Genomic DNA, 144,179 nt, shown 5'->3' on the forward strand with positions numbered 1-144,179 from the left:
ACTTTAGTGTGAGGATACTGCTAGGAGTTCGAACCTCGGCTCGGGTCGTCGTAATTTCGATCCCCGTTTGAATAGGACGGGGGATCGATTTAATATGGGCCATATTCATCATCATCATCATCATCGCAGTCCGGAAGACGTCCACTGCTGGACATAGGCCTTCCCCAAAGATCCATCCTTTGGGCCATATTACTCGATAACACTATAGCTTAGTATATTTGAATCAATTTTCAAAATCGATCTAGTATTTTTTGAGTTTTAAACAATCAGAAAATATTAAATTATTAATTTCCACCATCTTGCAATAATTCTATAAAAAGCACAATGCACTAGAATATTTAATTAGGCGTTATTTTTACAATGGTTGCCACCCCTCGACGTAGCCGCAAGGGTTGACACAATGTTACAAATTGTTAGCTCAATGTTATTGTTACCAACCCTAACTTTGTGATGGCCACTTTTGCTATACGTAATTTATATCTTTCATTTTAATTATTATTTGTTTTATAAAAAAATAAAAACTACGACAGCCATTTTGTTATTCTTTATTTATTTAGACTTAATGAACATATAGATCCAAGTAAAGCTAGCTAAAGCTTGCTTATGGGTACTAGATTACTGATACAAATACATAGATATATATTCTTCTCGTAAATACATACATAGTATACATAGAAAACAACCAGACCGATACAAACAATCATATATACTCATGAATACAAATGTGGGCACGTTGTGAGGAATCGAACCTGCGACCGTCGGAAATAAAGCGGTGTAGTACACCGCTCGACCACTGAGGCCATCATATATAGGCCAAATAAAATTGCAGTATCTGATTTCAATTTCAAATCTACTGCTTTTCACTAATTGCTCTTTTCATTTTATATTTAATTTAATTATTAATTTTACGTACACTCAAATGGGTTGAAGCTGATAATCAGTGTTTTGTTCCCTGAACAATGTTCCACATTGAGCTTCAACCTGTTTGTATTGCTACAGATCACACATAATAACACAATTTTATAAATCTTATGTCGTATTATGTTCTATTCTTATGAACACGTTGTGCGTGATTAGTAACAAACAAATAAACGATATATCTATCTATCTACATATAAAAGTCTATACAATACTTAAATCAAAACAAAATATCTGTTTGTTTGTTCTTGTTAACTACAAATAGTCATCAATAGATATATATAGATATACAAAACACGGGGGCACCACTAGTTATAAAATAATCCTATAATTTAAGTATTTATTGTTCCCTTTCGGATCACAAGTATCCCTTTTGATAACAATAGATCCTCCATGCACCTGGCGGACGCGTGCCCTTTTCTATTATCAAACCCTTCTCATCATAGATTAACTATTGCCACACAATACAACCATTTGTATCAATGTATTTATAGAATAAATTCCTCTGTGCAAATTTTGGAATATCAAGATTTGAGGGTATATTTGTATTTATTATATAAACCGTGCACACTAAATAGTGTGTTCGAAATTTAAATGTTAATATTAAGACAGTGTAATTATGGTTTAGTGTGTACGGTTTATTTTGAATTAGGATGTTTTATTTTTGCGATACAATAATAGTAATAAATGGAATATGTTCATAATATTCTAATTAAATTATGTTTCTATTATTAAGACCTCATCATAGATTATTGCTACACAATACAACCATTAGTAGCAATGAATTTATAGAATAAATTCCTCTGTGCAAATTTTGGAATATCAAGATTTGAGGGTTTATTTGTATTTATTATATAAACCGTGCACACTAAATAGTGTGTTCGAAATTTAAATGTTAATATTAAGACAGTGTATTTGTGATTTAGTGTGTATGGTTTATTTTAAATTAATGTTTTATTTTTGAAATCAAATAATAATCAGGTAATGGAATATGTTCATGTTCTAATTAAATTATGAATGGGGTAGACACAAGCGTCTTATGCAGTTATTATTAAAGTCTAAAATACTTCACTTAATACAGTTTCGATTAGAAATAAAATGAATTATGGTGTATTTTGTTCGTTTATGAATTAGCATGCGACAACTCTATAACTTTTTTATATGCTAGCTGCAACCGCTTGTTCGTCTATGTTTTATGAGATAAAATATACCCTATGTTCGTTTTAGTAATGATCTGTCTTGAAACCAAATTTCATTGCAAGCACAGATTATAATATTAGTGCCCGTTAGTTTCTGTCTCTTTTTCCCTCTCTTTTTTCGCTTACCTACGACAGTAGGGAAGGCTTTGTGTCGCGCGCAAGTTCCCTAATTATAATAAAAATTTAATTACAAACTGAGTACAAAAGTTTGTGAAAGCTGGTGAAGACAACACCTGGGCGCTGGCCCGTGTTAAGGAGTACAGGAAACCCTACCAGGAGCATCCAGATATGAGACAGACGCTTCCACAATTTAGTATTTTCGCTAACAGTAAGATCTTATATATAGAATTCTCGTGTCACAATGTTGGTTACCATACTCCTCCGAAACGACTTGATTTTTATTAAATTTTATATACACATTCAGTAGGTCTCGGAGAATCGGCTACTATCTATTTTTCATACCCTAAAGTAATAAGGCAAACCAACCCCCCCCCCCTCCCCCCCTAACATTGTTTTATTTTTTATTTTTTGGTCAAATTATTTTTCTTTTATATTTATTTTTAATTTTATTTTTTTATGATGTGGCATTAAAAATACATACAACCCTAAATTTCCAACTCCTATTTTTAACAGCGCTTTTAATTTATATGGCAAAACAACGTTTGCGGTGTCAGTTAGTATATGTATATTAGTATGGATTACATCATTTAGTAAATTGTCTGCAAACAGAATGACACAGATTCATATTGATGTGTTTAGCCAAACACATAACCTCCCCCAGCCGGGTCGGGTAGCATACATCTCCTTCCGTCCTAACATGACCCATATACCGCGACCTCTAACATGGAAATAATATTGTACATGATAATCTATCTTGCGATATTTCTGCGGATATTTCCATTTCAATCTTATATTTATAGCTAGAACTTGCGACCAATTTATTTCAAGTTGCGAATTGAAAAATTATTACTTATTTATTAAAAATATGTTTTTTTTATTAAATATATTAAAAGTTATAAATTTCGTTTCTGAGTTTATTTGTTATTTATTAACATTCATTTTTTGGAAATTATATCCATAAAGCATTTCTTACATATAAGGAGCTAGCTACTCGCCCCGGCTTCGCACGGATGTACATACATATTATATGTACGTACGTACACGTATTATATATACAAACATTCCTCTTAAATCACTCTATCTATTAAAAAAAACCGCTTCAAAATCCGTTGCGTAGGGACGGACAGACAGCGATAGCGACTTTATTTGATACTATGTAATGATACTGACAACATCAAATTCGTATGTCTGTAATAGTCATCTAGTCTATAATTTTAATTTAAAATGGGTATTTTAAAATCATATTAGATTATGTTAACGTATAAGCCTTTTCAAGTCCGCCCCTTAATTATATATTTGTGCATCAAAGTTTTATAATTAAATAAATAAAATATTCCTTGATACAATTAAAGAATTTATTGTATCAAATAAAATAAAACTTAATTGTATAATTACTATAGATTACAATTCATTGTCAGGTAATGAATTTTGGATGACAATTAAAAAGGAACTTGTGTCTTGTTTACAAGACAAATTCTTTGACGCGGTTTAAAAGTGTGACACTTTTGGGAAATGTACTGTAGTTTTTGTGTTGCTTTTCGTTGTCACATCTGTGGACTCATGGGGGTTTTTGAATAATGAATTTTTGACAATAACTCATTAGTCCGGGGTGCAAAGTTGTCAATTTGAAAGTTTTATTACTGTGTATTTCTTTAATACATATTTTCTACAGGACACGTACATTTATTTGTATGTGTGAAAAAAAAAGTTTCTACCACGTGACTTTCATTTACTGTCAGTTTGTAATTAATTGTTGTGAAATAATTAATTGAAGTATGCTTTTTTATATGTAGCATGCATAATAAAGAATCAGTTTGAATGTTTTTCAATTACACATAGTTAATTGTTAGTAAAACATTTTATTTGTATTATTTATTCATTTAAAAAATTGTTAATTTAGAAGAAAATGGTACACATCATGCCGTTTTCTATATAATAGTAATTGTATACCGTTAGCTGTTAATCGTTAGCTGGTAGAGAATGCCATATGGCATTAAGCTCGCCAATTGGACATTTATTTTATATAGCGTAATAAAGGATAAATATTACATATTTAGTTTTTATGAATATAAACAGGATATGTACATATCTATTGATTTATTTTATATAATATCTTCAGATTTATCTTCCGATGTATTTGCCGTGTATAGCCGTACTCTTGCTGAAAATCGTATTAGCGAATATTAACGAGCGATCGTTCCATTTTCAAACGGATGCCCGGCGAAAGTGGGCCGCGAATTCAAATCGACACGGCGACGCATCACCCGATAGCCCCCCTGTCTACCATCAATCCATGTTAATTTCAACCTTATATACATATTCATACAATTCAAATCAAATGTGTGGCGTTGCCAAAATTATGAACTATTTCCGTGAGTCGAGTGACCCGAAAATGTTAACCTTTGCATAATTTCCTGTTCGCCCACGGGTTAGGTAGTTATATGCATTTTCCCGCCATAGTTTATGACATGTGCCTACCTAACGATACCAACCTATAGATAATCGATAGAATGCTCTGGAATTCTAGATATAATTTTGAAAATAGAATATAAATAGATAATATTAATATTCTATTACCAAGAAAACATTGTTTTACTACATAAATTATAATTATTAAAAAATAGGGGTTGGTGATAAAATGGTGAAAAATTAGGGTTGTATGTGTTATTTAATGCCAGATTATAAAAAAATAAAAATATTTTTTGATCCCGACCTGTCCAAACTCTGAGCGGACCTAGAATTTATAATAGCCCATACTTAATACGTCAGTCATTCAAAGGCTGACTGGAAGAAATCCCTCACTTGGGACAACTTTTTTTTTTAAGATCACCATATCCTTAGTTAACTTAAATGTATTTACTCCACAATAAAGTGTTACAAACAAAAAAAACAAACGTTTATTGTAAATTGGAATAATTATTAAATTTATAATGTTATCACTCGTTAATAAGACAAATAAAAGATATATAAAATTTTGCCGCAAATTGTGAAGGAGAGGAAGACTGATGTACAAACTCTGAACGGATCTAGAATTTAGAATATCCCAAACTGAACAAAGTTATTGTAAGTAGGAATAATTATTAAATGTTTAATGTTAATAAGACAAATAAAAGACAAATTTAGTAATGACATATTGTAATTTAAATAATGTAAATTAAATATTGTAATGGGTGAAAACTGTGATTGGTACAGTTTATGCTGTAAATAATATAAATGACGTAGTGGAGTAACTTGAAACAGTCATGCTCGCTATAAAGTTCAAACTTGTGGCGGCGTGGTGGGCCGGGTCGATGTGCTCCCTCTAATATGGTTGAGTGCAATGATGGCTGGCTCATCCGTCATACTCGTGTACGGGTGCTGCTTGTGGGGACTGGTCTGTTCAGGTTGCGAACACTGATTAGATTTTTTGATTTTTTTGATTTTTTTTTTTATATAGCATATGCTGGTGGTCACTCTATTCTCCCAAATTTGAATTTAAATGAAATAGTATTATTGTAAATATGTACAACATTAAAAAAAATTTCTTCTCATCTCGAAATCATTCCGAACTGACGGTAGATTTGACATATCATAAGAGTCTGTAATAGACCTACATGAATAAAGATATTTTGAATTTGAATTTGAATTTGAATATAAAATTTTGCCGCAAATTGTACGCCAGTTCAAAGTTACATCGCCCATTCTATCCCGACCTGTCCGAAACGCAAACTCTGAGCGGCCGGACTTTAGATGTTCTGTGGTATATTAGTATAAAGGAGAGGAAGACTGATGTACAAACTCTGAACGGATCTAGAATTTAGAATATCCCAAACTGAACAAAGTTATTGTAAGTAGGAATAATTATTAAATGTTTAATGTTAATAAGACAAATAAAAGACATATACAATTTTGCCGTAAATTGTACGCCAGTTCAAAGTTACATCGCCCATTTATCAGTACAATATTTTTATTTACAGCCCTTAAAATAAAGCTACTATGTAACTCAGTACATAAAGTTATTTCATTTAAGTATTTTCGGACCATATTTGTTTTCGTACCTGTCACTTTGGTACCATTGGAGACGTCGCGTTGGATATCAAAGGGAACCCGATCCTTGTTGGCACAAAGTGGCCAGATTTTATTGGTGTTCCGTTACAAAGATAACTTGCTTGTTTTCGCGGGTCGCAAGCGAAATGTTGGTGTATACTTACATTGTGTTATTTTTAGAAACATTTATCAGAGAGAGAAAAAATATTAATTTACTGAAATAACCTCTTTCCCTTCTTTAATTTTCATTAAAACAATAACTATATATAATAAAGACATATTTAAAATAACTCATTTAAAAGATGTAACATGAAGATAGACAGATAGCTTTTTATAGCTTATAGGAAACGAACGAGCATGCGGCTCACCTGATGGTAAGTGATTACCGGCGCCCATGAGCACCACCAAAGGATATTATTATTAAAATTACATTTTTTACAATTTTTGTTTGTCAGTCTGTCTGTCTGTTTATTCCGACTAATCTCTGAAATGGCTGGACCGATTTTGACAGGACTTTTTTTGATAGGTAGTTGATGTAATAAGGAGTAACTGAGGCTACTTTTGTTTTAGAAAATTAAAGTTAACTGCCACGCGAGTACAGCTAGTTATTAATAAATTTAAACTATATCTATTTAATAAATAAAATATATTCAAATCTATTCAACTTTTATTAAATACTTTCATACATATAAACCAATGTTACCAGCGAGTGAATAACTGGTTACCTATATCGACAGATCAGCCCCATTAATATCTCAATACTTCATCCAGCATCCCAACACTGCGCAAACGCAAATATCGCCTCCATCTCGTTACGTACCACCATTTATAATCTGTACAAGTGGGAGCAATTAAAAATATACATACATTTTGGATTTGTACAGTATGTCGCACAAATACTGGTAAATATAGACTTAGTACTAACTCGCACAAATACTGGTAGATATAGAGTTTGTACAAACTCACACAAACACTGGTAGATATGAATTTAGTACTAACTCGCACAAATACTGGTAAATATAGACTTAGTACTAACTCGCACAAATACTGGTAGATATAGAGTTTGTACAAACTCACACAAACACTGGTAGATATAGACTTTGTACTAACTCACACAAATACTGGTGGATATAGACTTTGTACTAACTCACACAAATACTGGTAGACATAGACTTTGTACTAAGTCACACAAATACTGGTAGATATAGACTTTGTACTCACTCACACAAATACTGGTAGATATAGAGTTTGTAGAATATCGTCTGCTTGGGTGCATCTAACTCACCTATATCACTATCACCTATTGGCCGCAGCTGGCCTTTATGTCTTCACCGGATCATAGGGGGCGAGTGCAGATACCACTCTAAACCAAAGGAAGGACTTATGGAGCGACTCCCGCTTGACAGATACGACTTTAGTCTGAGGGCACCGCTCGAGGTTCGAACCTCGGCTCAGGCCATCGTAATTTCGTTTGTTTTTGACGTTCGAAAGTTTGAATTTGACGGGGGATCATTCGGAGAGGTTCACACAATCGTTTTTGGAGTGACGGAAATCGAGTTTGAACCTAACCTTTTGTACAGACAGACACAATTTCGCATTAATAACATTAAAACAAATTACAAAAGTGCAACCAACTGTACTGAACATAAATTTTATTCCTTACATTTGTGTTTATCTTCACTCCCCGTTTATGATAACTTTATTGCATTCCACCAACATCAAATGGAAAAAGGCTTTCCGATTCAGATATTTAAGTTCAAAATACAATGGTATACCATTTGCAGTAACTGACATCGTTTATTGCCTGCTATTCCTTGTTCGCGAAACGATTTAGTGACCACGCCCATGGCTTTAACCAGTTTAATAATGTTTACATATAACTTTATACTTTTTATATGTAATTGGAATGGTAAACATACTGACAGCTCACCTGATGGTAAGCAGTCATTATCATCATCAGCCCACTGCAGTCCTATGCTGAACATAAGCCTCTCCCAAGGCACACCACTTTGCAGGTGATAAAAATTTACAACAAAATACGTAATATTAAATTTTTTTATTTTTTTTATATTAATCAGTCAAGACCATAAGCAGATTTGTTGACTATCTGATATCGTGAGAGGTAATTCTCCATTGAGAATCCAGCCTCAGATATTCCAGCTTATGCCAGGTTGTTGAAGTCTGGTATTAAAGTAATATTAAATAAGTAAATTTTTATACACATTATTCTACCATTTTTATGAAATACTACTATTTAATGTAAGCATTCTCAATTTTGTAGGATTAAGGTATCCGTAAGTAAGGTGAGTAATTTTATTATATTCTTCAAATATTTTGTTTTATATTTTAGGATGTTTCTTTACACACAGTCTGATTTCCAAAATCGAACTCAGGTAGGTTAGACGGTTAGGTCCAACTTGAGTTAGTAAGAGGCAAAAGTTAATATGAGACAAAATTATTTTTTTCACAAATAAAGAAAATCTGCTATTCATCCTCGTCCGATGGTTCTTCGGGTGACGAGGAAGATGCACCTGAGCTGGTCGAGGATTCGGTTGCATTGTATCCCCAAACTTCAACTTGAAACTTGTACAGATGTCTGAATGTCACTGTGGGTATCCGTACCTTTAGGATATCATATCATATTAAAAATAAATATTTATTAAATACAAAATAATAATAATACATATATACGAGTGTATGATGAAGAAATGTTACTGTAGTTGTAAATGGTTTAGAATTTAATATCATTACAAATCTTTGAATTTCTATCTCTCTATACTATAATACGCATGTATGTACATATTACTAGCTACTCGCCCCGGCTTCATATAATCTTCCTCTTAAATCACTCTATCAATTAAAAAAAACTGCTTCAAAATTAGTTGCGTATTTTTAAAGATTTAAGCATACATAGGGACGGACAGACAGCGACAGCGATTTTGTGTTATACTATGTAATGATATTTCAATTTCGGCCTCGGTGGTCTAGCGGTGTAGGACACCGCTTTATTAAGATAAGGGCGAGCACAATACCAGGTACTACGACCTACATAAGTAGGTCGTAGTATCTGTCCAAGCACCTGACCTCTCCCAAACCCCCCCATAAAAAAAACTTAGAACAGAACGACTGAGTACGCACCCTGACTACCGGAGTATCCAATTCCGTTACCTTAGGTTGACCAATTTGATACGGCATACCAACTTTTACGCAAATTATAAGGCAATCGTGACTGGCATCCACCTGCAAAAGAAATTGTTAATGATACCGCATAGACAAGATTATATTTAATAGGATTTTGCAAATTTGTAACAGCAACTTCAAAAATTTCGAATTAGACGGAATTTTAAATTCACATTCACATCAAATCGAACCCGTAACCTTCGAATGTAAGTCGATCCTGTGACGTTCGAATGTAAGTTGAGCTTAAACCAGTGGACCACCAATAACATCAATATTTCATTAAAATATTTTTTACTCTTTCTTTATCAGGACGTTCCTACGCTTTTAATAGGAGCTTAGCTGGTAATTTAGTTATTTATTAATAGTTTAAACTTTTGCGTAACAATTACAATTTTGGCGGTATGTGTAAGAACTTATAAATATTATATGACCTTCATTATGTACCGTGTAATATCACATTTTCCCGATTTTACAACATTCTCCTATTAGTCATAGCAAGATGTTATATAGTCTACCTTCCTCGATAAATGGGTTATCCAACTCATGGGTTATCAAAAGAATTTTTAAAATGGGATCAGTAGAACCGGAGAATACCCCGAACATCCCACAAACTTTACCTTTTTACAATATAAAATTTTCGTGTTTGTAACTAAACTTCGAAAGGGCTTGACCGATACTTAGGATATTTTGTGTGTATATTCAGTAGGTCTGAGAATAGGACGTGAACTATTTTTAATACCCCAAAGTGGGTGACCCACCCAAAATATTTTTTTTTTATGCTTCGGCATCAAACATATATTTTTAAATTTTAACCCTAATACCATGAATACCTATTTTTTAATAGCGATATTAATTTACATGGCAAAACAACATTTGCCAGGTTAGCAAGTATTAGTATAAATTCTTACTAATTAGTTATCGACCAACCTCTAGATAATAACTGAGGTAAGTCAAAATGGTGGGCTTGACTTGGAATATCTCATGATAGAATCGGAACATGTCATCAGCTGCTTCTCCTCTGTCGAAACATCTCCGCCCACCCATCCACCAGTGGCCGTTCCAATCGTGTCCGATCAAATCGTGGAACGACGCTCGAGGCATCATAAATCCTAAAACGATAAATAGTAAGAACATACCATAACGACTGTTATATCATTCGTGGTAGGCATTGTCAACTTGATAACTTAATCCTTACTAGTCTTTAGTAATATTATAAATGCGAAAGTAACTCTGTCTGATAGTCTAGACCCTGAGAAAGGACATAGCGTAAAAAAGGACATAAAAAGGGTTATAAAGATTTGAAAGGGAGTGGTGACCCTAGTTCTTTGGAGAATTAATTCCTTTCGGATTTGATACCTCAAAGAAACTCCAAGCATAGCTCTTTCCATAGTTGTTTGATTGACTTTGAGTTGGTGGACTAGTCGTATCGTCATTGTACATATTTAGTAATTATAAATATTGCTTACCAAATGGATCATCTTTAGCGAACGCTCCCACAGCTTTACCAGTGATGGCAGCAGTAATCCAGGGTACGTAGGGATGGAGGATTATGTGCCGGGGCGGGGGAGGGGGGCGACGAACACGGAGAGGGTCAGGACATGGTGCCCCACCTGGTCAGAAAGGTGATACAAATTTAGAACACTAGTAGTACCTACCTACCTACTATTAGTAAGGTAGCCATCACCTATAAGATATTAGACTTTCATCTGCAGTATGAACCACTTTATCACAAATAAATTTTATATAGCATTATTCCTTCTTGGATATTTCGAAGTAGACTCTAAAAAGTTGTACACGTGGGTACCTCAGTTCAGTGTGAACAATAATGTGAATAAAAAGAGAGTATGATCCCTGATCTCTAAAGGCCGTCATATCAGATATGACGGCCTATAGAGATCAGGGAAGAGGCAAGGCAATGATGATTGTATAATGGTAATATAATTGCAGAAAATGAAACTTAATTTGATAAAAATCATAATCATTTAAACTTAAAATGAAAAATTGTTGGATTTTGATCACAAAGACACTCTTACGTACCTTGTGAGAGTGCTACAATGGACCAGTGGCCTGTGTGCTCGTGGACAAGACTTGGCGCTCCAGAGTGGAAACCACACCCAGTGGAACAAGCAATGCGGTTCTTAGCCAAGTTTGATGTATTCTGTTACAAATTAAACGTTATTTACATATATGTATGGTAATTGATGAAAAGAATAGTTCCGCCTAATTTTTAGCCTCTACGCGAAACTATTCTAAAGAACTAAGATGCCAGTCTGGTGCACTTAATGAATTAAAAAACCAGGCTCTTTGACGACTTAAATTCCATTGCCAAATTGGTAAGCAATTAAGCTTTCTCTTATATGTTAGTTGGAAAATGACAATTCCAGAATAAATTATGGAACCTAAGATTATTAAGAAGAAGTAATTCTCACCACAGGATTGTCATATAAATAGCAAAGCTCTCTTGGCAGCAGACTAATTCTAACCACTTCTTTCTCTTCCTCCACAAAATCTCTAGGTACATCTGCAACATCAAATGTAAATTAAAACAAACCAATACATGTAATAAAGTCGTAAACTAGCTATACAAATAACAAAAGAAAGTTACACATGTTGTACTATACCGAAGTAAAAAAAAGAATATATACATATAATTTTTGTCTGTGTGCTTTTTTCAAGCAAAATCTTTATAAGACCGAGTTTACTAGGTTTGCCTACGTTTCTTGCGGATTGTTGAGGCCATGGAGCAAAACCCTTTGCCCCGGCAACGACTATGAGGCAAAAATTCATGGGTAGACCACTCACAAGGCCCATCAAGTACGAGTATTGTATATACAAACTATAATACCATAGATTTCTGCCTTATTTTTTTTTTGTTTGTAACACTATATTTCACCAACATACGTAGACGTATGACGAACGAGTAGAAAGGACAGTAACAAAATTAAAATATTAAAAATAAAACTAAGTACAAAAGGCGGTCTTATCGCTAATGCAATCTCTTCCGTATAGAATAGAGTAGATGGCGCAGGAGTGGAAATAAGTTCAGAAAGTAAAATGAATCTAATTTTATGTATCTACCAGTATCTTATTTATGTAAAATATGTAAGTAAATGTAACATACCACTACTAAAATCAATGTGAAACAATTTTTCCGTTGTCTGTCTTCCATTTTTACCTATTAAGAAGTTTTTAAATGGCAAACACGCTGGTAATACGTATTCTGAAACAATACGTTATTAAATAATAATTATTAGATTACAACGTGGATGTGGAGTAGTTTTTTCATATATTGGGTCTAACAAACAACAATGCAATAAGTGATAAAGTTAAATTATATTAAATTACGACGTTAATGACTTAAATTAAGGAAGAACCATGAAGAAAATGTTGATTGAAAGTCTCATTTAAAGTTCCACACCTAAAACATAATGCCATTATAGATGTAAGCATCGCACACTATCTACGATCAAATTTGATTAGTAAACCTTCTAAACTTACTGGATTTTATCGGAGTGATCATTTTCAGGATAGCAATACTCTCCTTCTCTTTAAAATGCTTGTACTCTGGATGGAGAAGCACGTCTGATATTGGCATCAACAGAATCGCTGGATCACACTCCGACCCTTGTGCTAAATCCTCGATGGACACCCCACATTCTTCTTCATCACGTTCATAATCCCCAAATACAATGTTACCTCTACAAAAAAATAACTCCTGAAACATTTACATTAGATGGCCTCAATGGACTAGCAGTTTAGCCCACTGCTTTACATCTAATAGCCGCGGGTTCGGTTTCTCGCACAGTACTAACTTTTGTATTGATGAGTATAATTGTTTTTATCAGTCTGTACGGTGTTTTCTATATATTTGTAAAAAGTTAGTATATCAGTTGCATAGTATCAATAACACAAGCCATACCATATTTGGTAAACTCTGCACATCTATTACATATTTTGTAATCTCTACTTGCCTGTTGCATAATTTGTAAACTCTATTTACCTGTTACATTTTTTGTAACGTCTACTCACTTACAGGGCAAATCCGTCTGTTATCTGAATAACTTTACATATTTTGTAAGCTCTACTCGCTCGTTACGTATTTTGTAATGTCTGGTAACTTATAGGGCAAATTCGTCTGGTATCTTAGCAGCGGTACATATTTTGTAAGTTCTACTCACCTGTTACATAATTTGCAAACTCTATTTACTGGTTAAGTAATTTGTAACGTCTGCCAACTTACAGGGCAAATCCGTCAGGTATCTGAGCAGCGTCCATAGCAGTGGATAGTGCGAACTGTCGGCTGATAAGAACCACTCTTGAATTTTACCCTGTTGGCCCGTTACATATTTTGTAAGCTCTACTCACCTGTTACATAGTTTGTAAACTCTATTTACCTGTTACATTTTTTGTAACCTATATTAACTTACAGGGCAAATCCGTCTGGTATCTGAGCAGCGTCCATAGCAGTGGATAGTGCGAACTGTCGGCTGATAAGAACCACTCTTGGTACTCTAAAGTAGTGAGGAGTCCCATTCTTCACTGCAACATGTTTTTTACCGAATTGTTATGAATGAATAATGCTTCCTATCAGTGGTATAGCGGTTTAACACAACTCCTTTTTAAAATTCTGGGCCCTATCTCCCCACCGCAATAGGTGGGCCATCAACTAACTTGAGCTAAGTTACAATATAGTGCTAGATATATAGGGAATCCGGGTATCTATATATATAACTTACTTCCGTTGGTAGCGGGTTCGATTGCCTCGCACGACGCTGACACTTGTATAGGTAAATGAATATGACTGTTTGTATTTCTATAAATTGTTTAATACCCATAACGCAAGGTTTATTTAACTTTGACGCTATGTCCAGGATAATAATAATAGATCTGCACTACTCGTCTAGGATTATCTATATATATATAACTCAAAGGTGACTGACATAGTGATCTATCAACGCACAGCCCAAACCACTGGACAGATCGGGCTGAAATTTGGCATGCAGGTAGATGTTATGACATAGGCATTCGCTATGAAAGGATTTTAATTATTTACCCTCAAGGGGATAAAATAGGGGATGAAAGTTCGTATGTAACTTTGTAAATTTTAAACCAATCGGGCTGAGACTTTGCATGCATAAAGCTACTATGACGTAGGCATTCCCTAAGAAGGATTTTGATAAATTCCACCCCTAAGGGGATAAATTAACGCGGGCGAAGCCGCGGGCAAAAGCTAGTTATTATCATAAATGTGAAAGTGATATTGGTTGTTTGCGATTCATCCCATAGCAGTCTATGCAATCATCATAATTAACGGTATAAAAGCATTTGGGGTGAAGAAGAACTTGACGTAAAACATCAGAACAGACAAACAAACAGATGTATTATTCTTCCATAATATAATTCCATAGACAAAAATAACGATATGGGAATTAAGAAATTTGAATGAATACTTTCTTCTCTTCTTCTCACCATGTATGTACTGCAGTGCTCCCAACCAAGTAAACTGTAAGTCTACCAAAGGGCCCTCTTCGGGATCTATTCCAGGGTCATCTAGGCACTCGAAGAACTGACATTTGATCAATGGTATACCTGAAGATAATAAATAATTTTGACGGCCTCGGTGGTCTAGCGGTATAACATGGTCGCGGGTTCGATTCCTTGTTCGGTGTAAACATTTGTATTCATGAGTATGATTGTTTGCATCGGTCTAGGTATTTTCTGTGTATATTATGTATATATTTACAAAAAAATGGTATTTATATCAATTGTCTAGTACTTATAACACAAGCTCTGCTTACCGTGGGACTAGATGGCGCTGTGTTAATTGTCTAGGTTTAATTATTACATTAGCATAGTAGTCAGCTTGTTTGCCATTTCAAAAAAAATGCAATTGAATATAACAAAACATAAAACAGAGTTATCGAAACTTAAATGATTTTTTTTTATACAACTATAGTGTCAATGTAACATACAGCCCATCTGATGGTTAAATAAAAGGTTACCATAGTCTATAGACGCCTGAAACACTAGGTGTGTCACGTGCGCGATGACGTCACTATTATTTTTTCGGATTACCCTAATGCTGTTGGCCGCAGCTGGCCTTTACAGCTTCACCGGTCGATAGGAGGCAAGTGCAAGTGGCACTCCAAACCAAAGGAAGGATTTGTGGAGCGGCTGAAGGCCAACTCCCGCCTGACGGATACAACTGCCTGCCGACGCTACTTCTTCAAAACAAACTTTTTAAATCAAGATTTTATTTGTATTTAAATAAAAAAACTTATTTTACTTACAAGCAACAATCACAACAACTAGTAAAACACAGTAAAATCTGCACATTGGTAAAGAGTAACGGCTTATGGTACAGTAACGTTTTTTTTGCAGTTCCCTCATATTGTTGATGTGTAGGAATGCATATTTACCCAACAAAGCATATCGAGACGGAAAATAAACAAACATAATGGAAAATCTGTTAACGGGAGACGATCTCGCTTGTTTGAAGTTATTAATGGACGAAAAATGTGGAATGAGGGCCGAAATAACATTTAACTGTGTTTTTGTATATATTTTGAACATGTTACACTAAATTTTATATTGTAACAAATTTTTACTTTTTTAAATTTGATGCGGTCATTATTTATACGTTTTATTTTTGTTGATTTCCCCATATTTCGACAGTGGCGGATTACCGTCGTCAATATACAAGCAATGCACTGTAAGGACCCTCTTCAGGATCTATTCCAGGATCTCCTAAGCACTCGAAGAACTGACATTTGATCAATGGTATACCAGAAGATTTCAAATTCAAATTCAAAATATCTTTATTCATTGTAAGTTCAACTTCAATGTAAGTTTATTTGAATAAATGATTTCTATTCTACTCTATTCTACTCTGTTCTATTCTACTCTATTCTACTCTATTCTACTCTCTTCTACTCTCTTCTACTCTATTCTACTCTAATCTATTCTATTCTATTCTATTCATGTAGGTCTATTACAGACTCTTATGATATAAATAACTTATTTTAAAAACACATCTTTACATAGTATAAAACAAAGTCGCCACCGCTGTCTGTACGCTTAGATCTTTTATTTTACGCATCGGATTTCAATACAAGTTTCAGCAATAGATAGAGTGATTTAAGAGGCAGGTTTAATACATGCATATTAGTACAGCAAAGACGGAATTCAAAGATTTTCAACAACCCGTGCGAACTCTAGGTGGATCGCTAGTGTACATATATATGTATTTGAATTCAAAGAAAGTTTCTTAGTGCCGTCTAGATTCGAACTCCGGAACTCTAAATCCGGTAGTAAACCATTAGGCCCTGACGCTCTCAAGTAAAAGTTATATGAACTAAAAACAACTGAAATAGTTCATATGTGAGTTATTTTGTTTTGCTGTAATACTTCTTCTTCGTCTATTAAATAAATCAAATCAAAACAAAATATTCATCATTATTCATTCATGTAGGTCTATTGCAGACCCTTATGATATGTCAAATCTACCGTCAGTTCGGAATGATTTCGATATGAGAAGAACTGACAAGAAACTCAGCCCGTATTCTTTTCAAATAAATGTTGTACATGTTTACAATAATACAGATCCATTTTTAAATTCATATTTGGGAGAATAGAGTAACCAACAGCATATGCTATATCAATTTTTACAAAGATAAATAGAAAGAAAATCATTTATTCAAATAAACTTACATTGACGGATTTTGAGCCATCATTACATTTTCAAGTTTAAGTGTGTGAATACGAAACCACGCCGCCGTAATTTGCACTTAATTCAATTAAATACTCAAAAAGAAAAAATATTGAATACACATTTTACTGGTTAAACAAATTTTTAATATAAAGTTATTTTTTCCCTACCGTCAGTCGGTATATAGATGATTGAGTAGAACTGGCAAGAAACTTAATTGAATGACTTTTTTTTTAAAAGATACAATGTATATAGGTGTTATGTCTAACAAAATGAAAATCAGTCATGAACAACAAGCAGCACACTCGTCCATTCAAGTAATCGTTTAGTGATGAGTAGCCATCATTGCTCAAAATATGATTTAACAGATGTTTTGAATTTATTTAAGGGTATACCTATTAACTTTTTCTAAACGATACTTGGGGACAGCAAGTTTGTCTTTAAATCTAGTATTAATATGATTAAGCATGATTGCTTCAAGTTACTCCACTACGTCATTTATATTATTTACAGGATAGGCTGTAACAATCAGTTTTCACCCAGTACAATATTTAATTTACATTATTTAAATTATAATATGTCGTTAATAAATTTATAATCAGTTTCTATAATTAACGTTAAACCTACATGTATGGGGGAAAGTGATTGTTAATTACTTCATCACTAGCAATGTACCAAGTCATGTTAACCTTCCCACGGTTCCCACTGGAAACTATCGTGATAAATTCCAGGTGAATTTGTCAGGATGGGCCAACTGACCTAACCCCATCTCATCTTATCATCCACTGGTGCCCCGCCAGCATAAACCGTTAGCGCACGCTGGTGCATCATTCCACAATCTATACATATAAATAAAATTGGAGTGTTTGTTTGTAATATTGAAATAACCGTTTTTTACTTGATACACATGTATATAAATACGGTACATACACCAAAATAACATTTTTTACAAATTTTGTCTGTCTGTCTGTTTGTTCCGGCTATTCTCTAAAATGGATGGACCTATTTTGACGGGACTTTTTTTGGCAGGTAGCTGATGTAATAAGGAGTAAGTTAGGCTACTTTTATTTAGAAAGACTATTTTATTTTAGAAAAATAAAGTTAAATTCCACGCGGATGAAGTCGCAGGTACTAGTCATCCATAAAAAAACCTGTATATGTGTGTAAGATCACAGTTAATATAATATTATATAGTAAGATACAAATAAAACTTCTTATCTATCTATCTACTATCATCTAAGTGTGACACCGTGTCGGCATACGTGATCACCTTTCAATTATAACTGTATGCGAGCATTGTATGCATCCGAATGCAATAAAACTGTTGACACTGGCGCCGTCAGATTTGCATGTTAGCGAGAACATATCGGATTGGAGGTGGTGTAATTTTTTTTTTGTAATTACTGTGTCAATCTCGACAAGGTGCGTGGATGTAATCATTGAAAAAAATTAACTCAATTTGCCAGAAAAAAAATCCCATGTATTATAAAATATTTTCTATGTAAAAGAGCTTATTATAAAATTGAAGAATTTATAAATGATAATAATGTTTTTGTAGAAAATATCTAACTTAAAATTCATAGCGCTGACAATGTTATCTGATTGAACTGAGATTAAGTGCGTAGCGGTTTCTATGTTGATTGTCGCATGCCTAATCCTTGTTGTTAATTAAATATATTTAAATCAATATTTATTTAAAAAAGCAACACACAAGTTTCTTGCTTATTCTTCTTGTGATGAATCTGCATTCCGAATGAGTGGTAGAATCAAAATATGACTATTCAAAAGTGCTTGTAATGAGTTTATTTGAATAAAGATTATTTCTATTCTATTATTATAAAACACCAAAATACAATATTTTTTTTTAATTTCCTTATCTATCTGCGATCAGCCAACTAGCTTTTATCAGATTTTTATAGCTTTCGTTATCTGTTGCTTTGATTTACCACATCCAGTAATGTGGTCCTCCTAAATTAAATTGTAAAAAATTATATATTTATATTATTATGTCTATATAATAACAGAAACGATGTAACAAATATTGAAGAAGAGAAATAAAACAAATTCAAAATCCGTTGCGTAGTTTTAAAGATTTAAGCATACATAGGGACGGACAGACAGCGACAGCGACTTTGTTTTATAATATGTAGTGATAAATAGAAACTCCAATATCTTCTTATATCACCACTAAGAGGTTACTACATTGAAATGCATGCATGCAACAATTCATTACAACAATTTCGTATGCAAGTGCTATGTGCCGATATGGTACATTTAAATTGCCGGCAAATTGTCCACATCCTGGCTCCAATGGTGTCACGTAATGGCATTCTCTGAGGCGTCGGTTCGAATTAGGTTTGGTAATTTTGCTTTGAAGCTTTTGAAGTTTTTTTTGCTGTAATTTTAGGGTTCTTATTAAAGGTGATATGCGATGACGCGTCTTTTTTTATGCTACGATGGTGGAAAACATATATATATGTTAAAGTTTATTTTTTTTCTTTTTGGCTTTAAATTTAGGGTTCTTATTAAAGGTGATATGCGATGACGCGCCTTTTTTTTTTTACTACGATGGTGGGAAATATATATATGTATATATATATATGCATACGTCCATCTGATGGTAGCCGTAGCCGCAAGCCTAAAACTATCTAACCTCTTTTATCTTACTAGTATTTATTTACCCTGGACAATTAACACAGCGCCATCTAGCTCCAAGGTAAATACTTGTGTTATGGATACTAGACAACTGATATAAATACTTATTTTTCTTTGTACATACACAATATACATAGAAAAGATAGCCAAGCCAGATACAAACAATCATACTCATAAATACATATGTTTGCACAGTGCGAAGAATTGAACCCAGGACCATAAAAAGGAAAGTAATGTGCTATACCGCTAGACCACTGAGGCCGTCGCAAATATATTCCTATTTCATATACATATATAATATACGATATACAAATTCAAAATTCAAAATATCGTTATTCATGTAATTCGGAGTTTGATAAAAGAATATGGTGCACCCGCCTGCGCCTGCGCCTGTGATAAATTCACCAGGAATTTATCACATATGAGAATTGCCGATGATCCCAATCTCTCTGACGGTATCGAACCATTTAGCTTGAGGCGAGACTTCGCGTCGCTTTGTGTGTTCTACCGAATATACAACGGACTGTGTTCTGATAAATTGTTTGACATGATTCCTACAGCTACCTTTTACCATCGCACCGTTTGCCATCGACAGAGAATTCATCCTCACACGCTGGAACCTAATTAGTCTTGGACAGTGCGGTTTCAGAGGAGCTTCCTCCCGCGTACACTTAGATTGTGTAATGAACTACCTGCCGAGGTTTTCTCTCTGACAATATTATCTGATTACACTATAATGAGTGCGTAGCGATTTCTATGTTGATTATCGCATACCTCTTACTTGTTATACTGTAATTATTTATATAAAAAAACATCTATTCAAAAGAACAACACACAAGCTTCTTGTTCATTCTTCTTGTGATGAGTCTGCGTTCCGAATGAGTGGTAGAATCAAAATATGACTATTCAAAAGTGCTTGTAATGAGTTGATTTTAATAAAGATTATTTCTATTTGTCGAAAGACTACAGCATGGGGTTTTTCAAGAAGAGTATATTAAGGTTTCTTAAGGGTCGGCAACGCGCAGGTACACTCCTGGTGTTTCAGGCGTCCATACGCTACGGTAACCGTTTACCATCAGATGGGCCGTATGTTTGTTTGCCACCTGCGTGGTATAAAAAAACATTACAGGATTGTTGACCCTTTTACCAGATTAGACGAATAAATTATTAGGTTTCAAACGATTAAATGCAAATTCGGTGAGTATTACGTGAGACAATTTGAGATCATAGGGGTATCAACATAGTTATTTAGCTCAATAGTAAATCACATGGTATTATGACGTACGTATGCATTTGCATACAAAATTATACATATATAAACTTATGTAACCTTTTGTGAAATTCAGTATGTTAGAAGAAATGTTCGCATTACGCTTTTGTGTGTTTTTAATAGTTTTACCTTTTTTTGGTAAGTCTTGTTAATTGAATTGATTTGGAAGCGTCCAAAATGAATGGAGACCATGTTTTTATATAAACGTTCAGTCATTTTTTAACCATATCTATACATATAAATAAAATTGGAGTGTCTGTTTGTAATATTGTAATAACCATTTTTTATTACATGCATATGAATATAAATACAGTACATACATCAAAATAACATTTTTTAAATTTTTTGTCCGTCTGGCTGTCTGTTTATTCCGGCTAATCTCTGAAATGGCTGGATCGATTTTGACGGGACTTTTATTGGCAGGTAGCTGATGTAATAACGAGTAACTTAGGCTACTTTTATTTTAGAAAAATTTAAATTTCAAGCGGACGAAGTCGCTGCGCTAATTTCTAATATATCGAAATGTATTTAAATGCTGGCGCCTGGCATCGGTTTACTGGCGGGGGAGTGGAGGATGATAAGATGAACATGAGGTCAGGTCAGTCTACCGTGGTAAATTTACCATGAACTTATCACGATGGTTTCGAGGGGGAACCACTAGGAGCTCAAACTGACATGGTACATTGGTTTTAGTCCACATTACTAACAATTCCCTCCTCCACCCCGCGGTTCCGCTTGCAACCAACGTGGTAAATTTCTATTTGCCAAAATGGGGTAACTGACCTACCTTCATGCTCATCTTATCATTTTACCTTTCCTTGGTAATTTTTTCAAACAAAATTATTTTGAAGAAATGTTCAAAATTTATAGAAACATGATTTTACTATAAACGTTATGTAATGAATTTTAATATTGAAAAACTATCAACTAACGCAAGAAATTAAGTCCTCTCAATATGGAATTTTTTTTACAAACTTTTTATATTTAGTTTTTAAAAACAAACTTTGTAGTAAATATAAAGTAATAATCTTTATAACTAAAACCTCAGTAATAAATTTTATTTCATCCGTCTATATATCCATATCATAACAATACAGAATTCCTAAAAGAGCTTGTAAAATTATAATGAATAAATGAAAAGGACTCGTAATACCATAGCCTTAAAGATTATAATACAATGCAGTACAATTGAGACGAGTCGAATAAAACATCAACAATAACAACATGACGTTCTAATATAAAGTATCAAAACATCAATCCCACCTAATTTATGACGTGTGACGTCATGACCTTATAACGTAATAAGGCAGCGTAGCAAGAAACTTGTAATTTCGACTAGTTTATATATGTCAGGATGGCCGAGCGGTCTAAGGCGCTGCGTTCAGGTCGCAGTCCACTTCTGTGGGCGTGGGTTCGAATCCCACTTCTGACAAATTTTTTTCCTGTCATTTTATTAAATTATTCATAACTACAATTAAAGGATAAAATATAAAATTATTTGTTACGTAAGAGGTTGTGTATATTTACTATAAACGCGAAAATTATGCGTGTAATTTTGATTAAACTTTACAGTAATAATACGAAAATATAATAAATAGCTAATACATCAGAATAACATATAGGCAATAAATTTCATGCAGGTAAAAATAAAATAAAATAGAAAATGCTTTATTCAAATAAACTTAATTTAAGCACTTGAATATTCATAACAATTTTTTAGTCTACCGCTCATTCGGAAAGCTGTCTCATCACAAGAAGAACGAGCCAGAAACTTGTGTGTTGATCTAATATCACATAAAAATTATCTATATTAAACTCGGTTTATGATATTTAGGTAATTTTAATTAAAATAAGTAATGAAAAATTACTAATTTTAAGGTTCTTTATTATTCTTACATAGGTTTATTAATATGCCTTACTTAATCGACCTCCACGCGGTTCCCCATGGAAACCATCGTGGTCAATTGCAATTTGCCAAAACAGTTTATTTGAATTTACAGCGTTAGCAGAATTTTACTCGTCCAAGGGTCAGGATGAATGGGAGAGAATCGTTGGAGGGACCAAGGCTGCTAACGGTAGTGTCCCCTACCAGGTTTCTCTAAGGTGGTTTGGAGTTTGGCACTTCTGTGGGGCTTCCCTGGTGACCCCACGGGTAATACTGACGGCTGCTCACTGCGTCCAGAGGTGAATTTATTGTTAACCAGTTTATTCATTACAAACAAAAAATCAATCGAATATACATATATGTATATCTAATACATATAATTCTGATGTCATAGGTTTCGTGTTTATACTCTTCCGAAACGACTTGATCAATTTTGATGAAATTGTATATAGATATTTAGTAGGTCTGAGAATATGTTTATAACTAATTTTAATACCCCTAAGTGTTTGGGGGTGTCCCGATGCCGAAGGGTTGTAACCATACTAAGTGTCTGGCAATGAGCAGCGCAAGTTATAATACTGTTACGATCAATATGTGAAAAAATTTAGTTTCATAAATTAATGAATTTGATATGAAAATTTTTACACCTTCGTTACCTGCCAAAGGAACTACGATCCAGGTTTCATGTGCGTTCTTACCTGTGTTGGGGACATACATACAAGAACTTTCACATATACTAATAAGACGAATGTCTGGCCATCAGGGGCTCTTGGACTATTTGCACATGAATAGTAATAATAATAATGCTTGGTAGCTGAAATAGGTTAAAGAAATACCTACAATATAGAACAGAGGCTACTTCAGCAAATATTTTATAATTCATGATCAATTAAGCCACAACATTACTTAGCAATGTTGTATTATTGAAAAATATAGCTCCTAATATTGTACAGGCGCTTGCATAATAAATTGAATTAGTTCACATTAATATTTGATCATTTCATTGGAGATGCATAACTTGAGTGTAGGACAGGAAAACATGATAACTTCAAGAATCTTTACCCTACATTTTTTTTGTGAAGTTAGGGTTTTCATGTTACGACAACATCGCTTTCTTCCATCAACATGATCCTGTGATTTTCTTACTGCTGTTCTTGTATATTGACGTCGATTTCCATTTACAAGTTGGACCGTCAGATTCTTGCCATTTCACTTGCTACATATAAAAATCTCATATTTCAGAGCGCGACCAATATATTTCATGGCTGTAGTTGGCACAAATATGTTGCGAGCGGGCGGTAAAGCATATAGTATTAGGAAAATTGTCTACCATGAGGACTATGACGACGATGTGATCAAGAACGATATAGCTATACTGTTTACTGATAAGGAAATAGAGTTCAGCAGTACCGTTGATGCTATAGAGCTGAATGACGAACCGGTGGAGAAGGGAGAAGACTTGAAACTGACCGGTTGGGGTACTACCTCTGTAAGTGTTGTAGTAATTATTTTATAGTAGTCTAATATACATATATATGTAGATATATATGACGACCTCGGTGGTCTAGCGGTTTAGCACATCGCTTTACTTCCAATGGTCGCGGCTTCGATTCCTCACACCATTTGTATTCATGAGCATGACTGTTTGTATCGGTCTGGGTGTTTTCTATGTAGACTAAGTATGTGTTCACGGAAATGAACTATATGTGTATTTATATCAGTTGTCTAGTACCCATAACACAAGCTCTGCTTAGCTTGAGACTAGATGGCGCTATGTGAATTGTCCTGGTACAAGCTTCGGCAAGACGTATACTATACTAAAATATTATTATTATTATATAGCATTTTACGTCCGATGGTCGCGGGTTCGATTCCACGCACTGTACAAACATTTGTATTTATAAGTATGATTGTTTGTATCGGTCTGGGTGTTTTCTATATTACTACTTAGTAGATTTTTTTCGTAAATACATATTTATATATAATCCTTTTATTTTTGTATTTTTATATATATTTATACATCAGTTGTCTAGTAACCATAACACAAGCTCTGTTTAACTTGACGTTTATAACCGGCTACAATATCCTACATGGATAAATTATTTTTTACTTTAATATTTCAGTATCCTGGACGTCTTCCCAACGACCTCATGCAACTGGAGCTGAAAGCGATCACCTACGAAGAGTGCAAGGAGGCACACAAGAATATCAATGAAGTATTCGAGTCACAGATTTGCGCGTTGACCAAAGCTGGAGAAGGAGCGTGCCATGTAAGTGTCTAAGTTATTACAGACTAGTTATAATAAATGTAGCCTAAGTTACTCCTGAAAACATTAGATATCTAAATATATATAACTCAAAGGTGACTGACATAGTGATCTATCAACGCACAGCCCAAACTACTGTACGGATCGGGCTGAAATTTGGCATGCAGGTAGATGTTATGACGTAGGCATCCGCTAAGAGAGGATTTTGATAAATTCCACCTCTAAAGGGATAAATTAACGCGAAAGCTAGTCTTCTATATATGTACTATACTGCTATAAACCTGTACATATATCATATAGTATATTCTAGTGTAAAGTCCCGTCAAAATCGGACCGGCCACTACCGAGTTTATCAATAACAAACTGACAGACAGACATTTTTAAAGACTAAGAGAAGACAAAGAATCTTATTTATTTACAGAGTAGTTACATGCGACTTTGACCGCGTGAAATTAAAATAAAAGTAGCCTATGTTATTCCTTATAATATTAACTATCTGCAAGTGAAATTCCCATCAAAATCCGTCCCGCCGTTTCAGAGATTAGCAAGTAGGTACAAATAGACAGAGATACCTTTCTTAATTATTTGTTTGATGTAAGTACCATATATACTTTCATATGCATTTATTAAAAAGATATAAACATCTACATATATACATAATATACATGATCTGGCCCATAACAAACATCATCATACTCATACTTACAACTGTTTCTATGGTGCCAGGAATCGAACCCGCGACCACCGGAAGTAAACCGCTATATCACCGAGGTCGTCAAATATTCTTTATGGTCTGTTTAAATCAGATTTATTGCAGGGCGACTCCGGAGGACCTTTGGTTCGCGAAGGTAGACAAGTGGGAGTTGTATCTTGGGGTATACCATGTGCTAGAGGAAAACCTGATGTTTATACTAAGGTGAGTATATACTGAGTAAAGAATAATAGTAAGTAAAGAGTATATAGTGAGTGAAGAGTATATAGTAAGTAAAGAGTATAAGCGAGAAAATATTATAGAGTATGAGTAGATGTTAGTTCACTACCATAATTTTGATGATATAACTTTGATGATCCGGCGTCCAGTTACACCAGTTAATCACTCTTTTGATGACATTGTACGTATTTTTTAACCTAAACTAAACAATATATAGGCGATTATTGCTTACCATAAGGCGGATTATCAGTTCTTTGCAGTTCAAATTACATAAAAACTTATGTTGGTTATAGATTTTCATTCCCTTCTGTTTAATCCCCCGTCCAGTTTAAAAAAGAATCGAAAGTACTACAGCCACGTTTCGAACCCTTAGCGGTGTCCTCAGACTAAACTCGTATCCGTCAGGCAGAAGCTGGCTTCAGCCGTTTCACAAGTCCTTCCGCGGGTTTGGAGTGCCATCTGCACTCGGCCCCTATCGTTCAGTGAAGCTGTAAAGGTCAGCTGCGGCCTAAAAATGACCTAAATTCGACTACAGATCAGTCAAAAATCAAACATAGATAACGCATATTAAGGTATAATTTCTGTTTCAAGGTGGAATCATTCATGCGCTGGATTGAAAAGACTCTATACGAAGATGACGAAGATCACCTGAAATATCTAAATAAAAGAAGAACAAACAGACATTAGCCAATGCGGTTCTTGAATTTTGTAATTTAATATAACTACATTAAATTGCATTTTGTTATACACAATTATACTCAAAGTTGTATTAAATGATAAATTATATACATATACTTTTTTTTATTAATATGTTTTACGGCTCTGGATACAAGTCCTGTTTAGCCGCACTTAACAAATACAAATTACAATTTTTTTTTGCTGAATATTTCCAACTCTAAACAGCAACTAGTCTACAAAGAAAAACGTTTAATAAAAAAAATATTTATTCATTAAATTCACCATCATTCATAATACTAATATCACAGTAAACACTCCGATGAGGTTTTGCTTTTAAATAATGAAATAAAATATTGTTACACTGGAATGTAAAATATTTAAGTTCACAATAATAAAATTTATATAAATTTATTATTCAATTTAGACACGAATTTATACATGATGGCAATAAATAAATTGTAATTAAATATTTTGTGAGATTACATAATAATAATTTCAAATAACAATTTGTTTTATATAATTACAAAACTATAATTCAACTGGAAATATATTTATAAATATTATGTTATTTTGTGAATTTGTTACGTTCACAATGCAGTCTATATTCACAAAATTCACATGATATTAATATACATACTCAAATAACAATTTTCGCTTCAAACTTCATAAATAAATATACAATAAAGAATAAATGACATTGTTTATTTAATTATAATATTGTTAATTTATAATTAACAATAAATTGAAGCTGATACCTGATAATAATGTTTACTAAACTTCTAAAATTTCAAAATCATGCAAATTTAGTTTTAGGATAACATAAAATATAAGTATAAAAAAAGAATCACATAAATCGTTAGACTTGTATTTTACTCGTAATTATCATTTAATAATAATTTCTGTAGACTCCAATATTGTTCATGCAATTTGCAAATTCTTTAATTTATTAAGATTATTATTAGGTCTTTTAATATCTAAACATGCAAATTACATTTCGTTTAAAATATCATTAACATCTTGTACTTTTAAACACGATGAACATGTTCTAAATTATAAATAATACTTATAATTAAGTATATAACTTATACGTGTATTGTACCATCATAATTATTAAATTAAAATTCAACAATATAATTAATCAACAATTTGAAAACAAAACATCAACAAAAAATATCTTTATATTTTCTTTTTACAAGTTAATAATTTGTTAACGCGTAAAATTATGACAAAAATAATATGGCAATAATTTAATTTGAGTTTAAATTATAAACTTGAATAAACAACTTTTTAATATGTCAAAAAAATCGTATGGGAATATTCAAGTGTTTAACAATAGTTTAATATGTAAATATAAATTTGAAAAAATCACTCATGAATATTCAAATGTTTAATATTCATCACGATTGAATATTAATTTATTACAATCGGAATACGGTTACCGAAACAATTGCAACAGATTTCCTAATACCTACAAGAAATTACATCATTTCCAATATATAAATTGATACAACGAAAATTAATATCCGCAGCCTAATCCAAACATAATCAAAGAATTCCTGGACGTCTTCATTGAAAATATAATCATAAATATCTAGCTCATCCTTATATTTTGGCTCAATACTAAGACTGTTTATGATATCCTTTGAGAAATCTCTGCTGGAAATACCTAAACTTAATACATTTGCGACATTTTTTAATTCCATAACAACCTGTTCAGTATTGTCAATAGATATGCTATCAAAAGATAAATGTTTCGCTTGAGGCGCTCTTGTAGTCAAAACGATGGGATAGTTAGAATTTCCATTAGTGAAATTTCCAACGACTGTTACTTTATCAAATCTTAGATAGGACGCGCTATTCTCGTTCCTGTTGAAAGAAATATTTATATAATATAAATAGTTATTAATTATTCCATTATCTTGTAATTAGCCTTAATAGTTATTAATTTCAATTATTTTTAATGATAAGTTAAATGTACGAGCAGTTTAAACTTTATTTACCATAAAATTATTAGTGTTAAAACCCGTTTAACTAAACTAAAATAAAGAAATGAGAATTATTCTTGTGAAAAGAGTTTGACATACCTATATTGTAATAGTAATACTACAATATGAGCATAACACATGCTGATATTATAGTATTACTATTACAATATATATATATATATATTATATAACATTATATATATGTAACATAAACCATATTAATCTAATACTAAAAATTATACAGTAGACATACCATGAACGTATCCACTCAACTATTTAGTGAGTGTACAAGAATAGAATAGAGAATTCTTTGTTCAAAAAAAATTATATTGTAGCACTTTTGAATCGTAATATTTATTTTTTAATCTACTTATTTGGGAAACTACGTCATCACAAGAAAAATAAGCAAGAAACTTGCGCGTACAGTGACATACTTAATAATAAACAAATTATTATCAATAATAATTTAAATTATAAACAATCAGAATTCCCTCATATGAATTAGCGGACATCACATCATCAAGTAACACCCATGCCTCGTACTGGTATGATTGGATATAACAATGAAGTCTTTGATGTAGCATTAAACAGGTACTCACCCGACGGGACATGTGCATTTGTCTTGTCCAGCGCTGGCGATGACTGCACAGCTTTCCAACCCGATGTTGTGGCCACTCCCGAAGTGACGGTAGCCACTAAACGCAACTAGGCTGTAGTTGGCATTAACGGCTTTGTACCCTGGAAAGACAGTGCCGCATTATATTTAACTTATACTATAGCGCAAAAACGAGTTTGCTGCTCAACTAGTGTTTACCATTGCCCATGAGCACCCGTAATACCAGAAGAGTTGCAAGAACAGTGCCGTGCTTTTAAAAAGGAAGAAGTTCTTTTCTGGAAGATTTATTTCAATTGCGTATCGGTTCGGAAATACCATTGTGTGGCAATTTTCTGGAAAACCCACGGTAAAGGACCATCATTCGTATTGACTAGATGATCAGAATGATATTTTAGTTTCTGGTAGTACGATGGCGAAATTTATCAGTAATCCAAATATTATTTATTTTATAGAAGTCTCACAGTATTCGCTTGCCTACCCTGTAGCGAGTGGGTCTCCATTAGGAGCTTTTGTCCAAGTATAAAAAATGGTTGATATTTTATTCTTACCAGCAAAGCTTGTCTTCACATAGAATTCGCAGCAAAAACTGCCATGACATACAGCATCTTTGTAACCGCGGCTACTAGCTTCCAAGTTCAATGGTTTGATGACGTACTGGGACGCATCTTCTCCGAGGAAACCTTGCAGTTCCGCGGTATGTATTACAGGTGCTCTGAACTTCACATCTGAAAAATGCATGATTTTTAAATTTGGAACTTTAATTTTCTTTCTTACATAAAATATATTTATTATATGCAATAGAATAGCTATTACATATAAGTGTTGTGTATTTAGGGCTTTATAACGTAATAGAACAAATACTGTACGACTGGAGGACTACAAAATGTTACAATTGCATTAAGAGAGATTGGAGTAATCAGAAAGATCTTGTAAAAATCATGAACTCCAGGATCCCTAGCACCCTATTAGCAAAGAGTCTTAAATTTTACAGCATCACATTTCACTTTTAGTATTAAAACACAAAATTTTAACTATTAAACATGACTAGCTGTCAGGACCAATTGTAAAAATTACTAAAGTGATGTTCCGTGTGTTTATGAAGGATCCCAAAGAATAATTGCTAGAATTGACTATTTGTTTGTTGGTTTGTAAATAATGTCACAGTGTGACATAGAACTAGATTTTGAACTATTTCTAATGATAACTGATAGTATAAGTATTATATAATAAGATATCTAAGAGTTATCAATAAAAAATGAAGGTACTGTAATGAATAATATTATTAAACAGGTAAACTATTACATAATCTCAATTATGATGTAAGTATCCATCATTTAGTATTCCTCAGTACTTAATGGCATATTATTGTTACTATTATACCTAACAAACATAGTTATATAAATTTTACTAGGTGTGACTGCGGCTTCATACGCATGTAATTTATAACCTATGATATATATAATATTACCCATTCAGCTGTTAGCTGTCAAGATAATATTAATGCCCCATCTGTGAGACCAATTACAGGACTTCTCCCAGATAGAGGTTTAGGCCCAACTGTGGAACATCCAATATTTTTTTATAGTATCCAAGTCCAATAATTGGCTCCTTCGCAGATGAGGTTAATGTAAGCTTTGTTCACAATCCGTTCAGTAGTTTTTGCGTGAAAGACTAACAAACATCCATCTACCTATCCATCCATACTCACAAATTTTCGCGTTTATAATCTTAGTAAACTTTCATCACAATCCGTTCAGTAGTTTTTGCGTGAAAGACTAACAAACATCCATCTACCTATCCATCCATACTCACAAATTTTCGCGTTTATAATCTTACTAAGATTATTTCCGTTCCGTATTTCCGTTTATAGCACCTTAGATATTTATTTGTTTATACTCAGTATCAGAAACTAAATTGTTAAGTTCAAGGATATCTAGTGTAGCACTTGTTATCAATATCAACACATGGTAGCATGTTCTATACGATTGCGTCAGGATCGCGCCATTTTATCTTGATGATATCAAATATGTACCAAACATTCGATAAAGTAAATAAGTACAATCACATGAGTGAATCACAAATGGTAGAATTTTATGTGTCAAATGTATAAACTACAATATATTACAACTATATCTTTTTTACTGTGGAATAATAAAAATCTCAGGACAATTTACACTGCGCTATATACCCAAGTTAGCCAGCTAAAGTTTATGTTTTGGGCACTAGATAACGGATACATAGATTTTTTTTTCGTAAATACATACATATTATACATAGAAATTGCCCAGGCCGATACAAACAAATACAAATAACAACTATTTAATACCAACAATTCACAAATACAGAAACTAATTGATATAATAAAGAATATTTACACCATAATAGAATTTATGGTGTAGAAAGAAGAACGAGCTAGAATGAGGTTAAACAGGATTAGATTGAAAAAGAAGGAACAGAATGAAATAAAATGTACATCTAAAGACAAAAAGAGACCAGAAGAGAATTAAGAAAATAATAAGTAACAGATTTTAGAAACTTTGAATGAAATTACATGTTTTTTATAGTAATTTATAAAATGCCATAGAGGTAATTGACATTAAAGTCAAGAATGAAACACACTAAAATATAATTTATCCATTATCTTGAGTAATCTAAATCTAATCTATCTTGCGTAATGATGCTGTAAACCTAATTGTATGTGTTTGACTGAATCCATGTCAATTTGTGTAGTTTCTAATCTATGCTAACACTTATTGTACCTGGACATAATTACTTTGTTTGCTTGTATGTAGGTAAAGTTACATTTTCGATAACTGTAATAATTATGTAATGGTAAAAAAAGAAAAAATCTGAGGAATAAAACATAGGCTAAAAGAGTGTCGCCACAAATAAAGCTACAGAATTACTTTACAACAAAAAATATGTAATAGTTAAATAATTATGTAATGGTAACAAAAAGAAAAATAATCTAAGGAATAAAACATTGGCCGAAAGGATGTCGCCACAAATAAAGCTACAGATACTACTTTATAACAAAAAATATGTAATACTAATGTGATATTTCTGTAAGTACTGGAGAATTAATATAAATTTTTGTTTGTAATTGTTATTCTTTAACATTTTTGTTTAATTGTATATCTTTTTTAGACCTACCAGTTTTTTCACTTCTCCCTTACCTACTATTGTATTCACTAGAAACGTGTGTATTCAATCTGATGTTGTTATTGATTTAGACTTTATTACAAGAACAGTACAAAAATATATTGATTTCAATCCAATATATTTTTGTACTGTTCTTGTAATAAAGTTATTACAAGAACAGTACAAAAATATATTGGATTGAAATCAATATTGCGATTGCTCTTTTTGTGTAATTGTATTATTAATTGCGTAATAATATCTACCATTATTTATACTTCAGTGAGTAAATTATCTATCTATCTAATAATTTCATTCACATTCCAGCTTATTTGTCGAATAAAATCAATCAGCTTATGACCTTCGTGCATCATTAAATTGATTGTGTTCCGTGTCATCAGTTTCACCAAACGTAAATATTGTGCTGTTTCAAATTCAATGTTAGGTAAATAAAATTACTCATTATTGTTTATGTTTGCTATTTTTAGATTAAAATCTTTATCGTTTACTCAATGAATGTAATGGTCATCGACTGTTATTAATAAAATACGATTTTTTTTGTAACTACTGTTTTTAACGTATCGATTCTTTTTTCCTATTTGATCGATTTAAACTTAAGATTCGTTTTCGATTTTTTTTGTAACTACTGTTTTGTTTTTAAACATATACAATTCTTTTTACCATTTGATAGATGCTAGATGATGAAGTAACTAGTAACGTAACTACACTATAGCATCGATTATTGGTATTTAGTAACTAGTACATACGAGTGTCTACTTGTTACTACTTTTACAGATCTAGACGGACCTAACAAATTGGCACGAAAAGGCTCAGTCAAATGGTATTCATGAATTCCATTTTATAGATCAATCGATCGATCCTACTTTAGAGTTTGACAAGATTGAGAGAATAGAATAGAAATAGAAATAATCTTTATTCAAATAAACTCAATACAAACACTTTTGAATAGTCATATTTTTTATTTTACCACTCATTTGGAACGCAGATTCATCACAAGAAAAATGGGCAGAATACATACGTATTCCTTATGCATTTATTATTATATTTTAATCTGAGAGTAAAAATATAATTTATCGTTTATTTATAAATATGCAGATCGTACGAAAAGGTTAAGCCGTAGGTGATTGAGTGTCAAATGAACAGATAAGCTGCCTATATGCATAACAACAAGAGTCTCAGAAAATATTAACAACAAAAAAATATCCACATATATTTTTTTAGTTGATAATATTTTCTGTGTATAATGTTTACCACGTTATCAAATATGTTATCTCTATATTTTGGAGTAAGAAATCTATTATTATTTTAGTTAAACGGGATTTAACAAAACAATTCATAAATAATAATCTCTGTTTAATAATAATGTAGCGACTGGGAGTAAATGTCTTATGGTGTTAAGTCCACAATATGCACCTTTATTTATGTATTTGTACATTAAACTTTAAATAAATAAACAATTAATTTTATGGTAACTAAAGATATTTACCTCTCACGACGTTTCGACTAGTTTGCACTAGCCGTGATTATGAGCTGACAACCTAGTCGAAACGCCGAGAGAGATAAATATCTTTATTTACCATTAAATTATTCATGTTAAAAGCTGTTTAACTATATTGATAATGTACTCAAACGCAAAAGTTTAGAAATAAGTAAACTTGAATTGTTTAAATTTTTGATTGAAAACTTTTAATGTCAGGAATTCGACTAGAAAAATATTTAAGTGTTAGATAGACCATTTATCGTGGAAAAAACTACGCTATATAACATCACGTTCAATAGGAATCATCAATGAAAAATGCTACAACAACGGGTATGTAATAAGGAAAATGAGAAATACAGTAATCCAAGATGCGGTAAAAATTACGTCTTAATTTGTTTCTTTACATATAGTTTTCTTTAAAAAAAAATACTGACCTTGTAAACCATGTTTCTCCAGATCAGCAAACTTCACATCACCATTTGTAGCTGAGCCATCAGAAATGCCGTCGATGGAAACTAAATTCACTTTATTCACGAATGCCCATGATGATGAGAATTTGCTTGCTGAAAATAATTAATATAATATAATGAAAAGGACATATAGTTGTATATGGTAGTATGTCGTAAATGTTTACTCTGTGTTATCCGCCTAGATTTATGTATGTATGTGTATTATTATTATTATTTTATTAGATTTATTATATATGAAGGTATCCGCAGAATACCAGCGTCGTGGCAACCTGTCACGACATATGCTGATCGGAGACCTATTTGGTGCTGTAATTATTAATATAAAAATGTAAATTAAAATTTAAAAATTATTTTCTGTGTACCAAACAAACAATTTTCTTTCTTCTTCTTTCTTTCAGTTAGTTATGCCAACAGATTGGTGTAACAGGGGAAGAAGATTGTCTGAGCATGGGTTGAGCTCGATGCGGTCTCCTCAGAAACCATCCTAGTTAATTTCTGATAAGTTGAGCACGATGGACTGACTGATCCAACTTCTCCCTTTTAACACAAATTCGCTCTAACAGATCAGAACCCTTACCGCTCAAAAATGGTATCTGCGTAGTCCAAGATCCAGTCACTACGAAGTTCTTCAAGCCCTTAAGTTCTCCCGGACTTTTCAGGACAAGATCTTCCTCCATGAGGGAACCAAAAGTAACGTCAAAGTCTGTTGTGAAGACGCCAAAATCCGTAGAACCCGTAGTGCAATTGGAAACGTTATTTACTGGTTTTCTATAACTGTTGACGAGAGAAGAGATAAGAAATTATTAGCTTTATTAACTATAATACAATGCATACAATCTGATTACCAACAGAAAACACTGAAAAGAAATTTTTTAAATATAATTTTGCTGCTAGCAAAACGTTTATTCGCTCTCCGTCGACAGATAATCCCACACGATGGAATCTAAGTGGTCTCGGACAGTGCAGTTTCAAAGAAGCTTCATCCGTGTACACTTAGATTATGGAATGAACTATGTCGAGATTTTTTAAGATATTAGAACTTGTGGTTTTTCAAGAAGGGTTTATTTGGTATCTTTAGGGGCGGAAACGAGCACGTAATATCCCAGATGTCCATAGGCTACGGTAACCGTTTACCATCAGATAGGTCGTATACCTGTTTCCCTACTTTGTAAAATATTATTTATTTTGGTGGATACCTCTATCTCACCTATATCAGTATATCTGCCGATAAGCACTTCACTTTGCAAACTTTGTTTTTTGTAGCAAATTATATGTTGTTTATTAGTTTATTTTTGTTATTTGGTATAGGTATCCCATCGGGATCGTCATCGTCACATTTTGTGCACAAAAACCCCAAAAAAATAATAAAGAGAAAAAAAAGTAGCAAATTATATCTATATGAAAAAAATTATATATAAATTTGCAGAGGGCATGACATCTTAGTTACCAGGAATGAACACACATGTAATAGAGCTACTCATGTACATAGCTGACGGTTACCAACACCATCATCTGCTTCTTTCTTATCCCATTTATTTTTGGTCGGTAACTGTAATATGTTTTTCTCTTCCATTCATCCCTGTTCGCAGTCATCTCGTTATTTACTCCCTTTCTTATCACACAGTCCATTCATTTCATATATTTCCAGTTTAAATTTTATTGATATAGGATCTTTAGTAATAATATATTTAAATTTGCAGGAGGTATGTGTAATCCCATTAAAGTCACAATACAAGATGAGAAAGTATTTCCGTATAGTAAACTAAAAATTGCCTAAATATAATGTTGGTGTTTCTGACATCTTCCAATAGGGGAAAAGGGGATTGTTAGCAATTTGGACTATTGACTACATTGCTAGCAATAGACCATGTCAGGTTGACCTTTACGCGGTGTCCCCTGGTAACAACCATGAACATATGCCTGGTGAATTTGTCACTATGAACTAACTGACATGACCTCATGGTCATCTTATCATCCTCCACGGTGCCCCCGCCAGCGTAAACCGTTAGCGCAGGCGGGAGCACCATTTCATTATCATCCATTAAAAAAAACATCTTCTATCAACATGTTTGTTATACCAATTTATTTTTAATATTTATGATAATGAGATTTCGACATTCCACTTTCATAAGTAAGTACTCCCCATAAAAATGAATACTCACACAGAGATAACAGATCCATCCCTGCCGAAGACGAGATTGCTCCTAACAGTTTCATTGCTGTCTTGACATCTCACAGTCTCGTACAAATGAGCAACCACGTACAATCCAGCCTGTTTGGTAGCATCTGATAACGTTTTCACTACCTGAAATACATTTGGTTTTATGTGTCACATATTAATTAATAATTAGTGGTCGATGTTTGAAATTTGACCATAATTACTATCTAAATATCAACGCACAGCCCAAACCACTGGTCGGATCGGGCTGAAATGTGATAAAAAACATGCAGGTAGATGTTATGACGTAGGCATCCGCTAAGTAAGGATTTTGATTAATTCTACCCCCAAGGGGATAAAAGTTTGTATGAAACTTTGTCACTTTTAAACCGATCAGGCAGAGACTATGCATGCATAAAGCTACTAAGACGTAGGCATCCCCTAAGAAAGGATTTTGATAAATTCCACCCAAAAGGGGATAAATAAACGCGAGCGAAGCCGCGGGTAAATACTAGTTAATTATAAGTTTCAATATTACTATAATCCATTGTCAAAGACTACTTCTATAATCAAGGAACTCGCCAAGCCTACACTGTAATTTATTCTCAATTTGATCACAATAAACAAAAGTGTATTCTTCAGTTTCAAAATACATGGTATTGTGTGTAATGTTTCTTTATTGATTTAATGTAAATTTTATGCATTAATTCAAAAAAATATATTAGCACTTTGCCCTCTTTTGTATATAAACTATAAGTGTGAGATATTTCATCATCATCATCGTCATCGCAGCCCGGAAGACGTCCACTGCTGGACATAGGCCTCCCCCAAAGATCTCCACGACGATCGGTCATGCGCTGCTCGCATCCAATACCTTCCAGCGATCTTGACCAGATCGTCTGTCCATCTTGGATATTTCATACTCCTTTGCAAAGGGTTTTGGGTGCAAAGTTTTTGCTTCACGTATTAATGATAATAACAGTTATTAGACAGAAATAAATAATAATGAATAAATCTCATTTTATAGGCGTAGATAAAAACTTAAACATTTAATGTATATATCAGATTTCTTGAGTTATAGAAACGGCGATAACAGATTAAAATTAAGCCGAGAAAATAGGCTACTTTATGTTAAAATATACCCTACGAATAAAGAACATATCAAATAGTACATTAAAAAGATTATTATGTGTTTATTTACAACAAAAAAAGTGTTTTTTGTATCTATCAGTTGTCTAGCAACTATTATAGAAATTCAGCTCAATATGGTATTAAATAGTGCTGTATGAGTTACAGATGACAGTTTTATGTGTATTACACTTGTAATATTTCTGTCAACACTCGAGACCCTTCTATTAGTATCTCCCCAGATATTATTGATTTAAGTTCAGTGTAAAGTCAGTCTTTACCACTCCGCGTAGAATGTACGCGTTACTAATAAGCCTTGTAGCATACTACCAAATAAACTTACTAATGTACAATAAATAGTACAATTATTTCACCTGTATATGGTAATAAACAAGTAAATTATTTTGATATAAGATTTACATGTATTTATTTATTTATTTCAAAACATTTTAGGGACTTACATCATCATAAATATCCGAACCGAAGGTGCTGGTCTCGAAGAATAATTCCTCTGCCGATGGCAACACTAGGATGTCTACATCCTGTTATTAAAAAATAATAAAATTATACAAATTGATAATGAACTATTAAATGAATTTGTTAATATGTATCAATGTGATAAATGGTCTTACGGCTCACTGGATGTTCAAACTACAAAACCTACAATAGTACAGGAGAGAGTGATGGATAATAATGAATTTATAATATACACCCAAACATATAAACCTGATTACAGAAAAATATTTACTGATGGATCGAAATCTGAAGACTCTACTGCATATTTTGATAAAACTGGACAATGCTATGTACTAGATCAACATTCATCGGTTTTCACTGCGGAAGCATATGCAATTTTTAAAGCTTTAAATATGTACAAGACATAGAAAATTCAAGACGATTTCTAATAATAACGGATTCTCTAAGTGTATTGACATCCTTAGATAATTATAAATAAGCTACAAAGATAATTTTATTTACTTAATAAGAGAAATTTTATATAAGTTCATGTGGGTTCCATCTCATGCTGGTATTACTGGAAATAAAGTTGTAGACAGAATGATGAAGATTAATGAACTGGATTGTCATTTGGATTTATCGCCAGTGCCAATAACTGACTACAATGCATTAATTAACAGAAGGATGTTTAGTAATTGGAATAGAAAATGGGCAGAAACCAAAATGATAAAAGGAAAATGGTATGCTGATATACAGAAAGAAATTTTTGGAAAACCATTGTATTTCAAATTACAAGAATCATCTAGAAGATACATTACAACGATTAATAGAATTCGTATGGGACATGGGCAGTTTCCGGCTCATTTGCATAGAATAAAATTGAGATCTTCTTCAAATTGTGACTACTGTCATCTACAACATATTATAATGGAATGTCCAGCATTTGGTTTGCAGAGACTTATTTTGATAGATGGCTTAATAAGTTTATATAATAAAAAAGAAGTGCCTCTTGCCATCTATCCTACAAAATACAGAAAGTTATCCATTTTTATACGAGTTTATACACAATACAATAAGAACGCTATAGATTATAATGCTAAAGATATAGTTAAATGTAATTGTTTGGCTGAAAGGAGATTTCCAAGGCCGTAAAATACTTAATAAAAAAAAAAAAAATCTACATCCTGTGAAAAAAAAAACGTACTGGTGAAAATTGTGAATATATTGTTTAGGATTGTTAAATTCGAATCAACTTTTATAAGTCGTAATTTCGATACATGTTTGAATTGCACGGGGGATCCATGGGATGTCTTATGTGTTTTTTAATATGTACTCACTGATTCAGCTGCTTGTTGAATAAATGGCACATATTCTGTTAAATCGGAATGAACGGAGTTGACGACACCTGCTCTGTACGTGTCCTGCAACAAATAACATATTGTTTATATCTATGTATGTATGTGAAACAAAAACTTTGTACCCCCATTAACGAAAATTCTGGGATACTCTGCAGGAGTATGAAATTTCGCACACTTATAGTTTATATAAATTGAAGGAATGCAGATTTTTTTATTGATTTATCTAAATATATATAACTCAAAGGTGACTGACATAGTGATCTATGAATGCACAGCCCAAACCACTGGACGGATCGGGCTGAAATTTGGCATACAGGTAGATGTTATGACGTAGGTAACCGCTAAGAAACAATTTTGATTAATTCTACCTCAAAGGAGATAAAATAGGGGATGAAAGTTTGTATGAAACTGTCAATTTTAAACCGATCGGGCTGAGACATCCTCTAAGAAAGGATTTTGATAAATTCCACCCCTAAGGGGATAAATTAATGGGACCGAAGCCGCGGACAAAAGCTAGTTTGTTATAAACACTCCCCATCCCACACCCCTCTGTTTATTCTTAAAGAGATATAGGATCGCAGGATAGAGATGCCTGGAGAGTATTGGCTGGAAGAAACATTCCTGATGGTCCCGAGCCTTGACTTGAGGAATCGACTAAGATGAAGATTCATTACTTACGTAGGTACTACGTGAGCAGACAATATGTTAATGATAAAAAACAAAACAATATTAAGCATATTTAATACTGCTCAAAGTACAAAACTGTGTACAAAGTACACATGAAATGGCTGCCTAATCTAAATAATTATCTCTCAATAATTGTATATATGTGCGACTATTGAACTACTTATCACCGGACCGGATGTAGCTTTTTTGTAAGACTGATTGCTATCCGCGGCTTTACATGAACGTGGCAGACAATTTATGAGTGGAGGCTGCATATGTCGACGAAGTGTCGGGCGCTCCAGCAAGGTGGACCAATGACATCAAGAAGATGGTCGGAAATGGATGTATTCCGAAGGCGGAAGATTGCACATGGTGTAACGAATTAGGAAAGGCCTATGTCCAATACTGGACAGATACGGATTGAAATGTTTTTTTTATAGCACTGGGGACAAACGAGCATGCGGCTCACTTGATGGTAAGTGATTACCGCCGCCCATGAACACCCGCAACAGCAAGGGCAATGATGATGTGGTTAACAGAACGCAATTTTTTTTAAAATAAAAACATATTACAATTTTCAGCATCAAAGAGAAGTGGTGTCCACTCTATAAAATTACGATGTAGTTATTCTTCAGTATTCGTTCTGTCTCTATTCAGAGACCTTACGTCTCCCCTGAACCAAGCAAGATAGCAATATTTTCAATCGAAATTTTACCGTAAATATTTACGTTTCGCTCTACTAGGCTTTATTCTATTATTACAGTAAATATGAAGGATTTTTTCCGTTATTCTTAAAATTCATTATAAATCCAGTGTCACGTATATTTTTTTAATTTTCTATACCGTGTTTGATTGTTGATGAATGAGCTAAAGATATATGCTATTTAGATGATGCGATTATGTATTTTGTTTCTCTTGTGTACCAGTAAAGCAAGGTACGTTTATTGACACCGAATGATTATCAATGACCTACATGAGATATTATTGTATGCAATAATTGTAGTTTAATGACTTTTATCAAACTGCAACTGTGTCAATGACTTTTTATTGATGTTCTGCTCCTATCTGTCGTAGCGTGATATTATATAGCCTAGGTACATACACTCGCGAGCAACCAAATCGACTCAAGTGCTACCTCTACATTCAAACATTGTTCTAAATAAAAGTATGCATTATTTAAATAAAAATAATATATCATTTGAAAGCTTGAAACCTAAGCTTTAAAAAAACATCAACACCATTAAATAAAACAAGTACCAACATGTTCATTTCCGTAATTAGGGCATATGGGACAAATTACTCACTACGTTACCTGCAAGTTACGCCCCTCTACCCCTATAAAAACCCCCATGACCCTTCAACCCTTATCAAGAGTTGACCGATACACGTCTCCGCAACCTGCATTCATTGTTTTCAAGAAACCACGAACACCACACCTCAAGAAGCCGCTCAAGTTGTTGCTTTTTTGCAACAAGGATTCAGTCAGCGAGTAGTCGCTTCCCAGCTACACTTGAGTCAGTCTGCTGTATCCCGATTATACAGAGGATATCAAGAGACTGGAGCATTCACTCGGAGACCAACAACCAGCGTCCACCGTTGTACTTCTGAACGAGACGACCATTTCATTGTCTCAACATTCCTACGAAATCAACAGCAGCAACTTCGGGTGCTTACCCCGGGTATCGACGTGCAGGGCGAGTATAGACGTGTTCGAGGTGTAGCTGTCAGCGAGTGGACAGTAAGAAGACATCTGAAGGAAGTCTGTATATATTGAGGTCGCCGTAATTTCGATCCCCGTTTGAATTGGTCAGCGATTTGATTGGATCGATCGGAGGGGTTTTTTCTTTCAGACTGAACTTTGCATAAAGTCGCCTACGTAAGTCTCGCCTTTTCAGCCGCTTGTTTTGCATGTTTTCGGGTGAAGGACGGGAGGTAAGGCAGAGAAACTATAAGGTAAGGAGTCACGATTGTATTTAAAATACACAACATGGTAAGTGCATTACGTCGTTTGTATATTGACGTATTTAGAATAAAAAATAACACCATCTAAATAGAAGAATAATTACCATACAATAACTTAAAAAAAATGGTTTCCTTTACAATTATGAATTATGGATGTGTTGGTATTGCAAATTATTACGTAACTGGGTTCTGGTATATAGGTAGGTATAAAATTGTTTTTTAATCACATGGACCCACTTTAAAAATTGGATGACTGTACTGGTTTACCGATTGGGTTATAAATATACTATTAGACTTATTTGCCACGTAAACTATATAATAAATAAAATATATCTATACTAATATTATAAAGAGGACAGATTTGTATTTTTTTATGTGTATGTTTGTATTGAAATAGGCTCTGAAACTACTGGACCGATTTGAAAAATTCTTTCACCATTAGGAAGCTACACTTTCCCTGAATGACATAGGCTATATTGTAATATCAAAAAAAATTGGGATCCTTACTAAAAGACTAATAATGTGACCCAAGGTGTAAAAATATTACATAAAAAAACCTAACACCGCGTGCGCTGCAAAAAGATGTATGAACAAAATGATGTACTACGATTTTGTAGAACACATAATAATCTACAAAAAATGTCGCGACGGCATGTGTATATGTATATAGAAAAATACAGGTAACCTTTTTTGTAAACTGAATGATGCAAAATAAAAAAGAAAGATGGAAAAAACATATCTATGGATTTTCGAAAAAAAAACACATGAGTAAATAGCTGTATAAATTTGAAATTGGAATTTCTAACCAAAGAGGAGATATTTGAGATCAAAGTGGCCAGTACGACATAACGCCAATTTTATATGTAAGGACCTAATATTAATAAGATATAATATAATGCGTAATGTGGTTTTGTTACGTGAAATACTATTTGGTGTCTACGTGTACACCTTTATGTTACAGTTTTGTCAACTTTTCCTCAAATTACTAATATAAGCATGAAAACAAAACATCTGTCTGTTTGTGACTACCATATTATCGCATTAGTCATAAAAACTAAAACCCATCTACAAAACTTTTGGACTATTAAATTTAATTTAATTTAATTTTGACGGCGGTAGCGGTTTTATAACACTGACTTCCTTCCGATGGTCATAGATTCAATTCTTTGCAGGGTACACACGTTTGTATTCATGAATACGATTGTTTGTATGTGGTATGTAGGTGCTATCAATGTTTACGACGACGTTTAGACGCAGCGTGGGAAGGCCTCCAGCAAGGTGGACCGACGATCTGGTCAAGATCCTGGAGTGGAGAACTTTGGGGGTGGCCTATGTCCAGTAGTAGACGTCTTCCGGGCCGCGATGATGATCTGTTGTCTAGTACCCATAACACAAGCTTTGCTTATCTTGAGACTAGATGGCGTTGTAGGAATTGTCCAGGGTTATTAATATTATTACTTTTGTCTTTTCTTTTAAACTAGTGGTCCTTGTGGTTTCGCCCGGGTTTGTGAGTTTTATATAGATATACTAACTGTCCCGGCAAACGTTGTTTTATCGTATATATTCATGTTGCTACAAAAAATTTGTGGTTGGTGATAGAATGGTGAAAAGTATTAGGAGTGTTTTTTATTATTACCACATCAAAAAAAAAAAAAGATTGGTGTCAAAAAAAAAAATTCGAGGTAAAAATAGATAACAAGCTGTTCCCTGACCTAGCGAGTAAATATATAAAATTCCATCAAAATCGATTAAGCCGTTTCGAAGAAGTATTTGAATTTTATTCATTTTAAGAGAGAGAAGAAATAGAAATAATCTTTATTCAAATAAACTCAATATAAACACTTTTGAATAGTCATATTTTTGATTCTACCACTCATTCGAAACGCAGAATCAACACAAGAAGAATGAGCAAGAAACTTGTCTGTTGTTCTTTTGAATAGATGTATTTTTTTTATATGAATAATTACACAATAAGAAGTAAGAGGCAACATAGAAACCGCTACGCACTCATTCTTAGTGCAATCAGATAATATTGTCAGCGCTATGGATATTAAGTATTTCTACAAAAACATTATTATCGTTAACGAACTTGTAAATTTTATAGTAATCTTTTTTACAAAGGAATTGTTTTATACGACATTTATATCTTTTTACAGGTGGATTTAGAACCGAAGAGGTTTTTTTTTATATTTACCAAGACTTCCTTTTGTCCTATGTAATTACTTGTTAAGTTTTAATTATATTTTTAGGCATAATGTTTATTTACGCAAAAATATGTACTAATTGTAATTTTGTGAAATTGCGGTTATTAAACAAAACAAGAAATAGATTCTACTAAATCCGATAACTCGATAATCCGATCACTTTTAAATTAGTGATAGAAAAACAAACAATATAGGTAATTATAATATTTTAAACATGCTTAATTCCACTTTTTTTATTTTATTTCCTACTTGTCTATACATTCAATGAGTAAATAAATACATGTACCTGTAATGGAGTTAATAAAAAAAAATCACGAATTTTTTTTTGCTTTTTCCCATCACAGGGAAAGTCAAAAGGACTCAGCCCATACAGCCACTATCTTCGGTTCACATAATCATACAACAACAAATTCATTCTATAGTCTCGCGGGTATTTTCATATTTACATTTTATTATACTTTTTAAACTTACACTGGCCAGTGACATCGTGCACCACAGAAAACAAATCACTGTATTTATTAGCAACCTCATTTTTTTTAATGCGCACTGTCGCGAAATATAAAAAAAAATAAGAGGCGACTTCCTCGTAGGCCGAGCGACACGGTTGTGTGCGGGACAGAACAATAACAGAGCAGCTTTGTGGTGAGCTCAGCTCTGCACTGTTGCATCTTCAACGGCTGATTACGCCTTATATCATGATAACATTATTCGTTATAGCGATTTTCAGTATCGCCATTCAATATGACGTAAAATTGTATTATAACTAATGAGAACAGTTTGTTTGTTTGTCTGTAGCGTTTCTCGTTTTTACAGTACTAATTAGTATTTTTTATGGATGATAATATGATACCTTGCTGAGGCACTAGTGGTGGATGATAAAATGAGCATGAAATCAGGTCAGTTAGACATCTTGGCAAATGGCAAGTTACCACGACGGTTTCAGGGGGAACCGTGTATAGGTCATTCTGACATTATACAATATTCAATGAGACGTGATATTATATCTAAAATATAATAAGTGACGTATTACATAAATTGATTTTTGTATTTTAATTTTTTTAATTTTTTTGAATTTTAATTTGTCTTAAAAAGAAATATTGATTGTCATGAAAAAAATTGGCATTCAATATTTATAATGTATTATATAAAATAATGACATGTGCAACAAAGCATATATATGAACTACCCGCTGAGGTTTTCTTGAGAGTCTTTTCAAGAAAGATAGGATATTAAGGTTTCTTAAGGGTCGGCAACGCGCACTTTACATCCCTGGTGTTTCAGGCGTCCATAGGCTACGGTAACCGTTTACCAACAGATGGGCCGTATGCTTGTTTGTGGTCAAAAAATAAAACAATATATCTTTATTCATATAGGTCTATTACAGACTCTAATGATATATCAAATCTACCGGCAGTTCGGAATGATTACGAGATGAGAAGAACTGACAAGAAACTCAGCTCGTATTCTTTTCAAATAAAAGTTGTACATGTTTACAATAATACAGATACATTTTTAAATTCAAATTTGGGAGAATAGAGTGACCACCAGTACATGCTATAGTAATTTGGTCAAAAGCAAATAGTCTAATGAGTGTTCGTAACCCGAACAGAGCAGTCCCCACAAGCAGCATCCGTTCACGAGTATGACGGACACATTGCACTCAACCATTTTAGAGCGACCGCATATAATATAGTAGTATAGTATAAAAAATACATATACATAGTCGCGAGTAAATGCATGTTTATATATATTTACTATCGTAATAGATAATTAATTTGAAAACAATCGATGAATAGAAATCATGCAACCGAAGCGTGTTATTTAATCAAATCTAGAGATTAATTGATAGCTTTATATAGTCTATTGTTAGTATAACGTAATAAATACTTTACGTTATCATGTATTTTTTTAATTTTCTTTTATTCGAATTACGTTATAATGCAACACGTCATAGATCTAGCAATATTTATGGTAAGTTTGGTTGATTTGAAAATGGAATATGTCTTTTTATCGAATTGTCAGTTTCGATAGTAACATTATTTTTTTTATATTCATCTGTTGTCCTAATGCTTAGCTTCTGCGTTATATTTTATATTTTTTATCTGTAATTGAATAATAATTTAGAAATGGGATGAAAAATTAAAAAAAAAAGGTTTGATAATTGCTAACTTATTTTTATATATTGCGCCGTAACTAGTCACATCTAGGTTTAATTTAAAATTTTACTGGATTAACATGGTTTTATATCTATATGGCTGTGTAATTTTTTTTTCTTGTATGTACGTACTGGCAGGCGATAAGCAAATTTATATTTTTGTGTTGATCTTTAAATTTCGAATGCATATAGTTCGCATGTTCATTGCGTGACTAATAATGTTGGTATATTTTTTTTATTTATACTCCTTAATGCACCAAATACATAAAATAATTAAAATAATAAATATACATGAAATACTTATCACTAAGCAATCTCTTTCAGACTACCTTTGGGTAGATAAAGAAAGTAAAGATAAAGTATATAGATATACTCACATAGTATAATCTAGAAGTTCTTTCTTCTTTTCTAGAAGATTTAAGATAAAAAAGAAATCACGTAATACACCATATTTTATTGCATTTTGTTTATCATTTATTATATTTGCACCACCAACAATCATTCTTTGCACCACCTGTGGTTGACTGGTAGAAAATGCTGCATGGTGCTAAGTCTGCCAAATGTACTGTACTATACTTTGTATTATGTGCATTGAAGTTAAATAAATAAATACACTATTTTGAAATTAAATTACTTATATTACGACTATGTCAACTTTAGCCAGCGTGGTAATAGTGGACTGGTGGTAAGTTCTGGATTGGTATTCTGTAAGAGTTTTATCAACTCATTTCACTCATCTCATTTCACTAAAACAAAATATATATAGTACATCACTTAGCTCTATTGCTAGCTAAGGATCCATCCCGACTTCGCACAGATGCATTACAAATCTTTGAATTTCTCGGCATGTTCTATTCCATAACACGCATGTATTATAACAATGACTACTGCATCTATCTGCCACGTTTAAGATTTTTGTACTTGAAGTAAATATTTTTTTAAATGATATTTAATAGACGAAACTGACTGAATATATCTGACAGCTGTATGTACTGATTTCAAGAATAAAATGAGGCAATTCCAATGTACGTAGGTATAATACCATAGTCCTCAGGTTTAATTAGTACCTAATTTATGTCTACGGTGGCTACACCGTTACCTACCTTATAGAAGCTGCCGTGTTGCCATTCTAATTACAATTTATAATTACTATTTTTTTAATAACATTGTTTTTAATAACCCTAGACAATTTATACAGCTCCATCTAGTCTCAAGCTAAGCAGTGCTTGTGTTATGAGTACTGGACAATTGGTATAAATACTTACATTTTTTTATATACATACTTAATATACATAGAAGACACCCAGATCAATACAAACAATCATATTCAGGAATACAAATGTTAGCATCGTGCGAAGCGAACTATTCTAATGCTATTGACCGCAGATGGCTTTTACAGCTTCACCGAACGATATGGGGCGAGTGCAGATAGCACTCCAAACCCGCGGAAGGACTTTTGGAATAGGCGTATCCGTATCCGTCAGCTATCTGCACTCACCCCATATCGTTCCGTCTTCCAAAAATCTAACGGTTTACGCTAGCGGGGCACCAGTTAAGGATGATAAGATGAGCATGAAAAGTCTCATCAGAATTTAACACGATGGTTTCCAGGGGGAACCGCGTGGAAAAGCAATGGGGATCCCCTTCCCCCGGGGTCTAGGGGTTCCACATTCGGCTCTGTGGTTGTCGTAATTTCGAGTCCCGTTTAGGTTGACTGGCGAATCGAACAGAAGGGCAAGGCAAGGGTAAAGCACGTAATAATTATTGGCTAAACACCTCACATGATCCACAGAAAATTTTGACAAACATTTTTTTTTATTATTTGGGCTATTACTCTGTGTTCTAGACCTTAGCACTGTCTAGAGATCTATTGTGCTCGCTCTTTTTCAGGGTTCGCTACTTAGACCCGCCAGGGACAAGAATTGAAGGATATTCAAAGGAGTGATGGTTTTTATCTTCTCAGGATAGAGTGTACTTTCCAAAGGAGATATTTCATTTACGCATGAGTGGGCTACAACCACATAAGATATGTAGTGGCGTTTCCTTTTTCTCTTGGCAACCATGACACCCCTGATGCAGTTACCTGCCATCCCATAGGGCTAAACTCTTTTTTTTAAGTGCATTATAGTAAATAAATACCAGTGAATACTTTTTATATATTTTTTCTTCTTTTATTTTTATTCGCAATCTCTCAAATGTTACAGTATATGGTGTAGGATTATCTGTCTTATCTGTCATTGTATTATCAAAGGTCGACCTTGAATCGCGCCTCTAGAGATTCAGATATACTTTGACCCTTGTTCTAAAGTACAAAGAGTATATTTTTATACGTTTCACTTCAGATGATAAACTAAACCTCTTATTTATAGTTACAACCTACTTCAAACCATGGGGCATACTTCAAAGATTATGAATAATGAGGACTTTTTACTTGGGGAAAATCCTTATGAAGCCTCCCGCCCCGTGGAAGGTAGACGGCAGTTGGGGTTGGGGTTTGGGGTTTTCCCCAAAGTGTAGGAACACTTAAAAAAACTTAAAAGAAGGATCTTTTAACCATTTGTCAGAGTTATGGGAATGCGCAAGCAATCTTCTACACCCTGACGTCCTAATGAATTCTAGCAATGTACCATGTCAGATCGACCTCCACTAATAACCCCATTGCAACCTCATGCTCATCTTACACATCCTCACTGTTGCTGCGCCAGCGTAAACGTTAGCGCAGGTGGGTTTACCAATTCATTATCATCCTTTAAAAAAAACCCCATTGCAATCATGTTGACCTCGTGATCCCTGGGAAACCATTGTCATAAATCCATGGTGAATTTACCACAATGGGTTAACTGATCTGATCTCATGTTCATCTTATCAGCCTCCGCTGGTGTCCCGCCAGCTGTTATTTCATTATCATTCATAAAAGAACCTATAACGTCAAACCTATTTTTTTTATTGAGTTTATTGAAGGCTCGTGTAAGTGTTAACTGTTAGCTACATACAAAAATATCTATGGACATCATCTATATATCAGATGACTAAGATGTGCTCATATACATTACAAGTATTATAAATACAAGTGTGTATAGTGCAAAGAATAGAACCCACGAACCAATACACCGACGTCCTCAAACCTATAAAATAACACATGACAATTCAAAACCGCGCCATCTAGTCCCAAGCTAAGCAGAGTTTGCACTAAACAAGTGATAGAGAGAGACAGACAAAGTTCTGAGCATTCCATGAATTCAGAGAGCGGGAAACTCCGAGCAGTTCCCAGGACTTGTAGGTGTAGGTTTATGGAGCTCCTTACAAACGTACGTCACACTCTTCCTGCGCTGCCAAATCTGGTAGGAGCCTGCTAGTGCAGCTTTAGATACACATTCTAGTGTAGAACTTACTGCAGCTCTAGTCAGGGCACGATCTTTTAGAAGGTCATAGAGAGACTTCGCTGGCATAGGAGACTTCCCACATCGACCGCATATAAATTAACCAGTATTTTTTTCATTAATTCGCTTATTAATTCGTAATATATATTTGATTTTATTGCATGTTTTCTAGGTGTATTTGTTTCCTATGATAAAGTAAGCTCTATAGGTACATATCTTTGTATACTTAATACTAGCAGTTACCGCAGCTTCGTCCGCGTGGAATTTAACTTTATTTTTCTAAAATAAATGTAGCTTAAGTTACTCCTTATTACACTAGTTACCTACCAAAAAAGTCCCGTCAGAATCGGTCTAGCCACTTCAGAGATTAGCCGGAACAAACAGACCGACAGACAGACAGACAGACAAAAATTGTAAAAAATGAAATTTTGGTATATGTACCGTATTTGTATTCATATGCATGTAGTAAAAGACGGTTATTTCAATATTACAAACAGACACTACAATATTATTTATATGTAGAGATTAGAAAACCTTCTGAGCAATAAGCTATCATCGGAAGTAAGGCAATGTACTATTAGACTTTAGACCACTGAGTTCGTCAAACCTACTACATATATATATATATTATGACAATAAGAATTATCTTGAAATAGTATTAAATGGGTGAAACCAGTTGGAGCCAAATCATAATGGATGATAACGCGAAGATACTAATGTTTACTTGCCATTTTTAAATCGTTACAATGTAACAGTAAAGATGAACTTGACTCACTGACAGTTTAAGATACAGATTACAATTATATAAACGAAAAGTCATATCATCTCTGATCACCGTACAATGTTATTTTGACTGTTAAACTTGTTTTGACTTCTACGATAAAGGAATATCCTAGTGTGGTTATAGATAAAATGTTAAGTCACGTTTTCAGAAACTATTATTTATTTAAGTTATTATTTTTTTTAAACTTTCGTGTTTAACATACATTATTCACCGGGCCTACCCGGTTAATATCAGACTAAAACAGGACAAATATAGGGCTTATATAGGACTATAAATAATATTCGAATAGGTTGCACTAGAGTGCAACCTACTCAAAACGTCGCGTCGAGAGAGAAATACCTTTATTTGCCATAAAATTATTCGTGTGAAGATCCGGTTAATAATATAAATAATAAAAGTTATTCTTATTCCTATTCTTAGAAAACCGTCGTTATCTAGTAATTAACTACCCTAACTAAAACCCGAAGCTCCTGAGTTCCATTCTAGTCGACCCAATCATTACTGTCAATTTATATTACTGACTCAGCGTGATGGAAAAACATATTAATCCGAAGCGGCGATAGGCTAGTCCCCTGTCATTTTTATTTCATATCCAAATGAATTTAAAACATTTTAATTCATGTTGGGCTATTACATGCTCTTAAGATATATCAAATCTACCGTCAATTCGGAGTGAATTTGAGCTAAGAAGAACTGGCAAGGAAGTTAGATCTTTTTCTTTTCAAATAACGCCTGAAACACCATGTGAATCACGTACGCGTTGCCTACCCTAGAAAGAAACCTCAATATATCTTTCTTGAACCTCATGCTGTACACTCTAGCGAAAAGCTCGGTAGGTAGTTCATTCCACAATGTAAGTGTATGCGGGAGGAAGCTCCTCTGAAACCCCACTGTGTGAGACCACTTAGGTTCCAGCGTATGGGTATGAATTAGCTGTCGATGGCGAGCGTTGCGATGGTAAAAGGTGGCCGTAGACATCATGGCGAATAATTCTTCAGAACACAGTCCGTTGTAAGCGAAAATCCGTCTAGGGGATTGTAGCCATCAAACAGCTTGCTTTGTAAGCTGTTTCGATCGAAAGGTTTTTTTTATACTACTATGGTGGCAAACAAGCATATGGTCTATCTGATGGTAAATGGTTACCGTAGTCTATGGATGAATGAAACACAAACAGGGGTGTCACGTGCGCGTTGCCGACCCTTAAAAAACCTTAATATGCCCTTCTTGAAAAAGATCCTGTAGCCTCGTGAGAAAACCTCGGCTGGGATCTAAAGATCCAAAGCTGAAATAAGTTCTTTTTGTTCTCGACCAGATTCAAACTCACTCACAAACCGTTTTAATGGTGGTAACCACTAGACCATCGTGGTCTCTCGGATATTTTTCTTTATAAGAATTTGCTAACTATAACATAGCAATTGCACTTGCTTATCTTAGGTGAACGGTCAAGTAGGCTGATATGTAATTATATTATCAGTCACTGACATAGATTACTTGTTATCTAAATTATAGTCTATAATTTATATAAAAGACATATATACCCTCTAAGAACTATTTGAGGAAAGGGGATTATTAATAACTCCATTGATAGCACTGACCTCCACGCGGCCTCCATGGAAACGGTCATGATAAATTCCTGGTGAATTTGCCACGATGGGCTAACTGACCTGACCTCATGCTAATAGAAATAGAAATAGAAATAATCTTTATTCAAATAAACTAATTACAAGCACTTTTGAATAGTCATATTTTGATTCTACCACTCATTCGGAATGCAGATTCATCACAAGAAGAATGAGCAAGAAACTTGTGTGTTGCTCTTTTTAATCTATTTAATCTTATCATCTTCCACTGATGCCCCGCCTGCATAAACCGTTAGCGTAGACAAGAGCATCATTCCAATAGGACATTATCGACTACATACGGACCAGGAGTAACCTGACATTGGGGGTGACGCAGCTGAAGTCGAGTCACAACGCAAGTTTCAAAGCATTTATGGCCCCTGGAGACCCGCCACCAATATGCTGCTCACCTTCATGAACCTTCACCTTCTAATGGCCAAAGGAGGTGGTATATGGGCGCTACCGTGGCAGATTGTCGTCATCGGTACCATGATCACACAGACAATTTATATTAATACTAGTTGTCTTACTATTCCCGGCAAACGTCTTTTGCCATATAAAGTAATAACGGTATTAAAATATAGGCCTATATTCAAATTTTCACCCTTCTATCACTAACCCCCGCGTTGACCCCATTGCTGATAGACCTCCACGCGGTTCCCCCTGAAACCATCGTAATAAATTCCAGATGAATTTATCACGATGGGTATGACCTCATTCTTCTTATCAATAAACCGTTAGCGCAGGCCACAGAAAATTTTGGGTAGTATGTATTTTCTAATGCCACAGAATAAAAAAATAATAGAAAAATATTTTGTTGAAAAAATGAAAAAATACCAAACCTAAACTAAACCTATTCTCAGGCCTACTTAATGTACATACAAAATTTCATCAAAATCGGTCAAACCATTTCGGAAGAGTATAAACACTAACCCTGTGACACTTCACATGTAGTTTATTTGTTAATAAATACATTATCAACAATTAATAGAAGATAAAAGCCACGGGGAGATAGTGAAGAAGTTCTTTTTTAGTTTCTTTTCAGAACTCTAATATAAAACACAAATTTATAATCTACCAATCCTTATTTGATAGCTCTGTACTGAACTGAAATCAAATTCAATCTAATCAGTGTAACTTAATCTTTAAAAATATATGAAATAGAGTACATATGTGAATGATAACTTATCTACGGGTTGCAAAAATATATCAATCAATGGATAATACAGTAATTATCGTTCTGATTGATTTACCTTTGTGTCAAATACCCTAAGTAAATAACACTGACAACAAAATCATAACATAGTATAAAATAAAGTCGCTGTCGCTGTCTGTCCGTCCCTATATATGCTTAAATCTTTAAAACTACGCAACGGATTTTGAAGCAGTTTTTTTTAATAGAGTTATTCAAGAGGAAGTTTATATATATAATACATGTACACCCTCGCTCGCGAGTAGCTAGTAATATTATAAAGAGGAAGGATTTGATTTTTTATTTGTAACTGACTGACCCGTGCAAATTCCTCTGCATCACACATACTTGACATTTATCATAATATTTTGTCCAATTCACATAGCCTATATGTTATTCTGATATATAAGCTACTAGCTACTCGCCCCGGCTTCGTCCGGGTGTACATGTATTACATATATAAACCTCTTCTAGAATCACTTTATCTATTAAAAAAAACCGCTTCAAAATCCGTTGCATAGTTTTAAAGATTTAAGCATACATAGAGACTGACAGACAGCGACAGCGACTTTATTTTATAGTTTATATATAATATTTATTACTGTATAGTTTATTTTATTAAAACCCGTTTAGTAGTTTTTGAGTGAAAGAGTAACAAACATCCATTGATCTATCCAAAGATCGTTAAAGTTTGTGACTATGGGACTCATAAACTTTCGCGTTTATAATATTAGCACAGATAACATAATATTACATAATATTAGTAAGAACTAAGATATATAAACTCGTGTATGTGTAGGTTTTAAGGGTGAGCATAATAAATCTATGTAGGTCGCATTGCTACAGGTGCTACAGGCACCTGACAATAGCCCAAACAACCCAATAAAAAATATGTGTAGTTTGGATATAAGATGAAATAAATTCGTTTTATAACTATCTAAGAAAATTTAATGAAGTTAGATTTTAGTTTTGTGCGAGAAATTAATTTGAGTTCGTTCGGAAATCATTCCGTGCGACCGTACAATCATCACACAGTTTTCTGCACGAATCGAAAACATTTTTAGTTCATATGCCCGTACGAACAGTTACAAAAATATTATTCTACAGTTTTAAAAACAATTAATTATCTATAAACTGTTATTGCCATGCACACGCCGCATGCACAAAATATGTTATTAATATAAAACATGTTATTAATAACTATAGTATAGTTATAATTGCCCCCATACGACCCTCCACTAATAAATACTATCATTTAATAACAATCTTGTTATTTAAAAATAACACTAAAAATGTAAACGTCAAGACTTAAGAATTTTGATTTTATTCTACAAATACTCGTCAATTTGTTATTGCAAAATATATCTATAGGTACTAATATTATAAAGCTGAAGAGTTTGTTTGAACGCGCTAATCTCAGGAACTACTGGTTCATATTAAAAAAATATTTTTGTGTTGGAAAGTCCATTTGTCGAGAAAGGCTTTAAACTTTAAGCTGTATAACATTACGCTACAACCAGTAGAAGCGAAGCATCAGTAAAAATGTTTGCAACATTTTTAAACGGGAGAAATAATTCATATTTGAGGGCTTCCGTTGCATGCGCTGGGAAAACGGGTCAAGTTATCCCAAGCGAACGAAGTCGCAAACACAGCTAGTTTAGTTATAAAATTATTGCTCAATTACTGAGGTACTTTTTTATACATGAATGGCAAGCAAGCTCACGGTTCACCTTAAGGCAATATAACCGTCGCTTAAATACATAAACTACACGGCTATCACGTTATCACGCGACACCCATGATACTACTCATGCGTATCCATTTCAGATGACATGCAGTAACATCACATCCCATCTTTATGCGGTTCACCCTGGACACCGTCGTGTTTAATTTTTGTCACGTTGGGCTAACTGACCTGACCTCTTGTTCATCTTATCATCTTCCTCTGATGCCCCGCCAGCGTAAGCCGTTAGCGCAGGCCCGGGCACCATTCCATTATCATCATTTAACAAAAAAATGTCTTAATTGGAAGTGACATCTCTGATGTTTCAGGTGTTTACAAGCTAATATAACCATTTACCATCAGATGCACCCTATGATAATTTTTGGTGGTGGTCATTCTGGTATAAAAAAAATACAGTTTTGTAGGTATATCTGGACAGGGAGAGAAACACGAGCTTTGAAGGTGAGTCTTGGCGTACGTCGGTAAGGAGCCCCTTAAACCTATGCCCGGGTTATAAGTGCCTGGAAATGGGAGGAGTTTCTCTCTCTGCCACACGATGGACCCGGCACTCACACGGTGAAACATGAAAGCTAAGTGCTAAGTTCGTCTCTTATTTAAATTCCTGTACATAGTTACAAAATACTGTGCTAATTTAAACGTAAATTTAAAAAATACTATAATTTAACAATGGTCGAAAAATAATTTTCCTTACATAGATGTTTTGATAACATTCGATTTCTACATATATAGGTGATCGTTACATTTGATAATTTGAAAGTCAATGCCAAGGTTATCAGGAAGGTCACTCAGTTCAGTAATAACTGGAGGGATGTCCTACAAATGTCAGATATCGACAAATAATATTTATTACAATATATAGGTCAGTTCTTACTTGAATTGAATAGAATAGAAAATAATTTATTCAAATTAACTTACATTGAAACACTTGTGAATAGTCATCATATATTTTTTTTATCTACCGCTCACTCGAAAAGCTGTATCACAAGAAGAACGAGCAAGAAACTTGCACGTTGCTCTTTGAAATAATTTTGTTGTAACTTTACATTTTTAAGTCAAAAAGTCGTTGTATATCTATGTAAGTTATAGAGTACCGGAACAAACTTGTGTCTGAAATCGAAACTTCACTCCATAAAATTTCGGTTTGGGGTCTGAAAAATTGTGTTCAATTCAACCCCAAGAATACACAAGTTTGCGCGTTTACCGCTAAATAGATTCCATTTATTGTATCTCCTGAGATACTATCTTTGATGTGAAGCCAAATCTCGAGGTCCTTGGCGTTGATATATCCAGTGACGTTCAGTTTTGCGGTCATTTGGAGGACAAGGCTAATAACAGTAGAGTGAGACGGTATTTCACGGCGGCCCATCGCTTGCAATTATACAAGGCGCAGATCCGGCCGCATATGGAATACTGTTCTCATCTCTGGGCGGGTGCACCACGATACCAGCTACTTCCATTTGACCGCATTCAGAACCGAGCAGCCAGAATCATTGGTAATCAACGTCTATGTGACAGACTCGACCCATTGGCTTTGCGGCGAGATATTGCATCTCTGTGCATTTTCTACCGCATATATCACGGGGAGTGTTCTGAGGAATTGTTCGGATTAATACCAGCTGCTGTGTTTCACCACCGTACCACCCGCCAGAAACTGAAATACCATCCTGATCATCTGGATGAATGGCGGTCTTCCACAGTACGGTTTTCTAGAAACTTTTTGCCTCGCACAACCACATTGTGGAATCACTTTCCAGCAATGGTATTTCCGAACCGATACGATATTGAAACCTTCAAGAAAAGAGCTTATTCCTTTTTAAAAGGCCGACAACGTACTTGCAATTTCCCTGGTGTTGTAGGTGCTCATGGGCGGCGGTAATCACTTACCATCAGGTGAGCCGCATGCACAGAAAATATCTCTTATAAATATACTAATATTAATATGAATGAAAAAGCCAATAATTCTCTGGTCTATGGTTGATTGGGAGAAAATACAAGTCAAATCCGCCGTCTGCACCTTTGTGTAAATGACCCTCGCAACTGCGTCTACGTCACATTTCCCGTTTTGGTATATTGTGATTACAGCTCCGCTCCTATTGGTCATAGCGTGATCTTATAGCCTTCCTCGTTAAATGAGCTATCTAACACAAAAGGAATATATAGGAGCCCCTTAGTACCCACAACAGAAGCTCCTAGCGTCCTCATGTTGGGACTAGATGGCGCTGTCTGAATGTTCCTGAGATATTATTGTGGGTAGTATACGTATTATTTATTTACTTTTTATTGCACAAGAAATATATTACAAAGAACATAAATAGTTAGACTATGTGGAGGGTAGTACAATTATACGATTAAAGAAGTTTCTATCTTGACCTCTTGTTTACTTTTCGCAACTGATTATTGTAAACTTTCAGAAATGATACGTCGATGCAGCAGTACTTTTATTTTATTCCTTTTTCAAATTACACTCCACATAAATTGCGTAGCTGTATTCGACGTCTGGTCCTCTCGGTTGCCTCGAACAGAAAGGAGGCCGCTAGGTTTTTTTTTCGGACTACTCTAATGCTGTTGGCTGCAGCTGGCCTTTACAGCTTCACTGGACGATAGGGGGCGAGTGCAGATGACACTCCAAACCAAAGGAAGGACTTATGGAGTGGCTGAAGGCCAACTCCCGCCTGACGGATACGACTTTAGTCTGAGGGCGCCGCATGGGTTTGGAACCTCAGCTCAGTCCGTCGTAATTTCGATCCCCGTTTGAACTGGACGGGGGATCGATCGGAGGGAAACGCCACTTTCTCCTTCCCATTTAAATACTCTATGCGGATTAGTGGCGGCAGTACGGTGGCGCCCCGGTTAATTAGTGACATTACAAATTAGTCAAATGATTCACAATTTGTATATTGAAGCTCACACCATGGTTCTAAATTTGAAATGTAAGTAACAAATTAGTCAACTGAGTATGGTTCTAAATTTGAAATGTAAGTAACAAATTAGTCAACTGAGTATGGTTCTAAATTTGAAATGTAAGTAACAAATTAGTCCACTGAGTATGATTCTAAATTTGAAATGTAAGTAACAAATTAGTCAACTGAGTATGGTTCTAAATTTGAAATGTAAGTAACAAATTAGTCAACTGAGTGACTTTATGTATTGAAGCTAACGTGATCGATTAATTCGGTTCAGTTAAGATTACTTTGTATAAGAATTATCAAAATAGATTTAGTTTAAATCGAGATCAACACAAAATAAAACAAATATCACAGCAATTCTATATTATCATTAACTAATAAAATAACAATTATTATATACATATATTTTTTTAATTTTCAATTTAATTTCCAAATTCTGTTAGTACCAGTAGGACTTGGCCGGCACTCTGTCTTCTTTAATGCCCATCGATTCCATGATATCCATTTCAAAAGTTCGCAATTTAGCCTCGAACGTTATCTGTGAAAAAAAAAACATTGTTATAAACTTTTTTCACGATTTTTTACATTGCTCACATTATATAAAGCTCATTAACAATATTATAATGGTAAATATTTTGTTTATAATAATAATAATCGCAGGACAATTCACACTGTGCACTCTAGACCCATGTTAAGCTAGCTAAAGCTTGTGTTATGGGCAATAGACAACTGATACAACTACATAGTTTTTTTTTTAAATATATAATCGTTTGTATCGGTCTGTCTTTTCTATGTATAATATGTATATATTGCGGTGTGCTAAACAGCTAGACCACCGAGGCCGTCAATATATAATAATAATGAAATTGAAAAGCCGTCACGTCACGTTTAAAAAAAAAGTTAAAATTACAATAATGAAATAATATTGCCGTCTACTTTTAATATAGCGACATCTAGTATGTGGTTCGTGTACTTATTCTACGTATATATATTGTGATGAGGTGGCGCTGCATTATATATTATTTATTGTAGTATGTAGGTAGTGAGTATACCAGTAAAATGATTGCACTATTTATTAGACATTATTAAGTTTATTGGTAGTGTGCTACATGGTTTATTAACAACGCGTCCAGTCGACGCGGAGTCGGAACGTAGACTGATTTTACACTTAACTTAAATCTGTGTTAGTGGAGACGTAAACTAATGAAAGAGTCTCAAGTGTCGACAGAAATATTACAAGTGTAGGCACAATAACAAACTCATGCACATTTACTGTTTCAAATTACAAGTAGCACAAAATGTATTTATTAAAACGTGAAAAAACCAGCATAGGATGTGAAAATAAAACGTACAATAGTAATAATAACTGTCGCATAACTAGAAATTTCCTGACTTCCTCAATAATATCTTCACATAGCGTAACCTTTCCAACACTTGTCTAAGGCCTCTATCCTATCGTATCAGCCAATTTAAAATAAGGCAATACTTGGGTAAGTATTGCCTTATTTTAAAGTGATAGAATAGGATAGGATACGATAGGACAGGACAGGACAGTACAGAACAGAATAGAAAATCATTTATTCAAATAAACTTCATTTATAAGCACTTTTGAATAGTCACAATTTTTTTGTGTCACAATTTTTTTAAATCTACCGTCCATCACCGATAAAATAAAAGAAAAAAAAATAATAATAACAAATCTATCACCCCTTCAAAGGAAGATATATATAAAATAAATGTATAAGTAATAACCATATTTATGTGTCTCAAGTACAGATACAGATACAGATGCATCAATATTCATTACGTTTGATGATGATGATATCAAACGTAATTAATATTGATGCATCGAAACAAAACGGTTTGTAAACTCTGAGAGTGCAGTGAATCCAGAGTGGATTGACTGCACTCTGTTATTCTGTTATAACCTTTAGCGTATATATCGAAGAAAACCTATTTAAGTAATACAAAGAAAATATTTCAATATTTCAATCAGTTGAATAGTATCTTTAGCGCTCTGCTTAGTATGGTACTAGATGGCGCTCTGTGAATTGTCCAGAATAATGAATATTTGAAAAAAGAATATAGTTATGTTTATTTTAGTACACAATGAAATAAAATGTCAGAATGTATTAGACACTGAATTTAATAGTGATACCGCGGAATGTTCGAGAAGAAGCGAAAAAATTTAGAAAAAGTAATACAAATCAAGACCAATGTTCCATGTGTGACATTCCATATTTAAATTTTATAATTTTATTTTTAAATGCATTATTTGGCTATTTGCGATCGCAAACAACTATTATTTATTATTAATATAATTAAATAAATACCTTAGTAACAACATCAGCTGATGTATCCTTGTCAGGATTGGCTATATACAGATCTTTACTCTTGTAGTCTATGGTCTCTTCAGCCGATTTCGGTACTGGGATGATGCGACTACTGGCCAGAGACACACGGACCTGGCAACACATAATTGCAATACAACAAATAATAAGTTTTTATGAAAAAGGATACATATAAAGTGATACCTACAAACTCTAACGCTATTGAGCACTTCAATATACTTAACGAATTTATATATTTTTTTTTAATTCCGCTAAAATTTACATGGATGATCACAAATATTCAATGCGAAAACTTGACTACCGTTACGGCCTTCTCTAATGGTGATCAAATTCCGACCGTTATTGAGTCTACACACATATTGCGACACGTGTTTCGCCTCTGAACATCTCTGAGGCATCATCAGGCGTTGAATAGAGTTCGGATATAGCTTGGAAGCCTAGTGTTGACTGTTCGGCGACCAAACCGCGACTGACGTCTTTTTTTTTCGGACTACTCTAATGATGTAGGCCGTAGCTGACAACTACAGCTTCACCGGACAAACCCACGGAAAGACATATGGAGCGGCGGAAGGCCAACGGACGTATACGACTGAGTAGAGACTGAGGGCACCGCTATGGGTTCGAACCTCGGCTCAGCGGGGGTAGGGGATTGTTAGTAATGAGGACTCATAATACCATTACTAGCAATGCACCCTGTCAGGTTGACCTCCACGCGGTTCCCCCTGGAAACAATCGCGATAAATTCCTGGTAAATTTGTCACGATTGGCTAACTGACCTGACCTCATGTTCATCTTATCATCCTTCACTGGTGCCCCGCCAGCGTAAACCGTAAGCGCAGGCGGGTGCACTATTCCATTATCAAAAATAAAAAAAAAAACCTCGGCTCAGCCCATCTAATCTAATTCAAACGTGAATCGAAATTACAACCCCGTTTGAATTAGACGTGGGAGCGATCGGACCGCGGTGACATTGTCTGTCGCGCGGCAATATTTATACCCGATGTACCTACAGAAAGGGAGCGTGGCTTGTGCTCTATCCAATGCCTGATGATGCTTCGTTCAAAGGCGAAACCTGTGTCGCGATATGGGTGTAGATTCAATAACGTCGGAATTTGGACAAGCTCGTATTATTATATTGGAGTGGTTTGTCACAATTTGTGTATTTTCAAATAATAGATTTAAGTTATAAGAAATTATAGAATAAGCATAAAGTAAACTGTTTTAAATTAAATTTAAGATCGCTTTATACTATATATTTCTTTATCAGTCCATTTGTTTTTTATAATGCTAAATATCAGATAATTACAATTTTTAAGTTTATATTTCAAATTTTATATTTTTCATGTATCGGTCCGGTGTGAGTGCAAGCCATTTCTATTCATTGAACACAATATATTTTCCAGCGTCTATTTTATAGTCGTTGTAATCTTCATAATAATATAAAAGCCAAAATTTGATTTTTATATATTTTTTTTTATTATTCTTTTTTATTATTTCCTTGTCTTTACCCACCTGAAATTTGTGTGATCTTTTGTTAAGTTCTATTAAATGTTTAATTATATAAGTACTTCAGAATGAGAATAAATCTTAATCTTCATAATAATATAAATGCGAAAGTTTGTGAGTATGGATGTTTGTTACTCTTTCACACCAAAACTACTGAACGGATTTTCAAATTCAAATTAAAAAATCATTTATTCATGTAGGACATTTCAGCCGCTTATAAACATAATTTTTTTTATATTAATTTTTTCCCCTACCATCCAGTTCAGTATATGGAATCTATATTATAGAACCCATCATTTGGATAAAACTTTACAGCTTATGCATCAGAATAACACATAGGCTATATTTTTTATTGAAATTTAACACAAGTGAAACCGCTGGCACAGCTAGTAATTCTATACTTTCACATTATTTATGCTTATTTATATTTACTTTCAGTATTTGTAGGGAAAGATAACCATAAGTTATGCACCTTGAAAGCCTAAATTCACCTTTGGAAATTTGAACTAAATTTTTCTAGGTTCGAAGCCTGAATTCACTAACCTTCTCACCCTCTTCCGTGTATCTCCACTCAATTTCAGTGGGCTTCAAATTCTCCGGGTCTACGAGCTTCACATCAGTTGTGACGAGGAGTGGCGCCTCCGACTGGACTGTCACACCTGGGAAATCCTTGTCTTTACCCACCTGAAATTTGTGTGATCTTTTGTTAAGTTCTATTAAATGTTTAATTATATATTTAAGTACTTCAGAATGAGAATAAATCTTAATCTTCATAATAAATGCGAAAGTTTGTGAGTATGGAAGTTTGTTACTCTTTCACGCAAAACTACTGAACGGATTTTTATGAAACTTTAGTAACATGCATAAGAATAACACAGAAATTATAGCGAAGACCAAAGTAAAGTGGATTAAAATCTTTCCCTTTGAGAACTATAATGCTACAGACAAGCACATAGATAGATGTTGAATTTTTTTTACTCTTTTAAGTTGTTTGGGCTATTGTCAGGTACTTGGACCTGTAGCATTGCTACCTACTTAATTATGTGAAACTCATAACAACACTTTTTTTACAGAGGTTAAAAATTACACCAACATAATACTAACAACTCTGAGATGGGTGTTGAGCCCCTCAACAAATACCCAATTGCGTTCTTGAATCACTTGGGTAACAATGCCTTGCTTTCCTTTGTCTTTACCGACCATAACTTCAACTCTATCGCCCCTGAAAATAAAGTTAATTCTTGTTGTAAATAAGTCTATTCAATAGAAATTACAGAAAGTATAAACAAGTATTTTATATCTAAAACATATAAAATATATCATAAACATTATCCTACACTATCATATACAAGATATCGTTGAGATATATTGTATGTATTCATATTATATTCATTGGCAATATGGCCAACACTAGGCATATATACCACAATACCTATATAAGTTGCTTGGTGGATGAAGTAGGTGAGACAAAGATATAGCTATCTAGACTAAGACACAGCCATAAATATCCATGGTGTTGCTGTACAAAGAGTATGGTATACCTATACTTGTAATATTTCTATCAACACTCTGCACACTCCCCTTAATTTACCTCTCCAAATAACACAGATTACAGTTTGTAAACTAGTCCGCATCTCCGCGTCGGCAGCATCAGCTCACTACCAAATATTTTTTTATTATAGCTTTAACTTCCACATAATATTTTTTAAACATTATGCTTTTGGTTTATTTTTATTATTTTTTTCTTATTATGTGGCCCTCCTCTGGTAAAAACGTCCTCCATCTTCCGCCATCCCTCTCTCTCCATGGCAATTCACATAAAACCTATTCCTACTATGTTTTTATGTCATCTGGCCATCTTCTGCCATACAAAATGGCTGGATTTGACAAGCAAAAGAAAAGTATCTTTTGTCTGTCGGGTCCAGCCATTTTGTCATTACATTAGTCCATCTCCTGTCTTTGTATTGCACCAAGTTCCCCGCCCAAATAAACTTAACAATGCAAAACAAATAGTACAATTATTACACCCGTATACTCACTACCTACATACAAATTCAAATTCAAATTCAAAATATCTTTATTCATGTAGGTCTATTGCAGACTCTTATGACATGTCAAATCTACCGTCAGTTCGGAGTGATATCGAGATGAGAAGAACTGACAAGAAACTCATATACATAAACAATATATTATGTAGCGACCTCATCACATCATATATAACGCTACAGTGGTGAGATGATAACCACCGCGCTACCATAACTTCATCAGGGTAGCTAACAAATCGTCTTCTATTCCAATTTAAAACAGAAATAATAGTATTAATAGTGGACCTTCTACATGATACCAATTAATTATACTTTATAGTTAAATTAATAATAAAATTATTATTACTTGAAAAAACTCCACTCTCCAACGGGCTCCAAGAATACTTTTTTTCTCAACACACCAGTCTCATTTTGTTGTCTGAACTGAGCAGTCCACGGTCTGTTTGTGGTAAAACGGAACTTCTTACGTGTTACCTGGGCTTTAGGATACTGTGGATAACCAGTTGGATTCTTCCAATATACCTGAAAAGGAATACAAACAAAATTTGAGGTTATTTCAATCAAAGAGTAATATAATAACAATAAATTATGTACCGTACCTGTTCATAGCTTCTTTTTATGTACGATTCAGGAAGGTTTGAATATTTAACAGTGAGATCACCCACTTTCTTCGATAAAAAACCAAATATTCGCATTTTATATTTTGATTATTGAGTAACAAAAATTTGTATAAACTTTTTTTTTTATTTATAATCTATGTTTAAAAAAAAACTGTATGCCGTAGACCACAGACCATAGTAAGTAGCTGTCATCTGTGGTATCGATTTGAAAGTTTCCCCACTAATTTAGGCCCATTTTTTATAATTTGTATATATACATTTAAATTACGAGTTTATGGCTTTTTTTGGCATGTTATGTAGACCTATAAAAAAAATATACAAGTCTGCGAGTCAAAACAAACAAGTTCTATAGAAAAGGCAAGTCAATAAATTATCAGTGGAAATAATAATAATAACTATCCAAGCACTAATAACATAGAAGTAAAAAAAACAAGAATACAGTATTGGGAAATTTAACTATATGGATTTGTCTTCAAAATCTGAGTTTTGGAAGGATTTTTGTTAAAATTTTAGCGCAATAACCAAATGGTGAACTGGCAAGACATGTCTGTCTGTGGTACGAAATAGATAAAGGAACTAACTTATACAGCTTATTGTTCATTAAGACCGAATAGACACTCATCAAGAAATTTAAATGATTTTTAATTCGAACGTAGAATTCATCATATATCACATATCTCTTTATGTCTTATTTAGCCATGTATGTCACTCATGCCTTTTTAAAGAAAGAGGATGGGGCTGTGATATTGAAATTGTATATTTAATCTTAGATTTATTTATGTGTTTCTTCTTTTTTTATATACTCTGCTTTTTTTGTAATTCATACTGTGTGTTTATCTAAATATAGTAAATATCTGTCTATCTCTCTACTTTGTAATACTAGGTATATTAATTATTTTCAATTAGAAGTACCTTTAAATTCTATTTTGAAATGGCAATATTTCACTTTTATACAAATGGTAACCCTGAAAACTTGTAATGTTTCCAGCTTAGGAATTTTCACCCTTAAACGAGGTGAATATATTCTTGATGTGCAAGATTTCAATTTTAATATATTCATCTATTTTATTTTTAATTTACCAATCAATCAATCAAAATTATTATATTGTTTTTATATTGAGTCAGTTTTAGACTAAAATATTTGATAGAAACTATTGAAACAAATGAAAAAAAATTAAATATATGGAAAGTGGTCTCAGTACCCATATCAAATATTAAATTTTTATCAAAATTTGATAAAAAATTAAATGTTACTTAATTTTTCAAATGGATTTCTACAACGTTTGGTGCAAAAGTATACCATGATACTAAGTCACACTATTATATTTTTTTACAACAGTAAAGAATGCAACAGCCTTGATAATATGCATCATATAAATAAAATCCTATTCTGTGTCTTGAAGAACTCCCCAAATTAGAATGATTATTTTGAGACGTTGTTTAAATATACTAAAGTGTTGGAAACCCCTAAAAAAATAAACTTTTTAGTTCCTCAAACTTTACCACTTTTATCCAAATTACCATATTATATCCGTCAAATATGATTTGTAAGTATAATATTAGTTTATAATTAAAGCTTAACTTAGAACTATTTTTTAAACATATTCGTTGCAAAATGGATTAAAATAAGTATTAAACTCACAAAATGTTAGTGTCCATAGACAATTGACGTAAATCAGCTGTCCAATTCGGTTCAAGTTGTTATAGGTGGCAGCACAGCGTCACGTGAATTTTCATGGCGCTGAAGGGCTAGACCCGATTTGTCTTGTGATTTCGCCAAATTATTAGCTGTTTTAAAGAATTATTATAAACAGCATTAATATTTAAGTCACAGGTGAGTACTGTAATATGTTAACTTGCGTAGTGTGCACGAAAATGCATTGAAATGTTATTACGCGCGACTTGAAACTCGAAAGTTAGTTGTGACCGTGAATGTAGGGTGGTTTCGGGGTGTGTTTTTGGGATAATGGGAGACCGGCGCCGGGATGTCTGAGCGCCAGGCGGGCGCCGACCATTCGTAGCGGATATTGATTCACTGCACGTCCCCGTCGCCTTACAATTTGTGGCAAAACATCAGATCGCCTCTTGCTCCCGAGACCTGAAGACTAGTTTTTTGTATTGTAAAATCGATTATTCCACCAAAGTAAACAATTTCTTTGTCGATAGACATGTAGTTGTGAGGTTTGTGTGTATTTTTAAGTGATTTCAATTAATTAATAGTGAGTGCTGATCTGATTCAGGAATATGTTTGTTTCAGTACCTAATATGTCTGAGTACTGGCTTATTAGCGCTCCAGGCGACAAGACCTGCCAACAGACATGGGACACCCTGAACAATGCCACCAAGTCTGGCAACCTCAGTGTCAACTATAAATTCCCTATCCCTGACCTTAAGGTAAGTGAAATATTCATATCTTATTTATATAGACCTATATACATGTATTTTAATATATAATTTACTTTAATATTTATATCCTGTACTTAAGGCTATGAATCTATTGTTTTATGTAATATTTCTTTTAAAATCAAGTTCAACAACATTAATTTCCACAGATAATTATATGTATTTATTTAAATAATTTAGAGACAAATTAATAAAAAAAATATGATTAATAATGAATATGAATAAAACTAGAATAAAAACAGTCTCATCACAATAAAATTATTATTTCTGTTAAATAATTATTAATATAATTTTTCATATCAACTATAACGAACTATAACAAAAATTAATGAAAATTGTTTATTAAAACTCATAAACACATATTTCCGAAGGCTTGGTAATATTTGATCAGACCTCAGAATTTAGCTCTATTTCTAGCCATATCTAGGAACAATCATTTTAACATTTCTATGCTTTTCTATTCTAAACAATAATATAATTATAAGTACAATAAAATCTATATTTAATTCCTGACTAAACAATTAAAGTGAGAATATTTATTGACTCATGATATCGTTAGTTACTTATGTTAAATATATAAATTATTATAATTTTTGCCTACACTTTTTTATATAATATAAATAAATATTCAAATATCTTCCAGGTGGGGACACTGGATCAGTTGGTTGGGCTGTCCGATGATCTTGGTAAGCTTGATGGCTTCGTTGAAAGTGTCACGAGAAAAGTGGCACAGTACCTTGGCGAGGTATGTATTATTTTATCTTTTTTTCAAATGTTATCTTTAGTGTGTCATAGATTATAAATAAATTTAATGAGTTAGCTACTGATGTGTGAATATAATTGATTTTGTAATAGAGTTTGTGGGTATATTAGTCTAATCCTATTGATTGAAGAAGAAGAAGAAGACAAAGAAGATTGCCTTGTAAGATGTGTTAGGGTTGAAGAATCTTTTTTTAATTCAATAATGTTGTACCCTAAAATAATTAGAAAACCTTATTAATGAAAATGTTAAACAATATTTTTATGCAAACCTACTTATGATACAGTGTTATCCAGTCGAAATGCTTGCTTTGTAAAAAATGGGAAAATTTTAATATTTATATTCTTATATATATATAAATAGATATATATCATTTATATTCTTATTATTCACTGAATAAATTACATTTTCATTGGAAGGGTGAGATTAGTCAGTGAAAATACAAAGTATGGAGTCATATATTAGTCTTCGAGAATGGCAATACATTAGGTGTGTTGCCATTGTGTTATAGGTACCACTGGCATAGTAACCGTAGCCGACATATACAAACAGTACCATGAACATAAATTCATCAGTGCCTGGTGGGTCAGGCAGGCCATTTGTTATTAAATCTAATTACAAAAATAGTAACTCAAGTTCTGTTAAATATTACAAAAGAAAATATTAAAAAAAAATTTGTGGTTACAAAATAAGATGGTAACTGAAATTACGTAAAATTAATTTTCATAAAGAAAATATTTATAAGAAATTAAAATGTCTATTGCGGTTTTAGTAGTGAAGCATTTTTTTTAGATTTTTTTTAATTTATAGGTACTCGAAGATCAACGTGATAAACTTCACGAGAACCTGATGGCAAACAACAGTAAGTACATAATTTTAATTTTATGTGTAATTTTTATTATACATGGCACTAAACATTCATTTGACATTTTTCAATAATATTTTTTATAAAAATATGCTGAGATTGAATTTTAATTTATTTAAATTGTTTAGTGCCATTCAATTTTTATAAATATAAATATTTAATGGAACATATAAATAGTTTTCCAGACGCAAGGAATCATTAAAAATGTTTTGAAGATAAATAACGATTTAAATATAATTTTGCATGATATTAAGGGAAGTTAGAGAAAAAAATATTATCAAGGCATGATATGAATCTTTCTAGAGGCAGACAATAGACTGCATTGCGAGTCTATGACTTTGCTAGCATGAAAGAACTAATTTTAATTAAGTACGTATAGAAATGGACTGATGTAGACATAAATGAAATTAAAAGCACAGAGTAGTGCGAAAAATTAAGCATGTGTCGCTCAATATCGGTGCTCTATTCAATTATCTATATTTTTTTTCTGTTCTTCCTCTAAGTTGTACTTTTTTGTTAACACGTTTATAAATATTTTGCATGTAATTTATTTATTAACTACACTATTGAATATACAAGTAAACAGGTTTTATTTTATTTTTATATTTTTTAATCTGTTGCAATTATACGATTGCACTGTATAAAAGAATGTTTATATTGTTTTTTTTTTATTTATATTCTATACAATCACACATTAACAGTCATTTATCTCACAGTAATCACAATTTTAATACACCCAGCACTAATTATGTACATATTATCACTTATGTATATAAAGTTAACGAATCTTTAATATCTTAACCATAATAGTGACGATGTAGTTTAAAAAAAATGAAGCGACTAAATATATAACCTCTTCCTTTTTTGAAGTAGATTTAAAAAAACATAGTAAGATTCGTTGACTACCTTTTCTTGTGTTTAAAGGCTAAGAATGTTGAGTGGACAGTGTTTTTCGAATGTTTTCTTTTTATTTAGATACGAGGTTCGTTGACTCTATGACTGTATCGAACCTTTGCACTTTGCATCTTATAAATGTGTGAAATGTAAATAGTTGTATACAAATGTAAATATAAAAATTATGTGTTGCATTATAGTTTAATAGGTTTCAAATTGGACACATTAATATCGTCGTGGCGATGAAATTTCGTATAAATATAAATTGAAGAATATATTACGTTTTAATTCATTTATTTTAATTTTATACTTATATATCTTTTCATCCAAATACCCTAATATTTTGTTACCAGTTCTGCACCGGGTTTGCTCGGATGCTCATGATCTTTATTACTTTTGCACCTACCTAGTACAATACTGGATTTACTCAAAAATTTTATTAAACCATAGACAGCAGGTCCATGCCTTTTTTATTTATCGTCTTTTCTGTTTTATGGTTTCGTGGTTCCTGCCTATTTTTTGTTAATTACAATTCATTAGTTAGAGATAGATTATATAATTTTATTCATAATATTCCATTCTACAATTATTCTAAATTTTTTTTTTATAGTAATGTCACATTAACCATTGAAAAAAGATACAGAAAATTAGAGTTTAATGCTAAAGTTTTGGAGGGGATTTTTCAAAGAATATATTGTTATTCCAGCTTTGTACTAGGTTTGTGACATCAAGAAATGAATGTGAGTGAATTTTTCAAATCGATGCAGTGGTTCCAGATTTTAAAAGAATACGTAATATATATATATATATATATATATATATGTAATCAATTATTTCCCCTGGTTGTTGCGGGTGCTAATGGCCGGCGGTAATCACTTACCATCAGATGAGCCGCATGCTCGTTTGTCCCCTATACTATTAAAAAATATACGTTTTTTTATAATACTTGTATAGATCGTCAGCATGTGTAAATAGTGACATGATACAAGGAACGGCACACGGCTTTGTTTGTTTTCTGTCATGAATTATATGTTCATATAAGTGACATGTGTTTAGAATTTAAACTGTATATATATTGAGATTGTTAGTATTTGGCGTTGCATTTCAGTGTCTGAGAAATGGAAAAAAGTTTGCGGAAGTGAGTAATATTCGTAGTGTATGTTAGCTTCAAGTTTATTGTGCTAGCTTATTTGTCGCTTATGAACCGCGAGAAATATATATAAGCTAACTAAGCTATTTATTTGTATGTATTATTTTATATGCGACATTAAAAGTGAAAATAGAGTATGATATCTTCAATAAGTTTGCGTTTATTATGTACTATATATATAATTATATAAACTAAATATAAAATAATAATACTAAATAGTAATAATACAAAATAAGACACCAAATAGTATATATACCAAGTCGAAATCCAGTGATTGTAGTTATTTAAAACTACAATCACTACATTTCGACTGAATAAATTTTCCCACTATGAAATTTTTAATAAGTATGCGTTTATTATGTACTTTATATATATAATAATCTAAATATAAAATAATAATAATACATAATAAATCACCAAACAGTGTACTAAGATGAAATCCAGATATTGTAGTTCTTCAAAACTACAATCACTGCATTTCGACTTGAACTTTACAAATTTTCCCACTATGAAATCTTTAATTAGTTTGCGTTTATTATATACATACTATATACATAGTAAACAAAAAAGAAAAATAATAAAATAAATAAATATGTGGTATATACATAAAATATTAGTCACCAATATGTATACCAAGTGGAAATCCAGTGTTTGTAGTTGTATAACTACACTTATTGGATTTCGACTTGAATACAACTGAACTCCCCAAGTAAAATAAAATTAAAATTGTTCAATCAATTGATCAACTTAAAGGTTTAGTTTCAAATTTCAACTGTATTACTTCGTGAGAATAGTTCAGTTTTAAATATTTGTTTTTATTATTGAAATTTCGACTTTACCTAGCTTGTAACTTGGTATATATTAAATATTGTAATTTCGACTTTATCTCACTTATGAATTGGTATATATTACAACTGCGCCTGTATAGATTTTATTTATTTCAGCATTATACTCTATTCGTTTTATATTTTCAATTACACAAGTTGGAAGTTCTAACTACGAAATTGTGACCGAGGTCATACGTCCTAATGTGACCAGACGACCCGTTTTGAACGGGACTGTCCCTTTTATGATTACGACTCCCGGTGTCCCCGAAGTGGCACCTGGGACGCGAAATTGTCCCGTTTTCGGAAACTGCGAAAAGTTGTGTAGTCGGCCGATTGTGAAGTTGATAAGGTGAATATAAAAAAACGTTGCAAGAGTGTCATTCTTACATAAAATCTTCACTAGCTATATTAAAGCAAATCAACATATTTACTTATATTTATCGGGTATATGTGTTTCATTCATAACTTTTAAGCTAACTTTTTAAATTTTTTTTCATTGACTTACTGTTAATCGACCTGTATGAAACGATGTCCCGTTTTGTGTCAAAGAATAAATGGTCACGTTATACTTAGCTGAATTAGGCACTAATTCATCCATCACTGAATAATATATCGTGTGAAATTGTTTTCTTTTTCAGTATTTATTTGTAGTTTACTATAATTATTCCGGTAATATATGTCGTCGGTTAAATATAGAAATCGCAGTATTCAAAATGTACATTTTTGTAAAGTTTTTTTTTTTAATTTATCTAAATTATTTTTTCTTTAAAGTTTTGAATTTACATATAAGTATTATATATCATTTTAAAAGTATTTAGATAATGATTAAGACGGCGTGGTTAATTTAATTGACTTATATAAAAGGAGGCAATTCTAGCTTCTAATTTTGAAAAATGTCATTTTTCTATTTAATGGACGATATATATATATATATATATATAGATATATCGAATTAGGTTTCCTTTCATTACTTAAAGGATTTATATGTATATTTTTGTATGGTTTATTATAAATCCTTTAAGTATTAATTAAATTTATATTATATTCTGTATTTATGTATATTTGTATAAATAGCAGTTAAACGGATGCATCTTAACGTGTAACAATAGTTAATAATAATAACCCTGGACAATTCACACAGCGCCATCTAGGTCCAACCTAAGCGGAGATTATCATATGGGTACTAAACAACTGATATAAATACAAACAAAATAGACATAGAAAACACCCAGACCGATACAAACAATCATACTCATGAATACAAATGTTTGTACCGTGCGGGCAATCGAACCCGCGATCATTGGTTGTAAAGCGGTGTGCTAAACCGCTAGACCATAGAGGCCGTCAATATATATATACCTCGGTGATATATAAATTATTTAGGTAGTTGTGTATATTAGTAGAAATATCTGTTACACTGTTACAATGATTTTAAATTTATTACAATATTACAAATTAAATGACATCATTTAATTTGTAATATTGTTTCCGCACTTTGAATGAATGAATATCATTCAGGATGTAATTATATAGCTCTAGATTTGTAATGAGTATTAAATATTGTTTGATTCGCATTTTCTTTTATTTAAGTCACTTATATTATTGAATACAAACTAGATTTGAACTTTAGTACTTACTTAATTAGGACTATATCTGTTTGTGTTTGTTTACTAGCGGATGACATTTTTTACCGTTCAGATAAAGTTAAAATCTATACCCTATACAGTCAACCCTCCTATAACGCGGTGAGTGCGTACCGCGTTGTATGGAAACCGCGCTATAAGAAACTCGGATTTAACCGTACAAACCAGGCTAATTCGTAGCGCGTTCTATGGAAACCGTCTATCGCGTTGTATGGAAACTGCGCTATAAGAGACTCAGAATTACAAATCACATCATTCGTACCGCGTTATATGGAGACCAATAAATACAAAAGACAAGATAAATTATAAATTATTTTTATTGAATTGAAGAGTATGAACTCTTCAATTCAATAAAAATAAGGCAATGATGAAAAAAATGAAACAAAAACTAAACTAAAAAACTGTTTTCCAACAAAAACAAAAGAAAGACTTTTGTAAAATGATGTAATCTTTCAACACTCATCCTCACTGTCAGATATATAACTCGCCTTCTTTTAATGGGCAAAATGTCTTCCTCACTTGGTTGATCTTCACATTGGTTTTAAGCGGCTAAGACATAAGCAGAACGTAGTTTTTCTATAGTTCACGCGACAATGTAGTCAAAAGATCACATATATATCTTTCATGTTACAGTTTCGTTAGACACACACACGCATGGCACGCTGTCGATGCGAAACTATTTAGTTAATAGAAGTGGAAGATAGCGCATGAGGAGCCCCACCCGTGAACCACGCTGATATAAACATATCCAGTTAAAACCATTCATTGGGTGCACGGAAAGAACTGATGGGACGTTGTTGAACGGAAACCGCGCTGTAAGAGTACCGCGTTATAGGAGGGCTGTCGCAATTTCAGCTCCGCGTTATATGGAAACCGCGTTCTGAGAATACCGCGTTATAGGAGGGTTGACTGTATAAAATAGAAGTTAAATTATAGTATACTAGCTACTCGCCCCGGCTCCGCACGGATTTACATGTATTATATATAAAACTTCCTCTTGAATCACTCTATCTATTACAAAAAAACCACTTCAAATTCCGTTGCGTAGTTTTAAAAATTTAAGCCTACATTGGGACGGACAGAGAGCGACAGCGACTTTATTTTATACTATGTAATGAAGAAGCATGACACTAAAGTCCGCTGGAATGGCAACGCATGAGTTGTATCACGGGTGTCTCATGATAACGTGATGTCCGTAGTGCCATTCATGTATGTAGTCTCCTACATTACGGTTATAACTTAACATCAGGTGGGCTGTCAGCTTGTTTACCAATTTAATTACATTAAAAAGTTTGTAAATAGTAATATATAGAATCTCTGAAAATATAGTAAAACAGTAATAATGATATTGTACACAGAAATATATTTACAGAAAGAAATAGAGCTTGGCTGAAATATGCTAAAAAATTTCCTGCACCTTCCACATTCGCGTCCACATATAGGGAATTTTGTAATTATTAGTCATAAAAAAAACAAATAAAGCTGTATACGCACTGTTTTTGTCAATTAATAAAAAAAAAATTTTTTTTTAATAATTTTTTATATATAATCACCCGGGGCTATGGCCTCCCTCCGCACCCCCACGCAATGCCACTGCATTATGCATACCGCAGTGTACATATCTACTTCCTGTCATACTACATTCTGTCTACCTTCAGCGCTAAACATACCATACACATATCATAGAGCGACTTAGAAACATTAATAAAAACTTAACTAACAAAAGGTTATTGTCAAAAATATTTTACAATATAAAATAACCTAACAAAAAATAAAGGAATGAAATAGCCTTTCTCCAAACAAGTAAACTGTAAATAATATATTATTTTATTATTAATCAAATTACCTTAGAGTACCTATAGTAAATATTCTTATAGAGTATTAACATAAAATCCCATACAGCTATTAAGCGCCCGTCGTCCTTCTTCGCCTTGCAATATTGTGTATCTGTAGCATTACGTTTGCGCGGGAAAATAAAAAATAACTGTCACAAGACTTGACTGCAGACATACTGTTTTGTCTATAACTAACTTCTAATAAAATATATATAAAAATGAAATTACGTTTATATCCCCGCTAAAACTCAAGTACGGCTGGACCGATTTGCCAATTTTGGTTTTGAAATATTTGTAGAACTTCAATGAAGGTTTAAGTGGTGAGAAAATATGAAGAAATTGCATGGAAAATGTTAAAAACAACAATTTTATTTTCATGCACAAACTGTCAAATGCTGTCAAATAGGGTGCGTTCAGAAGTTTATTGCGTAACTAAACTTCAGAAAATCTTTATTTATTTGTTTATTTTATTAAGATTATTTGATATATTACTTTTCTGAGGCGAAACGGAGTTCGTGGGGTCAGCTAATACAATATATTTATTAATTATACGACAACCTAAGTATTAATATTACGCCTAATGTTTCACATTTTTTTTCTGAACGGTCATCAAAGTCATCATCATTTCCGAACTTGCTGAAGATGCGATTCATAATTACAATTATGAGATGTATATTTAGATTGTATAAGGTTCAAAATGTCTTTTAGTTGTAAGTTCACTTTCTATGTAATCGTTAGATCAAATGTAACATGCACAGATGTCTCGTAGGTATGATACTTGAGATATACGATATCTTCATGTCATAGATAATCGCAATCACTGCCTCACAAGACATTCATAGCTTAGCCATGTCAAGCTTTAAAAAAATTACGTCTTATGCTTTGCGCTTCTTTATATTTTATTATTATATTGTCTTATTTATTTTGTATTATTATATATTCTTTTATTTTGCTCCTTCCTAATACTGTCCTGTTATTTTTTTTAACTCCGTGAATAGTGAGGTGTTTAACGTTTAATAAAACTCGAGAATATGCGAGAATTAATGATCCATTCAATGAATTTTATTCTTGTAGTTTACGTAACTCAAATACAAGAGCATAAACAGTATTCAAATAACTTAACGGCTGTAATAAAATAGGAAATGTGAATTTGACGTTGATTAAATTAATCTGACGCATCTAAATTAACGATTGGCAGCGATTGTAATGATTATGATAATTCGGCTACTAGAAGCCTAAAGCATATTGAGTTGCCACAAAAATCTGCCGACTCTAGGCATCGACTCATATGCTGATCCTGGGGGAGGCGAACCGCCACCCACACCCACGTCCCCCGTGTGCGATTCGGCCTTCTCTGAGCACCACGGCTGCTGGCCATGTGAGCACCGAGAACATTCTGAATGCGAGGTTTCCCAGCACTCGCAACCCTCAAGCGGACGGAGCTCACCGCGGTGGGACGAAGAGGATGAAGAGGAAAGGCCACACCACGTCCTAACGCAAGGTCTAGGAATTAACAAACCTGACCCACATACAGAACGAGTTTAAGACTATTTACTGGATATCAAACTAAATCTTTCAATTACAATTATGATATCAACTGTTTGAAACGTTAGACACGATACGACCAGTAAAAAATCTTAAGCTACACCTATAGGCCTATTAAATCATCTACGTACTGCGCTGCCTGTTTGGATACTTGGAAAACCGCGTAAATTACAAATTTATGGTCAACGGCAGTGATTGCGTTTATTCTTCCTCACTTTACACTTCATTTCCGAAACACTAAGCTATATTTGTTTTCATCTACCACACAACAGATGGCGCTGGACGTATTGATTTTATTGGAGCGCTATCCTGAATTTTTCTGTTGTTTATCATTTCGTGTTTTGTAAGTCACTTTGGAAGTTTAGGGTGACGCCGTGGCCATATGTTTAGGTGAAAGGTATCACGAGTGGTATGACACCATGCAACGTATGCAAGTGCAGCTTTGGAATTTTCAGTGCTATCTAAAAGACGTAGTTAACACCAGGCATTCCTTGAACATTAATGGAAAATGTTTGGGAACGCTCACGTAGATGCTTGACCATGTAAATGTACTTCACGTAGCTTTTTAAGATAAATATTGTATCATTGTTTTCCTTTGCTTTATTTATATATTTAATATTGTCAATGTTGTGTTCTGTTTAGTTATTATTTATAAATTAATTTAATGTCTATTGCAACGATAACCTGTTTTAATTTATTAGTTTTATGAAAATATATACTTACGACGGTTTTGCATTTGGCGCTCGGTAGGGATGCAAGATTTTTGGTGTTTGTTTAGTGGAAATTTTCCTCCTCTATATAAGTTTATACGATTTACGATAATCGGTCAACATACTATGACCTATGAGGTTAGAGACCTAAATTGAGGTAGCGAGATCTTATCAGTTTTTAGTGTTCTTAGTTTGGCAACTCTGATAACTGGGTAGGCGATTGTTTATGCTAGGTAGGGATGCAAGGTTTTTGGTCTTGTTTAGTGGAAATTTTCCTTTATATACGATTTAGATCTACGATCATCGGTCAACATACTATGACCTATGAGGTTAGAGACCTAAATTGAGGTAGCGAGAATTTATCGGTTTTTAGTGTTCTTAGGTTGGCTACCCTGATAACTGGGTAGGCGGTTGTTATAACTAAAAGCTATAAATAAACCTTTTAATGAAACATTGTTGGCTCATAACCTTGATCTTAATAATAACCCGTCCTTCACCCGTGTGTAGTTTGAATTCCCAAACAAACACCATAACTATGCGTGTGTATATATTATAATAACACTAGCGGACTTGGCAAACGTTGTTTTGCCATATTAATATTGACATTAAAAATAGGGGTTAGTGATTTAGGGTTGTATGTATTTTTTAATGAAGAATCATAAAAAAATTTGTATAAATCTTGTCCAAAAAAATATAAATGCTTTAGGGTGGACAACCAAACATTTAGGCGTATGAAAAAATAGTTCTTAGAGTACACTTTCTTAGAGTTAGACCCAGTGAATATTACAACAGAATCACAAAATTTCATATGAATCAGTCAAGCCGTTTCGGAGGAGTTTTGTTATATAAAATTCTCGTGTATTTACACGAGAATGTTATATATTAGATACTACATGTATACTTATAATCTATTTACATATGTCACTTAGGAAGTGTATCTTTCAAAGTGAAAATTCGCTTTGTCTTAACCTTTTATTATAAATTCTTATTTTAAGCAAGGCTCAGTGGTCTAGCGATTTGGCATGCTGCCTTACGTTCCAATAGTTGCTGTTTCGATTCTTCGCGCGATACAAACATTTGTATTAATTAGTATGATTGTATGTATTGGTCGCGATCAGTTGCTTCGGACCTATAACACAAGCTCTGCGTAGCTTTGGACTAGATGACGCTGTGTGAAGAAATAATTTTATTTGGAGTAAAGTAAACTCCGGAACTAAACTACGGTTTTGAGAAATTCTATTAATTTCTCTTTAAATGGAACTTTATTCCAGACTGACATAGGCTATATATTGTGTTAATTTATTAAAAAATATTCTAATTCAAATTCAAAAATCATTTATTCATGTAGGACATTTTAGCCGCTTATATATTTTTAATATTCCCGGAAAAGTTATATAGATCGGTTCAGTTATGTAGATCCAATTGAGAAGATCATGAGAATAAATGTAACGATAACAAATATGTATTTGTGTCGTACTAGGATTGAACACGCGACCATCGGAAAGTGAAGCAGACTAAGGAAGTGCTAAACTTTGTAAAAATTTTAAACCCTGTTTTTTTTAATACCAATCATAGTGTATATGGTATGGTACTGAGGTCGACTTTGTAAAAGTCTCGCCTATTTTAACCGGAATGTAAGACAGGTTAATATTATATTTTTTTTTATTTCTTACTTAAAACCTTAAAAGGGTTTTAAGTTAAATAGGGTTTTAAGTGTTGTACCAATTGTTGTGTTTATATTACTGAGGTAAACTTTATAAAAGATCGTCTTGCCTATTTTAACTGCAAAGTAAGACAGAATAAGGAAGTTCTAAACCAAGTCATATTTTTAATTCTGTGCTCACTTAAAACTCTGTTTTTTTAATACCAATCATTGTATTTATTGTACTGAAATAGACTTCAAAAGTCGTCTGCGTCGGTATCTTAGTTTCTCCTATTTCAACCGCCAAGCAGCTTGCATTGTAAGCTGTTTCGGTTAAAGGGTTAGATATGGCAGTGAAATCATGGTGTAAGAGACATCACTACGTTTACCACTTACCATCAAGAGGGCTGTGTCATTACAATTACATAAAAAAATATGACTCTACACGTCATCTTTACGCTGGCGGGGCATCAGTAGAGGTATGTTCATTATAAGATGACCATGGTCAGTTAGTCAAGTCAGTCAGCCCATGGTTACAAATTCACCAGAAATGTATCGAGATGGTTTCCAGGAACCGCGTGGATGACATGATACTTTGCTAGCCATGGGGTCAAAAGACCACGTTTCTAACAATCTCCTTCCCCCACAACCTAGATTGAGATAAATTAACGATGTGGCAGTCGAAGCTAGGTTAAGGCACAATATAATAACCTCAAACTTACGTATTTGTAAGTAACCGTCAAAGATCTCTATCTCTATAAACAGTTCGTAATAAATAACTAAATGATATTAATATAGCTGTTAGATATAGTAGGGCCAGTATTTATACTCTTATTATTGTATAAGTATAGAGATAATGTTTGCGATAGCAAATAGCCAAATAATGCATTTAAAAATAAAATTATAAAATTTAAATATGGAACATCACGTATAGATCACTGGTATTATTTGTTTTTCTTTTATACAATTTTTCACTTCTCGAACATTCCGCGGCGTCACTATTATATTCAGCGGACAATAAATTCTAACCATTTCTTTTTTCAATAATATAAACATAGCGATATACCTCCAGCAAACAGTATAATAACGGCATCGGCCTCTGCAATAGTATTCTAAATAAGACTAACTGAAGAGGACATTAAAATTATTAATATAGTCAAAGTTGGCCTTATATTATAGGAAGAAATGTACCATAGTTTAGATATTACGTATTGTGGCATATTCTCCGGAATAAACCCTCAATATATTAAAAAAAAAATAGAAATTAGTAATAGACATAAACAATTAATAATTATGTCTGCAGAAGAAGTCTTTTTTACTGTTTTTTTTTTTATTTTTCCCGCGCAAACGTATTGCGCCACAGATTCACAATATTGCACGGCGCGCAGCCGCAGTAGGATGACGAGCTCGTCATAGCTGTATGCGATGTTAATACTAGTATGAGTATTAACTACATGTATACTGTATAGAAGCTTTGCATTAATTAATTGTATAGAATGTTCTGTATTTGAAATGTAAGAGTGCATGTATAATTTGGCATGGTTATTTGATATTTGCATGTATTGTATTTAGTTTTAAAGTCTCTTTTTATTTGAATGATGTTATGTTCGTGTTTAATGTATCGATATATATAAATGCACGATTGTAGCTAGTAATTGTATAGAGATTAATGTTAAGTTTTCGTTTTAGATAAAATAGCTTTTTTTCTGTTTTAGCACTATTGAAAATTATTATTTTTAAGTTATAACTCTTTATTATGATGTTGGTTCACACTTCGTGTTATGTACATTGTGAAATGTGACCAAATAATTTACGTGTTATGTGAAATTGCATTTTATGAAATCTTTAGAAAATTTAATAAAATTGCACTTAATTTACTTCATTACAAAGTTGAATTTTGAATATTCGTGTCCTTATTGTTTTCAGAAATTTAATTAAATAATTTGAATTTTAAGCTTATTGTAATTAAGTTCAATTTTATTTTTCTTGTATAGTCCAAGAGCTATGGTCCAGATGAATTTAAAGATTGAATGAAAATGTTTTTATATTTTACTATTATTATACTTACATACAAAAATTAATTCATAATTCCATTCCAAAGAACTTGGCTATCGTCTTTGTAATTGCTATGTATGTAAATGAGGTGTTAAAAAATCTATTTTACAATAAAAAAAATACTATTTTCATTTTATGTCAGTTCTTTTCAATTGGACAAGGTAACTTAACTGGTCAGTGGGGATAGTGAGTAAGAGAAAAATAAAAAAAAAATGTGATAATTTTTATATTTATAAATGACCAGCGATCCGTCCCGGCTATGCACGAGTGTCAATTTCAGTATAACTTGGGTTACATTTTAAAGTTTTATAAGGGATCTATTTATTTCTAGTAATAAACATAGCCTATCTTACTCAAAGATAATGTAGCACACTACTAGTAGAACAATTATTGAAATCATTTAAATAGTTACTCAGAGATAACATAGCATTTTTAGAATTGTTGAAATCGGTCCAATAGTTTTTGAGTTTATTTGTTACAAAAATACAAATGTTTCAACTTTATAATATATACGGCCAAGTGTTTTGGAATTGGATTTTCATTTTAAATTATTTCCTTTGACATGTACGTTTAAATTAAATAATATATATATTAAACGTTAATTATGACATACGTACATATCATAGTACCTTTAAGACTCGTAGAAATTAATTGACCAAATGGAATAACGTGTGTATGAATTGCAATCGAGTAGTTAATATAAATAATTAAAAGTTAAATTAAAATTTCTGTTGACTACTTAATTACGTTCTGACGGTCGGTGTTGGGTTTTGTAAAAGACAAAGAAAGTTCAGTTAAGTCAATTGGACGGCCAAATTAATTAATATGAAAGGTTCTATGGAAGTATCGTCATTTTACGCGGACGAAGTCGCGTGTGCAGCTAGTAATAAATATATAAGTCGTATCCGTCAGGCAGGACTTGGCCTTCAGCCGCTCCATAAGTCCTTCCGCGGGTTTGAAATTAGCTACATCTGTACTCGGCTGCTGTGTTTTGGTGAAGCTGTAAGGGCCAACATCATTAGAAATAAGTCATGTTTGGAATGCCATCTGCACTCGCCCTCTATAGTCCGGTTAAGCTGTGAAGGCCAGCTGCGGTCAACATTAGAATAGTCTGGAAAAAAGTCAAACATAGCAGAAATTAGGGATCTAATTATGTAACGAAGTTATTAATAATTGCAATTGTGAGTAATAAAAATTACATTTTTCTGACCTTCTTTTGGCCACGCGTTGCTCTGGCTATGGTTCTTGAATAAAAGAATATTGCGACTATAAATTGAGATGTAAGCTATCATATCTTTCAAGTTGCATCAATTGCACACAATGTGCAAATCAAATTGCAATCACATTCAATTGTAATCAGTTTTATAATACATTATTCCATAGAAGTTGTTTAATTAATTTCTGCGGTTTATATGTAGTACGAAATCAAGTGTGTTACTCTGAAATCGGAAGTGACAGAAGTGAGCAAGTGTGACAAACTTAAAACAAGTTTCTTGCTTGTTTCTTTCTTCTTGGTGTTACAAACTTGAAACACACAAGTCTCATACTCGTTCTTCTTATGATGAGTCTGCGTTCCGAATGAGTGGTAGAAATAACAATATGACTATTCAAAAGTGCTTGTATTATGTTTATTTGAATAAAGATTATTTATATTTCTGTTTCATTATTTCTATTTCTATTTCTTGTGTTTCAGGTGACCTGCCCACTTATCTGACCCGTTTCCAATGGGACATGGCTAAATACCCAATCAAGCAGAGCCTCCGTAACATCGCTGATATTATTAGTAAACAGGTACGTTGTATTTTTTTATTATAACACAGGGGACAAACGAGCATGCGGCTCACCTGATGGTAAGTGATTTCCGCCGCCCATGAGCACCCGCAACACCAGGGGAATTGCAAGTACGCTGTTGGCCTTTTAAAAAGGAATAAGCTCTTTTCTTGAAGGTTTCAATATCAGTAATATTATTTAATTGGCGTTTATTATAATATAACAGAGTTTAAACTAATAGTATATATAGTATAGTCTCAGGAGAAAACCTTCCTTTATAGAATTTATAGCCTTACCTATACAAATATAATGCAGTCAAATGTAGTAATTAAATAAATGCATTTTATTTTGTTATTATTATTTTGTCATTCGTTTTAATTTGCTTTTTCTTATTCTTTGTTTATATAATGATTTTATCTCCAATTTAAAGTATTTTTATTACAATTTATATATATCCAACTGTGAGCCTATTTTTTTTAATGGATTATAATGGAATGGTGCATCCGCCTGCGCTAACGGTATACGCTGGCGGGGCACCAGTGGAGGAAGATAAGATGAACAATGAGGTCAGGTCAGCTAGCCATCGCAACAAATTCACCAAGAATTTATCATGATGGATTCCAGGTGGTACCGCGTGGAGGTCAACCTAACATGGTACATTGCTAGCAATCCCCTTCCCCCAATGTTATTCTACTGTAATTTAATAATTAAAGTTATAAATTTTATTCTATACTATTCTAAGTTAATAATTAAATGTAATTATTTATTACAGTTGGGTCAGATTGACGCCGATCTTAAAGTGAAGTCCTCTGCCTACAACGCTCTCAAGGGCAATCTACAGAATTTGGAAAAGAAACAGATGTATGTATCTCCAACTGTTACAAAACGAGACTAACTTCTTAGCACTCCATTCCTCCGATCGATCCCCAGTCCAATTTAAACGGGGATAGAAATTACGAAAGCCTGAGCCGAAGTTCGAACCCCTAACGGTGCCCTCAGAATAAAGTCGTATCCGTCAGGCGGGAGTTGGCCTTCAGCCGGTCTATAAGTCCTTCCACGGGTTTGAAGTGCCATCTGCACTCGCGCCCTATCGTCCGGTAAAGCTGTAAAGGCCAGCTGCGGCCAACAGTATTAGATTAGTCCGAAACAAACAAAATCTGGAGGAATTAATAATATAGTAAATAATAATGTAAGAAATGAAAAAGTATTACACAAATATTGAATATCATAGAAAATAGACGACTGACAATTTTAGGACACTTGATACGGTACGATGACTTTATGAAAATTATTATTGAGGGAAAGATAGAAGGAAAGAGTGCGAGGGGTAGACCAAGGCAGAGCTACATCAAGCAAATTAAAGACAGAATTGGAGCCGTGTCGTATCAACATCTAAAGAGCACGATGGAAGATCATGGAAAGTGGCAAGAGCTCCACAGACAAGAGCGTGGCTCTTCAATTATGAATGAATGAGTAATAATGTGTGGATGTTTAATTAAAATATAAACTCTCAAATAGTTCACAGACAATAGTAAAACACTCAAATTTTAATTAAAATTGGGAACTGTTAATATTACATAATTTAAGCCCGGGCTTAAATTATGTAATATTAACAGTTTCTTTATCAGTCTAGTCTAGTAGTAGTCTATCATATCTCTTGCCACTTTTAAAAAAAATTACGGATATTTATAGGTTACAGTCAAATAATCTATGAAACTCCACAGACAAGAGCGTGGCTCTCAAATTATGAATGAATGAGTTAAATAATGTGTGGATGTTTAATTAAAATATAAACTCTCAAATAGTCTATAGACAATAGTAAAATCCTCAAATTTTAATTAAAATTGGGAACTGTTAATATTACATAATTTAAGCCCGGGATTTTGATATCTCTTGCCACTATTATAAAAAAAAATACGGATATTTATAGGTTACAGTCAAATAATCTGTGAGTATTTATTTAAAACGTAAACTCCACTAAATAGTCCATAGACAATAATAAACCCATAAATATTTGTTAACATTGGGAATTATTAATAATATTATTACATAATTTAGGACCGATTTTTAGATGATATCTCTTTATTCCAGCGGAAGCCTGCTCACTCGCAACTTAGCAGACCTGGTGAAGAAGGAGCACTTCATACTGGACAGCGAGTACCTCACCACTCTGCTCGTTATTGTGCCTAAGTAAGTATTATATTAACACATTATGAGGGGGGGCAGGCATTTGTACCCGTTCAGAGCATTGCCACTTATAGTCGTATTGCCACTTATAAGGTACTAGAACTCATTCAGAACATAGCCGTTTAAAAGCGTAGAAGGTATTAGTACCCGTTTAAATTAAGTAATTTTAAGTGACACGTGGGAAAAATATATATACATATAATATACTAGCTGTTCCCGCGACTTCGTGCGCGTGGAATTTAACTTTATTTTTCTAAAATAAAAGTAGCCTAAGTTACTCATTATTAGATCCTAGTTACCTGCCAAAAAAAGTCCCATCAAAATCGGTCCAGCCATTTTAGAGATTAACGGGAACAAACAGAGAAATAGACAGACAGACAAAAATTGTAAAAATTGTTATTTTGGTGTATGTACCGTATTCATATTCCGTATGTAGTAAAAAACGTTTATTTCAATATTACACACTGACACTCCACTTTTATTTATAGATATAGATATATTTAAAGATGTACTCCTTTTCAGCAATAAGTTAAATCTATAACGTATATAACATTTTTATAATTTTGTCCGTATGTGTGTTGTACAGATCAATGTTCAACGATTGGAATGCCAATTATGAGAAGATAACAGACATGATCGTGCCCCGCTCCACGCAGCTCATACATCAAGACAACGACTACGGACTGTACACTGTCACGCTCTTCAAAAAGGTAAGCAGCTGTAGTGGCTTGGTATATATACATAAATAAATAAATGAACCTTGAACTATTAACACAGCGCCATCTAGTCCCAAGGTGAGCAGTACTTGTGTTATGAGTACTGATAAAAATACTTATATATATATTTTTGTAAATACATACATAATATAAATAGATAACACCCAGATGTTATGAGTAGTCACGCACCACTGTCTGTACATCATATGAGTATGATTGATTGTATCAGTTATACTCATAAATGTATGCACCATGCGAGGAATCGAACCCTCGACCATTGGAAGCAAAGCGGTGTGCTAAACTGCTAGACCACTGAATTCGTCGAAATAATATATACTCTACAAATATAATTAAGATATATACTATCTGAATCGTATTTGTTGACCTTTTATTAGGAATTCTTTACACTTAGCGAGACGAGACTTCGCATCGCTTTTTGTGTTCTACCGAATATACAACGGACTATGTTCTGATGAATTGTTTGACATGATACTTACGGCTACCTTTTACCATCGCACCGCTCGCCTTCGACAGGGAATTCATCCCCACACGCTGGAACCTAAGTGGTCTCGGACAGTGCGGTTTCAGAGGAGCTTTCTCCCGAGTAGACTTAGATTGTGGAAAGACCTACCTGCCGAGGTTTTCTCGAGAGACTACAGCATGGGTTTTTTCAAGAAGGGTATATTAAGGTTTCTTAAGGGTCGGCTACACGCATGTGACACCCCTGGTGTTGCAGGCGTCCATAGGCTACAGTAACCATTTACCATCAGAGGGGCCGTATGCTTGTTTGCCACTTACGTGGTATAAAAAAAATGTATTTATGAAAAAAATCGATGTATTTATCAGTCATCTAGTACCCATAACACAAGCTTTAGCTAGCTTAACTTGGGACTAGATGGCGCTCTATGAATTGTCCCGAGATTATTATTATATTGTGTGGGTACAGGTAGCCGACGAGTTCAAACTGCATGCCCGCGAGCGTAAGTTCGTCGTACGCGAGTTCTCGTACAACGAGGCGGATCTCGTCGCCGGCAAGAACGAGATCACCAAACTCGTCACCGACAAGAAGAAGCAATTTGTGAGTATATTTCATTATTAATTTCTTAGAGTGGAACACACTTCCAGCTTCCGTGTTTCCGGGGAAATACAGACCTGGATTGTTCAAGTCTATGGTGAATAGATTTCTTCTGGGTAAGCAAACTATATCCTAGGTCTTGCCATTATTTACGTCGGCAAGGAGCCTTAAACCTACACCCGGGTCACAAGCCCCGGGAACTGCTCGACGTTTCCCTCTCTGCCACACGATGGACCCGGCACTGCACCGTTAATACATGGAATGGTTTTTTTTTCGGACTACTCTAATGCTGTTGGCCTCAGCTGGCCTTAACAGCATCACCGGACGATAGGGGGCGAGTGCAGCTGACACTCCAAACCAAAGGAAGGACTTACGGAGCAGCTGAAGGCCAACTCCCGCCTAACGGATACGACTTTAGTCTAAGGGCACTGCTAGGGATTCGAACCTCTTCTCAGGCCGTCGTAATTTCGATCCCCGTTTGAATTGCACGATCAATCTATCAATCCATTGAGGAGGCGATGGAGTGCTAAAAAGTTGGTCTTGTTTTTGTAAGAAATTTAAAATAATTGTTTTTCGTTTTCAGGGTCCACTGGTGCGATGGTTGAAGGTGAACTTCTCCGAATGCTTCTGCGCCTGGATACACGTGAAGGCGCTGCGTGTGTTCGTGGAATCCGTTCTAAGGTAATTCAGTTTACTATTTGTAAAGAAAAACAAATTAGATCTTGTCTATATTTCTATGTCAGATTGTTGCTCCGGGAAACCATCGTGAGAAATTCCTGGTGAATTTTCCACAATGGGCCAGCTGACCCGACCTCAAGTTTATCTTATCATCCTCCATTGGTGCCCCGCTGTCGTCAACCGTTAGGGGACTAGTGCAGATATCACTCCAAAACAAAGGACTTAAGGAGTGGCTGAAGGCCAACACCCGCCTGACGGATACGATTTTAGTCTGAGGGCACCGCTAGGGATTCGAACCTCGACGACGACGGGGGATTGATCGGCGGAGTGGACCAGCGCAATTTCATTTAGAACATCATTTAGTGCACATTACCAAAACGTTGGATATTTAAAAGAAAACGACTAGGTGTATTCTATCTACACACAGAGACGATACAAAGCAAGCTTGGCCTAAAATTCCCTTTTTTACCCAACATTCTCCATACAACAATATATTGAAAATGCGGCCTACCAGGCGATGGCTATCATTCACCATCAGGCTTTGTTCGATTCCTTTTTTATCCAACATTCACACAACCACATAAGATATTTCAGATACGGCCTACCAAGCGATGGTTACCGCTTACCATCAGGCGAGCCGCCATCTTGTTTGCCATTTGGATATTATATGAAATATTTCAGATACGGCCTGCCCGTGAACTTCCAAGCTGTGGTGATGGTACCGGCCCGCAAGAGCACCAAGAAGCTGCGCGACGTGCTGCAGCAACTGTACGCGCACCTCGACCACTCCGCGCAGCACCACGGCAACGCCGCGCAGGACGTGAGTACATATGTATATAGATACACTAGCTGTCCCGGGAAACGTTGTTTTGCCATATACATTAATAACGCTATAAAAAAATAAGGGTGAAAATTTAGGATTGTATGTATTTTTGTATGTTGTATCATAAAAAAATAGAAACTAAAAATTTTGTCTAAAAAATAAAAAATAAATTAGGGGTGGACTACCCCTAACATTTAGGGGATGAAAAATAGATGTTGGCCGATTCTCAGACTTACTCAATACGCTCACAAAATTTCATGAGAATCGGTCAAGCCGTTTCGGAGGAGTATGGGAACGAAAACTGTGACACGAGAATTTTATATATAAGTTAGATAGACAAGCCGACGTGCTGCAGGATGTTACTACCTTCAGACCCTCACTTCCAATGTATATTAGATATATGTAATGGTCGCCGAGTGGTCGAAATTCGATCATAATTAATTTAACGTTCAGTAAGACTATAGACAAAGAATATTAAAGACAAACAATATATTCCAATTTGACCACAGATTTTAACAATAAACAAAATAGTATATATACCTGCGTGTGACCAAAAAAATTACACACCATGTATAATTTTTTTTTACGAATTTTTATGCCTAATTAAAAAAATACATTTCTCTACTTAAACTATAAATGCTTAAAATTTCATACGCAATATTCTTAAAATGCGGTCAAAGTTTTCACTTCATGTATTAATATAATGATTATTGTTACAGAGCGCGGAGCTGGCCGGTCTCGGGTTCGGTTCTTCGGAGTACTTCCCGTATGTGTTTTATAAGATTAACATCGACATGATTGAGAAGAACGCCTAATTGTATGGAGATCGCCGTGTTCATTTAGGTAACGATTTGGTTATTAATTATTATTTATTTATTATATTATATATGTTTTCAACACGCTGGCTCGTAAAGTGGATCTAGACAAGACAAGCCCATAAAACACGCGTGCAGTGAAGTTATAATAATAATATATTCATTCACACAGCGCCATCACTATTTAGCTAAAGCTTTTTTGTGTACTAGATAAAACATATACATGATTATTAATTAGAAAACACCCAGACCGATACAAACGATCATACTGCATGAACACACGTGATGGTAAACAATAATCATTAACTTTCTTCTGTCTTACTTTCTTCATCTTCTTTGCCATTTAAATTTTTTTTTAATCATGTAAGACAACATTAATGTACCTTCTTCTTACATTTATTTATTTATTTATTCATTTTTTCCATCATAGAAATGGTATAAAGTTGATTATACATTGGAGCCGAACTCGCGGGAGTCCACAAAAGAATTGTCAGATGATTATTAACTATTATAGATCAGTGAGTAGAGTAGATTTGACATCGAATCGATGGTATCGAAAATCGATGAAATTAGATCCATTTTACAAGAAAGTGTGTTGAAAAAAAATTAAAAAAATCTTATTGTAGGTGCTGTTACCAGATTGCGCAGCCAACATCAGCTCCAACCAGACCCCACCGGGTCCGCTGTAGTCGCAATTAAATTGTACAATTATTTTATTTCACATATCTGCTGACATTACACAAATGTATAACTTATCCATGTAAAATAATCACATATTTTCATGTACAGAATAGATGTTATAAAATGTATGACATATTAAATATTTTTTCTTTGTGTGTTAAATAAATATGATGCAGGTTGTTAATATTAGGATAATTATGTCCTATTTATATATGTTATTTATTAATAAGACGCCATTATAGTTTGTTAGAATGCAATAAGGCGAAAATATCGAAGTTACTTCATTTTGTTAATGAACAAAACGAACGCAACATATTCTGTTCAGTATTAAAGTTGCGTGGCTAAATAGAATAGTTATCCATAAATCTGTAATATAAATGTTCAACATATGAAATAATTGGAGTTGCAAATGCTATGTAAATAATAACATTCCTCATTATAAACTCTTGTAGTACATAATAAAAATATTATTCAAGTTACTGTTTGTGAGAGTTTCATTTATTCCTTGCTTTATTCTTTAATTGATATAAGAGCAGTGGTTTAATATGGAGAAGGAACGCGGTGGACAGAGGAGCTGAAGTTTATTAGAGGAGGCCTGTTTTTTTTTTATTGGGGGGTTTTGACGCAGGTCGTCCTTGTATTGTGCTCGCTCTTATTCAAAGTTCGCTACCTAGACCCTAGGCCTATGTTTTAGGACAAGCTGATAAATCGAAGCAGAGAAATGTAAATAACCGACTGCAAACACTAAAAGTGGAACCAAACTGAAGTCCTGTTTTAAAAATAAAAAAATACAACATAATGAGAACCATCTCTTGTTTTTTTAGATCGCTTAAAAAAGTTACATATTAGAATAAAAGCTATAAATAAAAAGTTATTATCTAATACTGGGATAATAAATGATTAATATAGGATTTATGTAGATGAGGTTTTAATGTTCTCAAGTTTGACGTAAAGAAATTACCATATTGGTGGTGACCATGGAAGTGTGACCCAGTCGTTGCTGTGATAAGTGAAATACTGAGGGGATTTTAAACCACCCTCTGTTGGTCGGCAGTTATATTTTGAAAGACTTTCTCCCCTATGGGGTTTTTAACATACTCAAACTTAATTATGATGTGCCTGTTATATAGATAGTAAAAAATCACTAGTCTCTTTTTCTAGCCATAATGTTTGATCATCTTTTTCTGGCCACAGAGTTTGAGCATACTAATATTTTCAAAACTTAAGAGAACAATAAAATATAAAATATCTTGTATAAAAATATAATTTACAATTAAATATTACAACATAATATTTTATGCAATTGAAATTAAATAATTTTTAATTGAATGTTACATTACATATGATGGGAATTTCAGTAAATCTTTAGTTGTTTATTACAATGAATGGACATTTGTAAATACTTCTTATATATTTTAACACAAAAATTATTTTTTTACCTTGGGTATCTAACATACTATTATATAAAATTATGTATATATTATTATAATGGAAGTAGTAAACTCTAAACTTTTTGGTTTATAGAATGAATATCCCTATGCATTGGCAGTTAAATGTCAGTGCAATATACATATACTGCAGACAGATTACACAATTTTTAATTTTACATAATTTTTTTTTCTTAGTTTGCCTTTATACCATAGGCTTATAGGTAAAGGTAAGTTAAACTAGTAGGGTAGCCTTTCTCTGACTCAAGTTGGGGCATAAAAACAAGTTTGCAGTAGACCTGTAAACTAAACTGTGTATGAAATTATTAACAACAAATTAGTTTTATTCTATCATAATATTAATATTTTTGTCTATATCATTGTTATTCACTTTATTACATTAGTAATAAATTACCATTTAAATTAACATAAACATATGTAAGTTAAGCCATCTAGCATGTTTTTTTTCTGTCATTACCATATTTTTAGTTCTGTTTTCAGTTATATAGTCTTTTTTTTAATTAGGTTAGACCATAGACAATGATGATAAAAAACATTACATGCAACCAATACTGTCTAAGTGGCCAGTACCATATTATTGTTAGTTACAGAATATGTAGTTATATACATAAACTCTAAAGGACCTAAAATTACTACATTGTTACAATAAACTTATAAAATAATTACTTCTGTGATTTTTCTTCCTGCTCATCTTCCCATTCTGCTTCTTCTGGCCCTGGCTCCAACATCTTGGCCAGTAATGAGTTTCCACCACTATCATCAACTTCATTCATTCGGTTAAACAAGGAAGTTAAAAGTTTCTTGTTCAGATGATCAGTTTGTGTTATTTCCCGCATAGGCTGTTCTTGGATTTGTTCTGGGTTGCTCAGAATATTCTTCTCTGGTGTAGGCATGACTGTAAATATATATCATATATACAGATCATAAAAAAAATAAAAGGATCGTTGTTGTCTTTCTTCAGAAGTACTGAAATTACTAATTCAAACTCAAATAATTACATTTTATAACACAAAAAGTAATACTTACTGAAATAGTAAACTTTTTTATATTAATTAAAGAGCATCTATATTTAATACAAATACTTATTTACAAACGAATAGGTATAATAAAAAAAGAAATTGAAAGAAAACTGATTATTTTTAATGAGTAGATGAGTTATAAGTCAGTCCACTCAGTCAAGATCTGTATGTCATTCTTATCAGTTGAGTTTTCTAACAAGACTGATAGCGATCCTTTAAAATGTACGTTCGTAAATAACTAATTTACTTCGACATAGGAACAATAATTGTTATTTAGGTTTGTTGTTAAGGAGTAAAAAAATAGTATAATGAAGTCAATCAAATTAGATCAGTTATACTTTTCATCATTAAAAACGGTTTCCGTTCAGTTTTATTATTAATCATTATCTACTGCTATGTACTGCTTTTACATAATAAATATGTTTTATTTTTTTATAAAAAGAAATATAAGTATCCCAACTACAATAAAAATATGTTCTTAGGTGGAATTCTTAGTTTTGTTTAATATTTAATGTTTTTTCACGGTTCATTACAATTGTAATACATATTCAATACAACACATAATACAATACAACATATTAGATAACTAGATATTTGACATTTCGGAAATATATTTCTAAGTAATATTAATATTAAGTTAAATATTTAATTTTATAATGTGAACATATGTAATTTCATTTATTGGCACTGTAGTGGATGCGTTCAATACTTTTTATTAGTAATTTTTATAGCTGACATCCCCGGCCAGACGTTTTCTACCAGCGACATTTTATGTCTGCTGGGTGATCTTGACCAAATAATCCAATAAAAGTTAGTATTTTGTAATAATTAATTATAACTGAAACTATTTACACAATTAAATCGACTTTTCAAGCCATTTGTAACGATATAGGAGTGTATTTCAGCCGGTATTGCATACTACTGTGGAATTTTCAAGTTCTTACATAACTACAAACTCCTTGGTCATAACCTGTGTTATCTTTTATTTTTCTATTCAATAATTCTTTTTTTTAATTTATAGACCCGCGAAAATGTTGGGTCGCGTCGCGCCAGCCGCCACCCAGGTGACCGCTGTGGTCAACCTGCAGCAAAACAGGAATATGGCCACTCTAAAGTCCATTTCTATTCGTCTCAAGTCCGTAAAGAATATTCAGAAGATCACCCAATCCATGAAGATGGTGTCAGCTGCCAAGTAAGCATTCAATTTATAATACATATAATTTCAAAACATGTTATTATATATAGAAAAAGTAAGGTAGGTCAACCAATGATCTTTTAATGGAATGGTGTACCTGCTGTCCAAACTGTATACACCTGTATAGCATCCGTGGGGGATTATAGAAGGACCATGTTCAGTTACCTCATCATGGTGAATTTACCAGGAATTCATCATAATGGTTTCTAGGGGTCAACAATATGTTCATCTGTCGATAAACTTATAAAATTGATTTTAAAAAACGAAACTTATAGGTTTATTTAATTAAAAAATCATTAATTATATAGAACAGAAGAATTCACTGTAAGGTAATACATAAAATTGGAGAATATCTTGCTATAATGCAAGTGCATGCAGATATTGGAGATCTTATTGAAAATGCATGAGTTATTAATTAATTATATATTTTTATATTAATAATGTGGTAAAATGATTAAACTTACTGTTTTTAACATATAATATTATTGTGTTGTCAAATTGTACAATAATTTATTTAAATAGGTCATTTCAGTCAAGTTTTTGTAAGTAGTATAGGTCTGTGATATGCATTGTAGCTCATATAGGTGTTGCTTTTTCCAATTCACTGTACAGACTGGCAAAGCTATCAACCATACAGCCTGTTCTTAAGTAATTTAAATTTGGAACTGTAGGTTTTCAAGTCTGTGTTAGTATTGTTATCTCTTTTAAATTAATTGACTATTTCTTTATACTACCAAAGACTATGTTTGTATGGGCTGAGTCCTTTTGCCTTACCCTGAGATGGGTAACCAATCCATAAATTAGACTTTCATTTGATATGACAGACAGACATAATAAAAAATACTTATAAACTTTGTTTTCTTCTCAAAATGAAATGCTTTTTTTTTAATTATACTGATATTGTTGCTAAGGTACACTCGTGCTGAGCGTGATCTGAAAGCAGCTCGCCCATATGGAGAAGGTGCTGCTTTGTTCTACGAGAGAGCAGAGGTAATATTTTTTATGTCAAGCACTCGTTAATTGTGTTTGTGTATATGCCTGCACACCCTACTATTTTACTCCTCATATTTCACACTTCAACCAAAACAATAGAATAGAATAGATCTTTTAATCAAATAAACTTAATTTAAGCGCTTTTGAATAGTCATAGTTATCTTTCTGTGAATCTACCACTCATTCCGAAAAGTTGCTGTAACAAGCAGTTTGACAGTTAATACTAGTGTGACAGACATACGAAAGCTTTATACTTGTTCTTAAAATGTTGTATTATTAGCTTTTAACCACAATTATGTCTTATATAAAATTAAAACCCAGAATCCTGCATTATAAACTATATCCTACATTAAAATATGTATCGAATTCGAATTTATTACTCTATTCATTACTATTCATATTCATCCCAGGAGAATATAAACCCGGAACCCAAAAACCAAGACATGTCCTGGAAAATAGAATGGTTGCTAACTGGTAGAATGTATAGTACAGTAACTGTACAGTAATTCCTTTCTTTAATGGATAATGGAATGGTGCTTCCGTCTGCGCTAACGGTTTACGTTGGTGGGGCACCAGTGGAGGATGATAACATGAACATGAGGTACGGTCAGGTAGCCCATCGTGGCAAATTCACCAGCAATTTACCACGATAGTTTCAAGGGACAACTGTGGAGATCAAACTGACATTGCATCCTCCCCACTGTAATTACTAATTTGATTTTCTTTTTAACAGGTCGCTCCTCCAGAAGATGAGAAGAAGCAATTGTATATTGCAATGACCTCAGACAGAGGTAAAATTTATTTTTCAACTGTTTCCTCATACAAATAACTCAAATCTGTTTCAATCTGTCTCAAATATTATTCTGTTATTTGTGAAAGTTATATTTTATAAATTGTCAACATGTATGTAGAGTACCCCTGGTTTTCCTATAATAAATAAATAATATTTGCGACAGGTCTGTGTGGTGCTGTTCACACTGGTGTCTCCAAGGTGATCAGGAACCGGCTGAGCGAGCCCGGCGCGGAGAACATCAAGGTTATTTGTGTGGGAGACAAGTCGAGGGCTATCCTGCAGCGGCTCTATGGAAAACACATCATCTGTGTAGCTAACGAGGTGAGTATCATTATTATATTATAGCACTAGCTGACTTTGCAAACGTTTTGCAATATAAATTAAAATAGAGGTAGATGATGAAGGTTGAAAATTTATCTATCTATATAGGGTATTTTTAATTACGAACCATAAAAAAACAATAACATTAAAAAATATATTTCCTTACAAATTTATGCATTAATGATAAAAAATCACATAAATAAATAAATAAATAACCCTGGATAATTAATACAGCGCCATCTAGTCCTACAATAAGCCGAGCTAGACAACTGATATGGATATTTTTTTTTCTAAATACATACTAGAAAATACCCAGACCAATACAAACAATGATTCTAAGGAATACAAATGTTTGAACCTTGCGAGTAATCGAACCCGTAACATCGTGAGGCAGTGTGCTAAATAGCCAGGCCATCGAGGCATCGGGGCAGTCAGTAATTATTGTAATCATGCTCATTTACAGATTGGCCGTCTGCCGCCGACTTTCACTGATGCCGCGAAGATTGCCTCCGCTATCTTGACATCTGGCTACGAATTTGGCTTTGGCAAGATTATCTTCAACAAGTTCAGGTCCGTCGTGTCGTATGAGCAGTCTGATCTGCCACTCTTCAGCCAGCAGTCTGTCCAGGTGAATATTTACATAAAAAACAACATTAATCTTAAATCTAAAGGTACATGTATAAAAGTGGGACCTAATATAAAACCTTGTGGGAGAACTTCTCATATCATTTTAGAATGAATTATTTCCTATTCACATATAAAATTTAGTATATTGGGAACGTTGGTTATCATATAAAATATTTTGTTAAGAGTCACTTAAAATATAGCAGAGAAATTACCCTAATATTTTATCACTTCGTTTTCCTCAAATCTATGATTAACCAGCTTCCGTTTTTTGTGCCAAATATATTTAGTAAAGATCTTCGCATATCTTTTTAAATATCAGCCATAACTAATCCTTTATTCTCTCTCCTTGAACATAAAGTATCTTCTTCAGTAATCTTGAGAAGAAGAATCAATTCATATGTTTTTTAGTATTTTTTTATTTGAAAGATTTTTTTATTATATTTAGTCAGCTTTTTATTTTAAAGAACTAAGATTACTACATATGCAATCAAGTCAAAAATCACTCATGTAGAACATTTTAGTTGCTTATGAACATAAGGTTTTTGTATTAATTATTTCTTTTCCTACCCTACCTATCGCATGTAAAATATATACATAACATAGCAACAGTAACTTTACAGCCAGCTTTTATTTCATTTCAGTCCGCACCTAAGTTAGCCACTTACGACTCTTTGGACTCCGATGTCATTCAATCCTACATGGAATTCTCTCTTGCATCCATGCTGTTCTACGCTCTCAAAGAGGGTGCCTGCTCTGAACAGTCTGCCCGTATGACTGCTATGGACAATGCCTCCAAGAACGCCGGAGAGATGATTGACAAACTGACCCTCACGTTCAACAGGACTCGGCAGGCCGTCATCACCAGAGAACTTATCGAGATTATTTCTGGTGCTGCAGCTTTGGAATAAAGCATTATTCAAAATTGTTCAGCCCCACTTTAATCGTTTATTTTTAAACACTAATATATTGTATTTAATTTTTCATCAGATTTAAGATCTAAAACCAATATATTGAAATTTTGAAGGTTTTGATCTGTTAATTCAATATTTATTACTGCCTTTATGTAATCAATAGTATGTACGCAATGTGCCGACATTCCCAAACGAGTGTTCGCACTTTATCCGTAAAAACACGCATTTACACACACTGGCTTTAAGATCTTTTACCGATGTTCTGGGACACTCGTTCGATTCCCACAGATTGTATGGAAGTAAGTTATGTAAGGATACAGTGGTGGTTAGCAATAAAGGTTTTGTTTAGATATGTTATGTATTTTTTTATTCTTCCAACTTAAATTCTCCATGGCAAAATACAAATCATATTTCCATATAAGAGAATCAATAAGAATTGATCATGAAGTAGTGAGGTCTTTAGACCAGTGTTTCCCAACGTTTCTAAAAGCTTAAAGCTAAAGCCCCCATGTACATAATTTATTTATTTATTTTAATTTTAACGGATTACATCCATATTGTTAGTAAAAAAAAAAAAAACTTAAAAACTATGTTAGACTTATAAACGTAGATATATTTAATTCATATATCTGTGTCCACGTCCAGAAGCACTGGGTCCACAATCCACAAGTAAAAAAAAATTGTTGACTTAACAACTTAAATAATAGGACTTAGGAAGAAATCAGTAGGAAATTGTTAATGAAAGAGTAAGTCAATTCACAAAACAATGGAAAATTTACATTTACATTCTATATAATTTTAATAGTCCATTTTCGAATTGCCTCCTTGTGCGGCGTGGGCCCCACGTTGGGAAACACTATTTAGAGTGATTTAGAGTGTATCATACTATCATACAATAATCAGTTCCAATTGTTACTCATTTTAAACATATTGAAACATAGACGTGATTCTACATAAGACTATTGGCTTATAAAAATCTATATGTAGATGGTGTATGATGGGCTCGCAAATACAAGTTATTAAAACATACATAATACACCCTTTTCTTATCTTTATTTTCTCTATTCACACAGTCTGAAAGAGATTGTTTAGCGAGACTTACTATTTTAATTTTATGTTCTATATTTGTTGCAAGTTTTTTTTTTGGATTACTCTAATGTTGTTGGCCGTAGCTGGCCTTTACAGCTTGACCGAACGATAAGGGCCGAGTGCAGATAGCACTCCAAACCCGCGGAAGGACTCTTATGGCGCAGCGGAAGGCCAACTTAGGCACCACTGAGGGTTCGAACCTCGGCTCAGGTCGTCGAAATTTCGATCTCTATTTGAATTGGACGGGTTGTTGTAAGAGTATAAATAAAATAATACAAAACAAAATTGTCAGTAAAACAGTATATTTATGGATTTTATTTTTTATAGTTTGGCGTGAATTCATATAATGAATTTACAATTGAAACAAAATACTCCATGCAATATTTTAATGTCATAATCTATGCAAAATTATAATGCTAACTTATTGCGAAAATAGAATAACAGTCTTAAAATTAATAATTAATCTAAAACTTGTGATCAAGTCACAGGAAACAAAAACACACCAATACAGGGGGATTCTTAGTAATGTGGACTGATAATCCCATTGCTAACAATGTACCATTTCAGGTTGACCCCACGTGGTTCCCCCAGGAAACCATCGTGATAAATTCATTGTGAATTTAGCATGACCTGACCTCATGCTCATCTTATCCTCCACTGGCGCCCCGCCAGTGCAAACCGTTAGCGGAGGTGGGTGCACCATTCCATTATCATCCATAAGAAAAACACAGATATATAACATGATTATAAAATTTACGCAAATTAAAGCAACTGACGATCTATTTGGTGGAAGGGATCAACTGCCTCCTATGTACATACATGAACAGCACAACCACGAAGCTACAGAATCACGTTATGGGATACTTTTTGGAATAGCAATTATTCTGGTATACTAAAGTACCTCTTTACACTGTAATTATATTACTAAAGCTCACCTCCAAAATATGCGAGACAGAGAGAGATAGAGGAAGAGAACGAGAGAGTCCCTCTGTAGAGGTAGTACGCAGATGAATATGTATGTTTTCGACCTTAGTTAAGTTGGTAGACAAAATTAAACCTGTTATATTTTGTCTCACATTCTTGAGTTTCTAAATTATAAACTATGATTATATTAATTGTCAGATTTTTTAAACTAGTTTGGGTAGAAGAAGAGACTTTTAACCCCACATAAAGGACTATTCTCCTAAAAATAGACATTAACTAAACTTGTCTTTTTCTCATATCATTAAGGAATTGTGACATTGCGCCTAGTAGATCTACTCTGGAACCCGATTTCAATCCAAGCCATATTTCTTTCTAAATAATTCGAATAGGAAATAATTTATATTAACGGATCTTAACACGAATAATTTTATGTCAAATGTAGTGCTGCAACCAAGTCGAAACGAGAGAGGTAAATACCTTTATTTGCCATAAAATTATTCGTGTAAGACCCGGTTAATAATATAAGTAATGTATATTAAACACGAAAGTTTAAAAATAACTATAATAGGAAATAAGCTACAGCTGTTACTGGATAACTAATGGTAAGTTGTAGCCTATATACTTGAACAGAATTAAGGATACCACATTATTATAGTACACTAGCTGTCCCAGCAAACGTTGTTTTGGCTTAAAATAAAAAAAAAAATTAGGGGTGGACTACCCCTAACATTTAGGGGTATGAAAAATAGATGTTGGCCGATTTTCAGACCTACTCAATACGCTCACAAATTTTCATGAGAATCGGTCACGCCCTTTCCTAGGAGTATGGGAACGAAAACTGTGACACGAGAATTTTATATATAAGATTATCATGTAACAGACATAATACTGTCTATATAGACTTGTGAAATTATAGTGTAACATAGATGTCACTTTCCAGTATTACAAATTTAAACTGCAGCCAACGGCGAACGGCGAGTCAACAGATTCAGATAACTACTCAATTGATTTATGTTATTTTGTTTAATTCCACTACAATTAGCATGTGTGATACCGTAAATATTCGTTGTGGAAACTTGTCTACCGTTACGACCTTCTCTAATGGTGATCAAATTCCGACCGTTATTGAGTCTACACCCATATCGCGACACGTGTTTCGTCTGAACGAGGCATCATCAGCGCGATTCGCGCGGTTTGGTCGCCGATGAGTCAACAATAGGCTTCCGAGCTGTACCCGATCTGTTCAACGCCTGATGATGCCTCGTTCAGAGATTATTCGTCATTAGAGAAGGTCGTAACGGTAGTCAAGTTTCCACACCGAATATTTGTGTTCTCACACATGCCAATTGTAGCGGAATTAAACAAAATAATATAAATCTATTAAGTAGTGAAATGGACTTCCGCAAAATAACACCTAATTCAATTAAATAGATTCATATAATTCAAACTGCCGTATACTAATAAACTTACAATAAACTAGCCGTACTCGCGACTTCGTCCGCGTGGAATTTAAGTATTTTTTTCTAAAATGAAAGTAGCCTAAATTACTCCTTATTACATCAGCTACCTGCTAAAAAAAGTCTCGTCAAAATAGGTCCAGCCATTTCAGAAATTAGATAGACAAAAATTAAAAAAAATGTTATTTTGGTGTATGTACCGTATTTATATTCATATGCATGTAGTAAAAAACGGTTACTTCAATATTACAAACAGACACTCCAGTTTTATTTATAGATATAATGTGTTAGATATGCATTATAAAATAGGCATTTCATTGAAATCGATTAATTTATTGATATTATCATATCTTCAATTAAATTATGAAACATTGTATTTTATTTTCATTTTAGTGTACAATACAGATTATAAATTAAAAACGAACATGGATCTCACTACAGAATATTTATATAATACTGTCTGTTGCTGAAAACTGCATTAACATATTATGAGCCGGCCAAGTATTTGTATCCGTATAAATAAATAAATATATATATATTTCCCTTGTGTCACTTAAAATTAATTATTTTAACCCTTCGAACGTTTTGACACAGATCTGTGCAGGCCTCTTAAACCGTATTACCGTCTTGTCACAGATCTGTGAACGCAAAACAGTGACTTCTTTTTAACCAATTTAGTTCTTATTTAAAACGAAATAAGATTGAAACGCATTTGAAAAAATACAGCTGGCGCGCGCATACCGCCTCTTCACTTTCGGTCGCTGCGGCAGACGACGGACATTCGAAAGGTTAAACGGGTACTAATAACTTCCCTGCTTTTAAACGGCTATGTTCGGAACGAGTTCTAGTACCTTATAAGTGGCAATCCTCGGAACGGGTACAAATACCTGCCCCTCTCATAATGTGTTAATATCCGTTGCTTAATTGAAAAGATATCGAACAGAGGCCGCCACTTTGTTTTATACTATATATTTTGTTGAGTGACAAAATCTACTTTTTTATTTTTGTTGTTAATATTACAGTGCTTTGTGTGCCTAACGTAAATAAAAATTTAATCTATCTATGTAAAGATGTCTAGACAGAGAATGTCACTAATGTGACCGACTGTGACAAAGACGAGGGGATATCAAAAATAATTAAATTATTGTATTATGGATGGCCCCTAAACCAAATTACAGTGGAAACCTGATATAACAACATTGAACTGACCTCAAAATATAGACGCTGTATTATAAGCACGTAAAATTAATTGACAGTGTCATGACCTAGTTTTTGACAACCAGATTTAAACACAAGAGGTAGTGAATTCTAATCTGGCAGACATAGAGAGTCATTATTACTATTTATATACATTATTACTATTTATATCATATATAAATAGTAATAATGACTCTCTATGTCTGCCAGATTAGAATTCACTACCTCTTGTGTTTTGTTACCTGTTGTGTGAAGGAAACACCAAACAAGGTAAACAATTGTAGAGGCAACCAACCAATACAGTGGACTCTTCGTCATAATTACAAAGCACACCGCTTTACGTCCGATGTTCGCGGGTTCGCTTCTGCACGGTGCAAATATTTGTAATCATAAGTATGATTTCTTTGTATCTGTCTGGGTGCTTTCTATGTATGTGTTTATGTACAAAAAAAAATGTATCGAAATATTTATATCAGCTGTCTAGTACCCATAATACAAGCTCTGCTTAGCTTGGGACTAGATGGCGTTGTGAATTGTCCCGGATCATTATTATATATGTTTTATATGTATAATAGATTCAAGACTGCCAGTTAGTCGTAATAACCGATCCGTTTTTGTAATCGATGTCGTTATATCCGGTTTTTACTGTACATATAGCCTAGTATACATACTAAATAACTATCATTATTAAACTAGTTACAGACTTCATATATTGTTAAAAAACATGTAATATTTTATACATTGTAATTGTAAATAATGAAATATTTACACAGTGCCGCCAGCGACCACAGATACCAACCAGTTGTGGTAACATTTTGAATCTGTAACAAAGAAATTTTTATTATTAGGCATTATCTTATTAATATTATAAACGCGTAAGTTTGTGAGTGTGTGTGTATATTTGTTATTATTTCACGCTAAAACTACTGAACAGATATTAACGAAATTTAACACTAATAAAGCTTATACAACAGAATAACATAACTTTTCATGCGGATGAAACTGGGGGCATAGCTAGTATTAATTAGTAAGAGAATTAATAAACTAAGAAGAGAATAAGAGATTTACTTTACACACATTATTTCCATTGATCGTGGGTTCGATTCCTCTTACTATGTAAACATTTGTATTAGGCATATCTTTAAAAATTTTATTTAAATATGTGTATTAATTATATGGAACTGAATCTGAATTGTTAACGGTCTCGGTGGTGTAGCGGTTTAGTACACTGTTTTATTTCGGAAGGTCGCGGTTCGATCTTCGCACGGCACACATTTGTATTTATGAGTATGATTGTTTGTATCGGTCTGGTTGTTTTCAGTGTATATTGTGTATATAGTGTGAGTGTGTAGTGTGGTCACCTTCACTCGCTGACGGCGGGCAGTCTGTGCGGCGGCGTGCTCCACACGGCGGAGGAGGTCCGCTTGTATATAGTGTGGGTGTGTAGTGTGGTCACCTTCACTCGCTGACGGCGGGCAGTCTGTGCGGCGGCGTGCTCCACACGGCGGAGGAGGTCCGCTTGTATATAGTGTGGGTGTGTAGTGTGGTCACCTTCACTCGCTGACGGCGGGCAGTCTGTGCGGCGGCGTGCTCCACACGGCGGAGGAGGTCCGCTTGTATATAGTGTGGGTGTGTAGTGTGGTCACCTTCACTCGCTGACGGCGGGCAGTCTGTGCGGCGGCGTGCTCCACACGGCGGAGGAGGTCCGCTTGTATATAGTGTGGGTGTGTAGTGTGGTCACCGTGCTCGGCGGAGGAGGTCCGCTTGTATATAGTGTGGGTGTGTAGTGTGGTCACCTTCACTCGCTGACGGCGGGCAGTCTGTGCGGCGGCGTGCTCCACACGGCGGAGGAGGTCCGCTTGAGGCGCGCGCGGTCGATGGCGGGGAAGATGTCCCGCAGGTCGGGCGAGTGCGAGCGCACCGAGAACAGCCGGTCCACCAGCGGCGGCGGCAGCTGCGCCTGCCTCGCCAGCGCGGGCCGCCGCACCTGCAACCGGGGCTGTACTACGGTCGCCGCCTCTACGCCTACTATTTCACGCGGGAACTGACACGCACGTCAGTAGCTGCCTTTACGGGCGCGCTCTCACACGCGCGAACTGACTTACATGCGGGAAAGAGTGTGCGCGTCAATAGCTGCCTTCACCCGCACGTTCTTTCACGCGAGAACTACTTTCATTTGCGAAAGAGTATTCATGTTAAAAACTGCCTCTACAGACACACTATGTTACAGGCGAACTAATATTAATATAAGAAAAACTGCCTTCACAAATACGCTTTATCACGCATGAAAGAGTAATTCTACATACACTCTTACACGCGCGGACTAACTTTCATGTTCGAAAGAAAGTGCATGTCAAAAGCTGTCTTTACACGCACGCTCTTACACGCGAAAAATGTATCATGTCAGTATGCATGTCGAGCTGCCTTTCCACGCTCTTTCACCGGCAAACCATCGTGTTGACTCGTGTGTGAAAAATTTGTCACGATGCCTTTACACACACATGCTTTTACCTCATGCTCATCTTATCATGTCAATAGCTGCCTTTACACACACGCTCTTTAACCGGCAAACTGACCGTAAACCGTGGGAAAGAGCATGCGGGTCACCATTTACACACACGCTTTTCATCCATAAAAAAAAAAGGTGTGCATAAAATAAAGAATAAATACACTTATTAAACATTATTTTCATATATAAAAAAGCGCGCATGTTAATAGATGCTTTTACCACATCTTTTTCACGCGCAAATTAGCATCTACGTGTGAAAAACTGTGCATATCAATAGCTACCTTTACAAGTAAGCTCTTTCATACGCCAACTGCTCTTCAAGCGCGATAGTGTGCATGTCAATAGCTGAATTTACATGTAGTCTTTCTCGAATGCAAATCAATAAATAGCCCCTGATAGCGTAGCGCGAGATATTAACGAAAACGAACGTGTTGTGTAAAGGCAGGTATAATAAGACCTATTTACCATCTTGCATCTACCCGGCTCTCCCTTGTACGATGGATATACTTTAGTAACGTGATACTTGTTTCCTTGCAAAAAGTTTTGCTTAAAAAAGATCACAAAAGCTCAGTAGTTAAAATATACGGGGCAAGAGAGGAAGTGTAACAAGGGGTTAGAGATGACAGACTTCATGTAAAGAATATTAAATCTAGGATCCCTTCCTCTTTCTTTGGATTTAAAAATAATTTATTCATGTAGAGCATTTTAGCAGCTTATTAACGTCTAGATTTTCTTCTAGAGAATCTGTTAGAAAGATGGAAAGCATAGAAGTAAGTAAAATTTTGAATCAATGTCAAAATATAAATAAAATGTCTATAACCTTTCCAGCCAATATTATCAACAGAATCTGCCGTAATGCCCGATAAAAAGCACGTATTCGCGCAGATTCGACCAGTATAACCGAGGTTCGTCATTTGACACAAAATTACACATTCTAATAAAAAAGATTAATTAAAAGTTTAAAAGATAAAACAAATATTAGTTATATATATGTTTATGTTACTTTGATCAAATTCTGATCGTTATTGAGTTTACTCTCTGAGTCAACGTGTCCTCTGAACAAAGGCATCATCCAGCGTTTTTCCATATGTTCCTATGTTTTTCGTCGGTCAAACTGCGACTGAGTTGCGTACAAATCCATTAAGTGTTGTATAATATTAGTAAGGTAATAGCATAAAATTGTTTCGTTTTATAACGGGGAATCTGGACTAACCAATGGAGGTCATTGGTACAGTCATATAAGTCCATTAAGTAGTGACACGGACTTCCGCCAAATATTATTTATGTACGTAGTATGTATAGGTGAACAATATATGCATAACATAACACATCACCATTTTTAATCTATTTATATACCAAACAATAAATATGTTGTGCTGTGTATAATTGTTTAAGAGCTCGAAGTGTAATATATAAACATTCACCTATATATGTATGTAAGTGTTTTATTTTTTAATTATAGCGTGAGCCAACAGAATATTATGTTCATAGTATTGAATGATAGTTCTGAAACCAATGTAGTATTCATATATATCAAGCCTTTATTAATTGACACAAAATTACACATTCTAACAAAAAAGATTAATTAAAAGTTTAAAAGATAAAAGAAATATTAGTTATATATATTACTTATTTATTTGCACATTATTGTCGTTTTCAGTTCATTTTAGTTTATTAAAAAAATATATATCAGACCATCTTTTGTACATTATTCTCTTTTTGTTTCGTTTTATAACGAGGACATAGACTGAACCAATGGAGGTTTTGGTACAGTCATATAAGTGATTCTCCACACTGACTATGTAAATATTATTTATGTTAGTATGTATAGGTGCACACATATGCATAACATAACACATCACCATTTTTAATCTATTTATATATTGTATAATGTTTTGATGTTATAATTGTTTAAAGCTCTGTATGTGTAATATATAAACATTAAGATATATATAAAAACTATTATGTATTTAATTATCAACAGAGTATCAGCGCTGCAGACTTATCTGTAGCTTCATGCTGAGTTGGTTGCCTCTTCATCGTTGCGACACATAAAGCCACCTCCATTTTTATTTTATTTTGTAATATTATTTCTGTATTATTTAATTTGTAAACTTTATTTCTATTTATAAAATGTATCTCATGTATGCTATGTGTTTGTAATTGTTGAATCTAGACACGCGGTAGCGTGTCAAGCCGAGTTTCAAGTAAGAGAACTGGCGAGCAGCACCGTGTCAGACCTTAGGCTACAGTAAGTTATAAGAAGAAATGATATTTTATATTGTTATAAATACATTTCAGGACAGACCATTGAACTTGGCACCCATTTAGATCTCACCTCTTTTGTCGTAGAAGTCAACAATCAAGGCATATATCATAATATTAAACTCGGCTATCATTTCATTATGTTTTTGATGGGATAAAGAACTTATCTATCTACCTATAAAAAATAACACCAATTTCGATAAATAAATTCTATTGGTACCTTTGATGTGCACCACATGGGTATAGGTCGTTCAGCAGGTTCTGCCTCTTCATCAGAGTTGAGGTACTGGAACCCGTCTGCCATGTAGACCGGCTCCATTGTGTATTGCTCATGATGATGGCCAGGCGTGCCCGGCGTCTTCCGAGGTGTATGAACTGGAAGTATATTTAAAATAATAATAATACTGGATAAGTCACACAGCGCCATCTAGCCCATGCTAAGAGCTTGTGTTATGGGTACTAGATTACTGATATATAACACATTTTTTTTTAAATACATTTTGTTTTTAAATACATACACAATACAGATAAAAAGCACCCAGACCCTGGGTAATAACCCTGGATAGCTGTGTAGCTTACACAGTGCTATGTAGTCTCAAGCTAAGCATAGCTAATGTTGTGTTCTAGACAACTGATATACATTTTTTTTTACGTTAAATACGTCTATTATACATATAAATAAAATTGGAGTGTCTGTTTGTAATATTGAAATAACCGTTTTTTTTCTACATGCATATGAATATAAATACGGCATATACACAAAAATAACATTTTTTACAATTTTTGTCTGTCTGTCTGTCAGTCTGTTTGTTCCGGCTAATCTCAGAAATGGCTGGACCGATATTGATTGGACGTTTTTTGGCAGGTAGCTAATGTAGTAGGGAATAACTTAGGCTACTTTTATTTTAGAAAATAAAAGTTAAATTCCACGCGGACTAAGTCATGGGAACAGCGAGTAAATAATATAAATAGAAATCACTTATATTATTTAGGTATATGTAGATATATATTTTTAAGTATAAAGGTATGCTGAGCGCATAACGATACAAAACGTAATTAAAAATCCTTTTTATTGTATTGCTTGTTGTATAATAATCATATTAATAATAATAATCTCAGGACAATTCACACAGCGCCATCTAGACCCAAGTTAAGCTAACTAAAGCTTGTGTTATGGGTCCTAGACAACTGATACAAATACATAGATAATTTTTTTTTTTGTAAATATATTCATATTATAACATAGAAAATACCCAGACCGATACAAACAATCATACTCATGAATACAAATGTTTGTGCCGTGCGAGGAATCGAACCCGCGACCATCGGTCGTAAAGCGGTATGCTGTATACCACCGAGGTTGTCTGTTTATTATAAAAAAAGAAATATTTTAGAAACAAAAAAAATTGCATAATGTTATCAGTGTTTCTATTAGTGAAGAGTAAATCAAATGAGCAATGTAAATTAACATTAAATATATTTTTGCCATTTGTTGAAACTTACATTTGTCAGACTCCAGTCTCTGTTTGATTTTCTGCTTTTCTATATATTCTTTTTGCCTTTTTTCTATTTCTTTCGCCATTATTGCCGCTTCTTTCTTCATTCTAAAATCAATCAGTCATATTCTCAATGAAGGTAGAATATTTTTTTTTTGTTTTAATATACAAATTCGAGTTTAGAGAAGTATTGTTAGAAATGTTTGATACAGGATTTACCTACTAATATCACAAATGGGCAAGTCTCTCTGTCTGTCTCACATTCACTCCAAAACTACTAAACTGATTTAAATTAAATTTGGTATAGTTTAGACCCTGGAAAGATCATAGGCTATTCTTTAATGAGAAGGGTTGTAACGGGTTGAAAGTGGAGATGAAATGTTGCATGGAAGTATAATCGTTTTCAAAGCTAGAAGCTTGAAATATATTTTTAGACTGTTGATTAAATATAAATAATGAAAAAGGGTTCTAAGGGGTTGAAAGGGGGGGTGAAAGGGGGGTTGTAAGGGGAGATGAAATGTGTAGGTATTGATGAAAGTAAGTATCGTCATTTTTAAAGGTAGAAGCCTGAAACTTATTTTTTAGACTGTAGATTGAGTTGTATGGAAATTCGTTATTTTTCAAGCCAGAACGATGAAATCTTTTTAATTTGGCTTTTATTGGGTTAGATTATTTTATATTATATATTTTATTTTAAATATTTTTCATTATTTGGTCAAGGTCCCTATTATACGCGAAGTCGGGGGTACAGCTAGATACTAATATTTTTTTAAAATATACTTTTAAGTCTAGTTAGGCCACTATTAAAGGAATCTTGTATTTCAGCAGACACTTTTATTTGATACGGGAATTTCATGAAAAATAATTATTTCTGAAGCAATGTCTTTAAATTTTCTAAGAATAGATTACAAAGAACGTGGACTATCCCTACAGACAGATGTTGACAATTTTATTAATCTTTATAATGGGCCGTCACATCACATGATCTTTTTTTAGTATTTTCTTATAGATTTTCTATATTTTTGTATGTCTAACAATGAATGAAATATAATCTTCCTGGTTTTCTAAGTAATTTCTTATCACTATCTATCTATCTATTTCTTTGTTCTATAGATAAAACACTTTTAACTAAATTATATGCATATAATTGTAGTACTAACGCCTCAGCCTCCTCGATCTGCTTCCGGCGGACCGCATCAGCTCGCTTCTGTTCCTCAGCGAGCCGCTGTTGCCGCGCGTGTTCCTCCGCTCTTCTTCGTTCTTCTGTCTCTGCTACTTTGCGTGCTAGTTCTTGCTTCTTCTATGACCAAAATATCGAAAAGTCGTAAGCAAAACATAAGTTGTTCAGGATCTATGTTGTTTGTCATTTTTTACAGAAGATTATCAATTATTGATGATAAAAATTAACACTCCAAACCAAAGGGACTTAAAGAACGGCTGTAGGCAATTTCAGCCTGACGGATACGACTTTAGTCTGAGGGCACCGCTAGGTGTTCGAGCCTTTTTTAGATCTCCGTTTGAATGGTACGGGGGATCGATCGGAGAGGCGACAAAGAGCGCCGGTGTGGAGCGCCCGGTGGATTGGATTTGAGTGTAGGATGACGACATACCCGCTCTGCCTCCCGTAGCCGCTCCTGCCGTCCGAGGTCGGCGTGCGCTTGCTTCTCCCTGCGTTCTCTGTCGGCCGCCTCCAGTGCCGCTCGACGTTCTCGTTCAGCAGCTGATCTTACAGCTGCAGCAGCCGCCATTTTCTCCTCCCTCTTTCTGTAATTTTATATATATTCTATATTACACTTTGAAATATATTAAGTATTTAGTTTAATTATAGATAAAGTGAGCAAAGGTGGACTTATTTCTAAAAAAGATATCTACCAGTCAACGTAACAGTGTGGCATAGCTAGTAGCGAGTGTAATCTTATTATTATCAACACGTTATAGACCGCATGCCTACCGGTGGGTCACTCCACAACGAAAGTAAATTTATATGTTGGGACCGGGTGATCACCCATGGACACTTGGACATTGAAATAAATCTAGGGGTTGAATAAGGTCTACCTCAAATTATTGTACACTAAAAACTTAAAAAAAAAAATATATATTATTAACAATAAACATAGGGACCGGCCCTATGTGAGAAATAAGATTTTTCAATGTGGTCTTCAACATGTTAAAGAAATATATATATATATGTATATATAATGTATTAATATAACTTTATTCATCGATATGTTATTTCCGAAAAAAAATTTGCTAACTTTATAGTTAGGTAGCTTAAAATTTTACTCCATTTAAAACATCTAATTACAACACAATATATAAAGACAACCAAACTTACTTCTTTTGCTGTTCTCTTTTGGCTTCCAGCATTGCCTCTTTTTTCTTTCTAGCATCTTCTTTTTCTTTCTTCATACTTTCCTCTGCGGCCTCTTTCTCTTTGGCTTTGTTTATCGCGCTCACTTTGGAGGTAGACGAGGGAATGAATGACTTGACTGATGTTATAATGTTCGTGCGAGGTTTGGTCGCTGAACTTGATACCTATTAACAGACAAATATAATTTATTATATTTTCATTCTTCTCAGTCTATTCTTGTCAGTTCTTCTCATCTCGAAATAATTCCGAACTGACGACAGATTTGACATGCTGTGCGAGGAATTGAACCTGCAACCATCGGAAGTAAGGCGGTGTGCTGGTGGCGCTGGACCACCGAGGCCTTCAAGAAAATTTATTGCATAATTATTATATAGAATACAGACCTGTGTTGTTTTTCCATTGAATATTAAGTTGTTCATCTTGCTGAGTGTCTCTGCTGAGAGTACATGCTTCAATATTTTGTCCGGCGGTGTCTGGTTATCATCACCTTCTTCCTGCAAAATTCGCAAGTTAATCTATATAAATAAAATAAGAGTGTCTGTTTGTAATATTGAAATAACGAACGAAACGAGTTTTTTACTACATGCCTATGAATATAAATACGGTACATGCACCAAAATAACATTTTTTTACAATTTTTGTCTGTCTGTCTGTTTGTTCCGGCTAATCTCTGAAATGGCTGGACCGATTTTCACGGGACATTTTTTGGCAGGTAGCTGATGGAATAAGGAGTAACTTAGGCTACTTTTATTTTAGTAAAATAAAGTTAAATACCACGCGGAATATCCCTTTTATTCGGGGTTTGCACTATTGTCCGGTGCTTGGACCTGTAGCACTGCGATCTGCATAGATTTATTATGCTCGTCCGTGAAATTATTAAAATATACTTAGCATACCTTTTTAGCCATGGCTCTCGTTTTGGTTCTTGTCACTCTTGTCGCCAACTCTTCGAATTGCTGCACCTTCTCCTTTACCGCGGACCTGAAATTCATCATTATACTTTAAGATTCTATGTGTAATATTATTTCGTTACTCCTAAACTCATACCTTCGCATGACTGTGAAGCCTCGTGGTGCTGTGTTTAGTATAACCCCCCACCTCAACTCCTTTGTCAGCGAAGTAAGCAAGTTCATACCCCCTCCCCCATGATTACGTAAACATTCAATTAATGTATTATTTTTTTAGCAAAGACGGAGAGGGTTGCCATTTGTATAAAACAGTAAATAACTATCGATGACGTAATCATCATCTAGACCTCCTATCAACCCCCCCATGTCACCTAAAATAAGAAAAGCAAAGACCCCCAGTCCCCCCCCATAGTGCTTACGTAATACTTGAACGGCTCCTAAGTTATTTGAATATAATGTACTCACGTGGGCTGCGCTTTAGGTATGTCTTCTTTAAGAGGAGTTAGTGCTTCTTGTACATCACTGTTATCATCTGTTAGTATTGAATTATCTTCAGTAATATTTGGGACTTGTGGATCTGGAGCAAAACATACATATCTTTATATATAAAAATCACGTGTCACATTGTTTGTCCGCGATGGACTCCTAAACCACTGAACAGATTGCAAATTTGATTTGCACATTGTGTGCAATTTGATCCAACTTGAAAGGATAGCTTACATCTTAATTTATAGTCACAATATTATTATATTGCCTTAGCCACAGCAACGCGTGGCCGGGTGCGAGTCTATATATATAAAATGAATTGCTGTTCATTAGTCTCGCTAAAACTCAAAAACGGCTGGACCGATTTGGCTAATTTTAGTCTTGAAATATTCGTGGAAGTCCAGGTAAGGTTTAAACGGTGATAGAATATGAAGAAATTGCATGGAGAGTAAAATAAATTTCATTTTCCCATATAAACTATATAACTATATATATTTTTCATACATTAAACATGGAATGTTGTACTCTATTGCGTTAAAGATACATACACTAGCCGGGTATCTGCAGAGAATGAAGTATAGACAATTAATAGAAAAAAAACATACCTTTGTCTATAACAACAGTAGCATCCATAATTGCTGTTTGTTTCTCTATGACCATTGTTTCGCGGTCATACTTCTCCAATACTACTGTAGTATTCATATTTACATTCTGTTGAAGAAAAAATAAATTAGAGAACTTATATAAAAAAAAAAACAAAAAAATTGTTTGCAGGTTAAATTGTCTTCATTACACAGTATAAAACAAATTCGATGTCGCTGTCTGTACCTATGTATGCTTAACCCTTCGAACGTTTTGACACAGATCTGTGTACCCCTGTTAAACCGTATTACCGTCTTGTCACAGATCTGTGCCCGCAAAACCGTGATTTCTTTTTAACCAATTTAGTCCTTATTTAAAACAAAACAATATTGAAACGCATTTGAAAAAATACAGCTGGCGCGCTCATAACGCGTCACTTTCGGTCGCTAAGACAGACGACTGACATTCGAAAGAATAAATATTTAAAACTATGCTAACTATGGATTTTGAAGCAGTTTTTTTAGTAGAGTGATTCAAAAGAAAGGTTAATATACATAATACATGTACACCCGTGCGTCGCCGGGACGAGTAGCTAGTTGTTTAATAAAAATCATGTAATTAAATATAATGATGGTCACAATGAACTACATTTCATTCATTCAAATATGAATGAATGAAATGTAGTTCTTTGAGCAGAAGCGTAGCGTACTTTGGCGGGGCCCCGTATAAAAATTTGTTTAGGGGCCCTTACGAAGGGTAAAGATTTCTCGCAAAGGAAGAAAAAATTAAAAGAAATATTTATTCATCATAATTATCTATTTGTCACACATTTTTAGAAACAATACAAATTAAATATACACATTGCCGTTGCCTTGTTTCGGCAAATTGATTTAATAAACCATTTATAGCTGATGCGGGAAAAAAAGAAATTGTTTTTATTTACTTTTCTCATAAGTGAAATAAAAAAAATTTGGTAAGTTAATTTTTGCTCACGCTCGCTCACGGGGACCCCATAAAATTGATGCGGCACATACGGCGGTAGCTACGCCTCTGTTTAAGAGTCAGGCTTTTGCCGGTGGAGCTAAATTGCGTAATACCAGACGGGTCTAGGTAGCGAACTTTGAAAAAGGGCGAGCACAATAGATCTATATAGGTCGCAGTGCTACAGGTGCTACAAACATCTGACAATAGCCCAAACAACCCAATAAAAAAAAATTGCGTAATAACTTGGTTTTTGTGCTACTAATCCTTATGAATATTATAAATGCAAAAATAACTGTCTCTTTCACGCCAAAACTACTGAACAGATTGAAATAAAATTTGGTACCCAGATAGTCTAACCCCGGAGAAACCACTTAGGCTACTTTTTAATGAGGAAAAATTAGTTTATATATAGCGAAGAGAGATGAAAATTGTATAGTATTGTTGTTTTTAAAGCTAGATGCATGAAACTTATTTTTTTAGGCTGTTGATTAAATATCAATAAATATAACATTCAAAGTTTGTAAAAAAAAATCCCATTGTAGAGGTAAAATAAAATATGGAATGAAAGTTTGTATGGAAAATCGTAATTTTTTAAGCTAGAACAATATAATTCGTTGGCTTTTTCGGGTAAGATTATTAAATATTTTTTATTTATATTATCAAGGTCAGTATTCCACGCAGACAAAGTTACGGGCACAGCTAGTAGACTATATAACATCACGCTACGACCAATAGGAAGACTAAATACCTTGGTCTCGTTATTTGGGAAGTAATTTCCAATAACTACCTTTAAAATACTTACAATTTTCTTAGGAGTGACTGGAGCATGTTCGTATATTCCATTTGGTAACACAATTGTTTTATCCATATCATTCGGTACAACTGCATCATTACTTTTAGACAATACATGTGTTTCATCCATAACTTCACATTCTACATCTTCCTCAGAACTCTGTAGTACTATTTTCGACTTTATGCCATTGATTTGAAGTTGATTTGTTTTATTGGTAATATCTTTCTCTGTGTCACTGTCGACTTTGATCTTTATTGCTTCTTTGTTATGGTTTGTTTTCTTTTGTGGTAGAATCGGCGATGGAGCGTTTTCGGGTTGAGATAGGTCTTCTTTTGGTGATACCACTGGGTCTGGTTTTGGGGCCTCTTCTTTGTTACTGTAATTGTAAGTTTTTTTTAAATTATTTCCGATTATGTTTGTATGTCTACACAACATTGTAATGCTAAACCTCTAATAATACTACAATTATCTAAGTTTTATAAAGTTATAGAGATGACTAAATTAATTATATTTGTTGTAATATTGTTACTAGCTGACCCCACAAACTTTCTTTTGTCATATAAATTAAAAAATAGGGGTTGATGCTAGAAAATTTAGAGTTATATGTATTTTTAATGCCTCATAAAAAAATATTGTCTATTAAATAAATATTAGTGGTGGACAACCCTTATCACTTAGATGTATGAAAAATAGATAGTAGCTGATTCTAAGACCTACTGAATATGCCTAAATAAGATTATGAAATGAAGGTATCGAATCCTTAATAGTTGAGAGTTTAATGTCTGCCATTACATATATTACTTATATTTTAATTGTTATATTATATATAAAAAAACAATATTTTTATTCATGTTTAAGATACAACAATGCATAATTTTTCAACGTTAGAAGTTTTTTGAGTTATGTTATAGCCAGTAGAAGTACTTACAATGTTTTATATGTTGGTATTAACCAGCAATAAAAAGAGGAAACGAACGGAAAAGTACTTACGCCTTTTGTCCTCTTCTGGTCCTCTTGGGTCTTTTATCAGCTGGTGATGCTGTGGATTATATCAAAATATACAAACCGTGTTATATAGAAAATTGATTATGTATAAATTTAAAAATCAATATTACAATTAAAACTGCCCACTCCGCGATTTGCTATTTGGCGGGAGGATAGGCAAATATCTTTACTTCATAGCAATTTTAGTAACAAACTAGTTAGAATCCAATGTGTTTGTCTAGGATATGTATCTGTTTAAGAAAATTCAGTCGTTGTCCAATGTTTTGCAATTTCAAATTCAAAAATAATTTATTAATGTAGGACATTTTAGCCGCTTACTAACGTGAAATTTTTTACCTGATAATTTTATTTTTTTCCCTACCGTCCAGTTCGGTATATAGATCTAATTGAGAAGAACTCTTTTGAAGACTCAATTTGAATTACTTTTTTTTAAAGCCAATTTATTTACAATGTATATTTATATAGGTTGCGTGATTATTATTAAGGAATTAATTTATATATTACAGCTTTTTAATAACTAGTCGCATAGTGGAAAAACATGGATCAATATTAATTTAAATTAAAAGTTTGAACATTATTAAGATTCTACTGTCAAAGACTATACTTCTATAATTACGAGCAATAAACAAAAGTGTATATATAAATATTGACTACATGGCATTTAAGTCTGAACGTCAATTAAATTTATGCCGGGACCTGTAGGACCCTTCAATTATAACACCTTAATTATATATATATATATATATATATATTGTAGCCATACAAATAAATTATGACTTTTTGTGTATTTGTTGACTTTGGTATTAATATCAGAATGAGGTAAAAATTTATACCTGTCCCGTCTGCTTGGGCAGTTTGCGTTGCTTGCTTTTCAGAATCTGTATCAACCTCAGATACCTTCTGTGAAAATGAATATCAGTATGTTAGAATTGTATAGTATATATATTATATAAGGTAAGAGGTATACCAGCAGAATCTTTCTACAATCTTTTATAAGATCTTGGTTTGTCTAGAACTGTCGATCCCATTGCTAGCATGTACCATAATCAGGTTGACCTTACTGTTTCCCTTGGAAACCATCATGTTAAATTCCAGGTGGTTTTGCCATGATGAGCTAACTGACCTGACCTCGTACTCATCATCCTCCACTGGTGTCCCGCCAGCGAATACCGTCAGCGCAGGCGGTGGCGCCATTCCATATTCATCTCTTAAAAAAAAGCACTATAGTCTACTTATTGTAACAATGTGTTGTTTTAAATTTAAGATTAAAAAGGTTGCTCACCCCTGATTTAGACTAAAAGCTTTAATAATAATTTGTAATCCCAATAACTTGTCCGTCTGTCTTGTAGTTTACAACTCACCTTTCGAGTTCTGGTGCGCTTGGGCCTAACTTCGGGTATCTGAGGCTTGAGGTCCGGTGGAGAGTGCGGCGCTGGCGGAGTCACCTCGGGCTCCGGTCCGGGCCGGGCGGCGCGCGAGCTGGCCCGGGTCGACCGGGGCGCAGCCGCTGCAGGAAGGAAACATATTGATTAAACACTTCATTTTTAAAAATTACATTTATATCAGTTAAAATATATATCGGTTGCTTTTTCACTGCCTACCAAAATCAACAATTTGTCTAGAACAGTAATTATAAAAGTGCTATGTTATGGCTCGTTTTTACACATATTTTTTAATAACTACTTGAATCCCATATGCCTGGTAATATGGTTTTATATCTTTACATAGTATAAAATGAAGTTCGCTTAGATCTTTCAAATTACTGAACAGATTTTAATACAATTTCAGCAACAGAGGACCTTATTGTTACAGCTCACGGGTCGCATCCGGCCCCCGGGTTGTATTAATAAGGCCTGCGATAGTAATGTATAACAAGGAAGAATCATGTTTTTAGAGCTTTTAGACTTCACTCTCCTATATGGAGGTTTTAATTAAGATAATTTTTTTAATCTGGCTGGCCGTAATATTCTAAATTTAAGAATGGCCCCCTGCAAATTTGAGTTTGTCACCTCTGCACTAGATCTCATTATAGCTAAAAGGACTGATTGCAAATAGAATGGAAATAAGAAAAAAAAAATACAATTAATATCTAACCAGGTGGTGGCATTGTGTCCGTCTGTTTCCTGGTCCTAGTGGTCCTTCTTCTACTGGTAGTTTCTTCCTCATTATCATCTTGGGTTGCTCTATCTTTTGCTGCTTTACGAGGCTCTGGAATTATAATTTTGTGTACAAATTACACATACAACTTCCAAATTTATACTTGTCAACCTTAATGGTTTAGCGGCTTAATTATAATGGTCATAGGTTCGATTCTCTTGTATAATATTTGTTTTCAGACTTCACACTATGACCAATTGGGGTAGAGTTATAGTGAAATATGATGCAAAAACGGTAAAGCTAGTAATAAAAAAAAAGATATTAATTCCTTACTAGGCACGGGTGCAGTAGGTGGAGGCATTGTAATTTCATCTTCATTAACTTCCCGTTTGATTTCAGTGTCAATTGGCAATGATGCTGTATCCATTGGTTCTGGTGGTAGTGATATCTTCTCTTGCTTTACTGTAATTAATCAATATTAAACCATATTAAAACAGAAGATGTTAAATTCAATTGCATTTGGTTTTCTGCCTCGGTGGTCTAGCGCTTTAGCACACCGCCTTACTTCCGTAGTTCGCAGGTTCATTCCTCGCACGGCACAAACATTTGTATTCATGATTGATGGTATGGTCTTTTTTTTATCTATAATATGTATGCATTTATCTAGTACCCATAACACAGCACCATCTAGACCCAAGTTAAGCTAGCTAAACTTGGGTCTAGATGGTGCTGTGTGAATTGTCCTGAGATTATTATTATTGTAAGTTTTATTATAGCTTATGCTGGCTTACTACATATGTGTATCACATAATGTAGATTTAATATTGCAACAGTACATTTAGAATGATTACTGCTTCTAAATGTTAAATGGCTAGTCATATTGAAAAACAAAATGAAGAAATAAATGTTGTTAACCAGTCTGTTTTTATTCTTAACTGTGCTTCTCTTTTGCTTTCATTATGAATGTGACTCATAGAAAATAGTAGGAGTCATATAATAATGAAATGAAAAAGAAAAAATTTGGAGAATTAGTCCGCTTGGGCTAACTGACCTGCCCTCATATTATCATCCTACACTGGAGCCTTGCCAGGGTATACCCTTTGCTAATGGTATACCATTAGCAAAGGCAGGTGCACCATTCCATTACCATGCACTGAGCACACTACAAACACTCCTAGATTTTTTAAGATTGTTTGTTTTCTTTATTGTGCAATAACATTATAAATAAAAAGGATACAACTTAAAAATAAATGCAGACAATGGCAGACTTATACCAAAAGAGGGATTTCATCCAGTCCAACTTCGAGTTACTGAGAGGAATTGTGGAGTGGTGGAAATAAGTAACTTTGTATTATCACTTACTCTGTATATTTGGTACAGGTTCTGAATTTTCTTTGTTGTCATCCTTACGCCGTCTGCTTCGCGACTGAGATTTATCTGACGCATCCTCGCGACGCATCTTTTGTGTTAAGTTTACATTCACCTACAATACATAAGAATATAAGTGACAGCCTAGGTGGTGTAGTGGTTTAGTACACCGCTTCACCTCCAATGGTTGTAGGTTCAAATCCTAACTTCAAATAAACATTTATACAAATTAGTACAATTATTTGAATGGGTGTTTACTTTGTATATTATGCATGTATTTACATATTTATATCAGGCATTTAGTACCCATTTTGCTTTTGCTTTTGGATTCAGACCTTTAAAAGAGCAACATGCAAGTTTCTTGTTTATTTGTTTTGTCTGTGTGTCAAGCCAGTGTTCCCAATGATTTGTAGAATCGGGAAATGTGATTATTTAATAGTGCATATATTAAGTTTATTTGTATAAAAATTATATGTATTTCTATTTCTTGGAACTAGATGGCGCATGTAAATGTGCCTTACATAATAAAACTCTAGTTTTTTTTTTTTTTGGTCTCACTACTATTATTATAAATATATAATAAGTTCATTACTATTTCAATACCTGTTTAGTAATAATACTTTGTGCTTTAACAGAAGCATTGCGCTTGTGTCTCTTGTCCTGTTCAGGGCTAGAAAGCCCGTCCACTTCATTTTTACTGCGCTTGTTGGATAACCTCTGTGTTTTCTCTTCATTGCTATTATTAGAGCTACAGTTATCATTGGATTTAACACTGGACCGACGAGAAGTTTGCACAGGCTCCGGAGCAGTGGTTGTTACATCTAGAATTTAGAACAAAGTATTAAAAAAATGATCTGCAGATCAACTCTGTCATGGAGGAAATCTCACAAACAATAAAAAAGTATAAAATCAAAATGGACAGGCATCAGATTAAACTTGCTGTTCAACTGACATTGCTGCTACTTGCCTGATTATATGTCATGTCTTAAGAGTACAATACCAGACTCAATATCCTAGCATAAGTTGGAATATTTTCAATGGAGAATCACCTCTTATGAGATTTGATATGATCAACTAATCTGTTTATAGTCTGACGACTGATTGCATGATTAAAAAGGAAAAAAAATTGTTAAAGTAATGGAGTCATGATAGTTACAGGATACTCAGGCTAATCTTCCATGGGAAGATTAATGGAAAAAGAAGTTAGAGCAGAAGGATACTAGACTACTCCGGGAATAGAAGAAGTCCTGTCTAAAGAACTTGCGGAAATAGTTTAGGTTTACAGTTTTTAGGGCACAACTTAAAGCAGACTGTTAATTTGATTATAAATCTGCTTTTTATATACAATACTCCAATCTGATGCACTTTATCTTTAATTGTTTGAAACCGTGGATTACAAACTGAACTGAACTAACTGTAGGTCATTGTGGCAAATTAACATACAATAAACAGTGAAAACAATATTGTCAACATAGTATTACATTCATCACAACGTCGAGTTCACACAAGTGTCTTTGGCTACCTCTTCTAGAATTAAAGATTTTAAGTTATTTATAAAAAAAAGAAAAAAATGCAGCAAACCTTCGTCTTCATTTATGCTTTGAAGAGTCGTCAAAAGGTTTTTGTCTTTTGCTCCCTTTTCCCGCGCCCGTCCACGACCATTTTGATATTCCTCTGCAAACTTATCTAGAGTTTCCAGAATAATCTAAAACACGTTTAAAAAATTATAAAACCACTTGAATACACTTTAGAACACAATAATCACACATCACTATTTTTTTAATTTTCTTGAGTACCACAATATTGTAAGATTTGTGAAATCATACAAGATTATCTGAACGACGAGGTTCAGGGTTTTAAAGCGCAGTATACCTTAAAATATTTCTATACAAATAAGAAAATAATGTCGCGTGAAATATACAAAGATTATCAATGTATAAACATATATTATTTACCTTTAGATCTTGATTAATATTACGAGTGTATAATGTAGATATTTCGGTAAGTTTAGTCAGTCTTTCATTAAAAATGGACATGTTTGTTAAAAATAATAAATTTTCAAAGTTTTATTATTTGACAGACGCCATAGAACTCACAGAAAGATAAAAGAACCGTTTGAAACTTTGAAATTGAAATACCAATTCAGCGCTGCCAACCTTAACATACACATGACCACAGATTACAGAGACGCAACAGATGCAGTCAGTCAATGACATGTAGTGCCACAGATAACATAATATTGGAATCAAAACGAAAAAAAGACAATAATAAGCAATAAAGAAATTCTTCGTAGAATGAGTATTATCATGAAACATTACGAAACGGAATTTTGTCTCTTTTTCACAAAGTGCCGGAATACAAACAAAGTTGTCATATTGATTGGCAATATAAGGTAATCACAAAAATGTAAACAATTACGGTGTCTTATTGAACAAATAAATTTGTTTTATTTAATACTAAATTACCACTGGTACTTGATCTACAGAACAGGTAAATAAACTATAAGTAGGAAACATTATTGTAAATACGAATGATTATTAAATCTTTTCATTATTACTATTACACCTTTGTATTTTAACAATAAGTTTATATTTAATTTTCAGTATAGGTTATTTCTTTTTATTGGATGATAATGATATGGTGCTTCATACAGTGATAATGCGGGGCACCAGTGAGGTTAAAGAGAACGAAAAAAATACACTGTCGTTGACTTTTGTTTTTGAACTCTTTTATTCTACATATTTGGCAGTCCATATTATCAAGATAGTGAACCACGAGTATATTGAGTTTGGTTACTGTAATAACATATACGTATCAGATAACTTTCTGACAAATTCAAAAAAATTATAGGTAGTATAAATTTTTTAAGTCGCGGTTGGCCACTTGTCTATAAATACTAATATTACAAAGAGGTAACAAGTTTGTATGTTTGTTTGTTCATTCGAACTCAAATTAAAAATTCTTTTACTATTAGAAACGTATATTATCCCTATGTGTTATATAACACCATGCTACAATGAATAGGAGCCCAGCAGTAAAATGTTGCAAAAAACGATTTAGCGTACTGTGTGCACTGCGTGGTTAAGGTTACGCAAAAAATACGGATGACGAATTTCCTCATCTTTCAAAATTCTAAAAAAAAAAATTGCGAAAATATAATTTTAAGGTTAACTACATGTAACCTTTTTTATGGTAATCTTCTAAAGTAGTAAATTATTTGGGAAGGTGTTTTTGTAAGCATGATGCATATTAATCCTTATGCAAATAAGTAAGTTATTCAATATAAGTATTTAATTTTAAACTAAAATGTCTTTTACATTTCATTACTTTTAATTGATTGATTTGATTCCTTTGAATCCAACGAATACTTTAGGAGATATTTTAGTTTTAATAAAAGAAGAACCTTACTCTGTGACATATCAACGCAGTTTCCCTATTTTTATAAAAACAAATCGCTAAATCAAAATGGAAAATTCATGGAGATAAAGTTACATATACTTTACTACTATACTATGTTATAGTACTATATATTTTATGTAATATTACATATACAGATATTTTACAATAAATATTGAGCCCGTGCGAAGCCGGGGCTGGTTGCTAGTGTCATAATAATTTTTCATCATACTCAAGCATGTTTAAAATAAACAAACATTTATGTGAACTTTGAACTGTACTAAGGTTTGCATTTGCTATTTTTATTAAAAATAAATAAGATTATTATTCAAAATGGCCGCTCGTAAATAGCTCATATGACGCAATAAAAGCAATCGCTACGACTTGCTTGATCACGACATGGTTCTAACATACGCTGCAGTGGTTGGGGCGTAGAACTTTGTTTTATATAACTGGATATTTGCGGGGTGAGCGTTTGCTACGGAGCAAAGTCGCGCCAAAATAAAATGCAATAAAAAGGCCGATATAAAGTAGAGATTCCATTCTGGAAAGGCGAAACGCGATGTACAGTTGGTGTGCTATAAATTCTAAATAAGCAAATAATAATGTAGGTACTTACTTAAGTAATATTTTATCTTATCTGTGGTAAATTTATGTAGCCATTATATTTTCTTATAAATACTATTTATCTATTTTTAAAAATAATTGTCTTTTTGGTTTTTATAAAATATCTAGTATAATGTATATAAGAATTGTCCAGAGTTATATAAACAAAAAATTTGTAACTCAAATACGCTTCAATCAGATTTGTCTGTTATTTATCATCAGGGGCTTGCTTTTGTAATGCTGTTGCATTTGTTTCTTCATTAATTAATATGCATTTCATTCTTCAATAAAATATTTAACAAATTTTAAAGCTGGTCTATTAAGAAAAGGGGGTGATTGTTGAAATTAATGTACAAAATATTTTGCGATTATTTGCTTAATTTCATAAAATTGTGAATATAATGCGGCGAAGTGTACCGCTGGCGTCACAGTGTCGCATGTCTATCGAACTGTTCCCACCCTACCCGAAATATCTGGCAGAGTTGGCTTGCCACATGAATTGTAACGTCGATGGTTGGAAGCGGCGCTTGCTTTATCTGTTAATTTGGCTGAATGACGATACGTCTTTGCCCTCTTTAGTGTACATATCATATTATAACAAAAGTTTCAAATTTAAAAATAAAATAGAATACAACCGTAATTTAATACTCGACTATGGTAGTTCTAAATTTGAATTTACGAGAATCAATTAAATATATTTTACTGCGATTCCTTGTTTTTTTGTCATTGAAATCTTAAGGAAAGTGTTACATATGAATGTGGATGGCTATAAGGGCAGAGGAAGGCCTAAAAAGAGAAGGATGGACTGTGTAATATGATATAGTAAGAGAGAGAGAGTAATAAAGAGATGAGAGAAAGAAAAACATATTACGCCAACCCCAAATAAATGGGTCCCTATTTTTGTAACGGATCAAGACAGACGGTTGACGATACTTCTGACTATGCCATCTTAGATAATAATCGTGAATATATATTAATATTACATATATATGGATATTATTGATATTATCAAAATATTACAATCTATGCAGTAACAATAACAGTGGAGCTCCCAGTTGTTGCCTAATAGAACAATGGTTATCTAGTAGGTACAGGGCCGGCTTAAGTACAGTACACAATTGCCCAGGGCCACCACGAGCGAACAAAATTACAGTCTTACCTATTTCAGCCGCTAAGCAGCTTATTTTGAAAGTTGTGTTTCGGTTATAAGGTGCAAAATAAGCAGTGGAATTATAGGATAAGAGGCATGGCATCATAGTCTTCTGGAATTGTATCGCATTAGCTTTGCGAGTGTCACATGATAAGTCTAGTATATGTGGGAAAGAGAAGGAAGCATTATGTCGTCTCTTTTACACACAGCTGGCGTCATGGAGCCTGCGAACAACGAAAGACAATAGTAGTAGTCTCTGAGAGTCGTTTATTAGGAAGACAAATAGTACAATAACGGTGAGATTGTTTCAAAAATATTGTAATCTGTATATATATAACTTAGTAATATTTTTAAAAACTTTTTTTACGGAGAGGGTCCATGATAGTTGCATTGCCTGGGAGCCCCGACAACTGCCGGGCTCACGGTACATACTGAGATCACCTCGCGGCCTCAACCCTGAAAGCGAGCAGATGATATCCTGGGGTTTTTAACTAGGGATCATCCTAGGATTATTCCAGTTATAAAATGGTTCCCGACATGGTTGATACGTCTCTGTAGGTTAGGTACCTACCATTGTTATCACTTGCCAGTAATTTGAGTAGGCCGCCGTTGAATATTGAATAACTAATGTACTATCAATCAATAACTTTTGTCTAATTGAAAGGATACTAACTAAATATGAATACACATATACACATAATGTGAATACACATTTACATTGGTTAGTTATTGGTCACGTTTTCAAATACCTTAACAGTATATTAAGCGCATTATTTTTCTAGAAAATTGGAATAATAATAACCCTGGACAATTCACATAGCGCCATCTAGTTTCCAGCTAAGCAAAACTCGTATAATTTTAATTGTAATATATATATAATCATAAGAAAAAAAAATACCTTCAACAATTTTTTATTTATTTTTATTTGTCCAAATCTGGACAATATAATAAAATTATTATTATTAGTATTATTATTATATATATAATCTTAGTTCAAATAAACTTAACGTAACATTTGAATTATATTTTTTTATTTTTCATCACAACAAGATTGAGCAGGAAAGTTGTGTGTTGCTCTTTTAATAAATGTTGTTCTAAGTATGTAATATTATGTTATCTGTGTTCTAAGTAAATATACATTAACAAGGATTAGGCATGCGACAACGATAAGATGACTAAGATATCACCTGAAGATTATCAGGTAATACTGTAATTTCACCGACTTATTTCACTTTTTAATTAACATACAGTATATAAACCACTTATTTCAGAAGCAGATTATTTCTGAAATAGGTGAGACTGAGGTACGCATGCACATGAGTTTTTACAAAGTCTATCTTAGTAAATTTAATAGCATCATGCTATTTAAGTTAACATCATTATATAGTATGTTGCCCTGGTCCTCCATTACCTTCGACTGATGCTGGTAGTTACTAGTGTGACAATATATTAGTACTATAATATTAATTTTTTACTACATGAAACCTATGTATATTAGGTATGTATTTACAATAAAAACAATATATATAAATACAAGTTCTGTTTAGGTTACATACACCAATAAAATAAGTTCATTTTTTACATATAAATAAAATTGAAGTGTCTGTTTTTTTGTCTGTCATTTTTACAATTTTTGTCTGTCTGTCTGTTTGTTCCGGCTAATCTCTGAAATGGCTGGACCGATTTTGACGAGATTTTTTATGGCAGGTAGTTGATGTAAAAAGGAGTAATTTTGGCTACTTTTATTATAGAAAAAATCTCTAATAATTTTTTTTGTTACATTCCACGCGGACGAAGTCGCGTGTACATAAGTTAGTAAATAAATAAAAATATACGGTGACTAATACCTATATAAGAAGCTGTATTTAAAATGTACAACAAATTAAATAAACGATTACAAACGTAAGTATGTAATGAAAAATTATTACTCTATAAATAATATTCGTATCGAATATACTAAACTACGAGATAGTTCCAAATGTATAATATTAGTTCACTCCGTGCAAACTAGATGGCGCCACAGGTAAATGTAGATGGCGCTATTAAGATTTTTTTTGTTTTATAGTATTTTTTTTAATAAATTCTTGTCATCCCTATTTAATGATAGTTACAATTGGAACCCTCAATAGTAGCTTTTTGACCTCACGGTACCTATTTAATATTCATGTATTATATCGGTATTGCCACTATTGGTCTTATCGATAATAGTGTTGTAGATTATTAGTCGATGAAAATCTGATATATGACGTCATCATCATCATCAGCAACAACAACTAAATGGCGTTGTATAATACAACGCGATTTAGTATTAAGTTAAACAGAGCTTGTATTATGGCTATTAGAAAATTGATACAAATACTTGAATACATTGTTTAAATATGTACATAATATATAAAACCTCAGACCTTTTATACCGTGCGTGCGTATTCGAACCCGCGACCATCTGAAGATATGCGGTGTCCTAAACCGCTTGACCAGGTCGAGGTTGCCTACAGAAAAAGTCATAGGAAATTGTCATCATCATCATCATCATCGCAGCCCGGAAGACGTCCACTGCTGGACATAGGCCTCCCCCAAAGATCTCCACGACGATCGGTCCTGCGCTGCTCGCATTCAATGCCTTCCAGCGATCTTGACCAGATCGTCGGTCCACCTTGCTGAAGGCCTTCCCACGCTGCGTCTTCAGGTCCGTGGTCGTCACTCGAGGACTTTACTGCCCCAACGCCCATCTGTCCTACGAGCTATGTGCCCTGCCCATTGCTACTTCAGAGTCGCAATTCTTCGGGCTATGTCGGTCACTCTGGTTCTTCTGCGGATCTCATTTCTGATTCGGTCACGCAGAGTAACTCCGAGCATAGCCCTCTCCATTGCCCTCTGAGTGATTCTGAGCTTATTGATGAGGCCCATAGTTAGCGACCACGTCTCTGTTCCGTAAGTCATCACTGGCAACACACATTGGTCGTAATCGTCTTGAGACACTGCAGAACATAGGAAATTGTACATATAGAAAATAAGATCCATAAACTAAAATATCGAAAAATGTGGGTACAATGGTTTAGTCGTATATTTTATGTATATACTAGCTGAACCCGCGACTTCAGTATACTGGCAAGAAACTCAACAGATTTTTTTTTTAAATTATAATTTTTTATATTGTGTTCTTATGTAGGTGTCTATGGTGAAAATCTCGTGCATGAACTAATATTGCTATGTACGTTTGGCATTCCAGCAATCGTTTAGTGTGTGTAATAAATAGGCTTTGCTTAGTAAATATGATGTTTAGAATTTATTTTTCAAAATTCAAAATTTATTTATTCCTTTTGGATATTTTAGCCGCTTTAGAAAGTAATTTTTTCCCTACCGTCCAGTTCAGTATACAGAATCAATTGTGAACTGTCCAAAACTAGACTTAACTCTGTAAATATGGTTTAACAGATGTTTTCAATTTATTGAAAGGTAATTCCAGTATATCCTTCGGTATCTTATTGTACATTTTTATATTCATTCCTATAAAAGACCCGTTCACTTTATCTCATACGATACTTGATAACAGCAAGTTTTTTAGCAAAATTGTAATAATAGTTATTTTAAGTTTTATTATGTTGATAAAGTACACGAACAATATATTTTTCATGTACAGACAGCGATGAGTTACATTTTTATTATATGTATATACTTTGTGCTGAATTGATATCCATTTCAGCTTATACTGGGTAACATGAACTGCTTAGCTGGCGCCATAAAACTCTCGTTTTATATCACGTTGCAACGTTGACATTAATTGAATTGAACTAGTTTTATAAAAAAAAATATATGAAGCTCGAAATATTTTGGTTTCGTGATACTAATGCATGCTTAACGAAATTAAAACTTATCGTGAATCTGTCGATAAAATTAATACTGTGAAACTAGTTTTATAATGTACATTAGGCTTTACAGTAAACTATAATAACAGGCAATTATTGAGGTAAAGGCGTACGCTACTCATAAAACAAGTATTTATAATATATAGCAATTTAAAAATGTTATTTTAAAAAAAATATAGCTCTATAGATGTACCCTTATTTTGTCTATGTAAATGTAAAAAAAGTAACATTTTATGATGCTTATGTGTAATATTATGTTATCTGTGAGGCTTGATAAATAACACTATAATACACTTTTAGCTGATAGAAGAAATTGAAAACAATAAAAATAATAATAATATTATAGGACAATTCACACAGCGCCATCTAGTCCCAAGCTAAGCAGAGCTTGTGTTATGGGTACTAGACAACTGATATAAATACATGGATACATTTTTTTTTGTAAATAACTACATACTATAGGTAGAAAACACCCAGACCGATACAAACAATCTTACTCATGAATACAAGTATAGATGCGATTTATCGATATAAAACTGATAAAATTATATCGATAAATTGAATTGTAGTCTCTATCGACTAGGATTTCAACTCATAAATAAAATATAGGTCGCGACAGGTGACGGGTTCCACGCTCCTGCAGGTGCCGAGTGCCGGGTAGTTGTCAATGCAACCGAATTTAGTGTTGTATTTTTAGATGTCTCGTGTTCCAGTTGGATTTGAATTTAGCAACTAGACTGTGGAACATAGCTGCCGCTCGAACTTTCCTTTGCCCTCATTATATTTAATGATTTTGGCGCCATATTCTGAATTCTTTATTCAAAATCTTTATTGGAGGGTTGAGTCACTTGGAATAATATAAATTTTACATGAAACTGTGGTACCATTTTTTTAAGTACGATATATTTGTTCGCATAAAATTATCTTGGTGATTTTGCACTATTCTCTCATATTTAAAACAAATAATTTGTATACGTAAGTAATTCGTTTTTAGGCCCGTCACAGGTTGTTATATACCTATGTAGATTAAATTTTAGTTTTGTTCTGATAAGTAGTGCCAACTCTTATAAAACATACCTAGTGTTAATTACTCTGTTTTTTCTTTTCACAAATTAGGACAATAGTTAGATAAATAGACAGAATATACTTTATTTGTAACAGTAACATACAGTAAAGTACCTACAGAATATGTTAGTTGTTTAATACACAGCGAGACTCGTAGTCTAGTAGCGATTTAGAAAACGATTAGCCTTAGAAGATCGCTGGTTCGTTTCTCGCAAAATACAAACATTTGTATAGTAGGTATAATATGTATATCAATTTTGTTTAGTATGTTTATTTTTTTCATTACTATATGATTAATTGTTTACAATTATTTGTTTACAAATAACTTAAGTTTTACATATACATATATTTACATATATATATGTACGTATAGATAAACAACAATAGAAGATACATGGGTAATTACAGAGATGTAATGAGAATTTAATAGATTCATATCCAAATAAAGAATTTATGGTATCCGCCATTTTGGTTTGAAGCCAAGTTGCTTTTAAAAGGTCTATAAACACAAAGTGATTTATTACTACGGTCCAGCAGTTGGCCTATTTATTGCGTTTTTAAAGCTGTTTATTTTATAACCTATTTCACAAAGGAGAGATAAGTACGACTGTAATTTTTACTACAACAGTTTAAAAACAAATTAAGTTAATAAATAATATATTAATAATAATCCTGATAAGGAAGAAACAGATCATGACGAATCCTGGATAATTCATACCATTATATATTTTTTCAATAATAGACCAATAGACTCCATGTTTCTCTTCTCAATACATTTATGAAAATATCATCTATGCCAGGAAGATTATAGCAGTTTCAAAAGAGTGATTGCACCAATAAAAGCTTACGTAATAATAACAAACTGATTTTACCTAAATGTCGTTTGGCTAAAGTTAGTAATTCGTTTTATGGCAATTGCGTAAGGTTTTACAATAAAATACCAGAGTCTGTGATAAATCTGCCATAAAATTTAAATGTCAAATAAAACAGTTCCTTTGCAAAAAAGCTTACTATAAAATTGAAGAATTCGTTAACGATAATAATGTTTTTATAGAATAACTTTAAATTATACTAATAATGAGCGCGTAGCGATTTCTATGTTGATTATGCATGCCTCTTACTTGTTATACTGTAATTATTTATATAAAAAATATCTATTAAAAAGAGCAACACACAAGTTTCTTGCTCATTCTTCTTGTGATGAATCTGCATTCCGAATGAGTGGCAGAATCAAAATATGACTATACAAAAGTGCTTGTAATGAGTTTATTTGAATAAAGATTATTTTTATTTCTATTTCTTTCTATTTCTTCCAACTTCTTCCTTCTCCATGTTGGTCCTGCCACTACCCTTATATCATCCTCACACCTCTTTATAACCTCGTTTCCATTTATCATCCCTTGTATACCAATGTAAAACATCCTTGGCCCACTTTCTTAATTCTTCTAGTCTGATATAACGGAGAATTAAATTAACACAGTTAAAAATTGACCAACTAACTATCTTTTGTGGAAAGTCTTAAATTATTAAAACTTACGAAATTGGCTCATCTATTTATATACTAGCTTAATTAATTAAAGAGTTAGTAGCGTCTATTGAATGTGTTACTAAAAAAAAACTTTATACATTTTCCTTGAAGTAACGCGTATTTTAAGCCAATTTCAACTTAGATTAAATACTTATAACTTTATAATCTTATTCTTTTGTCTATCGCTATTTAATAAAAAATTCTACTCAACCTACAGATTAAAAAATTAAGCACAGATTATAAAGGTGCCAAGGCTTCATTCACACGTTCTGTTTAGATTAGCCGGGCGGGCGTCTCTCGGCAGATTTAAATTAAAAAACGTCTAAATATTTTACCTTTTTACATTTTAAATAACACGGCCGAGGAAGATCACGAGTTTTTTTTCTGTTAATCCGCGCGAGCGTCGGTTCCAAACAATTAAAGCTATCCGCTTAAATCCCAGACAACTTGATGTACGGTTTGCATATATACTCTATCTTAAAAAAATATTTAAGTTGTATTTAAAAAAAAAAAATCGGATTATGATTCGCCAGTTACCCGAATGATTGCCTACGTTCATCCCCATAATAATATCGATCACAATTTCGAATTTTAAGATCCGTTCAGTCGTAATTCGACACGTCTATTTTTATAGCACAGGGGACAAATGTCTGATGGTAAGCGATTACCGTCGCCCATGAGCACCCGCAACACTAGGGGAATTGCAAAACATTAGGGGAATTGCAATTGGCCTTTTAAGAAGGAATAAGCTCATTTTTTGAAGGTTTCAATGTCGTATCGGTTCGGAAATACCATTGCTGGAAGGTGATTCCACAATGTGGTTGGGCGTGGCAAAAAGGAAAGAAGTCTCACATCTTTCCTTCCTCCAGGCAATCGAAAAGTAACAAACAGGCAGACAGAGTAACAGATAGACACTCTGAAACATTACCAGTAGAAAATTATGAGATCTAAATATATATAACTAAAAGGTGACTGACGTAGTGATCTATCAACGCACAGCCCAAACCACTGGACGGATCGGGCTGAAATTTGGATGCAGGTAGATGTTAAGACGTAAGCATCCGCTAAGAAAGGATTTTGATTAATTCTACCCCCAAATGTATAAAATAGCGAATGAAAGTTTATATGAAACTTTGACAATTTTAAACCGATCGAGCTGAGACTCTGCATGCATAAAGCTACTATGACGTAGGCATCCCCTAAGAAAGGATTTTGATAAATTCCACCGCTAAGGGGATAAATTAACGCGAGCGAAGCCGCGGGCCAAAGCTAGTTGTATATAAGATTGAAAATAAACAGCGTCAATCTATAAACTTAAATATGTAATATTAATCTAATTGTTATAATGCAGATATTAATATATGTAATTATTAGGTTTATTAATAAAATTTATGCCTACTGAAAAAACGCATATTACAGCGCAGTCTACTACTGTCACTGGGGCTTTATTTTTTAATCTGTCTGTAATGCGAATAAATGATTTCTTTCATGGTCATAATAATATGTAATATCTTCACGGATTTTATTAGCAGATGCTCTTTCATGGTCTTAATAACATGTAATATCTTCATCGTATTTGATTAGCAGATAAAGCAGTAAAGTAGAGGCAGATAAAGCGATTGAAGATGGAAATGCTAGTCATTTGATTCTGAGGACATTTTTTTAATGGATGATAATGGAATAACATTCACACGTACGCTAACGGTATACACAGAGGGGATGGAATAGAATAGAATAGAAAATCATTAATTCAAACAAACTTAATTTAAGCACTTTTGAATAGTTATAACAATGTTTTTTTTTCTAATCTACCGCTCATTCGGAAAGCTCATCACAAGAAGAAAGAGCAAGAAACTTGTGTGTTGCTCTTTTAAACAATCCTTGTAAGTTCGAAACGTGAATACAAACAACCAACCAGCAATTTATTAGGGTTAAATATAAATATACAATAAGATTAAATCAGTCGTAGTGATTAGAGCAGACCAGTCCCTACAAGTAGCTCTCGTGGAGATTGATAATAATGTGAACTAATGATCCCATTGCTAGCAATATACCATATCAGGTGAATCTTCACGTGGTTTTCCCTAGAAACTATTGTGATAAATTCTTTTTAATTCATCATGATAGACTGACGACCTGACCTCTTGCTCATTTTGTTATCCGCAACTGTTACCCCGCCAGCGTAAACCATTAGCGTAATCGGGTGCACAATTCTTCTTTTTTATAATAATAATAATAATAATCCCAGAACAATTCACACAGCGCCATCTAGTCCCAACTTAAGCTAGCTAAAGCTTGCGTTATGGGTACTAGATAACTGATACAAATACATAGATATATTTTTTTGTAAATACATACATATTATACATAGAAAACACCCAGACCGATACAAACAATCATACTCATGAATACAAATGTTTGTGCCGTGCGAGCTATCGAACTCGCGACCATCGGACGTATAGGGGTGTGCTAAACCGCTAGACCACCGAGGTCGTCAAATTCAAATTCAAAGTCAAATTCTAAAATCATTAATTAAATTATATGTATGCTATAGGCGACCGTGTTGTATTAGAAAATGCATTTTCAAGTACGTTCCTGTAATTAATTACACAATTTTTCTTTCAGTATAATTTAAAAATTTACAATATTTTTTATAGAAAATCAGTAATTGATGATAAGCAGAGGAATACTTACACCAAGGTAGCGATCTGTAATAGTCTACTTGGAGATCCCTCAATAGACTGCGAAGGACCTACCTACGTGTCAGGAGAGTCGCTGCAGGTACAACTTGGTGAAATGTGGTGTCACTTTAAGGTAGGCTTGCAGCTGAAAACCATTTCAGACTAAAGCGCATCTACTCTTCTGTACTTTGTGCCCATCATCTTGCATAAAGGTAGACCTAAAATATGCCAGCGAATTCGCTGAACTCGTTGCAATGTTCTGGGGAAACCTTTAGTTGCTATTAAATCGAAAGGAGAAGAAAGCTATTATTGAATAGTTAATTTTATTTTTTATTGTTCACATTCTCATCCGTCATACTCGTGGACGGGTGCTGTTTGTGGGGACTGCTCTGTTCGTGTTACGAACACTGATTAGACTATTTGCTTTTGCAATAGCATATACTGATGGTCACTTTTAACTCCCAAATTTGAATTTAAAAATGAATCTATATTATTGTAAACATGTACAACATTTATTTGAAAAGAATACGAGCTGAGTTCAGTCAGTTCTCATCTCGAAATCATTCCGAACTGACGGTAGATTTTACATATCATAAGAGTCTGTAATAGACCTACATGAATAAAGATATTTTGAATTTGAATTTAATTTATTTTATTTAATATAGTAAACTTGTTAATATTGAAATGTCATTTTTCTGTCTGTACGTAACGCCGCGCCGTTAGAATTAATTTCGTATGTAAAAAGTGAAATGAGACTGTGGATTAAGCGGGCGCTTAAGCAGGCGTCAAAACGCTTACCCCGCCAAGATTTTAATGTTACGGGCATTTGGGGTAGTGCCATTCTGCACGGGGAAGATTTGTCTTTTTTTTTTCATAGAGTTACTAAGGCAAAGGTATATATGAACAGACGTTGAAATCAAACCAAATTTAAATCGTTAGAATCTCCATAATTTTTCTTTAGATTGTAATCTGTTATTTTACAATTACTATGTAATATTATGTTATCTGTGCCATTACTAAATTTACAGGTGTAGTTATAATTTTTTTAAATAATTTCACCAGATGTAGTAATGTAGTGCTGCAGTACCTGAGATACGGATTTCTAGATATATATTTTATTGACTTGTTTTATGAATATTTTTTCATCCCAATAATTTTTCTTTTTTAAACATGTGAACTTTAAGAAAATCTTATTTGGTAAACAGCAAGTTAGTCTTTTATTGAAATTCATTAAAAAGTGTCTTTTTTACAACAATTATATTTTTTACAACATTTATTATTATTATACGTATATAACGAATTAAAAAAAAAAAAACTAAGTACAATTTATATTTATTTATTTTGTGTAATTTATGAAACATAAAAATTTTCTTTTTAATATATATATATATATATATTAGAATACACAATAATATAATATAATAATATATTTATATATTATAGTATATATTATCACAAATGTTCGCCATCACTGCCCTACAACGCTTTCTAGTTCTACCCAAACGTTAGCTGGTAGAGAATGCCATATGGCATTAAGCTCGCCTCTTGTACACTCTTTATAGTGCAATAAAGAATAAAAACAAAACACTCCTAAAATAATATTATTTTAGGAGTGTTCTAAAACTTATTATTTTTGGATAATATGTTTTAAATTAACACGCACACATTATTTCAGTGTAACCACGTGTAACTTATTAAAATCGGTTATAAACATTAATTTCCGGAAGTGACACAACAGTACTAAAGAATTGAAAAAAAAACTGGCTAAATAGGTAATGCCAATTGTGTATCAATGATAAAAAACAGACGTTTCACTTGGGGAACCTTACTTAATTCAAATTCAAAAATCATTTATTCATGTAGGACTTTTTAGCCGCTTATGAACGTCAAGTTTTTACATTATAATTTTTTTCCCTACCGTCCAGTTCGGTATATAGATCCAATAATATCAAATAATGCAGTAATCGGACGAAACACGACCTATTAAGCAAGGTCTTTGTAGCCTGAAATACAGGAAAGACTCTCTCGGCAAGAGTCTTCCATTTTAGGGAAGTTATTAGGTAGTATAGGTACTGAAAGATTCTTATTTACTGAAATTTCACGGTCTTTCACTTCTTTATTATAGTGAAGTGGTCGTGGATTTGTTGTATCATTCTAACATGACACAGCGTCAATAAGCCTGTCCTTCTCGTGTAACTATTTCCTCTTATTATACTATTTCACTTGCATATTTTATGTAGATTAATACGAACCTTAAATTGTTATGCTGACGGATCAATATCCCACTTCATTATCCCTCCAGCTGTTAATAACAGCCCTGCAGAAATCAATTGAGCAAGCTCCAATGTACGCGCCATTGATCAACAAATTATTATCTAGTACATTTTTTAAAAGCGGTTAAATGTATGAGTCCAGCTACCTAAGTGTTAATCTATATTATGATTAAAAAAACAGTTGAGTTTCTTGTTAGTTCTCATCTTAAAAGCACTCAGAACTGACGGTAGATTTGATATATCATAAGAGTCTGTAATAGACCTACATGAATAGTGTTTTTTTAATGGATGATATTTTGTTTATTTATGAACAATGTACATTGTATTTGAATGTTGATATGATTTTTGATAAAATTAATACATTTACATATTGTCATAAGAATGTCATTGTTAACAAAAAAAAAATCAAAAATCGTCAATTCAGTACAGGCATTTCTCTATTAGTAGTCACTTCAATATTTTTGTAAAGCAACTCAAATTGTTCAATAATTTAAGATCCTTCGGTAACTTATTATAAAGTATCACAGCTTGATTTCTTGGGCACTTGGGGTTTTAATAATGGAACAATGCATCCGTCTGCGCTAACGGTACACGCTGGCGGGGCATCAGTGGAGGATGATAAGATGAACATGAGGTCAGGTCAGTTATCCTTATCAAATTCATCAGGAATTTATAATAATACCTTCCAGGGGGAACCGCGTGAAGGTCAACCTGACAAAACATTGCTAGCTATAAGGTTATTAATCCAGATTACTAACAATCTCCTTTCACCCAATAAAGATATTTTAAATTTAGTTTTTAATTTTAAGAACAATCACTACAACTGCTAATAGAAGCATTTAAAATTAGGGCAGACTTTTGTAAAACAATAACCAATGTAACATATATGTATATACACGTAAAATAACCGTACCTCGTCGATGCACAGACATACAAACAGTTAAACCACTCCCACGTCATACTGTAATCAAACTAAATTCTATGAGAAAGAATTACAATCGAAGAATAAAATAATTCTAAGAGTGAACCTCTAGTGCCATTGACAGGTTTCAGTACATTTGAAATTTGTTAATTTGTATTATTTGATGGCCTCGGTGGTGTAGCGGTTAAGACAGACAGTTCCGACGACAAACCATGTGTATTAAAGATGATAATAGACTGACATACATACATAAAAATATTGATCTTATATACAAAATGACAATAGGAAAATGTAAAGTGGGTGTTACACAATAGTGAATTTGTTTTACTAGCCATTATTAAATGCAATTATTATTTTGATATAGTAATCATGATGTGGCCCATAATGATGATGTAATTCCCGGCCGATTTCGGCCACGGCGTGGCTACTGTCTTCAACTCAGGTTTTGCCGTAGATACGCTCGCATGTGACTTATGTATAATATATTTGTTTTATAGCATATGAGACAAACGAGCAGAGGCCATTGCAACTCACCCGTCGGTACGAGCGAGATAGCTACCAAAGTTAGTAGGGATATAGGTTATATGTATAGCGTTTTTAAATTTCAACTTACATACCGTGGGACCCTAAAACGACGGCTAATCATAATCCGAGCACGATACTTCAAACTCAATAGATTAATATTAATCTGTGAGATAAAAAAAGTAAACAACCTTAATAAGATTATCATTCAAACATGAAACTTTCACAAAAAGATATAGAATCATATTCAAATAACTTAATTAGAGACATTTTGAATAGAAGTTTTTTATTACCATTTACGACTATGTCTTAAGAAGTGAACAGAAGACGGCACATTGTCTCATTTGATGTGTTTGGAAGGAGGGGATTGTTAATAATATGTTCTATTGATAGACCTCGAGTGATAGTAACTCAGGTTGACTCGAGTTACCTGGAATAAGCAGTTTTTTTTTTAATTTTTGAATAAATCTAATGGTATTGGCCTCAGCTAGCTTTGAAAGCTTCACCGAATCATAGGGGGCGAGTAGAAATAGCACTTCAAAGCCGCAGAAGAACTTATGGAATGATAACATAACCGGACGAATATGCGAAAAAAAAATATAGCGAGATTTTTATGACGAGTGAAAATTGTATTGTATTGACTACAGAATCATGCTCTCGCTCTTTCACTTGATTCGTTCATTTACTAGCTGAATTCTTCCAACTCGAGTTGGCAGAATTCAACTGGAGTTAACTCGAATTCACCGCAACTCGATTAAACTCGAGTTGACACATCTCTAAATAGGTCTCCGCTCAGCATATGTCGTGACGGAGTGCCACGACGGTGGTACTCTGCGAATACCTTCATAAATAAATATAATAATAATAATAATATACATAAATCTAGGCACATAGCATTGAGTAAACATTTAATATATATAGCTACGACAATGTGTATTAAATATCTCAGGACAATTCACAAAACGCCATCTAGTTCCAAGCTAAGCACAGCTTATGTTATTATATATATACAGATATATTATATCAGTACATAGTATAAAACAAAGTCGGTGTCGCTGTTTGTCCGTCCCTATGTATGCTTAAATCTTTAAAACTACGCAACGGATTTCGAAGCGGTTTTTTTAATATATAGAGTGATTCAAGAGGAAGGTTTATATGTATAATACACACGGGCGAATCCGAAGCTAGTATATAATAAAAACCTAGCCCTAGGAAAACTTCTGCTGTATCAAACCTGAAGTCAATATGTTAATAGGAAATAATAATGTCAGTGAAACAAATAAAATGGAAAAAAGCTTATGTTTATTTATTTATTTATTTATATACTCTTCATTGCACCAGGAAAAATTACATTAATAGAGTAATTAAAATAAAAGGGTACAAAAGGCGGCCTTATCGCTTATGCAATCTCTTCCAGGCAACCTTTGGGTAGAGGAGAAAAAAACAAAAGGTGGGAGGTGGCATTAGAATAGGAGAGAAAAAAAAAAAAACAATAATAATAATGACAAATGAATAATAATGAATAACATAACGTATTACATATATAAACAGTATACACCAATATTAATATTATATATATATATATACATACATACATACATAACAACATGCAATAAATAGATACAACACAACACAAAATAATGCAAGCAGCAAGTAACTGTGATACACGCATAGGAATAATACTTACTAGTAATATAACAATGGTGACGACAGAAAAGAAACATTATAAGGAAAGATAATGTTATTGGTACTATGGTACTAGACTGAGAAAGCGAACCCACGACCATCGGAAGTAAGGCGGTATGCTAACAGTTTCTTCTATTTAAGTATAGTAGACGTTTTGTCAATTTATACAATTGTAAGAAAGTATGAGTAATCTTTGAGTACAAGACTAACTTGTTCCTGTAGCCAACTACGAAATTTGTCCCCAGTTAATTGGTTGATAACAGTGCCTACGTAAGTTTCTTGACCGCTTAGTTAAACTTCCTACGGCTCTTACTAATTTAAATACATTCATTTTGTACCCCTGGAACAGGGGTTGCGACAAATTCGCATAATGTTACCTAATTGTTGTGTATGTACTTCATGTCGCCCCTATATTTATCTTCTAAATAGATAGATAAAACAGTTTTATATTTCTCAATTTATACAGTATTAGTCTTTGGTTTTAACGGTAGTGACTGCGGTGCGCTATCCCAGACTATGCCACATCTATTGACTTGTCCTTTGTGCCCAACATGCTGCACAAAGGAATACCTAAAATTGCGACAGAATGCGCAAAAGTCGTCGCAACATTCTGGGGAAAATATGTTTAAATATATGTATTTAGTTGCCATTAAAACGAAAGAAATCTACCCGCGCAACGTCGTACTACTTGACAATTATATATTTCGCTCAATTAACCTGATATCTTTTTAATTTATAGCTACAGTATTATTCTGATGTATAAGCTATATTCTTGTGAAATTTTATCAAAATTCATTCGGTAGTTCTTGCAGTCCCCTCTGGTAACCATGGTGGTTAATTCCTGGTGAATTTGCCACGATGTGATGACTGGCCTGATTTCATCGTCATCATATCGTCATTATTTTTTTAGGGATCGGAACAGTATCCCATTGTTCTACTGAACCCTATCGGCTTTTATATCTGTGCTTACTCTCCTTTTATACAGATTATTTTTCACACAATACATCCTTTTTTTTTGTCGTCCTCGCACTTTCCTCGTTTACTTGTTATCCTTATCCTTACTCCATTATTAATATTATAAATGGCAAAGTAACTCTGTCTGTCTCGCTTTTGATTGGTACACAGTTAGGATATAGGCTACTTTTTAATGCTAAAAAAAGGGTTGTAAGGGGTTGAATATGGGAGTACCGTCATTTTTAAAGCGGAAGGAGCTTGCAATTTATTTTTTAAGCTGTTGATTAAATACAAATAAACATGACATTCAAAGTTTGTAAAAAATACTCTTAAGGGGATGAATTAAAATTGGGGATGAAATCTATGTAGAATTTCGTATTAGTTGAAGCTAGACCGATGAAACATTTTTCTTTGTCTTTTTTGCATTATATTACTAAATATTTTTTCTTTATTTGGTCATTGTTCCACGCGGACGAAGTTGTGGGCACAGCTCATTTCCATATATATGAATAAAACTTTCTATTAATCCATTTAGAAAAATATATCCGTATAAATATATTTCGCATGTAAATCCGTGGCAAACAGTTAGTTGCGTGTAAGTAGCAACCTTTAATCGCAACAGGCGCAAACAACAATTCATCAAAAAGCCGACCATTCTCTAATGACGTCAGTTCACTCGCTAACTTCACTTTAATTGCTCCCTGTTAATTGGTTTTCCAAATATTAAACTGTATTGGACTTCAGGCTTCACGCTAACTAGTTTCAGCTTGTTGGATAAAGGTCACGAATATATTTTTTAACAAGATATTTTTTGCAAAATATTTATTACTGGCTACTTGCTACGACTTCGCCCGGGTGTACATGTATTATATATATAAACCTTCCTCTAGAACCATTCTATCTATTTAAAAAAAACCGCTTCAAAATCCGTTGCGTTGTTTTCAAGATTTAAGCATACATAGGGACGGACAGACAGCGACCGCGATATTGTTTTATACTACGTAATGATGATAATGATTATTATTTTTATCTTTTTCGGGATTCAATTAATCCGGCTCGAAGGACCAGATGGTACGTGATGATGATTTTCTTTACTATCGTGAATATATTTGGTAAATGACTATTAATTACAAATTTGGATAAGTGAACTAGAAAAGTACGTTGCCTCGATTGGTTTCAATTTTGGAAGTCTGTACGTTATATGGAAATATTTTAAATGGATCTCTAATCACAACGCTCCTTCGGTGTTGCGTTTTGTTGCTACTTGTGGGCTCTTACTTTGGCCTTTCGAAATATTTTAAATGGATGGGTGTGCGCTCTAATCACAACGCTCCTTTGATGTAGCGTTTTGTTGCTGCTTGCTATACGCGACAATCAGTGTCGTGGCTTTTTTTACTAAGGTGTGGGCTATTACTTGGTGCGTAGAACCGTAACATTACGATCTGAAGAGATCTATCGTGCTCACCCTTTTTTAGAGAACGCTGCCTAGGCCCGTCAGGGACAAGAATTGAAGGATAGGAGCAAGCAGCAGCTCAAAGGAGCAATCCTACATGAATAAAGGATTTTTGATTTGATTTGAATAGATATCATTCCGAAGTTGCCCCTTACATACATGCGGACTTTATTCCTAAGAGTAACTCCACCTGCCCAACGAAGCATAAGCATTGCAGTAGTGTATAGTTTTTGCTTGTTTTTTTTCGGACTACTCTAATGCTGTTGGCCGCGGCTGGCCTTTTACAGCTTTACCGGAGGAAGGGGGGCGAGCGCAGATGACACTCGAAAGGAATTAGACAGGGGATCGATCGGAGGGTATTTTTGTTCGTGTCTGCTTCATAGCCCACGTCTCACTACTATAGTGTTTAGATGAATAGATGAAAATGTCATTAAAGATTCATAGTGCTGCCGGCACACGAACCCAAACTAGTTACGAAGTCCAAACAAATTATAACATTTCAATAATACGCTTTCCCCGAACACCGCCGCGGTTCCACAAACCATTAGAGAACACTTCACCCGATGACCATCTGACTATAAAACGCATCTAAATGTAAATATTTATGTAAAAGATTCAGTTAGAATCCAAAGCATCGGCATTCTGTCACTATGTATCGGTTTGGTACTTGTGATGAGCGGGCGCGGGAGCGGAAGCGACAAGCGTAGCGGGTATTATAGCACCATTAAAATGTTGCATATTATGAATTGTTCATTCTGAATTAAATATTATTGGTACTAATAGATAAACATTTTTCGAATTCAATTTCAGAATTACAGAAGTTCAATTTGAGAGGTGTACACACATAGGGTTCATTACAGAATATTTCATCTGTACTATATACATAGAAGGAACTATATGTATATACCTATATATATAGTATAAATGGAATAACATGACATCTTTAGCATGTGGTTACGAAGTTTATTATTTTGTATGAATACAAATTGATATCTGTTTGTATAATAAAAAAGTATAAATTATCTGAAGTGTTCCTATATCTAAAGGGAGTTTATTTTTTTTTACATATTTTCTGTATTTTTTTTAATTAATTTAATAACAGCTTTTATTAAGATTTGATCAGCTCGTTCAGTTGTGAAAAGATAATGTACTGTAAATCCATAATATACCAGAAATAAAGCATAGTGCTAAACCGTAGTCTAGCTGTTAAAGGTCGTATAATTAGTTTTTTTTAATCTTGATGTATAATTAGTTTTTTATAAATATTTACAGAGTAATGTATTTTTTCATTAACGTAAGTAGTAAGTTTGTGTATTGGACCAGAGTCTTACCGGTACTAAGAGCGGAGGGCGATCGTTAGAATACGGAAAAAAAACCGATCCAATTTCATTACCGTCCATTTTACGGTCACCGTGTCCTGCCATAAACAGGATGATGTTTATTTAATTAAGCTATTACGTTTATAGACGTATGATGTCGCTTTTAATTATTTATAACATCAATTACCTGTATTAATATGGGAAAGAGTAAGGTATATTTTGGACTGCAAAGAAGTTTAATTAGGTAAGTGTGGAAATTGGCTTTTTACATAGTATAAAATAACGTCGCCTGCCTGTGCTGCTTTTGATAGTCTTTAGATAGTTAGACACTTTCTAGTATGGAACTCACTGCTGTTATAGGCAGGACAAGATCTTTCTGAAGATTGTAGAGAGTTTTAGTTGATACACCTCTCTCTCGCACTTCGACCGCGTATAAATTAACTACATACTCATTAACATTAAAACTGAATCTATTCTCCCTAATTTGAATCAGTATTTTTGTAAAAATGTACACGCTCAATTGATAACAATAAGAGCTGAGTTCCTTCTCAGTTCTCGAAAGCACTCCGAGCTGACGGTAGATTTGACGTATCATATGAGTTTGTAGTAGACCTACATGAACAAAGATATTTAGAATTTATTTGAATCAAACAAAAAACTACTCAATAACATGTTACAATCAATCATTTCAGCTAATAAAGCGAAATGTGAAAGAAATTCCGATAAAAACAATACATGTGAAATATAATCATCCTGTATGCAGTATTACATTTTATGGGCAGTTATAAAACCTTATACGGCCTTCGCAGGACATCGCATCAATTGCGTTAAGTTACATTAAGATGTAAGTGTGTACTCGCCTTTACATCGTGGTCACAATGTTACATCAAGTGGTCCAGGGTTTGTTTTTATCATAATTTACTAGTAATGTTTCTATATTGCGCTTAGAATTAAGATACTCGTAAGTACTGCATACTTATTAAGATGACTTAAACGACTTGTTTCATTCATTCATTCATAATTTAAGAGCTATGCTCTTGTCGGTGGGGCTTCCGCCACTTTCCACGATCTTCTATCAGTCCTTTTAGCTGTTGATACGACACGACTCCAACTTTTTCTTTAACTTGTTGGATAGAGCTGTGTCTTGGTCTTCTCCTTCCTCTTTTTCCATCTATTTTTCCTTCAATAATATTATTAATTAGTTCGTCGTGTAGTATCAAGTGCCCCAACATTTTTTCCCGCCTATTCTCAATAATATCTATTGAGAATAGACCGGGACTTCGTCCGCGACTAAAAAATGAATATTTTTTCTCGTTTTTGCAACATTTTTCACTGATGCTTCAGTTCGCCATTTTTTAATGCGCCACAGATTCACAATACTGCGCGATGTTAATACTACATGAGTATATTAAAATTAACAAAAAGCTACCAGCAAAAATAAAAAAAATGTACCACTTTCTTGTTCACCACCACCAGAGCCAGGGAACCCAAACATATAGACTTATAAGGAATATTCATCAACAGAACCCTAAAAAGAAAGAAACCTACTATAAACTAAATACATTGAAATTAACCCCTCACATCCCTAACTGGGGCCTAATTGACCGTCCCAGGTGATTATCGTAACTTTTACAATCCGGTCAATTTAAACCCGATTGCGTTTTAAAATGTTGTCGAGGTTAACTTTTTTTACACTTTCCGGGGCTATTAGACTTATTTACATAATAGGTTTTATCTGTGGTACAGTAAAAAAAACTTATTATTGAGTTTATGAGCTTATTAGCCGTGACTGCATCACATGCTAGTTGCGGGTTTGATTCCTATGTATTACAGGTACATTTTAGATATTATTATTTGACGACCTCGGTGGTCTAGTAGGTTAGCATACCGTCTTATTGTCTATAGTAGCGGGTTCGAATCCTCGCACAGTTATATACATTTGTTTACAATTATTATAATATTACAATAAAGCAATATATCTAACTATTTTATCAGTTGTTTAGCACCTACAACACAAGTTCTGCTTAGGTTGGCGCTGTGTGGCTCTGTGTAAATTGTCCTAAGAT

The 144,179-nt window shown here is 33.6% G+C and overlaps 7 protein-coding genes and 1 non-coding gene across 8 annotated transcripts; 4 read left to right on the top strand and 4 right to left on the bottom strand.

Moving 5' to 3' along the window:
• Nucleotides 1-8,747: 8,747 nt before the first annotated feature.
• LOC131854215 (uncharacterized) lies at nt 8,748-13,038 on the bottom strand. The gene is made up of 8 exons (XM_059205346.1): nt 12,942-13,038; nt 12,565-12,663; nt 11,873-11,964; nt 11,481-11,601; nt 10,910-11,053; nt 10,371-10,552; nt 9,402-9,503; nt 8,748-8,885 (listed from the first exon to the last, which is right to left on the bottom strand). The coding sequence occupies exons 1-8, from the start codon at nt 13,036-13,038 to the stop codon at nt 8,748-8,750; spliced, it is 975 nt and encodes a 324-aa protein (XP_059061329.1).
• Nucleotides 13,039-21,165: 8,127 nt separating this feature from the next.
• LOC131854182 (chymotrypsin-1-like) lies at nt 21,166-26,846 on the top strand. The gene is made up of 6 exons (XM_059205312.1): nt 21,166-21,214; nt 23,077-23,260; nt 24,204-24,450; nt 25,085-25,231; nt 26,046-26,144; nt 26,751-26,846. The coding sequence occupies exons 1-6, from the start codon at nt 21,166-21,168 to the stop codon at nt 26,844-26,846; spliced, it is 822 nt and encodes a 273-aa protein (XP_059061295.1).
• Trnal-cag (transfer RNA leucine (anticodon CAG)) lies at nt 22,425-22,508 on the top strand. The gene has a single exon. It is a non-coding gene; the product is annotated as a tRNA-Leu (tRNA).
• A 1,293-nt stretch (nt 26,847-28,139) lies between the features above and the next one.
• On the bottom strand, nt 28,140-45,071 carry LOC131854229 (vanin-like protein 1). Its single transcript, XM_059205362.1, has 9 exons — nt 44,951-45,071; nt 39,627-39,710; nt 38,295-38,375; nt 36,710-36,852; nt 35,125-35,321; nt 34,512-34,640; nt 29,987-30,163; nt 29,422-29,560; nt 28,140-28,703 (listed from the first exon to the last, which is right to left on the bottom strand). Exons 1-9 carry the CDS (start codon nt 45,008-45,010, stop codon nt 28,316-28,318), a joined length of 1,398 nt encoding a protein of 465 aa, XP_059061345.1. The 5' UTR covers nt 45,011-45,071; the 3' UTR covers nt 28,140-28,315.
• Nucleotides 45,072-58,613: 13,542 nt separating this feature from the next.
• On the bottom strand, nt 58,614-64,895 carry LOC131854224 (large ribosomal subunit protein uL24m). The gene is made up of 6 exons (XM_059205355.1): nt 64,760-64,895; nt 64,507-64,682; nt 63,220-63,337; nt 62,659-62,799; nt 60,592-60,723; nt 58,614-58,796 (listed from the first exon to the last, which is right to left on the bottom strand). The coding sequence occupies exons 1-6, from the start codon at nt 64,853-64,855 to the stop codon at nt 58,698-58,700; spliced, it is 762 nt and encodes a 253-aa protein (XP_059061338.1). The 5' UTR covers nt 64,856-64,895; the 3' UTR covers nt 58,614-58,697.
• Nucleotides 64,896-66,241: 1,346 nt separating this feature from the next.
• LOC131854164 (V-type proton ATPase subunit C) lies at nt 66,242-90,338 on the top strand. Its single transcript, XM_059205294.1, has 13 exons — nt 66,242-66,327; nt 67,038-67,174; nt 67,827-67,928; nt 68,754-68,805; nt 82,803-82,900; nt 83,652-83,740; nt 84,971-85,069; nt 85,653-85,776; nt 86,729-86,860; nt 87,441-87,538; nt 88,217-88,355; nt 89,078-89,201; nt 89,800-90,338. The coding sequence occupies exons 1-12, from the start codon at nt 66,321-66,323 to the stop codon at nt 89,171-89,173; spliced, it is 1,173 nt and encodes a 390-aa protein (XP_059061277.1). The 5' UTR covers nt 66,242-66,320; the 3' UTR covers nt 89,174-89,201; nt 89,800-90,338.
• Nucleotides 90,339-93,050: 2,712 nt separating this feature from the next.
• On the top strand, nt 93,051-97,513 carry LOC131854175 (ATP synthase subunit gamma, mitochondrial). Its single transcript, XM_059205305.1, has 7 exons — nt 93,051-93,131; nt 93,343-93,513; nt 94,428-94,506; nt 95,243-95,300; nt 95,466-95,623; nt 96,087-96,251; nt 96,892-97,513. Exons 2-7 carry the CDS (start codon nt 93,353-93,355, stop codon nt 97,156-97,158), a joined length of 888 nt encoding a protein of 295 aa, XP_059061288.1. The 5' UTR covers nt 93,051-93,131; nt 93,343-93,352; the 3' UTR covers nt 97,159-97,513.
• Nucleotides 97,514-103,613: 6,100 nt separating this feature from the next.
• LOC131854219 (inner centromere protein) lies at nt 103,614-120,828 on the bottom strand. Its single transcript, XM_059205351.1, has 20 exons — nt 120,648-120,828; nt 120,274-120,397; nt 119,296-119,513; nt 118,687-118,807; nt 117,658-117,786; nt 117,322-117,435; nt 116,589-116,734; nt 116,061-116,127; nt 115,213-115,261; nt 114,232-114,598; nt 112,469-112,574; nt 111,843-111,954; nt 111,366-111,450; nt 110,853-110,963; nt 110,434-110,633; nt 109,709-109,862; nt 109,259-109,398; nt 108,106-108,206; nt 106,823-106,977; nt 103,614-103,815 (listed from the first exon to the last, which is right to left on the bottom strand). The coding sequence occupies exons 1-20, from the start codon at nt 120,726-120,728 to the stop codon at nt 103,627-103,629; spliced, it is 2,769 nt and encodes a 922-aa protein (XP_059061334.1). The 5' UTR covers nt 120,729-120,828; the 3' UTR covers nt 103,614-103,626.
• Nucleotides 120,829-144,179: the final 23,351 nt, after the last annotated feature.

Source organism: Achroia grisella, unplaced genomic scaffold (genome assembly GCF_030625045.1).
Source record: "Achroia grisella isolate CSIRO2021 unplaced genomic scaffold, CSIRO_AGI_Agris_v1 utg971, whole genome shotgun sequence".
NCBI classification, from domain to species: domain Eukaryota; kingdom Metazoa; phylum Arthropoda; class Insecta; order Lepidoptera; family Pyralidae; genus Achroia; species Achroia grisella.

Excerpts from the sequence above, each read along its gene's own strand:
- LOC131854219 (XM_059205351.1), bottom strand. The coding sequence starts at position 120,728 with ATGTCCATTTTTAATGAAAGACTGACTAAACTTACCGAAATATCTACA. Across the intron at positions 116,128-116,588 it reads AGCGCACCAGAACTCGAAAG|AAGGTATCTGAGGTTGATAC; the intron begins GTGAGTTGTAAA and ends TCATTTTCACAG. Across the intron at positions 114,599-115,212 it reads ACCAGAAGAGGACAAAAGGC|TAACAAAGAAGAGGCCCCAA; the intron begins GTAAGTACTTTT and ends TTACAATTACAG.
- LOC131854175 (XM_059205305.1), top strand. The coding sequence starts at position 93,353 with ATGTTGGGTCGCGTCGCGCCAGCCGCCACCCAGGTGACCGCTGTGGTC. Across the intron at positions 94,507-95,242 it reads TGTTCTACGAGAGAGCAGAG|GTCGCTCCTCCAGAAGATGA; the intron begins GTAATATTTTTT and ends TCTTTTTAACAG. Across the intron at positions 95,301-95,465 it reads TGCAATGACCTCAGACAGAG|GTCTGTGTGGTGCTGTTCAC; the intron begins GTAAAATTTATT and ends TATTTGCGACAG.
- LOC131854229 (XM_059205362.1), bottom strand. The coding sequence starts at position 45,010 with ATGAGGTTGCTAATAAATACAGTGATTTGTTTTCTGTGGTGCACGATG. Across the intron at positions 35,322-36,709 it reads GATGGATCTGTTATCTCTGT|TTATAGAAAACCAGTAAATA; the intron begins GTGAGTATTCAT and ends TCTCGTCAACAG. Across the intron at positions 30,164-34,511 it reads GGAGAAACATGGTTTACAAG|ATGTGAAGTTCAGAGCACCT; the intron begins GTCAGTATTTTT and ends TGCATTTTTCAG.
- LOC131854164 (XM_059205294.1), top strand. Across the intron at positions 68,806-82,802 it reads GAACCTGATGGCAAACAACA|GTGACCTGCCCACTTATCTG; the intron begins GTAAGTACATAA and ends CTTGTGTTTCAG. Across the intron at positions 83,741-84,970 it reads AATTTGGAAAAGAAACAGAT|CGGAAGCCTGCTCACTCGCA; the intron begins GTATGTATCTCC and ends TCTTTATTCCAG.
- LOC131854224 (XM_059205355.1), bottom strand. The coding sequence starts at position 64,855 with ATGCGAATATTTGGTTTTTTATCGAAGAAAGTGGGTGATCTCACTGTT. Across the intron at positions 63,338-64,506 it reads GGAGAGTGGAGTTTTTTCAA|GGGCGATAGAGTTGAAGTTA; the intron begins GTAATAATAATT and ends CTTTATTTTCAG. Across the intron at positions 62,800-63,219 it reads TCAACACCCATCTCAGAGTT|GTGGGTAAAGACAAGGATTT; the intron begins GTTAGTATTATG and ends CACAAATTTCAG.
- LOC131854215 (XM_059205346.1), bottom strand. The coding sequence starts at position 13,038 with ATGCCAATATCAGACGTGCTTCTCCATCCAGAGTACAAGCATTTTAAA. Across the intron at positions 9,504-10,370 it reads ACCTCAGTTATTATCTAGAG|GTGGATGCCAGTCACGATTG; the intron begins GTTGGTCGATAA and ends TTTCTTTTGCAG. Across the intron at positions 8,886-9,401 it reads TGGATACTCCGGTAGTCAGG|GTACGGATACCCACAGTGAC; the intron begins GTGCGTACTCAG and ends GATATCCTAAAG.
- LOC131854182 (XM_059205312.1), top strand. The coding sequence starts at position 21,166 with ATGTTCGCATTACGCTTTTGTGTGTTTTTAATAGTTTTACCTTTTTTT. Across the intron at positions 21,215-23,076 it reads AATAGTTTTACCTTTTTTTG|CGTTAGCAGAATTTTACTCG; the intron begins GTAAGTCTTGTT and ends TTGAATTTACAG. Across the intron at positions 23,261-24,203 it reads GCTGCTCACTGCGTCCAGAG|AGCGCGACCAATATATTTCA; the intron begins GTGAATTTATTG and ends CTCATATTTCAG.